Source organism: Bufo gargarizans, chromosome 4, assembly GCF_014858855.1.
Source record: "Bufo gargarizans isolate SCDJY-AF-19 chromosome 4, ASM1485885v1, whole genome shotgun sequence".
Taxonomy (NCBI): domain Eukaryota; kingdom Metazoa; phylum Chordata; class Amphibia; order Anura; family Bufonidae; genus Bufo; species Bufo gargarizans.
In genome coordinates, this window is record NC_058083.1 from 697,609 (window position 1) to 841,787 (window position 144,179).

At 46.7% G+C, this 144,179-nt stretch overlaps 2 protein-coding genes across 6 annotated transcripts; both read left to right on the forward strand.

Annotated features, from left to right (window-relative positions):
* Window positions 1–1,623: 1,623 nt before the first annotated feature.
* LOC122936169 (perlwapin-like) lies at window positions 1,624–74,304 on the forward strand. 4 transcript variants are annotated; one of them, XM_044292237.1, is made up of 8 exons: window positions 1,624–1,704; window positions 5,433–5,533; window positions 23,318–23,464; window positions 30,240–30,386; window positions 49,214–49,360; window positions 62,669–62,815; window positions 68,165–68,311; window positions 73,898–74,304. In XM_044292237.1, exons 2-8 carry the CDS (start codon window positions 5,443–5,445, stop codon window positions 74,035–74,037), a joined length of 966 nt encoding a protein of 321 aa, XP_044148172.1. In that variant the 5' UTR covers window positions 1,624–1,704; window positions 5,433–5,442; the 3' UTR covers window positions 74,038–74,304. The 4 variants fall into 4 exon arrangements, with proteins under 4 accessions (XP_044148172.1, XP_044148175.1, XP_044148173.1 ...); XM_044292240.1 differs by lacking the exon at window positions 68,165–68,311 and having other exon boundaries at window positions 1,625–1,704; XM_044292238.1 differs by lacking the exon at window positions 62,669–62,815 and having other exon boundaries at window positions 1,625–1,704.
* A 15,988-nt stretch (window positions 74,305–90,292) lies between these two features.
* Window positions 90,293–120,743, forward strand: LOC122935564 (omwaprin-c-like). Of its 2 annotated transcripts, none has more exons than XR_006388797.1 (3): window positions 90,293–90,515; window positions 113,664–113,962; window positions 120,337–120,743. XR_006388797.1 is itself a non-coding variant. In XM_044291331.1 (3 exons), the coding sequence occupies exons 1-3, from the start codon at window positions 90,422–90,424 to the stop codon at window positions 120,477–120,479; spliced, it is 384 nt and encodes a 127-aa protein (XP_044147266.1). In that variant the 5' UTR covers window positions 90,296–90,421; the 3' UTR covers window positions 120,480–120,743. The 2 variants fall into 2 exon arrangements, 1 of the variants encoding a protein (XP_044147266.1); XM_044291331.1 differs by having other exon boundaries at window positions 90,296–90,515; window positions 113,664–113,810.
* Window positions 120,744–144,179: the final 23,436 nt, after the last annotated feature.

Here is a 144,179-nt window from a genome sequence, read left to right on the forward strand (position 1 = left end):
CTTGGACATTGTGAAAAAAAAAAACTTTTGAAAAAAAAAAACTTTTTTTTGCCATAAAGTACCTTTGCGGCCTGTGCTGTATTTGAGTTGGTGAAAGAAAATTAGTTAAAAATGTTTTATTTGGCCAGAAAATACCTTTGCAGCCTGTGCTGCATATGTGACAGACAGGCCAATAAATACAGTAAATCCATCAGTCTGGCCAGCATGTGCATGGTGGAGTTCCACCTTGTGGGCACGTCGCATATATAAGGTTCCATCTTAGGTGAACTAGCTCTGCCATATTTGCTGCCATCTGCTGGTGAACCAGGCACATTACATTAACATAACAGTTGCATTGGAATTCATACACATATTGCAGGAATAAATACACAGGATGACATTAGATTAACCAAGAGACAGTGATGGGGCAAAAAGAGTGGTAATGCCTACTTGCGTGGTGTCTCCATGTATGCTGGTTGCCAAGTGCAACGTCCTGTACTGCTGCCTGTGTGGTTCTGGTCTCCTGCTCTGATGGGGTTAACCTCCCCTGATCTGTGACTGGGTGCGGCTTCTCCGGTGCCTCGTTAAGCAGCTATGTCTACCTGTGAGCTGTGGGGCTTGAGGTCAGTGTTTCTAGTTCCGTGTTTGGTGTAGACCCTTGCTGCTGACCCAGGGGGTCTTACCGTCTGCCGTTTGTATGGTTTTGCCTGGTTTTTCATTGTTGTATTATGTATTCTGTTTTTGTCGCGTCTGTTCGCAGGCAGCTGTTCTGTGATGTTGTGCTGTCAGGTTCTTGCCTGTTCTGATCTGTACCTGTCCTGTATCATGTTATGTCCTGGTCTGTTCTGTGCCTGTCCTGTATAATCTGTATCCCTGCCTGTTCTTTGTATAGCCTAGCAGTGCTTAAAGGGGTTGTCCTGTCTCAGGCAATGGGGGCATATCACTAGGATATGCCCCCATTGTCTGATAGGTGCAAGTCCCACCGCTGGGACACGCACCTACAATGAGAACAAAGCGGGGAAATGAACGCAAGGTGCACTGCGCATGCGCAGCCGCCCTCCATTCATTTCTATGGGGCCGCCAAAATGGGAACTCGGTTATTTCTGTCTGCCATATAGGAATGAATGGGAGCAGGGGCCGTGCGTGCGCGGTGCGCTCCTATTCACTTTTATGGGAGCAGCGCTTGGTGGTGGATGGACCCCAGGAAATCCGGGGTCCTCCAGCCACAGCTTTTCCAGCTCCGTTCTCATTGTAGGTGCAGATCCTAGCGGTGGGACCCGCACCTATCAGACAATGGGTGCATATCCTAGTGATATTCCCCCGATGTGTTTTGTCTAATGCCCTGTTTGGCAGTGCCTCACTGCTTCTGTTCTGCCTTTGTGAGAGGGTCCCTGGCTTCCCCAGAGGGGGAATCGCTATCTTAATCTGTATCTGAATCGCTGCCTGACTCTAGTGGCACCATCGCTGGTATCTTCCCTTCTGCCGGACCAGCTGCCACTGACTTGGTGTCACTCTAGAAGTCGCTCCTGGCAAATACAATTGGCTTAAGTCTATCCTCACTACCAGAGGCTCTAGTGAATACTAGGTGTTGCTTAGTCACACCCCTCCAGAGAGTAGCCAGTCAGTGGCAAAAGTGGGTTCACACCTTCTGGTTCGTTACACTCCCTACTTCTACATCTCTATAAAAGAGTGAGTCCTTCACCTGGATGGCTCATACTTCCAGTGCTCAGCAGTAGGGATGAGCGAACTCGAACTGTATAGTTCGGGTTCGTACCGAATTTTGGGGTGTCCGTGACACGGAGCCGAACCCGGACATTTTCGTAAAAGTCCGGGTTCGGGTTCGGTGTTCGTCGCTTTCTTCGCGCTTTTGTGACGCTTTCTTGGCGCTTTTTGAAAGGCTGCAAAGCAGCCAATCAACAAGCGTCATACTACTTGCCCCAAGAGGCCATCACAGCCATGCCTACATTGGCATGGCTGTGATTGGCCAGAGCACCATGTGACCCAGCCTCTATTTAAGCTGGAGTCACATAGCGCCGCCCGTCACTCTGCTCTGATTAGCGTAGGGAGAGGTTGCGGCTGCGACAGTAGGGCGAGATTAGGCAGATTAACTCCTCCAAAGGACTTGATTAACTGATCGATCTGCAGCTGTGGATCATTGAGCTGCTGATCCTCAATTGCTCACTGTTTTTAGGCTGCCCAGACCGTTTGTCAGTCACATTTTTCTGGGGTGATCGGCGGCCATTTTGTGTCTTGTGGTGCGCCAGCACAAGCTGCGACCAAGTGCATTTAACCCTCAATGGTGTGGTTGTTTTTTGGCTAAAGCCTACATCAGGGTGAAGCTGTCACACCAAGTGCATTTAACCAGCAATAGTCTGTTCATTTTTTGGCCATATACAAAATCAGGGGCAAGCTGCGCCTGTCACCAAGTGCATTTAACCCTCAATGGTGTGGTTGTTTTTTGGCTAAAGCCTACATCAGGGTGAAGCTGTCACACCAAGTGCATTTAACCAGCAATAGTCTGTTCATTTTTTTGGCCATATACTAAATCAGGGGCAAGCTGCGCCTGTCACCAAGTGCATTTAACCCTCAATGGTGTGGTTGTTTTTTGGCTAAAGCCTACATCAGGGTGAAGCTGTCACACCAAGTGCATTTAACCAGCAATAGTCTGTTTATTTTTTGGCCATATCCCAGTCTAATTCTGTCACTAAATCCATACCGGTCACCCAGCGCCTAAATACTAGGCCTCAAATTTATATCCCGCTAAATCTGTCCTTAGTGCTGTAGCTGGGCGAGTTATTTAGTGTCCGTTCAAGCACATTTCTTGTTCTGGGTTGAAATACAATTCCCAATTTAGCAATTTCATAATTTAGTGGTTTCTGCTATATCAGAGCTATTTGAAATCTATCCCTAAAAGGGTATATAATATTCAAGGTGCACATTGGGTCATTCAGAATAACTTCACACACACCCGCTACTGTGTATTTCCAAGTCTAATTCTGTCACTAAATCCATACCGGTCACCCAGCGCCTAAATACTAGGCCTCAAACGCAGCCGCCTGTCTACAGCCAATGTGGACAAGCTGACGTTCATAAAAATGAACCAGGCATGGATCCCACAGGATCTGTCCGTCCCTTGTCCAGATTAGACATTAACTACCTCCCCTTAACCATATATTATTGGACTCCAGGGCACTTCCTCATTCAATCCTATTTTTATTTTCATTTTACCATTATATTGCGAGGCTACCCAAAGTTGAATGAACCTCTCCTCTGTCTGGGTGCCGGGGCCTAAATATATGCCAATGGACTGTTCCAGTGTTGGGTGACGTGAAGCCTGATTCTCTGCTGACATGAAGCCAGATCCTCTGTTACGGGACCTCTCTCCTCTGCCTGTGTGCTGGGCCTAAATTTATGAAAATGGACTCTTACAGTGGTGGGTGACGTGAAGCCTGATTCTCTGCTATGATATGAAGACTGATTCTCTGCTGACATGAAGCCAGATTGTCTGTTACGGGACCTCTCTCCTCTGCCTGGGTGCTGGGCCTAAATATATGCCAATGGACTGTTGCAGTGGTGGGTGACGTGAAGCCTCATTCTCTGCTATGACATGCAGACTGATTCTCTGCTGACATGAAGCCAGATTGTCTGTTACGGGACCTCTCTCCTCTGCCTGGGTGCTGGGTAGTGTTGAGCGCGAATATTCGAAAAGCAAATTTTTTTCGCGAATATCGCAACTTCGCGATTTCGCGAATATTTCGAATATAGTGCTATATATTCGTAAAAACGAATATTCGTTTTTTGTTTTTTTCCCCCCCCCACAAAATTACAGTACACATATAATTGATTGTTTCCCAAAGGTCCAACAGCTCAGATCTTACTCACATTGCCTAGAAAGTGATTGAGGCGCGAATCTTCGTAAGGCGATGTTATTAGCGCACATGCGAATATCGGCACGTCCCAGAACAGAGGCAAAGGGCTTTGCATTCATACATTAGTGAATTGAGTTGCGAATCTTCGTAAGGCGATTTTATTAGCGCACATGCGAATATCGGCTCGTCCCAGAACAGAGGCAAAGGGCTTTGCATTCATACATTAGTGAATTGAGTTGCGAATCTTCGTAAGGCGATTTTATTAGCGCACATGCGAATATCTACACTTGTCCCAGAACAGAGGCAAAGGGCTTTGCATTCATACATTAGTGATTGAATTGAGCTGCGAATCTTCGTAAGGCGATTTTATTAACGCAAATGCAAATATCTACACTTGTCCCCAGAACAGAGAGGCAAAGGCCTGTGCATTCATATAGTATAGCACCATATTCGCGAATACGTAGAACTTCGTAAAATTCGATTTACGAATATTCGTATTTTTTATTTTACTTTCCACCTTACAGATTACATTGATCTGTACTCTGTCAACTACTGTCATCACCCCCCACTGTATCTCGATTGATTCCCAAAAGTCTCACATTCCCTAGAAAGTGATTGAGGTGCGAATCTTCGTAAGGCGATTTTATTAGCGCACATGCGAATATCTACACTTGTCCCAGAACAGAGGCAAAGGGCATTGCATTCATACATTAGTGATTGAATTGAGTTGCGAATCTTCGTAAGGCGATTTCATTAGCGCACATGTGAATTTTGCATAGCATATGTATTATGCGATGCGAAAATTCGAATTATCGCATATGCGAAATAATAACGAATTTGAATAATCGCGAATATTTTACGAATATTCTTTCGAATATTCACAAAATTTCGCGAATTCGAATATGGGACATGCCGCTCAACACTAGTGCTGGGCCTAAATTTATGACAATGGACTGTTGCAGTGGTGGCTGACGTGAAGCCTCATTCTCTGCTATGACATGCAGACTGATTCTCTGCTGACATGAAGCCAGATTCTCTGTTACGGGACCTCTCTCCTCTGCCTGTGTGTGTGCTGGGCCTAAATATATGCCAATGGACTGTTGCAGTGGTGGCTGACGTGAAGCCTCATTCTCTGCTATGACATGCAGACTAATTCTCTGCTGACATGAAGCCAGATTCTCTGTTACGGGACCTCTCTCCTCTGCCTGGGTTCCGGGGCCTAAATATCTGAGAATGGACTGTTCCAGTGGTGGGTGACGGGAAGCCAGATTCTCTGCTATGGAACCTCTCTCCAATTGATTTTGGTTAATTTTTATTTATTTAATTTTTATTTTAATTCATTTCCCTATCCACATTTGTTTGCAGGGGATTTACCTACATGTTGCTGCCTTTTGCAGCCCTCTAGCTCTTTCCTGGGCTGTTTTACAGCCTTTTTAGTGCCGAAAAGTTCGGGTCCCCATTGACTTCAATGGGGTTCGGGTTCGGGACGAAGTTCGGATCGGGTTTGGATCCCGAACCCGAACATTTCCGGGATGTTCGGCCGAACTTCTCGAACCCGAACATCCAGGTGTTCGCTCAACTCTACTCAGCAGATATGGCACCGGTGACCGGCTCTCTCATTCTTCTAATTTTGTGCTGTGCAGGGGCCTTAGCAGACAACCATGGCAAACCACCACGACTACCAGGTAATCCTAATTAGAATGTTAATGAGTCACAGGGATGAATAGAGAACCCTCTAAGATGTATCTATGGGTTGGTTTAAATATTTAAGCTGTGTCTGGCTAGTTCTCCTGTGCTGGAACTGATGGCCAAGCTGGGCTCTTGTCTAATGTTCATAGTTGGATTGAGTAACATTGCATATAAAGAAAGAGGTCCATGGTAAAGCTGATGCCACCAGAGACAAAAATACCCCATAGGAAAGTATAGAATCAGTTGTTTCATTCCTTTTTGAATAAGGGCTTGTTTTTTCTCTGAGAAGGGGGAACTGGGGTGCATATGTGAATGAGCCTTAAAGAGGTTTTCAAAGATTTTTCAAAATTTGGTCCAATGCAGGGGTCTGTAAATGAAAGGAAAAACCCTTTACCTTTTATATAACCTGCCACTCATCTGGTCCTGCAGCAATGACATCACATCCATCGTTCACATGATTTCTGCTTCCAATCACTGACCTCATTCACACATGACCCCCGAAGTCACGATGGATGTGACACCATCTATGTGGGAAGGTGTGGGATCAGAGCAACTCTGAAGCTGCAGGACATGTATAAGGTAAGCCTGTTTTTACACAACCCCCTGCTCTGAGTCAAACTTTTAACATCTCATAATATCTTCATCATGATTCCTCTCATGTCATTGTCTCCATCTCTTCAAGGCTCATCCTCTTCCTCTATTTCCTTTATGTCTATTGTACATTACAGTAAAGTATAGGATGAAAGCTTTTTCTTGATTTGGTCAAGATTCCATTGGGTTTCTCTAACGTCTCACTCAACAAACTTAAATTAATGGAAATCCCCTTTGACAGATGTCCACCAGGAAGGATAGGGGGGTCTATAGACATTTACATATATCCTCACTCTGATGTGTCTACACATGTCCATTCCAGCATTTAACCTCTAATAGGCCATCATGCTGATCTCCTGGAGTTACATTTACCAGAGACATTTACCATGAGTGTCTGACCAGTAAAGCATACAGTATTTTCACCATAGACATGATGATCATTGTTATTAGAGATGAGTGAAGTTGTAAGAAATTTGATTCGGCTGCTTCGCTGAATTTTACAAAAAAATCTGCTTTGTGGCGAATTACATCACAAAGCGCATTTCTTTGTAAGTAGCGGGTGCAATAACAGGGATCAGCGATTGCGCCGCTCCCCGTCATTGTAACCCTCAGATGCCACGTTCATAAATGATCATGGCATCTGATAGTAAAAGTACAGTGTAAAAAAAACATAAAAAATAATACTTACCTATCCATTTGCTCAGGACTAGAGTTGAGCGGACACCTGGATGTTCGGGTTTGAGAAGTTCGGCCGAACTTCCCGAAAATGTTCGGGTTCGGGATCCGAACCCGATCCGAACTTCGTCCTGAAACCGAACCCCATTGAAGTCAATGGGGACCCGAACTTTTTGGCACTAAAAAGGCTGTAAAACAGCCCAGGAAAGGGCTAGAGGGCTGAAATAGGCAGCAACATGTAGGTAAATCCCCTGCAAACAAATGTGGATAGGGAAATGAATTAAAATAAAAATTTAATAAATAAAAATTAACCAAAATCAATTGGAGAGAGATCCCATAGCAGAGAATCTGGCTTCACGTCACCCACCACTGGAACAGTCCATTCTCAGATATTTAGGCCCCGGCACCCAGGCAGAGGAGAGAGGTCCCGTAACAGAGGATCTGGCTTCATGTCAGCAGAGAATCAGTCTTCATGTCATAGCAGAGAATCAGGCTTCACGTCAGCCACCAATGCAACAGTCCATTGTCAGATTTTTAGGCCCAGCACCCAGGCAGAGGAGAGAGGTCCCGTAACAGACAATCTGGCTTCATGTCAGCAGAGAATTAGTCTGCATGTCATAGCAGAGAATCAGGCTTCACGTCACCCACCACTGCAACAGTCCATTGGCATATATTTAGGCCCAGCACACAGGCAGAGGAGAGAGGTCCCGTAACAGAGGATCTGGCTTCATGTCAGCAGAGAATCAGTCTGCATGTCATAGCAGAGAATCAGGCTTCACGTCAGCCACCAGTGCAACAGTCCATTGGCATATATTTAGGCCCAGCACCCAGGCAGAGGAGAGAGGCCCCGTAACAGAGAATCTGTCTTCATGTCAGCAGAGAATGAGTCTGCATGTCATAGCAGAGAATCAGGCTTCACGTCAGCCACCACTGCAATAGTCCATTGTCAGATATTTAGGCCCAGCACACAGGCAGAGGAGAGAGGTCCCGTAACAGAGAATCTGGCTTCATGTCAGCAGAGAATCAGTCTGCATGTCATAGCAGAGAATCAGGCTTCACGACACCCACCACTGTAAGAGTCCATTGGCATAAATTTAGGCCCAGCACCCAGGCAGAGGAGAGAGGTCCCGTAACAGAGAATCTGGCTTCATGTCAGCAGAGAATCAGTCTGCATATCATAGCAGAGAATCAGGCTTCACGTCACCCAACATTGGAACAGTCCATTGGCATATATTTAGGCCCCGGCACCCAGACAGAGGAGAGGTTCATTCAACTTTGGGTTGCCCCGCAATATAATGGTAAAATGAAAATAAAAATAGGATTGAATGAGGAAGTGCCCTGGAGTACAATAATATATGTTTAAGGGGAGGTAGTTAATGTCTAATCTGGACAAGGGACGGACAGGTCCTGTGGGATCCATGCCTGGTTCATTTTTATGAACGTCAGCTTGTCCACATTGGCTGTAGACAGGCAGCTGCGTTTGTCTGTAATGACGCCCCCTGCCGTGCTGAATACCACGTGGACAATTTAGAGACCCAGAAGTTGAATGGGGCCGAACCATCAGTCAGTACGTGGAGGGGTGTGCACAAGTACTGTTCCACCATGTTAGTGAAATGTTGCCTCCTGCTAACACGTTGCGTATCAGGTGGTGGTGCAGTTAGCTGTGGCGTGTTGACAAAAGTTTTCCACATCTCTGCCATGCTAACCCTGCCCTCAGAGGAGCTGGCCGTGACACAGCTGCCTTGGCGACCTCTTGCTCCTCCTCTGCCTTGGCCTTGGGCTTCCACTTGTTCCCCTGTGACATTTGGGAATGCTCTCAGTAGCGCATCTACCAACGTGCGCTTGTACTCGCGCATCTTCCTATCACGCTCCAGTGCAGGAAGTAAGGTGGGCACATTGTCTTTGTAGCGTGGATCCAGCAGGGTGGCAACCCAGTAGTCCGCACACGTTAAAATGTGGGCAACTCTGCTGTCGTTGCGCAGGCACTGCAGCATGTAGTCGCTCATGTGTGCCAGGCTGCCCAGGGGTAAGGACAAGCTGTCCTCTGTGGGAGGCATATCGTCATCGTCCTGCCTTTCCCCCCAGCCACGCACCAGTGATGGACCCGAGCTGCGTTGGGTGCCACCCCGCTGTGACCATGCTTCATCCTCATCCTCCTCCACCTCCTCGTCCTCCTCGTCCTCCAGTAGTGGGTCCTGGCTGGCCACATTTGTACCTGGCCTCTGCTGTTGCAAAAAACCTCCCTCTGAGTCACTTCGAAGAGACTGGCCTGAAAGTGCTAAAAAATGACCCCTCTTCCTCCTCCTCCTCCTCCTCCTCCTCCTAAGCCACCTCCTCTTCCATCATCACCCTAAGTGTTTTCTCAAGGAGACATAGAAGTGGTATTGTAACGCTGATAACGGCGTCATCGCCACTGGCCATGTTGGTGGAGTACTCGAAACAGCGCAACAGGGCACACAGGTCTCGCATGGAGGCCCAGTCATTGGTGGTGAAGTGGTGCTGTTCCGCAGTGCGACTGACCCGTGCGTGCTGCAGCTGAAACGACACTATGGCCTGCTGCTGCTCGCACAGTCTGTCCAGCATGTGCAAGGTGGAGTTCCACCTGGTGGGCACGTCGCATATGAGGCGGTGAGCGGGAAGGCCGAAGTTACGCTGTAGCGCAGACAGGCGAGCAGCGGCAGGATGTGAACGCCGGAAGCGCGAACAGACGGCCCGCACTTTATGCAGCAGCTCTGACATGTCGGGGTAGTTGTGAATGAACTTCTGCACCACCAAATTCAGCACATGCGCCAGGCAAGGGATGTGCGTCAAACTGGCTAGTCCCAGAGCTGCAACGAGATTTCGCCCATTATCGCACACCACCAGGCCGGGCTTGAGGCTCACCGGCAGCAACCACTCATCGGTCTGTTGTTCTATACCCCGCCACAACTCCTGTGCGGTGTGGGGCCTGTCCCCCAAACATATGAGTTTCAGAATGGCCTGCTGACGTTTACCCCGGGCTGTGCTGAAGTTGGTGGTGAAGGTGTGTGGCTGACTGGATGAGCAGGTGGAAGAAGAGGAGGAGGAAGCCGAGAAGGACGAGGTGGCAACAGGAGGCAAAGAATGTTGCCCTGCGATCCTTGGCGGCGGAAGGACGTGCGCCAAACAGCTCTCCGCCTGGGGCCCAGCTGCCACTACATTTACCCAGTGTGCAGTTAGGGAGATATAGCGTCCCTGGCCGTGCTTACTGGTCCACGTATCTGTGGTTAGGTGGACCTTGCTACAGATGGCGTTGCGCAGTGCACACTTGATTTTATCGGATACTTGGTTGTGCAGGGAAGGCACGGCTCTCTTGGAGAAGTAGTGGCGGCTGGGAACAACATACTGTGGGACAGCAAGCGACATGAGCTGTTTGAAGCTGTCTGTGTCCACCAGCCTAAATGACAGCATTTCATAGGCCAGTAGTTTAGAAATGCTGGCATTCAGGGCCAGGGATCGAGGGTGGCTAGGTGGGAATTTACGCTTTCTCTCAAATGTTTGTGAGATGGAGAGCTGAACGCTGCCGTGTGACATGGTTGAGACGCTTGGTGACGGAGGTGGTGGTGGTGTTGGTGGTACATCCCCTGTTTGCTGGGCGGCAGGTCCCAACGTTCCTCCAGAGGCGGAGGAAGAGGCCGAGGCGGCAGCAGCAGAAGAGGCCGAGGCGGCAGCAGCAGAAGAGGCCGAGGCGGCAGCAGCAGAAGAGGTAGCAGGGGGAGCCTGAGTGACTTCCTTGGTTTTAAGGTGTTTACTCCACTGCAGTTCATGCTTTGCATGCAGGTGCCTGGTCATGCAGGTTGTGCTCAGGTTCAAAACGTTAATGCCTAGCTTCAGGCTCTGATGGCACAGCGTGCAAACCACTCGGGTCTTGTCGTCAGCACATTGTTTGAAGAAGTGCCATGCCAGGGAACTCCTTGAAGCTGCCTTTGGGGTGCTCGGTCCCAGATGGCGGCGGGCAGTAGCAGGCGGAGTCTCTTGGCGGCGGGTGTTCTGCTTTTGCCCACTGCTCCCTCTTTTGCTACGCTGTTGGCTCGGTCTCACCACTGCCTCTTCCTCCGAACTGTGAAAGTCAGTGGCACGACCTTCATTCCATGTGGGGTCTAGGACCTCATCGTCCCCTGCATCGTCTTCCACCCAGTCTTGATCCCTGACCTCTGGTTCAGTCTGCACACTGCAGAAAGACGCAGCAGTTGGCACCTGTGTTTCGTCATCATCAGAGAGACTGATGGGCTTGGTTTTCAGGCGCCATCTGTGCGCTTTCTGCAGAAGACTGGGTGGGAGATAATGTGAACGTGCTGGATCCACTGTCGGCCACCCAATTGACTAATGCCTGTACCTGCTCAGGCCTTACCATCCTTAGAACGGCATTGGGCCCCACCATATATCGCTGTAAATTCTGGCGGCTACTGGGACCTGAGGTAGTTGGTACACTAGGACGTGTGGATGTGGCAGAACGGCCACGTCCTCTCCCAGCACCAGAGGGTCCACTAACACCACCACGACCATGTCCACGTCCGCGTCCCTTAATAGATGTTTTCCTCATTGTTATCGTTCACCACAACAACAAAAATATTATTTGGCCCAATGTATTGAATTCAAATTCAGCTGAATATAAATTTGAGGCCTAGTATTTAGGCGCTAGGTGACCGGTATGGATTTACTGACAGAATTAGACTTGGAAATGCACAGTAGCGGGTGTGTGAAGTTATTCTCTATGTGCACCTTGAATATTATATACCCTTTTAGGGATATATTTCAAATAGCTCTGATATAGCAGATACCACTAAATTAGGAAATTGCTAAATTGGGAATTGTATTTCAACCCAGAACAAAAAATGTGCTTTGACAGACACTAAATAACTTGCCCAGCCACAACAGTACAGCAGTAACGACAGATTTAGCGGGATATAAATTTGAGGCCTAGTATTTAGGCGCTGGGTGACCGGTATGGATTTACTGACAGAATTAGACTGGGATATGGCCAAAAAATAACCACACTACTGAGGGTTAAATGCACTTGGTGTGACAGCTTGACCAACCACACTACTGAGGGTTAAATGCACTTGGTGACAGGCGCAGCTTGCCCCTGATGTAGTATATGGCCAAAAAATGAACAGACTATTGCTGGTTAAATGCACTTGGTGTGACAGCTTGACCAACCACACTACTGAGGGTTAAATGCACTTGGTGACGGGCGCAGCTTGCCCCTGATGTAGTATATGGCCAAAAAATGAACAGACTATTGCTGGTTAAATGCACTTGGTGTGACAGCTTGACCAACCACACTACTGAGGGTTAAATGCACTTGGTGACGGGCGCAGCTTGCCCCTGATGTAGTTTATGGCCAAAAAATGAACAGACTATTGCTGGTTAAATGCACTTGGTGTGACAGCTTCACCCTGATGTAGGCTTTAGCCAAAAAACAACCACACCATTGAGGGTTAAATGCACTTGGTGACGGGCGCAGCTTGCCCCTGATGTAGTATATGGCCAAAAAATAAACAGACTATTGCTGGTTAAATGCACTTGGTGTCACAGCTTCACCCTGATGTAGGCTTTAGCCAAAAAACAAGCACACCATTGAGGGTTAAATGCACTTGGTCGCAGCTTGTGCTGGCGCACCACAAGACACAAAATGGCCGCCGATCACCCCAGAAAAAAGTGACTGACAAACGGTCTGGGCAGCCTAAAAACAGTGAGCAATTGAATTTCAGCAGCTCAATGATGCACAGCTGCAGATCGATCGATTAATCAAGTCCTTTGGAGGAGTTAATCTGCCTAATCTCGCCCTACTGTCGCAGCCGCAACCTCTCCCTACGCTAATCAGAGCAGAGTGACGGGCGGCGCTATGTGACTCCAGCTTAAATAGAGGCTGGGTCACATGGTGCTCTGGCCAATCACAGCCAAGCCAATAGTAGGCATGGCTGTGACGGCCTCTTGGGGCAAGTAGTATGACGTTTGTTGATTGGCTGCTTTGCAGCCTTTCAAAAAGCGCCAAGAAAGCGTCACAAAAGCGCAAAGAAAGCGACGAACCCGGAACCGGAACTTTTACGAAAATGTCCGGGTTCGGGTCCGTGTCACGGACACCCCAAAATTCGGTACGAACCCGAACTATACAGTTCGAGTTCGCTCATCCCTAGACATAAGGTTTTAATAGGGACCTGTGAAAAACATTATGGATCTTCCAAGTCTGAGGAAGATCAAGACGGAAGGCAACAGGATTGATGACGGACAAGATCTTGTAAGGCCCAATAAACTTAGGACCCAACTTCCAGGACGGAACCTTCAGTTTGATATTCTTTGTAGACAACCACACCAGATTACCCACATTCAGGTCCGGACCAGGCACACATCTCTTATCAGCCACACGCTTATATCTCTCACTCATCCTCTTCAGATTACCCTGAATCTTTTGCCAAATAAATGACAAAGACGAGGAAAATCTCTCCTCATCAGGTAAACCAGAAGACCCCTCTCCAGAGAATGTCCCAAACTGCGGATGAAACCCATATGCACCAAAAAATGGTGACTTATCAGAGGACTCCTGACGACGGTTATTTTAAGCAAACTCAGCAAGGGACAAAAAAGAACACCAATCCTCCTGATTCTCCGCCACAAAACAGCACAGATATGTCTCCAGATTCTGATTGACGCGTTCGGTCTGACCATTCGACTGCGGGTGAAAAGCAGAATAGAATGACAACTGAACCCCCAAGCGAGAACAGAAGGCCTTCCAGAATCTGGAAACAAATTGCGTGCCCCTATCTGAAACGATGTCTGAAGGAATGCCATGCAATTTAACAATGTGATCAGCAAACGCTTGCGCCAGTGTCTTAGCATTGGGTAACCCAGGAAAGGGAATGAAATGCACCATTTTGCTAAAATGGTCCACTACCACCAGAATCACAGTCTTCCCCGAGGAACGAGGCAGGTCCATAATGAAGTCCATGGACAGATGCGTCCAAGACGGGAAGGAATGGGTAACGGGAGGAGAGAAGCCGATGGCCGTGAATGAGGGACCTTGGCACGAGCGCAGGTCTCGCAGGCTGCCACAAAACCCTCAACCGTCTTACGAAGAGCTGGCCAACGTCTTAGCATTGGGTAACCCAGGAAAGGGAATGAAATGCGCCATTTTTCTAAAACGGTCCACTTCCACAGAATCACAGTCTTCCTCGAGGAACAAAGCAGGTCCGTAATGAAGTCCATGGACAGATGCGTCCAAGAACGTGAAGGAATGGGTAACGGGAGGAGAGGACCTGATGGCCGTGAATGAGGGACCTTGGCATGAGCCACAAAACCCTCAACCATCTTACGAAGAGCCGGCCACCAGAATCTCTGAGCAATGAGATCTACAGTGGCTCTAATCCCCGAGTGCCCAGCAAGGACAGTATCGTGGTGCTCCTTAAAAACCTTGTGTCGCAAAGCAAGAGGCACAAAATACCTCCCAGGAGGACAAAGATCAGGAGCCTCTGCCTGGGCTGCCTGAACCTCTGCCTCTGAATCAGGATAAAGAGCAGAGACGACCACCCCTTCAGCCAAAATGGGACCCGGGTCTTCAAAGTTCCCCCCTCCCGGAAAACAACGTGACAGGGCATCCACCTTCATATTTTTAACCCCAGGGCGGAACGCAACAACAAAATTAAACCTAGAAAAGTATAAAGACCATCTGGCCTGTCTCGGATTCAGACGCTTGGCCGATTCCAAGTAGGCCAGATTCTTATGGTCGGTAAACACGGTAATAGGGTGTCTGGCTCCCTCTAACCAATGGCGCCATTCCTCAAAAGCTAATTTGATGGTTAACAACTCCCTATCTCACACATGGTAATTTCTCTCTGCAGAGGAGAGTTTCCCTGAGAAAAAGGCACACGGTCTCCATTTGGCAGGAGAGGGACCCTGAGATAAGACCGCACCCACACCCACCTCAGAAACATCCACCTCAACAATAAAAAGGTAGAGAGACATCAGGTTGTACCAAAATGGAAGCAGAAGCAAAACTCTCTTTAATACTAGAAAAGGCTTTAAGCGCATCTACCGACCACGAGGAAAAATCCACCGCCTTTTTAGTCATATCAGTGAGTGGCTTAACAACAGAAGAATAAATTAAAATGAACTTTCTGTAATAATTGGTAAAACCCAAAAACCGCATCAGCGCCTTCTGATTCTCAGGAAGCTCCCAATCAAGCATAGCACGGACCTTCTCAGGACCAAACCAGAAGCGAAGAGATTGAATCTCCGGAACCACAAACACACATTTTTCCAGTTTAGCGCACAATTTATTCTCCCGAAGAATCAGCGAGACCTCACATACGTGGTCCCGATGAGTCTTGAAATCAGGAGAAAAAATCAAAATGTCATCTAGATATACCAGTAGAAATGTCCCCATAAAATTATAAAAAATGCTGTTCACAAAATGTTGGAAGACGGCCGGAGCATTCATCAAACCAAAGGGAATAGCCAAATTCTCGAAATGACCCTCAGGGGTATTGAAGGCCGTCTTCCATTCGTCCCCTTTCCTGGTTAAACAGGTCCGTGATCAGAGGAAGCGGATATGGGTCACGAATCATGATACTGTTCAGCTCCCTGAAATCCAGACAAGGTCTTAAAGAAGCATCTTTTTTCTTAACAAAAACAAAAACTGCGGCAAAAGGTGACTAAGAGGGTAGGATATGTTCCTTTCTCAGGCTCTCAGAGATATAAGTACGCATAACGACGCTTTCAGGTTGGGAGAGATTGTATAATCGTGATTTTGGCATTCTGGGATGGGATTAATAGGGCAGTCGTACTCCTGGTGAGGGGGAGGGGGGCGGTTTATAATGTCACGGATGAAGTTGCAGATAGCTGCAACTTATAAATAAACGACTGACTGGCTTGATCCCAAACTAAGGAGCATATAGGTGAGCCCTTTGAAACCCTAAGAGCTCTCTCTAAATGCTATGCACATGCAAGGGTCTCAATGGTAGACGATTGCATGCCCACGTACCTAAGACTGTGTGACACCTGAAAACCCTATAATAGTGAGGGGACACGACCACCGGCTCCCTGCACTTAATACAGACGGAATCAGGGTCACCTAGAATCAAGCCAGCAAGGAAACACAATAAAGGAAAAGACTTATCTGAGCAAACAGCAGCAGCAGCCTCCAGCAGTGAACACTTCATCCAGGAAGTAGTATAAACCGCAAAATGAGGCAGTATGGGAGGGAATATAAAGGAAGACAATTAGTCTAAATAAGTGACACCTGGAAAAAGGAAAGATGACAAAGTGAAACCAAAACAAAGAACGTCATACAAGAGGTAGAGAAGAACCTCTGCCAGACCTTCTCGCAGAACTGGCGGTGACAGTTGAACTTTGCGTGTTCGCGATTCTCCGAACATGCAAACATATGGAGAAATTCGCGCCCGCCATATTCTTTTACATTGTGAAGAACTTTGACCCATGACACATCCATCAGGTGGTACAGGACAGCCAAATTGAGACGTTTCAGCACATGGACGTACGCCCTACCTTTTAAATAAACCTGATCCGGCCACCATTTTACATTCAGTGTTTTGCCAGTGTAGGAAGATGTTGCTGTGTGGAGCAGGGACAGACTGTTAGGGACACCAAACGCTAGCTAATAGTGCCACAAAAGTCATTTTAAGCACTAGTATAGGTGTGCTATCGATAGGCGTGATACACAGAGGGGTGCAATATACTTATAATATACTTTTATGAGTCAAAAACACATAGATCTATATAGTGATCACCTGGAAGTCAGGGGCCTAGGGGCTAGGGGCTTACTAAGGGCATTTTTATATAGGGTAAGGTTCCAGACGAGGTCTTATCAGGGCAGGTGGTCTGTGGTTAGGCTATCAGGGCCAGAATAGCACCCCCTGTAGGGCAATATCAGTGACAGTTCTTTGCCCAACCTGTCCTTCAATACCACATCATCATCTAGTTCAGGGATAGAGTTTTTTTTGCTTTTCCTCCTGGATTCATTGATGTGCACTTGAACCCCCGGATTGTGGTAGAACATATGGTTTCTTATTTGGTGCCGCCGAGCACTTGTTATTGACTACCACATCTATGCTTTTTGGTTAACTTTATTAATTTAATATATTTTCATTTTGAGGGATATCTTTTCCATTCACACGTACGCAAAATGGGTCCGCATCTGGTCCGCAATTTTGCGGAACGGGTGCAGATCCATTCATTTTCAATGGGGCCGGAATATGCTGTCTGCATTTGCGGATCCACATCTGCATTTGCGGATCCACATCCGCATTTGCGGCTCCGCACTTCCGCATCTGTGCTTCCGTTTCCGCAAAAAAATAAAACAAGTCCTATTCTTGTCTGCAATTGCAGACAAGATTAGGCATTTTCCATTATAGTGCCGGCGTTGTGCGGTCCACAAATTGAGGAATGCACATTGCCGAAGTCCGTGTTTTGCGGATCCGCAAAACACTTACGGACGTGTGAATGGACCCTCATAGTAAAATTATTAAAGGTTACGTTTTATCTTTATGTATATTCTAATGGATTGCCTTCCGTGTACAATGTTATAATATACTTTCTATGTTAGACAGTATATTATAGTGCATTTGTATTGTGCGGCAGTTGTGTGTGGTTGTATTGGGCATCGTCGCGTGCGTAAAAGTCGTCGCCTAAAAAAATAACATTTGACCAAACCCCTCGGATGAACAGCGTTAAAAATATAAAATAAAAACGGTGCCAAAACACCAATTTTTGGGCAAAATTTCCATTTGAATCCTTTTTTCACTGTAATATAATTGCAGTTGCATGCAAGCGTGTGTCTCAGGCCTACAGCGTGTACTGGGCCCACTACTGCCCGTGCCCAGTTGCACCACACATATCTGGTGTCACAGAAGCTTGCACGCATAGTACAACTAATCGGAAAAAAATGACAGGTAGAGGCAGGCCACCCCGCAGGGGCCGTCGTGGTTCTGTGATTTCCTTTGGCCCTAGAATAATGCCCAGTGTTCAGAGGCCACGTACCCTGAACTCGAAAAGTTCTGAGGACATAGTTGACTGGCTAACACAGGACACCCAATCTTCTACAGCTTCCGCTCTGAACCTTGGCGCACCATCCTCCTCCAGCTTAGCTTCGGGCACCTCTCAAGTTACCACTCGCCCGCCTGCCGCCACCACCACCACTACCACCACAGCTGCTTCACTTGATCTGTCAGGAGTTATTTACACAATAGTTGGAAGAAATGAGTGATGCGCAACCATTATTGCCAGAGGATGTAGATAACAGGGATATGTCTCAATCAGGCAGCATTACACACATGGATGTACGGTGTGAAGATGATGATGTTGTACCCGCTGCTGCTTCCTTTGCTGAGTTGTCAGATACAAGTGAAGCGGTTGTTGATGATGATGATGTGTCCGTGGATGTCACGTGGGTGCCCGCTCGAAGAGAAGTAGAACAGGGGGAAAGTTCAGATGGGGAGACAGAGAGGAGGGGGAGACGAGTTGGAAGCTGCCACCATCAGAATGCCGTCCTTGCAAAGCTCAACAGTGTGGCATTTCTTTTGTGTGTCTGCCTCTGATAACAGTGATGCCATTTGCAACCTGTGCCAAAAGAAACTGAGTCGTGGGAAGTCCAACACCCACCTAGGTACAACTGCTTTGCGAAGGCACATGATCTCACATCACAAACGCTTATGGGATCAACACATGATGACGAGTACAAGCAGCACACAAACTCAAAGCCACCGTCCTCCTCCTGGTCCAGCATCTTCAGCCACGTCAACCACTGCTGTCCTCCTTGCCCCCTCTCAACCATCCGCCACTCTGCCTCTCGCTTTGAGCAGTTCCTGCTTATCTGCCCACAGTCAGGTGTCTTTCGGCAGATGATGTTTGAGCGTAAGTAGCCAATGTCACAGAGTCACCCAATTGCCCGGCGTCTGACAGCTGGCTTGTCAAAACTCTTAGCCCGCCAGCTTTTACCATACAAGCTGGTGGAGTCTGAGGCCTTAAAAAATTTTTTTAGCTATAGGGACACCGCAGTGGAAGGTACCCGGCCGAAATTTCTTTTCACAAAAGGCAATCCCCAACCTGTACTCTATTGTGGAAAAGGAAGTCATGGCATGTCTGGCACAGTGTTGGGGCAAGGGTCCATCTGACCACTGATACCTGGTCTGCAAAGCACAGTCAAGGCAGGTATATCACCTACACTGCGCATTGGGTAAACCTGCTGACGGCTGCCAAGCATGGAATGCATGGCTCTGCAGAGGAGTTGGTGACACCGCCACAACTTGCAGACGGGCCTGCTGCCACCTCCTCTACTCCTCTTACTCCATCCTCTTCGCTAACCTCCTCGGCTGAGTCCTCTTCTGCTGCTGCGTCTTGCTCCACATCAACTGCACCCCCCAGCTCCCCAGGGGCTATTCCACATCCCGTATACGACAGTGGGGTTGACTTGCCTGAAAGCATGGAGTCACACCGGTCCAGCACCCCTGTCCGCCCTGAACACACAGGTGGATCAGTGCCTGACTCCGCACCAACTGGAGATCGGCAAAGTGGTGTGTGACAACGGAAGCAATTTGTTGGCGGCATTACATTTGGGCAAGTTGACACATGTGCCGTGCATGGCACATGTGTTGAATTTGATTGTACAACACTTTGTGCTTACTTACAGGACATCCTCAAGCAGGCCAGGAAGGTGTGTGGCCATTTCATGCGTTCCTACACGGCCATGGCGCACTTTTCCGATATTCAGTGGCGAAACAAAATGCCAGTGAGGCGTTTGATTTGCGACAGCCCGACACATTGGAATTCAACACTCCTAATGTTCGACCGCCTGCTCCAACAAGAAAAAGCCGTCAACGAGTATTTGTATGACTGGGGTGCTAGGACAGCCTCTGCGGAGCTGGGTATTTTTTTGCCACATTACTGGACGCTCATGCGTAATGCCTGTAGGCTCATGCGTCCTTTTCAGGAGGTGACAAACCTAGTCAGTCGCACCGCAGGCACCATCAGCGACATCATCCCATTTGTTTTCTTCCTGGAGCGTGCCCTGCGAAGAGTGCTGGATCAGGCCGTAGATGAGCGTGAAGAGGAAGAGTTGTGGTCACCATCACCACTAGAAACAGCCTTATCAGCATCGCTTGCTGGACCTGCGGCAACGCTGGAAGAGGAGTGTGAGGAAGAGGAGTCAGAGGAGGAATGTGGCTTTGAGGAGGAGGAAGACCAACCACAGCAGGCATCCCAGGGTGCTCGTTGTCACCTATCTGGTACCCATGGTGTTGTGTGTGGCTGGGGAAAGAACAGACCTTCAGTGAGATCAGTGAGGACAAGGAACTGGACATGAGTAGCTCGGCATCCAACGTTGTGCAAATGGGGTCTTTCATGCTGTCGTGCCGGTTGAGGGACCCTCGTATAAAAAGGCTGAAGGAGAACGACATGTACTGGGTGGCCACGCTACTAGACCCCCGGTATAAGCAGAAAGTGCCTGAAATGTTACTTAATTGTTGGCTGAATTACTGGAAGTCGAAAAGGATGCAGCAGTTCCAAAACAAGTTAAAAAGTATGCTTTACACAGCGTATAGGGGTGATGTCACAGCACAACGGGAATCTAACAGGGGAAGAGGTGAAAGTAATCCTCCTCCTACCACGACCACGGCGGCAAGGACAGGACGCTTTACAGATGTGTTGTTGATGGAGGACATGCAGAGCTTTTTAAGTCCTACGCATTGCCACAGCCCTTCTGGATCCACCCTCAGAGAACGATTGGACCGACAGGTGGCAGACTACCTCGCCTTAACTGCAGATATCGACACTCTGAGGAACGATGAACCCCTTGACTACTGGGTGTGCAGGCTTGACCTGTGACCTGAGATATCCCAATTTGCAATACAACTTCTGGCCTGCGCCGCTTCAAGTGTCCTGTCAGAAAGGACCTTCAGTGCAGCAGGAGGTATTGTCACTGAGAAGAGAAGTCGCCTCGGTCAGAAAAGTCTAGATTACCTCATCTTTTTTAAGATGAATGAGGGATGGATCCCGAAGCGACTGACAGTGGGCGATACATTTGACTAAAAAAGGACTGATGAGATGAACTGCCTTGGGCTAAAAATGGTCCACACGCTGCTGTATTTTATCTCTGCATGCCGGATGACTTGCGTGACTTCTCCGCCACCAACTAGGATTCAAGCCGCAATGTTTTAGTCACCTTTCTGCCTGGAAAACATCAATTTTTCCGTCCGCTGCTACAGCAGCGGCTGCAACAATACCTAATTTTTCTGGCCTCTGGTGCTGCACTGTGGCTGCAAAAACAAAACAAAAAAAGGCACATACATGTGTCAATTCCCCTTCGTGATCGTTACCTTGTTGTGGTGAAGGGGCTTGCGTATCACAATGAAGTGACCACCTCTATGAGTGTGTTGGCAATGGCAATGTTGGCACACCCCAGATGATAAGGTCGTTGCTTCATTGTGAACAGACCAAAAGTGATCGGCTGGATAATTTTGCATAGAAAAAACATTAATTTTCTTTGTGATCATCTAAGGTGATCATTAAAGCCTACTAGGCCAACAATGGGCCCACACTGCAGAATACTTGTTTTCTGGGTCACTTAACTGTCACTGAACTACCTCAGCACGACCATAGGCTTTGAAAAACCGCCATCGCCTGCAATCTCCCAAACGTGCCCACGAGCACAGTCATCACTACACCAAGATTGACGCATAGAGGTATAAAATTTATGTCAGGAGTGTCTTAACTATTGACAACTCTTTGCAGTTGTCTAAAATCTATTCCATACACGTCCCCTGATAGGGGACATAACAGGGATTAAACTGATAGGAATAGTACTACTTAACACACCACTCCTATCTGGTGGCACAGTACATTGCACGGGGCACGCACAACTTTTCCATCACTATTGTGGCCAGAAAGATTCCCTGTGGGTTTTAAAATTCGCCTGCCTATTGAAGTCTATGGCGGTTCGCCCGTTGAGGAACACTTGCGTAAATTTGCGTTCGCCTTTCGCGAACGGAAACATTTATGTTCGCAACATCTCTACTGATCAGGCGCACTAGAGACAACAAACGCACGGTCCTTTTATATATTGTTCTCTTAACAAATGCATCAACGCCAAGCCAATAAATCTGCGTCTTGCGCGGGGGCCCTAGCCGGCGTCCATACATCAGCCAACAAAACCCTGCTCTGCTGAACACATCAGTCTCCCCCGGCCCACAGCCCAGCGCTTAGCACATGGACCATTCGCCGACGGAGACCTCTGCGCCCAGCAGCTGTGACAGGACATACACGGGAAGATGTCCACTCCAATGGTTTACCCTGACACCGAGAGACATGGTGACAATACACAATATATTAGAAACACATACTAATAAAATTTTCACAACACACCGCAGGACTGGATTTCGCACCGAAGTGACTGAACTCATTCCCGCGCAGCCCGCAAGTAGCAGAACAAGTACAAGGTGTGCACACATCTTCCATGACACCAGCCTGTAAGTGTAAATGTATGAGAAATAGCGTTCTGTAGCGATGTGCTGATGTCAGCGGTACATAACAGTGCGCTTTATAACTCCCTGCCCGCCGCCGCTCTCTTCAAATAAACACTTTCAAAATATGGTAATGAGCCTGTAGGTGCTATGAGGGCGTTGCTTCAGCACCTAGAGGCTCGGTCTACTCACCCTTTGGCACGCCCAGGTCCAGTTGATTGACTGGCAAGTTCTCCTCTTTGTCCAGTAAATCCCGTTCCTGCGCCGTCCCGTTTAGTATTCGGCGCAGAGAGTGAAGGATGTGCTCCTGCTGCCGGCCTAACTCACTGCGCCGGCTACACTCACTGCGCAGGCGCCATCCCATTTAGTATTCGGCACAGTGAGTGACGGACGCGCTCCTACTGCCGGCTTCACTTACTGCGCCTGCGTCGGCTTCACTCACTTTGCAGGCGCTATCCCGTTTAGTATTCGGGATGGCGTAGGCGTGGAATTTACTGGACGAAGAGGAGAACTTGCCAGTCAATTAACTGGACCTGGGCGTGCAATGGGTGAGTAGACCGAACATCTAGGTGCTGAAGCAACGCCCTCATAGCACCTACAGGCTCATTAGCATATTTTGAAAGTGTTTATTTGAAGAGAGCGGCGGCGGGCAGGGAGTTATAAAGCGCGCTGTTATGTACCGCTGACATCAGCCCATCGCTACAGAACGCTATTTCTCATGACAGAAACCCTTTAAGTGCGTTGGCTTGTATGTTAATTCTTATTATGCAAATTTCCACTCAGTGGCTTGAGCCCCGGATGTTCTCAGACCCCAGCAACGCCCCTGGTTATGCCTCTGATCCTTCTGAATGAGACAGTTCTGTCAACACAAGGACAATCTTTCCACCAAGAACAAAGCCGGTCACAGACGGGATCATTCGACCAAAGTGTCTATTACTGATATTTGTCACTTTCTGAATCTGGTTTATAAGAGGCCACATGTAACTTCCTGATACGTTTGTGACACATCAACTTCTTTACTTACAGAGAAACCTGGAAAATGTCCCCTAGATCCATTAGCAAAGTGTCCTCCTAAAATTTCTCCTGATCGGTGCAAATTGGACGATGGCTGTTATGGAAAACTAAAGTGCTGCAGGGTTCGGTGCGCCAGACGATGCATAAAACCCATGGAGGGTAAGTTCATTAGAAACCAAACCCAACAAGTAGATGGAGCTCATTATTAGACAGGATTTGGCACCTGGTGAAGGAATCTGACAGCTGTATGGTTACATGACCAGCTCCACCTGATCTGCCAAAATCTGCTTTACCACAAACACATCTCAGAGGTAAATTCAGCTTCACTGGTGGCAGGCAGCCCGGCAATTATCAGGACTGTATCTGCATCACATGACTGTGAGGACTAACGCAAGGAGCACATTAATGTTCCAAAGTGTGGACCTGTGAGCACTTCATGTGTCATCATATGAGAGCTCCACAAGGTTCTGTGTGCTCCTCTAGAAGGAATGTTTCTACTGCCATTACATACATTTCCATTAGGTACATAGATATTATACAGTACCTGTACTGATCCTGAGTTACATCCTGTATTATACTCCAGAGCTGCACTCACTATTCTGCTGGTGCAGTCCCTGTGTACATACATTACTTATCCTGTACTGATCCTGAGTTACATCCTGTATTATACTCCAGAGCTGCACTCACTATTCTGCTGGTGCAGTCACTGTGTACATACATTACTTATCCTGTACTGATCCTGAGTTACATCCTGTATCATACTCCAGAGCTGCACTCACTATTCTGCTGGTGCAGTCACTGTGTACATACATTACATTACTTATCCTGTACTGATCCTGAGTTACATCCTGTATTATACTCCAGAGCTGCACTCACTATTCTGCTGGTGCAGTCACTGTGTACATACATTACTTATCCTGTACTGATACTGAGTTACATCCTGTAATATACTCCAGAGCTGCACTTACTATTCTGCTGGTGCAGTCACTGTGTACATACATTACTTATCCTGTACTGATCCTGAGTTACATCCTGTATTATACTCCAGAGCTGCACTCACTATTCTGCTGGTGCAGTCCCTGTGTACATACATTACATTACTTATCCTGTACTAATCCTGAGTTATATCCTGTATTATACTCCAGAGCTGCACTCACTATTCTGCTGGTGGAGTCACTGTGTACATACATTACTTATCCTGTACTGATCCTGAGTTACATCCTGTATTATACTCCAGAGCTGCACTCACTATTCTGCTGGTGCAGTCACTGTGTACATACATTACTTATCCTGTACTGATACTGAGTTACATCCTGTATTATACTCCAGAGCTGCACTCACTATTCTGCTGGTGGAGTCACTGTGTACATACATTACATTACTTATCCTGTACTGATACTGAGTTACATCCTGTAATATACTCCAGAGCTGCACTCACTATTCTGCCATTTACTGGATATCTCTCTCATTGATGCCGCTCTTCCAGTCTCTCAGGATTAGAGTTGAGCAAACCCGAACTGTAAAGTTCAGGTTCGCACCGAACTTTAGGGTTTTCGGCACCCGGACCCAAACATTTACGTAAAAGTCTGGGTTCGGGTTCGGTGTTCGGCTATTTTTATGGCGCTTTTTGAAAGGCTGAAAATCAGCCAATCAACAAGCATCATACTACTTGACCCAAGAGGCCGTCACAGCCATGTCTACTATTGGCATGGCTGTGATTGGCCAGAGCACCATGTGACCCAGCCTCTATTTAAGCTGGAGTCACGTAGCGCTGCCCGTCACTCTGCTCGGATTAGTGTAGGGAGAGGCTGCAGCTGCTGTGAGGAGAGATCAGGGAGAAATCTTATCAAGAACTGCTTCTTTATTCAGCGATCTACAGCATATGTGTTTTGTGGGTGCAGTGCACAATTTTTTTAAGCCTGCCCTGAGCCAACTACTACTGAAAACAATCTTTTATTTCTTTAGTTTGTCAATATCAATACATAATCGGCAGCCATTTTATGCAACGATAGTGCTCCAGCACAGGCTATCTGCAAGTCCAGAAATACAGCTTTGGCATACTGGGGTGAAAAACCCCTCTAATATACTGCACATCTGGGATTACACGTCCATAAGTGACTGTCACATTTAGGCCATAAATACGGCTTTTTGGTTACTCTCTAATGATTGTTTCACTGCCTCTGGCTGCACTAAGCACTGAGAATGTTCATCTCCTGTCCTCCTGCAGAGAGCAGACAATTCCCTTACAGCACCCTGTGCATGCGCCAGGCTTTCAGACAACCATTCATTCTCCTTGCACAGCTCAGTATTACACCTCACAGCACATTCATACTCAGGGCTAGCTTCAGCTGCCTGCTGGACAATGGTTCTCAATTTAATAATTTCCACTTTTAAATCTTCCACTTCTCCTTCCAAACTCAGCTTCAGCCGACAGGACTCCTGATATTTATCCGCTATCCACCCAGCAGCAAAAATCAGAGCATACTTGCCTTTCCTTTTGCACCATTTTCTGGTACCGATCAGGTTTGCTACACAATTCTGAGCCTGCACCATGGATCAGTAGATCCCTGCATAGCCTGAAGAATGGCCGCCGTGTCCTTCAACTTTGCAACTTCTTTAAAAATACTTTCCATTGCATAGCTATACAAACACTACAATGGTTGCTACAAAAAATACTCAGCTATCGATCTCTAGGAGTTGTCCCAATACTTTTGGCACAGAACTACAAGCACCTCCTTTCTACACTGTAGTACCCGTATTAATTATGCCAAACAAGTCTACAATTCAGTAACAGCCACAGATATACAAACATAAAGCAGAATCATCAACTGTAGGACGATTTAACCACTTAACTGCCACTAATGCTCACACAATGATCCCTGTATCAGACTGGTCACTGAGCTATAACATAACCGAACACTCCACCGATATCCAGCACAAAACTTATCAAAACAGAATCAAACTGTACATAGAACAAAAATACAAGATAATTATTCTGGACAAAAACAACCAAATCGCTTTCCATAGCAAACTAACCAAGATGGCCGACAAAACCTCATGTCCTCACACACCACACAAAGGAAATTAAAGATGGCCGACAAACCACATGGCTTGACACAAAGGAAATCAAGATAGTGTCTACAAAATCCAGCAATAGAAAATCCAAATTAAACAAAGCAGTTTCTATATTCCCTGTTCCCCACCCCCGAAACCAGAGCAAAATCTCCACTCTGCGGGTGATTTACAGGCTAACAATATAAAAAATACTCTCTAAATGCTGTCTCTGATGTATAAACACTAAAACCAATTGCTGCCTCTATAAACCTCTATAAAATCGCCTCTTACAAAATCACAGTAACATAAAAGTTAAGAAGTTACAACAAAAAAACCCAATACTCTGTGCTGCTCAGCACACACATCACAATCTCTGTACAATCTCTGTACAATCTCTGTACAATCTCTGTACAATCTCTGTACAATCCACACAACAGAAAACACTTACCTTATCCTTACACAAATAGAGCGAAAAATGTTCTTTTAACAAGCAGATATTTTCTCTGACGCAGCAGACAAAACTACAGTTTACATTCCTCTTCCATTTTACCTGCTGTGCCGAGAAAAAACCTGTTGAATCCTTCCAAGCTCGCCATCTGAGGTAGAAATATTTATATTTGAAATCCGCTCTCATCAAACTTTGTGTAAGGAAAGGTAAAAATCCCTCAACCGCAGTCAGAGTCAGGCACGGGTGTTACCATCTTGAATTCTGCTGAGCTCCTCTTCCCCCTGCCCAGTCTGTTTCTTTTAACTACTCACAAAAGGTTTAAAAGGGGCTGGGCCATAACAAGGATGCAGGAAGTGATGACATACAGGAAGTGATGACATACAGGAAGTGATGACATACAGGAAGTGATCACATAGGAAGACAAGACACCATCACATAGAATAACCTAGAGAACCAACACATGTATACAATAATCTACCATTACCACTGGAGATATTTTTATCCATCCTCGCTCAGTGATCAATGCCAGATAAAGTTACTATGATCCTCCTGCAGGTTTATTTACAGGACAGCGTCATTATCTCCAGCGGCTGATCAGGCGCACTAGAGACAACAAACGCACGTTCCTTTCATATATTGTTCTCTAAACAAATGCATCCACGCCAAGCCAATAAATCTGCGTCTTGCGTGGGGGCCCTAGCCGGCGTCCATACATCAGCCAACAAAACACTGCTCTGCTGAACACATCAGTCTCCCCCGGCCCACAGCCCAGTGCTTAGCACATGGACCATTCGCCGACGGAGACCTCTGCGCCCAGCAGCTGTGACAGGACATACACGGGAAGATGTCCACTCCAATGGTTTACCCTGACACTGAGAGACATGGTGACAATACACAATTCATTAGAAACACATACTAATAAAATTTCCACAACACGCCACAGGACAGGATTGTGCACCGAAGTGACTGAACTCATGACCGCGTAGCCCGCAAGTAGCGGATCAGCGGAACAAGTACAAGGTGTGCACACATCTTCCATGACACCAGCCTGTAAGTGTAAATGTAGTTCTTCCCCTCCACTAACAAGCAGCAGACAGTTATCAGGACGGAACTGTTCCTTCCCGATAATTGTACGCAGAGTTGGCGAGGGACATGCAACACGCCAGACCTGCAGGGGATGACGAAATGAGGTCACAGTTATGGGCAATCGAGGGTACTCACTATATTTGCGGAACCCTGGGCAGGCGCGTGGCAGTGAAGGAGAGGTAGACACAGTTCCTCTGGGGCACGCTCTGTAGATAGGGACCAGGCCTGATGGTAGTTGAGGTGCCCTGGATGTTACAGGTATTTTGTGTGCCTGGGGCAAGGTCCCTGGGGTATTCGTGACGCCAGTGCCTTTGGACGGTGGCACGCCGGTTGGTGGTTGGAAAGATGAAGGTACACAAGTATGCAGTGAACCAAACGTAAACTTTACTGGACAATCCAACTTTGTACAGCAGGGAGTAGTACAGTCTTTAGATTATTACAGTTCCACAAAAAGGGGCTTATTCACAATACGGCAGGCAATAGTCATGCAAGTTACACTGAGGGTAAATTCCACAAGCACTCAGCAGCAGGTTGTACTTTTACACTGTCCTTTCTAGAACTCCTACTCTGGCTTGATAACTCCCAAGGCCCGGATGCCTAAAAGGGTGGCTTATATCCTTGGTTACCTCCTTCCTCAGGTATTATACTGCTTGCAATGGTTCCTAAGTTCCTCTGCCTATCAGGGGCACTTGGCTTACCCTGGGACGCCTCCTCCCATCAGGTGGATACTGTCGGTTTCTCCCAGGAGGTTGAATCCTGCAACTGGGGTATCTCTTCAGAGCTAACTTAGGCTCTCTTGTTCTTCAGGCAAGCAGGAGATTCTCAACAGCCTCCTGGACATCACTAGCAGCCTGGGCTATCCAGCTGCATGTCAGGAGCAGGCTTCTTAACCTGTGTCTTCTCAGACTCCTGACTCTGCACACCCTCTCCCTGTCTGGGCCTGGACATTTATACTAGGGGCTCCCTATCTCCCTCTAGTGTCTGGGATGTCTAACTACACCCAACTAGGCCTGCTGCTGCATTAGACAGGGGTACATTGCATATAACAACACATTAAAACATACATTAAATGCAGAATTAAATATGACATTTCTGTTCCTTGTGAGTAGGAGTAACGCGCACACCAATTGACCCTTGTGTAGTGCCCACCCATACCTAGTGGGACACTACAGACACAAAATGCACCTTTACATTTTTATTTTTACAAATTTTATTTCAGCATTAAAGGATTGTTCCAATTTCCAGTTAAAGAAAGTAGTTCCCTATCCACTATTGGATTGGTGAGGGTCCTATGGGTTCTCTAACCCCCCCTCCTCAGAGCACGATAATGGAGGCTCTGTATCCTGTGAAGCCCACCTGAAATGGACAGAGGGGCTGGTCAGAAATGTGCACAATTCCTCTATTCTTTTCTATCGGAGTGCCAGAGGCAGCCGGTTACTGTACACAGCCATCTCCGGAACCTCCATAGAGATAAAACCTGTTATTAAAGGGTTTCTGTCATGAGAAATAACGTTATGTAGCGATGGCTGATGTCAGCGGTACATAACAGTGCGCTTAACAACTCCCTTTATAAAGACTTTTAAAATAAATATGCTAATGAGCCTGTAGGTGCTATGAGGGCGTTGCTTCAGCACCTAGAGGCTCGGTCTACTCACCCTTTGGCACGCCCAGGTCCAGTTGAATGACTGGCGAGTTCTCCTCTTTGTCCAGTAAATCCCACACCTGCGCCGTCCCGTTTAGTATTTGGCGCAGAGAGTGACGGACGCACTCCTACTGCCGTTTAGTGTTCGGGACGGCGTAGGTGCGGAATTTACTGGACGAAGAGGAGAACTTACCAGTCAATTAACTGGACCTGGGCGTGCCAAAGGGTGAGTAGACCGAGCCTCTAGGTGCTGAAGCAACGCCCCCATAGCACCTACAGGCTCATTAGCAGATTTTGAAGGTGTTTATTTGAAGAGAGCGGCGGCGGGCAGGGAGTTATAAAGCGCGCTGTTATGTACCGCTGACATCAGCACATCGCTACAGAACGCTATTTCTCATGACAGAAACCCTTTCAGTGCGTTGGCTTGTATGTTAATTCTTATTATGCAAATTTCCACTCAGTGGGCTTGAGCCCCGGATGTTCTCAGACCCCAGCAACGCCCCTGGTTATGCCTCTGATCCTTCTGAATGGACAGTTCTGTCAACACAAGGACAATCTTTCCACCAAGAACAAAGCCGGTCACAGACGGGATCATTCGACCAAAGTGTTTATTACTGATATTTGTCACTTTTTGAATCTGGTTTATAAGAGGCGACATGTAACTACCTGATACGTTTGTGACACATCAACTTCTTTATTTACAGAGAAACCTGGAAAATGTCCCCTAGATCCATTAGCAAAGTGTCCTCCTAAAATCTCTCCTGATCGGTGCAAATTGGACGATGACTGTTATGGAAAACAAAAGTGCTGCAGGATTCAGTGCACCAGACGATGCATAAAACCCATGGAGGGTAAGTTCATTAGAAACCAAACCCAACAAGTAGATGGAGCTCATTATTAGACAGGATTTGGCCCCTGGTGAAGGAATCTGACAGCTGTATGGTTACATGACCAGCTCCACCTGATCTGCCAAAATCTGCTTTACCACAAACACATCTCAGAGGTAAATTCAGCTTCACTGGTGGCAGGCAGCCCGGCAATTATCAGGACTGTAACTGCATCACATGACTGCGAGGACTAACGCAAGGAGCACATTAATGTTCCAAAGTGTGGACCTGCGAGCACTTCATGTGTCATCATATGAGAGCTCCACAAGGTTCTGTGTGCTCCTCTAGAAGGAATGTTTCTACTGCCATTACATACATTTCTATTAGGTACATAGATATTATACAGTACCTGTACTGATCCTGAGTTACATCCTGTATTATACTCCAGAGCTGCACTCACTATTCTGCTGGTGCAGTCACTGTGTACATACATTACATTACTTATCCTGTACTGATCCTGAGTTACATCCTGTATTATACTCCAGAGCTGCACTCACTATTCTGCTGGTGCAGTCACTGTGTACATACATTACATTACTTATCCTGTACTGATCCTGAGTTACATCCTGTATTATACTCCAGAGCTGCACTTACTATTCTGCTGGTGGAGTCACTGTGTACATACATTACATTACTTATCCTGTACTGATACTGAGTTACATCCTGTATTATACTCCAGAGCTGTACTCACTGTTCTGCTGGTGCAGTCACTGTGTACATACATTACTTATCCTGTACTGATACTGAGTTACATCCTGTAATATACTCCAGAGCTGCACTCACTATTCTGACATTTACTGGATATCTTTCTCATTGATGCCGCTCTTCCAGTCTGTCAGGATTAGAGTTGAGCAAACCCGAACTGTAAAGTTCAGGTTCGCACCGAACTTTAGGGTTTTCGGCACCCGGACCCAAACATTTACGTAAAAGTCTGGGTTCGGGTTCGTGTTCGGCTATTTTTATGGCGCTTTTTGAAAGGCTTAAAATCAGCCAATCAACAAGCGTCATACTACTTGACCCAAGAGGCCGTCACAGCCAGGCCCACTATTGGCATGGCTGTGATTGGCCAGAGCACCATGTGACCCAGCCTCTATTTAAGCTGGAGTCACGTAGCGCTGCCCGTCACTCTGCTCTGATTAGTGTAGGGAGAGGCTGCAGCTGCTGTGGGGGAGAGATCAGGGAGAGATCTTATCAAGAACTGCTTCTTTACTCAGCGAACTACAGCAAATGTGTTTTGTGGGTGCAGTGCACAATTTTTTTAAGCCTGCCCTGAGCCAACTACTACTGAAAACAATCTTTTATTTCTTTAGTTTGTCAATATCAATACATAATCGGCAGCCATTTTATGCAACGATAGTGCTCCAGCACAGGCTATCTGCAAGTCCAGAAATACAGCTTTGGCATACTGGGGTGAAAAACCCCTCTCATATACTGCACATCTGGGATTACACGTCCATAAGTGACTGTCACATTTAGGCCATAAATACGGCTTTTTGGTTACTCTCTAATGATTGTTTCACTGCCTCTGGCTGCACTCAGCACTGAGAATGTTCATCTCCTGTCCTCCTGCAGAGAGCAGACAATTCCCTTACAGCACCCTGTGCATGCGCCAGGCTTTCAGACAACCATTCATTCTCCTTGCACAGCTCAGTATTACACCTCACAGTACATTCATACTCAGGGCTAGCTTCAGCTGCCTGCTGGACAATGGTTCTCAATTTAATAATTTCCACTTTTAAATCTTCCACTTCTCCTTCCAAACTCAGCTTCAGCCGACAGGACTCCTGATATTTATCCGCTATCCACCCAGCAGCAAAAATCAGAGCATACTTGCCTTTCCTTTTGCACCATTTTCTGGTACCGATCAGGTTTGCTACACAATCCTGAGCCTGCAGCCATGGATCAGTAGATCCCTGCATAGCCTGAAGAATGGCCGCCGTGTCCTTCAACTTTGCAACTTCTTTAAAAATACTTTCCATTGCACAGCTATACAAACACTACAATGGCTGCTACAAAAAATACTCTGCTATCGATCTCTAGGAGTTGTCCCAATACTTTTGGCACAGAACTACAAGCACCTCCTTTCTACACTGTAGTACCCGTATTAATTATGCCAAACAAGTCTACAATTCAGTAACAGCCACAGATATACAAACATTAAGCGGAATCATCAACTATAGGACGATTTCACCGCTAAACTGCCACTAATGCTCACACAATGATTCCTGTATCGGACTGGTCACTGCGCTTTACCATAACCGAACACTCCACCGATATCCAGCACAAAACTTATCAAAACAGAATCAAACTGTACATAGAAAGGTACAAAAATACAAGATAATTATTCTGGACAAAAACAACCTAATCGCTTTCCATAGCTAACTAACCAAGATGGCCGACAAAACCTCATGTCCTCACACATCACACAAAGGAAATTAAAGATGGCCGACAAACCACATGGCTTGACACAAAGGAAATCAAGATAGTGTCTACAAAATCCAGCAATAGAAAATCCAAATTAAACAAAGCAGTTTCTATATTCCCTGTTCCCCACCCCCGAAACCAGAGCAAACCTCCACTCTGCGGGTGATTTACAGGCTAACAATATAAAAATACTCTCTAAATGCTGTCTCTGATGTATAAACACAAAAACCAATTGCTGCCTCTATAAACCTCTATAAAATCGCCTCTTACAAAATCACAGTAACATAAAAGTTAAGAAGTTACAACAAAAAAACACAATACTCTGTGCTGCTCAGCAAGCACATCACAATCTCTGTACAATCTCTGTACAATCTCTGTACAATCTCTGTACAATCTCTGTACAATCAACACAACGGAAAACACTTACCTTATCCTTACACAAATAGAGTGAAAAATGTTCTTTTCACAAGCAGATATTTTCTCTGACGCAGCAGACAAAACTACAGTTTACATTCCTCTCCCATTTTACCTGCTGTGCCGAGAAAAAACCTGTTGAATCCTTCCAAGCTCGCCATCTGAGGTAGAAATATTTATATTTGAAATCCGCTCTCATCAAACTTTGTGTAAGGAAAGGTAAAAATCCCTCAACCGCAGTCAGAGTCAGACACAGGTGTTACCATATTGAATTCTTCTGAGCAACAACTCCCTTCCCCCTGCCCAGTCTGTTTCTTTTAACTACTCACAAAAGGTGTAAAAGGGGCTGGGCCATAACAAGGATGCAGGAAGTGATGACACAGGAAGTGATGACATACAGGAAGTGATGACATACAGGAAGTGATGACATACAGGAAGTGATCACATAGGAAGACAAGACAACATAATTTAGAATAACTTAGCCAACAAACACATGTATACAATAATCTACCATTACCACTGGAGATATTTTTATCCATCCTCGCTCAGTGATCAATGCCAGATAAAATTACTATGATCCTCCTGCAGGTTTATTTACAGGACAGCGTCATTATCTCCAGCGGCTGATCAGGCGCACTAGAGACAACAAACGCACGTTCCTTTCATTATATTGTTCTCTTAACAAATGCATCAACGCCAAGCCAATAAATCCGCGTCTTGCGCGGGGGCCCTAGCCGGCGTCCATACATCAGCCAACAAAACCCTGCTCTGCTGAACACATCAGTCTCCCCCGGCCCACAGCCCAGTGCTTAGCACATGGACCATTCGCCGACGGAGACCTCTGCGCCCAGCAGCTGTGACAGGACATACACAGGAAGATGTCCACTCCAATGGTTTACCCTGACACCGAGAGACATGATGACAATACACAATATATTAGAAACACATCCTAATAAAATCTCATCAACACGCCGCAGGACAGGATTGCGCACCGAAGTGACTGAACTCATGACCGCGCAGCCCGCAAGTAGCGGAACAAGTACAAGGTGTGCACACATCTTCCATGACACCAGCCTGTAAGTGCAAATGTAGTTCTTCCCCTCCACTAACAAGCAGCAGACAGTTATCAGGACGGAACTGTTCCTTCCCGATAATTGTACGCAGAGTTGGCGAGGGAAACAAAATGCACCTTTACATTATTATTATTTTTTTACAAATTTTATTTCAGCATTAAAAGATTATTCAAATTTCCAGTTAAAGAAAGTAGTCCCCTATCCACTATTGGATCGGTGAGGGTCCTATGGGTTCTCTAACCCCCCCTCCTCAGATCACGATAATGGAGGCTCTGTATCCTGTGAAGCCCACCTGAAATGGACGGAGTGGCTGGTCAGAAATGTGCACAATTCCTCTATTCTTTTCTATCGGAGTGCCAGAGACAGCCGGTTGCTGTACACAGCCATCTCCGGAACCTCCATAGAAATAAAACCTGTAATTAAAGGGCTTCTGTCATGAGAAATATCGTTCTGTAGCGATGTGCTGATGTCAGCGGTACATAACAGCGCGCTTTATAACTCCCTGCCCGCCGCCGCTCTCTTCAAATAAACACTTTCAAAATCTGCTAATGAGCCTGTAGGTGCTATGAGGGCGTTTCTTCAGCACCTAGAGGCTCGGTCTACTCACCCTTTGGCACGCCCAGGTCCAGTTGATTGACTGGCGAGTTCTCCTCTTCGTCCATTAAATCCCGTTCCTGCGCCGTCCCATTTAGTATTCGGTGCAGTGAGTGAAGGATGCGCTTCTGCTGCCGACCTCTCTCACTGCGCCGGCTTCACTCACTGCGCAGGCGCCGTCCCGTTTAGTATTCGGCACAGGCACAGTGAGTGACGGACGCACTCCTACTGCCGGCCTCACTCACTGCACCTGCGTAGGCTTCACTGATTTTGCAGGTGCCATCCCGTTTAGTATTCGGCATGGTGTAGGCACGGGATTTACTGGACGAAGAGAACTCGCCAGTCAATCAACTGGACCTGGGCGTGCCAAAGGGTGAGTAGACCGAGCCTCTAGGTGCTGAAGCAACGCCCTCATAGCACCTACAGGTTCATTAGCATATTTTGAAAGTGTTTATTTGAAGAGAGCGGCGGCGGGCAGGGAGTTATAAAGCGCACTGTTATGTACCGCTGACATCAGCACATCGCTACAGAACGCTATTTCTCATGACAGAAACCCTTTCAGTGCGTTGGCTTGTATGTTAATTCTTATTATGCAAATTTCCACTCAGTGGGCTTGAGCCCCGGATGTTCTCAGACCCCAGCAACGCCCCTGGTTATGTCTCTGATCCTTCTGAATGAGACAGTTCTGTCAACACAAGGACAATCTTTCCACCAAGAACAAAGCCGGTCACAGACGGGATCATTCGACCAAAGTGTTTATTACTGATATTTGTCACTTTTTGAATCTGGTTTATAAGAGGCGACATGTAACTACCTGATACGTTTGTGACACATCAACTTCTTTATTTACAGAGAAACCTGGAAAATGTCCCCCAGATCCATTAGCAAAGTGTCCTCCTTGCTGATAAGTGCAACTTGGACGATGACTGTCCTGGAAAAGAAAAGTGCTGCAGGACTCAGTGCACCTACTGTATGTTCCAAAGTGTGGACCTGTGAGCACTTCATGTGTCATCATATGAGAGCTCCACAAGGTTCTGTGTGCTCCTCTAGAAGTAATATTTCTACTGCCATTACATACATTTCCATTAAGTACATAGATAATATACAGAACCTGTACTGATCCTGAGTTATATCCTGCATTATACTCCAGAGCTGCACTCACTATTCTACTGGTGGAGTCACTGTGTACATACATTACATTACTTATCCTGTACTGATCCTGAGTTACATCCTGTATTATACTCCAGAGCTGCACTCACTATTCTGCTGGTGCAGTCACTGTGTACATACATTACATTACTTATCCTGTACTGATCCTGAGTTATATCCTGTATTATACTGCAGAGCTGCACTCACTATTCTGCTGGTGCAGTCACTGTGTACATACATTACTTATCCTGTACTGATCCTGAGTTACATCCTGTATTATACTCCAGAGCTGCACTCACTATTCTGCTGGTGCAGTCACTGTGCACAAACAGTACTTACTCTGTACTGATCCTCAGTTTCATCCTGTATTATCCTCCAGAGCTGCACTCACTATTCTGCTGGTGCAGTTACTGTGTACATACTTTACTTATCCTGTACTGATCCTGAGTTACATCCTGTATTATACTCCAGAGCTGCACTCACTATTCTGCTGGTGCAGTCACTGTGTACATACATTACATTACTTGTGGCCGCGGCCACGGTCAGTAAGGTGACGGGAGGGGGCTAGACAGTGGCTGGTGTGTGCCTGGAGCCACGGGACGTGGGCCTGCCTAAAAGAGGGCCAACCCTAGGGAGAGTGGAAGAAAAGGGGGGGAAAGGGTGGGTGAAGTGCTGGTCGGCGGACGCGGTGAAGGTGAGCTGTACGGGGGGGTTTAAGTAAGGGGACCTGGCCCCTCCCACAATAACAGGCTGCATGCAGCCTTAACTATTTGTGGCCGCGGCCACGGTCAGTAAGGTGACGGGAGGGGGCTAGACAGTGGCTGGTGTGTGCCTGGAGCCACGGGACGTGGGCCTGCCTAAAAGAGGGCCAAAAAGACACCAGGTAGGAGAAGTGCTGCTGTTTAATGCGTGTGGAACAGGGTTACAAAGCCAAGGAACGGAATACCTGTCGGGTTTCAGTCAGCGGATCCGGGATGTACCGAGAAAAACAGGCAGATCTCCACCTACCCATGTGACGGATGACGTGCGGAGGCGTCCCGTGCTTGGAAGCCGCTGAAGCCGCTCCGATGCGGAACGAATGTCCTGATATGGTTTTGGGGTCCACCCCCAACCCTGCGACCAGGGATCTGATGTGGGAGACAAACTGTGGCGTGGATAGGGGTTTCCCTTGGAATGGCAGCAACGGAGACTCTGGATCTGGAGATGGTGTGGAACCCAGGAGATGTTGGAGTACCACCACCGGACACCAGGCGTTCCCGGACTTGAAGAAACGGATCAGTACGGGAGTACCGGTTTGGGACGTCTTGGTGGAAGGCAGGCTTAATACCAGATGATCCTGGCTCCAGGATAGCTGCTTCTTTTTCAGGAAGACCGTCTTCAGGGAAGAAACTGAAAATTCTCCTGGACGAAGGAAGCCGTAGAAGCTTAGGTACATCGCGGCTTTGATGACCAGACTAGTGAAATGGCCAAAAGGATTGCCATCTAGGGATGCAGACAGCTGCCTAAACAGCTCACCGGAGACCGGCCGACGGGACGGGTTGGAGTCTTTACTGTTTTTCTCAATGCCTCTGAGCGTGGCCTTGACGGCTTGGGATGTGAACGCTGCGCGTACCTCTGGGTTCTGAAGGGCTAAGAAATGCTGCGCCCCGGCCAGGTACAAACGGATGGTGCTGGGTGCCAGCTTGAGGTTGACATGGCAATGGGCCATGAAAGCCATGATGTACGCAATGAAGGACATCTTCTGTTGGGGATGGTCCCTGGAAAACGCCTGGAAGTGGGTCCAACCTGTGCCGTAGTTGCGAGCCGTGTTGACCGAAAGGGATCGGTGCCTGAGGTCCTCGGCGGTTGCCAGCAGAGACCTCAGTCCAACATCAGGTCGCTGAAACCGGGAATCCGGGCCCCGGTCCGGTCTGCTTCTGGACATACCTGAAAGAAGGTGTGAAAATTGAACCTCGATAAGGCATCGGCCGCCGTGTTGCTGGCACCTGGGATATGGGAACATGAAAAATGAAAGTTATGGGTCATGGCCAGCCAGACCAGCTTGCGCAACAGGGACATGACCCTGGCCGACTTAGCTCGGCCTTTGGAGATGATGTCCACAAGGTCCTGACTGTCAGATATAAACATGACGCTGGAATTCGCCCAGAGGTGACCCCAGACAGAAGCGGCCGCCACGATGGGGTAACATTCCAGGAACGGTGATGAGCTGAGGGACTGAGGGTTGGAACTGACCTGAGGAGGCCAAGGGCCAGCCAGCCACTGGGACCCGAAGATGGCCGCGAAACCCCGGGATGCTGCGGCATCGGCAAACACCCTGGTAGATGACTGGGACCATGGGGGGACAAACAGGCTGACCCCGTTCCAAGATAACAGAAAGCTGTCCCACATGCGTAAGTCTGCCATGGCAGCCCTGTCCAAGTGGACAATGCTGCTGGGTTCGGAGGCTGAGGGAAGGAGCGAGAGCAGCCGGGAAATGAACGCCCTGCCCTGGGGCATGACCCTTAAGGCAAAGTTCAGCCGACCCAGGATGGACTGTAGCTCGACCTTGGTCACCTGGGAAGAGGTGATGGCCCTGGCCACGACTTCCCGTATCTGGGACAGCTTTGCCTCTGGAAGCCTGGCTTCCATTCTGTCTGAGTCCAGGACAATACCCAGGAAGGTGATGGAAGTGACCGGCCCCGCGGTCTTCCCCTGCGAAATTGGGATGGAAAGGGCGGCAAAGATCTCCAGGAGGGAGAGCAGCCCTGATGGCCGACATAGCGGAGGTTCTATGAGGAGGAAGTCGTCCAGGTAATGGATGACCGCTGGGGCGCTGCCGTGGTGGATCAGGATCCAGTGCAGGGCCTGCGCCAATTGGTCGAATAACCACGGGCTGCTTTTTGAGCCGAAGGTCAACCTGTTGGCAAAATAGAACCTGCCCTCCCACCTGATGCCATAGAACTGCCAAAGGTGAGGGGCAATGGGCAGCAGTTTGAAGGCGTCCGCTATGTAAGTTTTAGACAACCAGGCGCCTTTCCCGGCGCTAAGGATGAGGGCAATGGCTTCGTCTATGGACGCATAGGTCATGGAAAATTCTTCAGAAGGGATGAGCGAATTGATGCTGGGGATGACGGAATCATGGGGGGCGGAGAGATCGTAAATCAAATGTTTTTTATTCGAATCTTTTTTGGCTACGATGCCTATGGGACTGATCCGCCAGCGAGAGAAAGGAACCTGGTTGAAGGGGCCCAGGAGGAACCCTTTCTTCACCTCAGAATTCAGGAGTTCCTGTACAGCGGTGGGGTCTGACCTGGCTGACTGCAGATTGCCGCACTCCCAGTTGGAATGGGGTAGTGCCACCAACCCTGTGTCAAACCCGGAGCAGAGGCCAGTGATCAGGAAGTCCACGAACCCTGGCACCGGATGGTCCCGTAACAGGAGAGCCAGGAGGTCGATGTCGCAGTCGGCTAGTCATAGGCGCTTGTAAGCCTTCTTGGGACATGTGGACCTGGGGTGAGCCCTGAAGCAGATGGAGCAGATGTGCAGGGCCCTGCAACCGCTAAATAGACAGGCACCAAAGTTGAAGTTGTTGCAAACTTGGCTGTTGCCAAGGTAGATAATGGGTCTACCCAACTTATCGGTGGTGGAGGGACTGCGGGGGACCCCGGAGGGGCCTGGAATAGCCTTGTCTGGTTGGGCCGTGGCCGTTTGAGGACACCACTCAGTAGAGTGGAAAATCGACTGGCAGGTCGAACAAGCGGGGGCCCGGAGGCCGGCGAAATGCTGGCAGAACAACTCCATGTCCAGCATGGCCCAGTTGACGGAGAACTGGAACTGGGCAAGCGCGGCGGCGGCCTTGGCTGAGAAGGAGCGGTGGTAGTCATAAAAAGCCGTGCCGCCGTACTTGTGCCCAAGTCCAGTGACCCTGTGTAGATACGTGTCCAGCTCCTCCCGGCGGGCCGGGAAAGCGGAGCAGAGCACGTCTCTAAACAGGCCGAAGGCCAAAACAAACTCGACGACAGAGAGCTTGCGGTTGAGACGTCCATCCTTGGCCCGAAGGACCACCGAGACCTCCCCGCAGTCAAAAGTCTTGTTGTCTGCGGCATCGTGGGACGCAATCAGGATGGAAGCGAGATTCACGTCCTTGCCCGCCAAGATGTCCCTCCTGATGTGGTCCGGTACCAAGTGCGCCGGAGCCACTACCGGAGCAGCCGGGGACGTACCTGGAGCCGGAAGCTGCAACAGAGGGGAATCGGAGACGGGGACCACCGCCTGGGAAGACGCCGGTGTTCTGGACTCCAAGTCCACCACCCTGGTCCTGATGTCGGCAACAGACGAGATGAGCGAATCCAAGGAGGCCTGCAACAGCACCAGGGACTGCTGGATGGCTGGAGGTGGATCTTCCCTTTCAGGAGCGCTGGGCTCGGTCATCAATAGGCGGTATAACTCGGCCTTCCTGGCTGACGCTGGGTGTCTGATGCCTCTCTTGGTCAATTCCGCAACGAGCCTCGGCACAGTCCATCTTCGGAGGGCAACTGGGCCGCCTTGGCTGGAGACTGACGTACCCGGGAGGGACAACGTGTCGTCGACGTCAGAGACCTGTGACATGGCTTCAACAATAGCAGAGACCTTGCAACACCTGGAATTAGAGACAACAAAAACGGCCGCTGGAGAGGTCATGGGGACGTGCACCCCGACTAAAAAGGGTCGTGGATGAACGTAAAAGATGACGTACCTGGGAGCGTTGGGTCAACACCCTTGTCTTACCGTCAGAGGATGGACGGGAACGAACCGGCTGGACCTGAGGACTGGAAAGTTGGGAGTGACATGAGAAAAAAAGCCGCGCGAGACTGGAACCATCGTGGGTGCGCGTGGTCACCGTGACAGAGAAGACACCTGAGCCTCAGGGTGTCTGGACAGAGAAGACACCTGAACGCCTCAGGCAAGGATGGACAGAGAAGATACCAGAACGCTTGAGGGTACCTGGACGGAGAAGACACCTGAACGCTTCAGGGTACCTGGACGGAGAAGACACCTGAACGCTTCAGGGTACCTGGACAGAGAAGACACCTGAACGCCTCAGGCAAGGGAGGACAGAGAAGATACCAGAACGCTTGAGGGTACCTGGACGGAGAAGACACCTGAACGCTTCAGGGTGCCTGGACAGAGAAGACACCTGAACGCCTCAGGCAAGGATGGACAGAGAAGACACCTGAACGCCTCAGGAAAGGATGGACAGAGAAGACACCTGAACGCTTCAGGGTACCTGGACAGAGAAGACACCTGAACGCCTCAGGCAAGGAAGGACAGAGAAGATACCAGAACGCTACAGGGTACCTGGACGGAGAAGACGCCTGGACACCTTGGGGAAAGATGGACAGAGAAGACCCATGAACGCTTCAGGGAACCTGGAGAGAGAAGACATCTGAACGCCTCAGGCCAAGATGGACAGAAAGAACACCTGAACGCTTCAGGGTACCTGGGAAGAGAAGACACCTGAACGCCTCAGGCTAAGCAGGACAGAGGAGACACCTGAACGTCTCGGGTTGAGAGCGAGAACACATCCCCGTGTGCCTCCTGGGAGGCAACCTGGGATGTCGGGAGGAGGAACTGCCAGAAGCAGCCCCCGATTACCTACCTGAACCCTCAAGTATGAGTTTTCCCGCGAGCGGCCGACAGCGATTTCCTGCAGGACCTAACCTGACGTCGGGAAAGTCGGAATAAGGTACGACGGGAACCACGAACGCTACTGGCACCTGGGAAAGGAACACACATGTGAACATAGAGAGCAACAAGGCCGGAGCCCCCGGGGGCCCCGCTGGGAGGCCGTGGGTAGGCCGGGGCGTGAAACGACCTGGAGCGCCACTGATCTGACCTGAATGTGTGTGACGGAAACCGTGGCGTGAGCCGGCCTGGCAGGAGCGGGCCTGGGGGTGGACATGCCGGGCCCGGCACGGCGACCTGAATGGGGCAATGTGGGACGTGGAGGGGGTGTGGCCCGTGAATTGCCCATCCGGCCACCTGTGATGGGCAATTTACCGCGTGCCAGGGCTCAGACCACCCAGATGTTGGTCATGACCAGAGAGCCGTCCCAGGCTGGGCCTGGAGCGGGACGTGGCCTGCCTGCGACTGCAGGCTGGCCAGCATGGATCCATGGCTGCCAGAGCCACGGCCTGGGAGGAAGCTACCCGGCTAACCAGTGGGGGGGTAAAGCGCCTGGCCCAGGCAACATGAGTGACAGAAATGTGGCCGCGGGACAGCGCGGGTGGCGGCTGCCTGAGCACCCCGGCTGAGCAGACAGCAGCGGCAGCCCCACCGGGGCGGGAGGACAGGGTGCCCGCATGTCTCAGCCCCCACCGGGGGCATGGCGGCCGCCAGCCGAGGCAGCCCCGGCCGGAGTGTGGGAGGCAGGCAGCGGGTGGGAAGCCCGGGCGTGGCGTGGGATTGGGCTCCCCTCTGTGCGGGCCCCCCCCCAGGCGGCCAGCGTGCGGCCGTGAGCAAGTTCCGAGGCGCCGTGCATGCGTCCTGCCTCTCGCGAGAGGACGGGCGCCCCCGGACGGCAGAGAGGGGAGCCTGCGGCGGCCGAAGGCGAATGGAGGAGTGAGCCAGCGGTCGGTCACGGCCCAGCAGGCGGGAGACCGGAGCCCACCACGGGAGCGCGTGGTGATACTTACCTGGGGCGCGTGCTTGCCGGAAGTGGCGTGCTTACCGGAAGTGACGTTCACATGAAGTGCTGGTCGGCGGACGCGGTGAAGGTGAGCTGTACGGGGGGGTTTAAGTAAGGGGACCTGGCCCCTCCCACAATAACAGGCTGCATGCAGCCTTAACTATTTATCCTGTACTGATCCTGAGTTACATCCTGTATTATACTCCAGAGCTGCTTTCACTATTCTGCTGGTGCAGTCACTGTGTACATACATTACATTACTTATCCTGTACTGATCCTGAGTAACATCCTGTATTATACTCCAGAGCTGCACTCACTATTCTGCTGGTGCAGTCACTGTGTACATACAGTACATTACTTATCCTGTACTGATCCTGAGTTTTACAGCCAGACACGGAGGCTCATATTGCTTTCTCCTTCTTTACTTTCCACCAATAGCAGCAACAAAGAAATTTACATAATCATAACAATAAAGGACCCTCCCCTGACAGATCCTATAATAAGCAGTGTCCTCTTCAGTAACTTCCTCTTCCTTTGCTGCTTCCACCAAGATAAGTAACAGCTATTTCAGTATATTTTTGTGGCATGATTGCTGTGATTTAAGGGTTAAGCTCGGAGCTTCTGCTGGCTCAGACTACTGGATGTCAGACTGTGTCTCCTAATGGAGTTTATTCCCCTTATATATATTTGTATATTGTTCTAGGCCTTCATATCTTATGGATTCATTCTAGGGCCCTTTCTCTCGCTTGGGGGTTCTCCCCCCACTTTTTTCTTATTGTTACCCGTTTTGTTTTTCCCTGTATTATTTTCCGTTTGCGATTATGGGCTTCCGGTTTCCCACCCTTATTCTGTCCGTTACCTGCGGCCTGCTCCGGCGTCCGGAGGTGTTCCTCCACTCTTTGCTCTCCTCTACTTGGTGCTCCGTTCACCATCTCTCTCCGGCGCCGGCTCTGCTTATTTCCCGCTGGTCGCGAGATCTCGGCGGCCATTTTGGGAGCTCCCGCGCGTGTTCTCACGGGATTTCGGCACTGCATCTACACCGGACGGTCTCGGCTCCTCTCTGCGGCTCCTGGGGTGATTAACCCCTCGTTTTGGTTAGTTGGAGGGTTGTTAGGCTAGCACTTGCCATTTTAGCTTCCCCTTAGGTTACCTGCAGCTGTAGACCTGATTTATTATTTATCATTATTATTTATCATTATTATCTGCATAGACCAAGCATGTCATCCGACCGATCCCCATCTGGGCCTACCCCCCCCCTCCATCTGGGGAGCCCAGAAGGTCTGAGATGAATGCACAGGCCTTGGAGTTGCAGCTCTCAGTATCTAGCGCAATAATTTAAGCCATGGGATCCATGTCATCCATGTTATCCCAGACCATCTCCCAGGCTTTGTCTGCCCATGCCCCTGGCCCCTCTAGTCAGACGCCTGCTATACCTCATCCGCAGCCTGCCGTTTATGATACTCCTAATATACAGGAGAACCTGACTGGTGTGAATTCAGCCACCCTTGATAGCGTGCATAGATCACGCAAAAGAGCCTTGCCGCGCCAGGCAGAAAGGGCGCACACGTGGAAATGTGCTAGAGCACAAAATAGCGATGTCGAATCAAAAATGGATTCTGATACGGAGGCTAATGCGGAGGCGAACTGCCATTCCGAGGAGGAGATGGAATATGATATTCCAGGCACTACTGGCCCTAGGCCTTCCACCTCTGGGTCTATGGGTCCTGCCTCCACCGCCCCTAATGCGGCATCTACCCTGGTGGATCCCTCTGGCACCCCCTTATTTGACCCTGATGCCCTCCACCACCCTAGGTCAGCGGAGTGGCTGCCGATAGCTCATGTGAGCGATTATTTAGAGCATTGGGTGCGCCGTCCTCTGAGCAAAGAGGCGCGCAGCAAGCTCAGATCTGAGTGCCCCAGACCACTGATCCCCAACAAGGTCTGTGAAACGCCGGCAGTGGATCCCAAGATGACACAGTTCTTGGTGAAATCTGGCTGTAACCCCCGTAAGGGATTGGATTCGGCAATTAAGAGCTACCAGGACAAGCTCCTTGACATTTTTGGCCCCCTTGCCAACATTTTTGAAATGGCCGAATCGGCCAGAGTGGACGGCTCTCCGATAGATCCGGAGGAGCTTACTGGCTGGATACAGAGAGCCATTTGTATTGCGGGCAGCACCAACTCCTCCCTGGCCATTAAACGGCGTAAAGCCATACTATTCAAAATAGATCCTAAACTGGCCAACCTGGCACTTACTGAGGCAGGTAAGGATGCACAGGGTCTGCTTTTCGGGCATTCCTTTATCAAGGACCTCAGCAGATATGTGGGAGCATTTGCTGCCCTGGACAAGGCCCAGTCCTCCATGCGTAGGGTTTTTCAGGGACGGGTCTCCACTAGGGCCGGCAGTGGTAGGGGTCGTCTGTCCGGCCGTTCAAGTTTCCAGGCCCGCAGCTCGGGCAGAGGCTCCTTCACCCAAAGACCACCCTTCCAGGACCAAAGGAATCCTCCTCCATTCTTCCCGGCCAGAGGCGGCCAATGGCGTTCAAAATCCGTTAGAGGGAATCCGAATTTCCGAAAATCCTTCGGTAAGTCTTTCCCCAGTGGGGACTTCTTTGGTTCCTTGTGTCGGGGGCAGACTCCGTCTTTGTTCCCACGTTTGGTCCAGCATTACATCAGACCCATGGGTGCTGACCACTGTGCAGGGGTTCCACATAGAACTTACGGAATCGCCAGATCTTACCCCTTCTACCCCACCACTTCCTCTGGCATTACCAGACAGGGTGCTCGTGGATTTAGAACTGTATTCCCTTTTTCAAAAAAGGGCGATAGAAAGGGCCCCTCCTACTCCGGAGGGTGTACGCAGCAACATTTTTCTAGTGCAGAAAAAGGGTGGACAAATGCGTCCGGTGATAAATCTCCGTGCCCTGAACTCTGTGGTGCGCTATCGCCACTTCAAGATGGAGGGAATTCACCTCCTTCGGGACTTGTTGATTTCGGGGGACTGGATGGTGAAGCTGGACCTCAAGGATGCCTATCTGACGGTCCCAATTGCCTCTTCGTCCAGGGATCTTCTGTGCTTCCTGTGGAGGGGCAAAGTGTGGCGCTTCACTTGTCTGCAGTTCGGCCTTTCTTCGGCGCCTTGGTGCTTTACCAAGCTTCTGCGCCCGGTCATGGCCTGATTACGGAGTCGGGGTGTGTGTCTAGTCATCTATCTAGACGACATCCTCATTATGCATCAATGTCAGTCAACGCTGCTACAATACCTTCTGTGGACCTCAAACCTACTTACGGCTCTTGGATTTCTGCTCAACCCCGAGAAACCGTGCCTCACGCCGTCTCGACGGATGGAGTTCCTGGGCTTCACGGTGGACTCTGTTGCGGAGTCTCTCAGTCTTCCGTCAGAGTAGTTGCGGACAATACGCAAGAAGTTGAGACATGCCCTCTCAGCTACCTCCCTATCCCTACGCCACCTGGCTTGCATCATTGGCCTGCTGGCCTCCTCTAGCGCCTGAAGTTTGCCCACCTTCGTGCCGGGGCCTCGTTCGCGGACGTGGTGGTTCTGGACCAGGAAGCACGGGAGGAACTTTGTTGGTGGATATGCAACTTGGAAGCCTGGAACGGCAGAGCAATCTTCGGATTTCAACCAGAATTTACGGTTGAGTCGGACGCGAGTCTCCAAGGCTGGGGGGCCCACTGCGAGGGTATTTCCACAGGGGGTCGATGGTCGAAGGCCGAGACCCAACTTCACATCAACGCTCTGGAACTCCTGGCGGGCTCGTTTGCCATCCGGAATTTTACCAATGGCATCGCACATGCATGCATCCGATTACGCATGGACAATGTGTCGGCGGTCCGCTATGTCAATCACCTGGGCGGCACCCAATTGGCTACCTTGGCCCGACTGGTGAAAGAGTTCTGGTCCTACTGTTTTTCCAGGGACATCATGATACAAGCGGAGTACCTTCCGGGTCTACACAACTACCGAGCGGATCGGAGTTCCAGATGCTTCACGGACGGCAGTGACTGGAGGCTTGCACCGGAGATGTTCTCCACGATCTCGGACACCTGGGGTCCTTGCGCCATAGACCTCTTTGCGTCACGGCTCAATACTCACCTTCCCAGGATCTTCAGCTAGCGCCCGGATCCGGAGGCGGTGGACGCGTTTCTCCAGGACTGGTCGTCAGCTCTACATTACGCGTTTCCATCTTTTGCCATGATACCGAGGATGCTGCTACAGACTCGTCGTCAGATTGCGGAATTGTTGGTGGTGATCCCCTTCTGGGGGACTCAAGCCTGGTATCCGATCCTCCTGGTGGATGTAACTCTCCTTCTTCCGGATCGGACGGATCTCCTCCAGGACCCTCTGGGTGCTCCACATCCCCTGCTGGTCGACGGATCCCTTCAACTTCTGGCGTGCCGACTCTCAAAACTCCCGGAGAGGTCGAGGGAATTTCGGAGGCAACTAGACGCCTCCTGGACAACACTTGGGCTCCCGGCACCAGAAAGTCTTACCGGGCAGCTTGGGGATCTTGGGTTAGCTGGTGCCTGGAACGGGACCTGGATCCCATTTCGGCGCCTGTGACCCATTTATTACAATTCCTTTGTCTCTTTTTGAGGCAGGAAAAGCTTATAGGACCATTAATTTGTTCCGTTCAGCGATCTCTTCTACTCATCAGGGTTTTGATGGTGTTCCGGCGGGTCAACACCCTTTGGTGTCACGCCTTCTGCGTGGCTCACGCTTGGCTCGGCCTCCTCGGCCATGCTTCACCACTACGTGGGACGTTTCCCTGGTCCTTTCTTTCTTCTCTGCGTGGCCTGAAAACGCGGCTCTTTCCCTCCGTCAGCTGTCAGCCAAGTTGCTGACCCTCTTTTGCCTCATTTCCTGTAAGAGGGTTTCCGATGTCAGGGCTTTGGATCATGATGCGAGATCCTTTACTCCCGAGGGCGTCACATTTCACATTACGCGGCGCACCAAGACCAATATTCGGTCTGTGTCTTATCCCCGTTTCCCGTCTTCCCCGGCACTTTGTCCTGTGGCCTGCTTGCGGGAATATGAGTTGCGCACTCAGACTCACCGCTCTGCGGACATCCCACAACTATTCCTCTCTATTCGCTATCCTTTTAACCCGGTGACTAGTCCCACTTTGGCGCGTTGGATGAAGTGGGTCATGTCCCTTTCGGGGATTGATACGGCGGTCTTTACCACTCATTTGGCCAGGGGCGCGGCTGCCACTGCCCTGGCTGTTTCGGGGGCTCGTTTGGAGGACATTTGGCGTTTGGCTGACTGGTCTAGGGCCACGACGTTTAGAGAATTTTATTTTCGACCGCCCCTCATGTGTTTTCTTCTATTATTGATCAGCTTTGAACTTGCATCCGTATCTTGCTGTAAAACTAAATGACTGTTTATGGTTCTGTTTTCAGCGACCTTATAATGTACGACCGTTTCCAGGGTCAATCTTGTTCAGTTTCTGCCTGACTCTTACACTGGCTATATTATTTGCTCTGTTTCAGGTTGAAGGTTCCACGGCGTATGGACTTCTACGTTGTCCACGGTTTCCTGAGGTGTTAGCCATGTTGGCTTGAATTCTACAGTGTGATGGACCAGATTGTTTGTCGTTCTCGGGTCCAGTTCCAGTTTCCAGTTCCAGTTACGGTTATGCAGTTGGTGTCGCGGTTACAAAGAAAGAGGAAGAAACTGAAGAGGACACTGCTTATTATAGGATCTGTCAGGGGAGGGTCCCTTATTGTTATGATTATGTAAATTTCTTCTTTGCTGCTATTGGTGGAAAAGTAAAGAAGGAGATAGCAATACTCGCCTCCGTGTCTTTAATAAAACTATGACTTTACGTCATGGAATAGGAAAATCATTTAGTTACATCCTGTATTATACTCCAGAGCTGCACTCATTATTCTGCTGGTGCAGTCACTGTGTACATACATTACATTACTTATCCTGTACTGATCCTGAGTTATATTCTGTATTATACTCCAGAGCTGCACTCACTATTCTGCCATTTACTGGATATCTCTCTCACTGATGCCGCTCTTCCAGTCTCTCAGGATTAGAGTTGAGCGAACCCGAACTGTAAAGTTTGGGTTCGTACCGAACTTTAGGGTTTTCGGCGGTGTTCGGCGATTTTTATGGCGCTTTTTGAAAGGCTGTAAAGCAGCCAATCAACAAGCGTCATACAACTTGCCCCAAAAGGCCATCACAACCATGCCTACTATTATGCAAATTTCCACTCAGTGGGCTTGAGCCCCGGATGTTCTCAGACCCCAGCAACGCCCCTGGTTATGCCTCTGATCCTTCTGAATGAGACAGTTCTGTCAACACAAGGACAATCTTTCCACCAAGAACAAAGCCGGTCACAGACGGGATCATTCGACCAAAGTGTTTATTACTGATATTTGTCACTTTTTGAATCTGGTTTATAAGAGGCCACATGTAACTACCTGATACGTTTGTGACACATCAACTTCTTTATTTACAGAGAAACCTGGAAAATGTCCCCTAGATCTATTAGCAAAGTGTCCTCCTACAATTACTACTGATGAGTGCAACTTGGACGATGACTGTCCTCGAAAACAAAAGTGCTGCAGGGTTCGGGGCGCCAGAGAATGCATAAAACCCATGGAGGGTAAGTTCATTAGAAACCAAACCCAACAAGTAGATGGAGCTCATTATTAGACAAGATTTGGCACCTGGTGAAGGAATCTGACAGCTGTATGGTTACATGACCAGCTCCACCTGATCTGCCAAAATCTGCTTTACCACAAACACATCTCAGAGGTAAATTCAGCTTCACTGGTGGCAGGCAGCCCGGCAATTATCAGGACTGTAACTGCATCACATGACTGTGAGGACTAACGCAAGGAGCACATTAATGTTCCAAAGTGTGGACCTGTGAGCACTTCATGTGTCATCATATGAGAGCTCCACAAGGTTCTGTGTGTTCTCTAGAAGTAATGTTTCTACTGCCATTACATACATTTCCATTAGATACATAGATATTATACAGTACCTGTACTGATCCTGAGTTACATCCTGTATTATACCCCAGAGCTGCACTCACTATTCTGCTGGTGCAGTCACTGTGTACATACATTACTTATCCTGTACTGATCCTGAGTTACATCCTGTATTATACTCCAGAGCTGCACTCACTATTCTGCTGGTGCAGTCACTGTGTACATACATTACTTATCCTGTACTGATCCTGAGTTACATCCTGTATTATACTCCAGAGCTGCACTCACTATTCTGCTGGTGCAGTCACTGTGTACATACATTACATTACTTATCCTGTACTGATGCTGAGTTACATCCTGTATTATACTCCAGAGCTGCACTCACTATTCTGCTGGTACAGTCACTGTGTACATACATTACATATCCTGTACTGATCCTCAGTTACATCCTGTATTATACTCCAGAGCTGCACTCACTATTCTGCTGGTGCAGTCACTGTGTACATACATTACATTACTTATCCTGTACTGATCCTGAGTTACATCCTGTATTATACTCCAGAGCTGCACTCACTATTCTGCTGGTACAGTCACTATATACATACATTACATTACTTATCCTGTACTGATCCTGAGTTACATCCTGTATTATACTCCAGAGCTGCACTCACTATTCTGCTGGTGCAGTCATTGTGTCAATACATTACTTATCCTGTACTGATCCTGAGTTAGATCCTGTATTATACTCCAGAGCTGCACTCACTAATCTGCTGGTGGAGTCACTGTGCACAAACAGTTCTTATTCTGTACTGATCCTCAGTTTCATCCTGTATTATACTCCAGAGCTGCACTCACTATTCTGCTGGTGCAGTCACTGTGTACATACATTACATTACTTATCCTGTACTGATCCTGAGTTACATCCTGTATTATACTCCAGAGCTGCGCTCACTCTTCTGCTGGTGCAGTCACTGTGTACATACATTACTTATCCTGTACTGATCCTGAGTTATATCCTGTATTATACTCCAGAGCTGCACTCATTATTCTGCTGGTGCAGTCACTATGTACATACATTACATTACTTATCCTGTACTGTTCCTGAGTTACATACTGTATTATACTCCAGAGCTGTACTCACTATTCTGCTGGTTCAGTCACTGGGTACATACATTACATTACTTATTCTGTACTGATCCTGAGTTACATCCTGTATTATCCTCCAGAGCTGCGCTCACTCTTCTGCTGGTGCAGTCACTGTGTACATATATTACTTATCCTGTACTGATCTTGAGTTATATTCTGTATTATACTCCAGAGCTGCACTCACTATTCTGCCATTTACTGGATATCTCTCCAATTGATGCCGCTCTTCCAGTCTCTCAGGATTAGAGTTGAGCGAACCCGAACTGTAAAGTTTGGGTTCGTACCGAACTTTAGGGTTTTCGGCACCCGGGTTCGGTGTTCGGCAAATTTTATGGCGCTTTTTGAAAGGCTGAAAAGCAGCCAATCAACAAGCGTCATACAACTTGCCCCAAAAGGCCATCACAGCCATGCCTACTATTGGCATGGCTGTGATTGGCCAACTGCAGCATGTGACCCAGCCTCTATTTAAGCTGGAGTCACCTAGCGCCGCCCATCACTCTGCTCGGATTAGTGTAAGGAGAGGCTGCAGCTGCTGTGGGGGAGAGATCTTATCAAAAACTGGTTTATGTACTCAGCGATCTACAGCAAATGTGTTTTGTGGGTGCAGTGCACAATATTTTTAAGCCTGCCCTGAGCCAACTACTACTGAAAACAAACTTTTTTTTCTTCAGTTAGTCAATATCAATACATAATCGGCAGCCATTTTATGCAACGATAGAGCACCAGCACAGGCTATCTGCAGGTCTGCAAGTCCAGAAATACAGCTTTGGCATACTGGGGTGAAAAAACCCTCTAATATACTGCACATCTGGGATTACACGTCCATAAGTGACTGTCACATTTAGGCCATAAATACGGCTTTTTGGTTACTCTCTAATGATTGTTTCACTGCCTCTGGCTGCACTGAGAATGCTCATCTCCTGTCCTCCTGCAGAGAGCAGACAATTCCCTTACAGCACCCTGTGCATGCGTCAGGCTTTCAGATTACCATTCATTCTCCTTGCGCAGCTCAGTATTACACCGCACAGCACATTCATACTCAGTGCTAGCTTCAGCTGCCTGCTGGACAAGAGATCTCAATTTAACAATTTCCACTTTTAAATTTTCACTTCTCCTTCCAAACTCAGCTTCAGCCTACAGGACTCCTGATATTTATCCGCTATCCACCCAGCAGCAAAAATCCGAGCATACTTGCCTTTCCTTTTGCACCATTTTCTGGTACCGATCAGGTTTGCTACACAATTCTGAGCCTGCAGCCATGGATCAGTAGATCCCTGCATAGCCTGAAGAATGGCCGCCGTGTCCTTCAACTTTGCAACTTCTTTAAAAATACTTTCCATTGCACAAGAAACAAACACCACAATGGTTGCTACAAAAAATACACTGGTACCGATCTCTAGGAGTTGTCCCAATACTTTTGGCACAGAACTACAAGCACCTCCTTTCTACACTGTAGTACCCGTATTAATTATGCCAAACAAGTCTACAATACAGTGTAACAGCCACAGATATACAAACATTAAGCAGAATCATCAACTATAGGACGATTTAACCACTTAACTGCCACTAATGCTCACACAATGATCCCTGTATCAGACTGGTCACTGAGCTATAACATAACCGAACACTCCACCGATATCCAGCACAAAACTTATCAAAACAGAATCAAACTGTACATAGAACAAAATACAAGATAATTATTCTGGACAAAAACAACAAATCGCTTTCCATAGCAAACTAACCAAGATGGCCGACAAAGCCTCATGTCCTCACACACCACACAAAGGAAATTAAAGATGGCCGACAAACCACATGGCTTGACACAAAGGAAATCAAGATAGTGTCTACAAAATCCAGCAATAGAAAATCCAAATTAAACAAAGCAGTTTCTATATTCCCTGTTCCCCACCCCCGAAACCAGAGCAAAATCTCCACTCTGCGGGTGATTTACAGGCTAACAATATAAAAATACTCTCTAAATGCTGTCCCTGATGTATAAACACTAAAACCAATTGCTGCCTCTATAAACCTCTATAAAATCGCCTCTTACAAAATCACAGTAACATAAAAGTTAAGAAGTTACAACAAAAAACACAATACTCTGTGCTGCTCAGCAAGCACATCACAATCTCTGTACAATCTCTGTACAATCTCTGTACAATCTCTGTACAATCCACACAACGGAAAACACTTACCTTATCCTTACACAAATAGAGCGTAAAATGTTCTTTTAACAAGCAGATATTTTCTCTGACGCAGCAGACAAAACTACAGTTTACATTCCTCTTCCATTTTACCTGCTGTGCCGAGAAAAAACCTGTTGAATCCTTCCAAGCTCGCCATCTGAGGTAGAAATATTAATAATTGAAATCCGCTCTCATCAAACTTTGTGTAAGGAAAGGTAAAAATCCCTCAACCGCAGTCAGAGTCAGGCACGGGTGTTACCATCTTGAATTCTGCTGAGCTCCTCTTCCCCCTGCCCAGTCTGTTTCTTTTAACTACTAACAAAAGGTGTAAAACGGGCTGGCCCATAACAAGGATGCAGGAAGTGATGACACAGGAAGTGATGACATACAGGAAGTGATGACATACAGGAAGTGATGACATAGGAAGACAAGACACCATCACTTAGAATAACCTAGAGAACAAACACATGTATACAATAATCTACCATTACCACTGGAGATATTTTTATCCATCCTCGCTCAGTGATCAATACCAGATAAAATTACTATGATCCTCCTGCAGGTTTATTTACAGGACAGCGTCATTATCTCCAGCGGCTGATCAGGCGCACTAAAGACAACAAACGCACGTTCCTTTTATATATTGTTCTCTTAACAAATGCATCAACGCCAAGCCAATAAATCTGCGTCTTGCACGGGGGCCCTAGCCGGCGTCCATACATCAGCCAACAAAACCCTGCTCTGCTGAACACATCAGTCTCCCCCGGCCCACAGCCCAGTGCTTAGCACATGGACCATTCGCCGACGGAGACCTCTGCGCCCAGCAGCTGTGACAGGACATACACGGGAAGATGTCCACTCCAATGGTTTACACTGACACTGAGAGACATGATGACAATACACAATATATTAGAAACACATCCTAATAAAATTTCCACAACGCGCCGCAGGACAGGATTGCGCACCGAAGTGACTGAACTCATGACCGCGCAGCCCGCAAGTAGCGGAACAAGTACAAGGTGTGCACACATCTTCCATGACACCAGCCTGTAAGTGTAAATGTAGTTCTTCCCCTCCACTAACAAGCAGCAGACAGTTATCAGGACGGAACTGTTCCTTCCCGATAATTGTACGCAGAGTTGGCGAGGGACACAAAATGCACCTTTACATTATTATTTTTACAAATTTTATTTCAGCATCAAAGGATTATTCCAATTTCCAGTTAAAGAAAGTAGTCCCCTATCCACTATTGGATTGGTGAGGGTCCTATGGGTTCTCTAACCCCCCTCCTCAGAGCACGATAATGGAGGCTCTGTATCCTGTGAAGCCCACCTGAAATGGACGGAGTGGCTGGTCAGAAATGTGCACAATTCCTCTATTCTTTTCTATCGGAGTGCCAGAGACAGCCGGTTGCTGTACACAGCCATCTCCGGAACCTCCATAGAGATAAAACCTGTAATTAAAGGGTTTCTGTCATGAGAAATAGCGTTCTGTAGCGATGGCTGATGTCAGCGGTACATAACAGTGCGCTTAATAACTCCCTTTATAAAGACTTTTAAAATAAATATGCTAATGAGCCTCTAGGTGCTATGAGGGGGTTGCTTCAGCACCTAGAGGCTCGGTCTACTCACCCTTTGGCACGCCCAGGTCCAGTTGAATGACTGGCGAGTTCTCCTCTTTGTCCAGTAAATCCCACACCTGCGCCGTCCCGTTTAGTATTTGGCGCAGAGAGTGACGGACGCACTCCTACTGCCGTTTAGTGTTCGGGATGGCGTAGGTGCGGAATTTACTGGACGAAGAGGAGAACTTGCCAGTCAATTAACTGGACCTGGGCGTGCCAAAGGGTGAGTAGACCGAGCCTCTAGGTGCTGAAGCAACGCCCCCATAGCACCTACAGGCTCATTAGCATATTTTGAAAGTGTTTATTTGAAGAGAGCGGCGGCGGGCAGGGAGTTATAAAGCGCACTGTTATGTACCGCTGACATCAGCCCATCGCTACAGAACGCTATTTCTCATGACAGAAACCCTTTAAGTGCGTTGGCTTGTATGTTAATTCTTATTATGCAAATTTCCACTCAGTGGGCTTGAGCCCCGGATGTTCTCAGACCCCAGCAACGCCCCAGGTTATGCCTCTGATCCTTCTGAATGGACAGTTCTGTCAACACAAGGACAATCTTTCCACCAAGAACAAAGCCGGTCACAGACGGGATCATTCGACCAAAGTGTTTATTACTGATATTTGTCACTTTTTGAATCTGGTTTATAAGAGGCGACATGTAACTACCTGATACGTGTGTGACACATCAACTTCTTTATTTACAGAGAAACCTGGAAAATGTCCCCTAGATCCATTAGCAAAGTGTCCTCCTTGCTGATAAGTGCAACTTGGACGATGACTGTCCTGGAAAAGAAAAGTGCTGCAGGACTCAGTGCACCTATGTTCCAAAGTGTGGACCTGTGAGCACTTCATGTGTCATCATATGAGAGCTCCACAAGGTTCTGTGTGCTCCTCTAGAAGGAATGTTTCTACTGCCATTACATACATTTCCATTAAGTACATAGATAATATACAGAACCTGTACTGATCCTGAGTTATATCCTGCATTATACTCCAGAGCTGCACTCACTATTCTACTGGTGGAGTCACTGTGCACAAACAGTACTTACTCTGTACTGATCCTCAGTTTCATCCTGTATTATCCTCCAGAGCTGCACTCACTATTCTGCTGGTGCAGTCACTGTTTACATACTTTACTTATCCTGTACTGATCCTGAGTTACATCCTGTATTATACTCCAGAGCTGCACTCACTATTCTGCTGGTGCAGTCACTGTGTACATACATTACTTATCCTGTACTGATCCTGAGTTACATCCTGTATTATACCCCAGAGCTGCACTCACTATTCTGCTGGTGCAGTCACTGTGTACATACATTACATTACTTATCCTGTACTGATCCTGAGTTACATCCTGTATTATACTCCAGAGCTGCACTCACTATTCTGCTGGTGCAGTCACTGTGTACATACATTACATTACTTATCCTGTACTGATCCTGAGTTACATCCTGTATTATACTCCAGAGCTGCACTCACTATTCTGCTGGTGCAGTCACTGTGTACATATATTACATTACTTATCCTGTACTGATCCTGAGTTACATCCTGTATTATACTCCAGAGCTGCACTCACTATTCTGCTGGTGGAGTCACTGTGTACATACATTACATTACTTATCCTGTACTGATCCTGAGTTACATCCTGTATTATACTCCAGAGCTGCACTCACTATTCTGCTGGTGCAGTCACTGTGTACATACATTACATTACTTATCCTGTACTGATCCTGAGTTACATCCTGTATTATACTCCAGAGCTGCACTCACTATTCTGCTGGTGCAGTCACTGTGTACATACATTACATTACTTATCCTGTACTGATCCTGAGTTACATCCTGTATTATACTCCAGAGCTGCACTCACTATTCTGCTGGTGCAGTCACTGTGTACATACATTACATTACTTATCCTGTACTGATCCTGAGTTACATCCTGTATTATACTCCAGAGCTGCACTCACTATTCTGCTGGTGGAGTCACTGTGTACATACATTACTTATCCTGTACTGATCCTGAGTTTTACAGCCAGACACGGAGGCTCATATTGCTTTCTCCTACTTTACTTTCCACCAATAGCAGCAACAAAGAAATTTACATAATCATAACAATAAAGGCCCCTCCCCTGACAGATCCTATAATAAGCAGTGTCCTCTTCAGTAACTTCCTTTTTCTTTGCTGCTTCCACCAAGATAAGTAACAGCTATTTCAGTATATTCTTGTGGCCTGATTGCTGTGATTTAAGGGTTAAGCTCGGAGCTTCTGCTTGCTCAGACTACTGGATGTCAGACTGTGTCTCCTAATGGAGTTTATTCCCCTTATATATATTTGTATATTGTTCTAGGCCTTCATATCTTATGGATTCATTCTAGGGCCCTTTCTCTCGCTTGGGGGTTCTCCCCCCACTTTTTTCTTATTGTTACCCATTTTGTTTTTCCCTGTATTATTTTCCGTTTGCGATTATGGGCTTCCGGTTTCCCACACTTATTCTGTCCGTTACCTGCGGCCTGCTCCGGCGTCCGGAGGTGTTCCTCCACTCTTTGCTCTCCTCTACTTGGTGCTCCGTTCACCATCTCTCTCCGGCGCCGGCTCTGCTTATTTCCCGCTGGTCGCGAGATCTCGGCGGCCATTTTGGGAGCTCCCGCGCATGTTCTCACGGGATTTCGGCTCCTCTCTGCGGCTCCTGGGGTGATTAACCCCTCGTTTTGGTTAGTTGGAGGGTTGTTAGGCTAGCACTTGCCATTTTAGCTTCCCCTTAGGTTACCTGCAGCTGTAGACCTGATTTATTATTTATCATTATTATTTATCATTATTATCTGCATAGACCAAGCATGTCATCCGACCGATCCCCATCTGGGCCTACCCCCCCTCCATCTGGGGAGCCCAGAAGGTCTGAGATGAATGCACAGGCCTTGGAGTTGCAGCTCTCAGTATCTAGCGCAATAATTTAAGCCATGGGATCCATGTCATCCATGTTATCCCAGACCATCTCCCAGGCTTTGTCTGCCCATGCCTCTGGCCCCTCTAGTCAGACGCCTGCTATACCTCATCCGCAGCCTGCCGTTTATGATACTCCTAATATACAGGAGAACCTGACTGGTGTGAATTCAGCCACCCTTGATAGCGTGCATAGATCACGCAAAAGAGCCTTGCCGCGCCAGGCAGAAAGGGCGCGCACGTGGAAATGTGCTAGAGCACAAAATAGCGATGTCGAATCAAAAATGGATTCTGATACGGAGGCTAATGCGGAGGCGAACTGCCATTCCGAGGAGGAGATGGAATATGATATTCCAGGCACTACTGGCCCTAGGCCTTCCACCTCTGGGTCTATGGGTCCTGCCTCCACCGCCCCTAATGCGGCATCTACCCTGGTGGATCCCTCTGGCACCCCCTTATTCGACCCTGATGCCCTCCACCACCCTAGGTCAGCGGAGTGGCTGCCGATAGCTCATGTGAGCGATTATTTAGAGCATTGGGTGCGCCGTCCTCTGAGCAAAGAGGCGCGCAGCAAGCTCAGATCTGAGTGCCCCAGACCACTGATCCCCAACAAGGTCTGTGAAACGCCGGCAGTGGATCCCAAGATGACACAGTTCTGGCTGGAACCCCCGTAAGGGATTGGATTCGGCAATTAAGAGCTGCCAGGACAAGCTCCTTGACATTTTTGGCCCCCTTGCCAACATTTTTGAAATGGCCGAATCGGCCAGAGTGGACGGCCCTCCGATAGATCCGGAGGAGCTTACTGGCTGGATACAGAGAGCCATTTGTATTGCGGGCAGCACCAACTCCTCCCTGGCCATTGAACGGCGTAAAGCCATACTATTCAAAATAGATCCTAAACTGGCCAACCTGGCACTTACTGAGGCAGGTAAGGATGCACAGGGTCTGCTTTTTGGGCATTCCTTTATCAAGGACCTCAGCAGATATGTGGGAGCATTTGCTGCCCTGGACAAGGCCCAGTCCTCCATGCGTAGGGTTTTTCAGGGACGGGTCTCCACTAGGGCCGGCAGTGGTAGGGGTCGTCTGTCCGGCCGTTCAAGTTTCCAGGCCCGCAGCTCGGGCAGAGGCTCCTTCACCCAAAGACCACCCTTCCAGGACCAAAGGAATCCTCCTCCATTCTTCCCGGCCAGAGGCGGCCAATGGCGTTCAAAATCCGTTAGAGGGAATCTGAATTTCCGAAAATCCTTCGGTAAGTCTTTCCCCAGTGGGGACTTCTTTGGTTCCTTGTGTCGGGGGCAGACTCCGTCTTTGTTCCCACGTTTGGTCCAGCATTACATCAGACCCATGGGTGCTGACCACTGTGCAGGGGTTCCACATAGAACTTACGGAATCGCCAGATCTTACCCCTTCTACCCCACCACTTCCTCTGGCATTACCAGACAGGGTGCTCGTGGATTTAGAACTGTATTCCCTTTTTCAAAAAATGGCGATAGAAAGGGCCCCTCCTACTCCGGAGGGTGTACGCAGCAACATTTTTCTAGTGCAGAAAAAGGGTGGACAAATGCGTCCGGTGATAAATCTCCGTGCCCTGAACTCTGTGGTGCGCTATCGCCACTTCAAGATGGAGGGAATTCACCTCCTTCGGGACTTGCTGATTTCGGGGGACTGGATGGTGAAGCTGGACCTCAAGGATGCCTATCTGACGGTCCCAATTGCCTCTTCGTCCAGGGATCTTCTGTGCTTCCTGTGGAGGGGCAAAGTGTGGCGCTTCACTTGTCTGCAGTTCAGCCTTTCTTCGGCGCCTTGGTGCTTTACCAAGCTTCTGCGCCCGGTCATGGCCTGATTACGGAGTCGGGGTGTGTGTCTAGTCATCTATCTAGACGACATCCTCATTATGCATCAATGTCAGTCGACGCTGCTACAACACCTTCTGTGGACCTCAAACCTACTTACGGCTCTTGGATTTCTGCTCAACCCCGAGAAACCGTGCCTCACGCCGTCTCGATGGATGGAGTTCCTGGGCTTCACGGTGGACTCTGTTGCGGAGTCTCTCAGTCTTCCGTCAGAGTAGTTGCGGACAATACGCAAGGAGTTGAGACATGCCCTCTCAGCTACCTCCCTATCCCTACGCCACCTGGCTTGCATCATTGGCCTGCTGGCCTCCTCTATCCAGGCGGTGTTCCCCGCTCCTCTCCATTATCGGGCCCTACAGCGCCTGAAGTTTGCCCACCTTCGTGCCGGGGCCTCGTTCGCGGACGTGGTGGTTCTGGACCAGGAAGCACGGGAGGAACTTTGTTGGTGGATATGCAACTTGGAAGCCTGGAACGGCAGAGCAATCTTCGGATTTCAACCAGAATTTACGGTTGAGTCGGACGCGAGTCTCCAAGGCTGGGGGGCCCACTGCGAGGGTATTTCCACAGGGGGTCGATGGTCGAAGGCCGAGACCCAACTTCACATCAACGCTCTGGAACTCCTGGCGGGCTCGTTTGCCATCCGGAATTTTACCAATGGCATCGCACATGCATGCATCCGATTACGCATGGACAATGTGTCGGCAGTCCGCTATGTCAATCACCTGGGCGGCACCCAATTGGCTACCTTGGCCCGACTGGTGAAAGAGTTCTGGTCCTACTGTTTTTCCAGGGACATCATGATACAAGCGGAGTACCTTCCGGGTCTACACAACTACCGAGCGGATCGGAGTTCCAGATGCTTCACGGACGGCAGCGACTGGAGGCTTGCATCGGAGATGTTCTCCACGATCTCGGACACCTGGGGTCCTTGCGCCATAGACCTCTTTGCGTCACGGCTCAATACTCACCTTCCCAGGATCTTCAGCTGGCGCCCGGATCCGGAGGCGGTGGACGCGTTTCTCCAGGACTGGTCGTCAGCTCTACATTACGCGTTTCCATCTTTTGCCATGATACCGAGGATGCTGCTACAGACTCGTCGTCAGATTGCGGAATTGGTGGTGGTGATCCCCTTCTGGGGGACTCAAGCCTGGTATCCGATCCTCCTGGTGGATGTAACTCTCCTTCTTCCGGATCGGACGGATCTCCTCCAGGACCCTCTGGGTGCTCCACATCCCCTGCTGGTCGACGGATCCCTTCAACTTCTGGCGTGCCGACTCTCAAAACTCCCGGAGAGGTTGAGGGAATTTCGGAGGCAACTAGACGCCTCCTGGACAACACTTGGGCTCCCGGCACCAGAAAGTCTTACCGGGCAGCTTGGGGATCTTGGGTTAGCTGGTGCCTGGAACGGGACCTGGATCCCATTTCGGCGCCTGTGACCCATTTATTACAATTCCTTTGTCTCTTTTTGAGGCAGGAAAAGCTTATAGGACCATTAATTTGTTCCGTTCAGCGATCTCTTCTACTCATCAGGGTTTTGATGGTGTTCCGGCGGGTCAACACCCTTTGGTGTCACGCCTTCTGCGTGCCTCACGCTTGGCTCGGCCTCCTCGGCCATGCTTCACCACTACGTGGGACGTTTCCCTGGTCCTTTCTTTCTTCTCTGCGTGGCCTGAAAACGCGGCTCTTTCCCTCCGTCAGCTGTCAGCCAAGTTGCTGACCCTCTTTTGCCTCATTTCCTGTAAGAGGGTTTCCGATGTCAGGGCTTTGGATCATGATGCGAGATCCTTTACTCCCGAGGGCGTCACATTTCACATTACGCGGCGCACCAAGACCAATATTCGGTCTGTGTCTTATCCCCGTTTCCCGTCTTCCCCGGCACTTTGTCCTGTGGCCTGCTTGCGGGAATATGAGTTGCGCACTCAGACTCACCGCTCTGCGGACATCCCACAACTATTCCTCTCTATTCGCTATCCTTTTGGCCCGGTGACTAGTCCCACTTTGGCGCGTTGGATGAAGTGGGTCATGTCCCTTTTGGGGATTGATACGGCGGTCTTTACCACTCATTTGGCCAGGGGCGCGGCTGCCACTGCCCTGGCTGTTTCGGGGGCTCGTTTGGAGGACATTTGGCGTTTGGCTGACTGGTCTAGGGCCACAACGTTTAGAGAATTTTATTTTCGACCGCCCCCTCATGTGTTTTCTTCTATTATTGATCAGCTTTGAACTTGCATCCGTGTCTTGCTGTAAAACTAAATGACTGTTTATGGTTCTGTTTTCAGCGACCTTATAATGTACGACCGTTTCCAGGGTCAATCTTGTTCAGTTTCTGCCTGACTCTTACACTGGCTATATTATTTGCTCTGCTTCAGGTTGAAGGTTCCACGGCGTATGGACTTCTACGTTGTCCACGGTTTCCTGAGGTGTTAGCCATGTTGGCTTGAATTCTACAGTGTGATGGACCAGATTGTTTGTCGTTCTCGGGTCCAGTTCCAGTTACGGTTATGCAGTTGGTGTCGCGGTTACAAAGAAAGAGGAAGAAACTGAAGAGGACACTGCTTATTATAGGATCTGTCAGGGGAGGGTCCCTTATTGTTATGATTATGTAAATTTCTTCTTTGCTGCTATTGGTGGAAAAGTAAAGAAGGAGATAGCAATACTCGCCTCCGTGTCTTTAATAAAACTATGACTTTACGTCATGGAATAGGAAAATCATTTAGTTACATCCTGTATTATACTCCAGAGCTGCACTCACTATTCTGCCATTTACTGGATATCTCTCTCACTGATGCCGCTCTTCCAGTCTCTCAGGATTAGAGTTGAGCGAACCCGAACTGTAAAGTTTGGGTTCGTACCGAACTTTTGGGTTTTCGGCGGTGTTCGGCGATTTTTATGGCGCTTTTTGAAAGGCTGTAAAGCAGCCAATCAACAAGCGTCATACAACTTGCCCCAAAAAGCCATCACAACCATGCCTACTATTATGCAAATTTCCACTCAGTGGGCTTGAGCCCCGGATGTTCTCAGACCCCAGCAACGCCCCTGGTTATGCCTCTGATCCTTCTGAATTAGACAGTTCTGTCAACACAAGGACAATCTTTCCACCAAGAACAAAGCCGGTCACAGACGGGATCATTCGACCAAAGTGTTTATTACTGATATTTGTCACTTTTTGAATCTGGTTTATAAGAGGCTATATGTAACTACCTGATACGTTTGTGACACATCAACTTCTTTATTTACAGAGAAACCTGGAAAATGTCCCCTAGATCTATTAGCAAAGTGTCCTCCTACAATTACTACTGATCGGTGCAACTTGGACGATGACTGTCCTCGAAAACAAAAGTGCTGCAGGATTCAGTGCGCCAGAGAATGCATAAAACCCATGGAGGGTAAGTTCATTAGAAACCAAACCCAACAAGTAGATGGAGCTCATTATTAGACAGGATTTGGCACCTGGTGAAGGAATCTGACAGCTGTATGGTTACATGACCAGCTTCACCTTATCTGCCAGAACCTGCTTTACCACAAACACATCTCAGAGGTAAATTCAGCTTCACTGGTGGCAGGCAGCCCGGCAATTATCGGGACTGTAACTGCATCACATGACTGCGAGGACTAACGCAAGGAGCACATTAATGTTCCAAAGTGTGGACCTGCGAGCACTTCATGTGTCATCATATGAGAGCTCCACAAGGTTCTGTGTGCTCCTATAGAAGTTATGTTTCTACTGCCATTACTAACATTTCCATTAAGTGCATAGATAATATACAGAACCTGTACTGATCCTGAGTTACATCCTGTATTATACTCCTGAGCTGCACTCACTATTCTGCTGGTGCAGTCACTGTGTACATACATTACTTATCCTGTACTGATCCTGAGTTACATCCTGTATTATACTCCAGAGCTGCACTCACTATTCTGCTGGTACAGTCACTGTGTACATACATTACATATCCTGTACTGATCCTCAGTTACATCCTGTATTATACTCCAGAGCTGCACTCACTATTCTGCTGGTGCAGTCACTGTGTACATATATTACTTATCCTGTACTGATCCTGAGTTACATCCTGTATTATACTCCAGAGCTGCACTCACTATTCTGCTGGTACAGTCACTATATACATACATTACATTACTTATCCTGTACTGATCCTGAGTTAGATCCTGTATTATACTCCAGAGCTGCACTCACTAATCTGCTGGTGGAGTCACTGTGCACAAACAGTTCTTATTCTGTACTGATCCTCAGTTTCATCCTGTATTATACTCCAGAGCTGCACTCACTATTCTGCTGGTGCAGTCACTGTGTACATACATTACATTACTTATCCTGTACTGATCCTGAGTTACATCCTGTATTTTGCTCCAGAGCTGCACTCACTATTCTGCTGGTGCAGTCACTGTGTACATACATTACTTATCCTGTACTGATCCTGAGTTATATCCTGTATTATCCTCCAGAGCTGCACTCATTATTCTGCTGGTGCAGTCACTATGTACATACATTACTTATTCTGTACTGATCCTGAGTTACATCCTGTATTATCCTCCAGAGCTGCGCTCACTCTTCTGCTGGTGCAGTCACTGTGTACATATATTACTTATCCTGTACTGATCTTGAGTTATATTCTGTATTATACTCCAGAGCTGCACTCACTATTCTGCCATTTACTGGATATCTCTCCAATTGATGCCGCTCTTCCAGTCTCTCAGGATTAGAGTTGAGCGAACCCAAACTGTAAAGTTTGGGTTCGTACCGAACTTTAGGGTTTTCGGCACCCGGGTTCGGTGTTCGGCAAATTTTATGGCGCTTTTTGAAAGGCTGAAAAGCAGCCAATCAACAAGCGTCATACAACTTGCCCCAAAAGGCCATCACAGCCATGCCTACTATTGGCATGGCTGTGATTGGCCAACTGCAGCATGTGACCCAGCCTCTATTTAAGCTGGAGTCACCTAGCGCCTCCTGTCACTCTGCTCGGATTAGTGTAGGGAGAGGCTGCAGCTGCTGTGGGGGAGAGATCAGGGAGAAATCTTATCACAAACTGGTTTATGTACTCAGCGATCTACAGCAAATGTGTTTTGTGAGTGCACAATATTTTTAAGCCTGCCCTGAGCCAACTACTGCTGAAAACAAACTTTTTTTTCTTCAGTTAGTCAATATCAATACATAATCGGCAGCCATTTTATGAAACGATAGTGCTCCAGCATAGGCTATCTGCAAGTCCAGAAATACAGCTTTGGCATACTGGGGTGAAAAAACCCTCTCATATACTGCACATCTGGAATTAGACAAGAATAAGTGACTGTCACATTTAGGCCATAAATACGGCTTTTTGGTTACTCTCTAATGATTGTTTCACTGCCTCTGGCTGCACTCAGCACTGAGAATGTTCATCTCCTGTCCTCCTGCAGAGAGCAGACAATTCCCTTACAGCACCCTGTGCATGCGTCAGGCTTTCAGATTACCATTCATTCTCCTTGCACAGCTCAGTATTACACCTCACAGCACATTCATACTCAGCGCTAGCTTCAGCTGCCTGCTGGACAATGGTTCTCAATTTAACAATTTCCACTTTTAAATCTTCCACTTCTCCTTCCAAACTCAGCTTCAGCCTACAAGACTCCTGATATTTATCCGCTATCCACCCAGCAGCAAAAATCCGAGCATACTTGCCTTTCCTTTTGCACAATTTTCTGGTACCGATCAGGTTTGCTACACAATTCTGAGCCTGCAGCCATGGATCAGTAGATCCCTGCATAGCTTGAAGAATGGCCGCCGTGTCCTTCAACTTTGCAACTTCTTTAAAAATACTTTCCATTGCACAGCTATACAAACACTACAATGGTTGCTACAAAAAATACACTGGTACCGATCTCTAGGAGTTGTCCCAATACTTTTGGCACATAACTACAAGCACCTCCTTTCTACACTGTAGTACCCATATTAATTATGCCAAACAATTCTACAATTCAGTGTAACAGCCACAGATATACAAACATAAAGCAGAATCATCAACTATAGGACGATTTCACCGCTAAACTGCCACTAATGTTCACACAATGATTCCTGTATCGGACTGGTCACTGAGCTTTACCATAACCGAACACTCCACCGATATCCAGCACAAAACTTATCAAAACAAAATCAAACTGTACATAGAAAGGTACAAAAATACAAGATAATTATTCTGGACAAAAACAACCTAATCGCTTTCCATAGCAAACTAACCAAGATGGCCGACAAAACCTCATGTCCTCACACACCACACAAAGGAAATTAAAGATGGCCGACAAACCACATGGCTTGACACAAAGGAAATCAAGATAGTGTCTACAAAATCCAGCAATAGAAAATCCAAATTAAACAAAGCAGTTTCTATATTCCCTGTTCCCCACCCCCGAAACCAGAGCAAAATCTCCACTCTGCGGGTGATTTACAGGCTAACAATATAAAAATACTCTCTAAATGCTGTCTCTGATGTATAAACACAAAAACCAATTGCTGCCTCTATAAACCTCTATAAAATCGCCTCTTACAAAAGCACAGTAACATAAAAGTTAAGAAGTTACAACAAAAAATCACAATACTCTGTGCTGCTCAGCACACACATCACAATCTCTGTACAATCTCTGTGCAATCTCTGTACAATCCACACAACGGAAAACACTTACCTTATCCTTACACAAATAGAGCGAAAAATGTTCTTTTACCAAACAGAAATTTTCTCTGACGCAGCAGACAAAACTACAGTTTACATTCCTCTCCCATTTTACCTGCTGTGCCGAGAAAAAACCTGTTGAATCCTTCCAAGCTCGCCATCTGAGGTAGAAATATTTATATTTGAAATCCGCTCTCATCAAACTTTGTGTAAGGAAAGGTAAAAATCCCTCAACCGCAGTCAGAGTCAGGCACGGGTGTTACCATCTTGAATTCTGCTGAGCTCCTCTTCCCCCTGCCCAGTCTGTTTCTTTTAACTACTCACAAAAGGTTTAAAAGGGGCTGGGCCATAACAAGGATGCAGGAAGTGATGACATACAGGAAGTGATGACATACAGGAAGTGATGATATACAGGAAGTGATGACATAGGAAGACAAGACACCATCACTTAGAATAACCTAGCCAACAAACACATGTATACAATAATCTACCATTACCACTGGAGATATTTTTATCCATCCTCGCTCAGTGATCAATACCAGATAAAGTTACTATGATCCACATGCATGTTCATGTACAGGACAACGTCATTATCTCCAGCGGCTGATCAGGCGCACTAGAGACAACAAACGCACGGTCCATTCATTAAATTGTTCTCTTAACAAATGTATCCACGCCAAGCCAATAAATCTGCGTCTTGCGCGGGGGCCCTAGCCGGCGTCCATACATCAGCCAACAAAACACTGCTCTGCTGAACACATCAGTCTCCTTCGGCCCACAGCCGAGTGCTTAGCACATGGACCATTCACCGATGGAGACCTCTGCGCCCAGCAGCTGTGACAGGACATACACAGGAAGATATCCACTCCAATGGTTTACCCTGACACCGAGAGACATGGTGACAATACACAATATATTAGAAACACATCCTAATAAAATCTCATCAACACGCCGCAGGACTGGATTTCGCACCGAAGTGACTGAACTCATGCCCGCGCAGCCCGCAAGTAGCGGAACAAGTACAAGGTGTGCACACATCTTCCATGACACCAGCCTGTAAGTGTAAATGTATGAGAAATAGCATTCTGTAGCGATGTGCTGATGTCAGCGGTACATAACAGCGCGCTTTATAACTCCGTGCCCGCCGCCGCTCTCTTCAAATAAACACTTTCAAAATATGCTAATGAGCCTGTAGGTGCTATGAGGGCGTTGCTTCAGCACCTAGAGGCTCGGTCTACTCACCCTTTGGCACGCCCAGGTCCAGTTGATTGACTGGCAAGTTCTCCTCTTTGTCCAGTAAATCCCGTTCCTGCGCCGTCCCGTTTAGTATTCGGCGCAGAGAGTGAAGGATGTGCTCCTGCTGCGGACCTCACTCACTGCGCCGGCTTCACTCCCGTTCCTGCGCCGTCCCATTTAGTATTCGGCACAGTGAGTGACGGACGCGCTCCTACTGCCGGCTTCACTTACTGCGCCTGCGTCGGCTTCACTCACTTTGCAGGCGCTATCCTGTTTAGTGTTCGGGATGGCATAGGCGCGGAATTTACTGGACGAAGAGGAGAACTCGCCAGTCAATCAACTGGACCTGGGCGTGCCAAAGGGTGAGTAGACCGAGCCTCTAGGTGCTGAAGCAACGCCCTCGTAGCACCTACAGGCTCATTGGCATATTTTGAAGGTGTTTATTTGAAGAGAGCGGCGGCGGGCAGGGAGTTATAAAGCGCGCTGTTATGTAACGCTGACATCAGCACATCGCTACAGAACGCTATTTCTCATGACAGAAACCCTTTCAGTGCGTTGGCTTGTATGTTAATTCTTATTATGAAAATTTCCACTCAGTGGGCTTGAGCCCCGGATGTTCTCAGACCCCAGCAACGCCCTTATGCCTCTGATCCTTCTGAATGAGACAGTTCTGTCAACACAAGGACAATCTTTCCACCAAGAACAAAGCCGGTCACAGACGGGATCATTCGACCAAAGGGTTTATTACTGATATTTGTCACTTTTTGAATCTGGTTTATAAGAGGCCACATGTAACTACCTGATACGTTTGTGACACATCAACTTCTTTATTTACAGAGAAACCTGGAAAATGTCCCCTAGATCCATTAGCAAAGTGTCCTCCTAACATTTCTCCTGATAAGTGCAAATCGGACGATGACTGTCCTGGAAAACTAAAGTGCTGCAGGACTCCGTGCGCCAGACGATGCATAAAACCCATCAAGGGTAAGTTCATTAGAAACCAAACCCAACAAGTAGATGGAGCTCATTATTAGACAGGATTTGGCCCCTGGTGAAGGAATCTGACAGCTGTATGGTTACATGACCAGCTCCACCTGATCTGCCAAAATCTGCTTTACCACAAACACATCTCAGAGGTAAATCCAGCTTCACTGGTGGCCGGCAGCCCGGCAATTATCAGGACTGTAACTGCATCACATGACTGTGAGGACTAACGCAAGGAGCGCATTAATGTTCCAAAGTGTGGACCTGTGAGCACTTCATGTGTCATCATATGAGAGCTCCACAAGGTTCTGTGTGCTCCTCTAGAAGGAATGTTTCTACTGCCATTACATACATTTCCATTAGGTACATAGATATTATACAGCACCTGTACTGATCCTGAGTTACATCCTGTATTATACTCCAGAGCTGCACTCACTATTCTGCTGGTGCAGTCACTGAGTACATTACATTACTTATCCTGTACTGATCCTGAGTTACATCCTGTATTATACTCCAGAGCTGCACTCACTATTCTGCTGGTGCAGTCACTGTGTACATACATTACTTATGCTTTACTAATCCTGAGTTATATCCTATATTATACTCCAGAGCTGCTCTATTCTGCCATTTACTAGATATCTCTCTCATTGATGCCGCTCTTCCAGGCTCTCAGGATTAGAGTTGAGCGAACCCGAACTATAAAGTTCGGGTTTGTACCAAACTTTAGGGTTTTCAGCACCTGGACCTGAACCCGAACATTTGCATAAAAGTTCAGGTTAGGGTTCGGTGTTCGGCGATTTTTATGGAACTTTTTGAAAGGCTGAAAAGCAGCCAATCAACAAGCGTCATACTGCTTGCCCCAAGAGGCCATCACAGCATGTGACCCAGCCTGTATATAAGCTGGAGTCACGTAGCGCCACCCGTCACTCTGCTCGGATTAGTGTAAGGAGAGCTGCTGTGGGGGAGAGATCAGGGAGAAATCTTATCAAGAACTGGTTTATGTACTCAGCGATCTACAGCAAATGTGTTTTGTGGGTGCAGTGCACTATTTTTTTAAGCCTGCCCTGAGCCAACTACTGCTGAAAACAAACCCTCTCATATACTGCACATCTGGAATTAGACAAGAATAAGTGACTGTCACATTTAGGCCATAAATACGGCTTTTTGGTTACTCTCTAACGGTTGCTTCAATGCCTCTGGCTGCACTCAGCACTGAGATGTCTTTCAGACAACCATTCATTCTCCTTGCGCAGCTCAGTACAGGTCCTTCTAAAAAAAATTAGCATATTGTGATAAAGTTTATTATTTTCTGTAATGTGCTGATAAACATTAGACTTTCATATATTTTAGATTCATTACACACAACTGAAGTAGTTCAAGCCTTTTATTGTTTTAATATTGATGATTTTGGCCACAGCTCATGAAAACCCAAATTTCCTATCTCAAAAAATTAGCATATCATGAAAAGGTTCTCTAAACGAGCTATTAACCAAATCATCTGAATCAACTAATTAACTCTAAACACCTGCAAAAGATTCCTGAGGCTTTTAAAAACTCCCAGCCTGGTTCATTACTCAAAACCGCAATCATGGGTAAGACTGCCGACCTGACTGCTGTCCAGAAAGCCATCATTGACTCCCTCAAGCAAGAGGGTAAGACACAGAAAGACATGTCTGAAGGAATAGGCTGTTCCCAGAGCGCTGTATCAAGGCACCTCAGTGGGGAGTCTGTGGGAAGGAAAAAGTGTGGCAGAAAACGCTGCACAACGAGAAGAGGTGACCGGACCCTGAGGAAGATTGTGGAGAAGGACCGATTCCAGACCTTGGGGGACCTGCGGAAGCAGTGGACTGAGTCTGGAGTAGAAACCTCCAGAGCCACCGTGTACAGGCGTGTGCAGGAAATGGGCTACAGGGGCCGCATTCCCCAGAAACAGCGGCAGAAGCGCCTGACCTGGGCTACAGAGAAGCAGCACTGGACTGTTGCTCAGTGGTCCAAAGTACTTTTTTCGGATGGAAGCAAATTTTGCATGTCATTCGGAAATCAAGATGCCAGAGTCTGGAGGAAAACTGGGGAGAGGGAAATGCCAAAATGCCTGAAGTCCAGTGTCCAGTCCCCACAGTCAGTGATGGTCTGGGGTGCCATGTCAGCTGCTGGTGTTGGTCCACTGTGTTTTATCAAGGGCAGGGTCAATGCAGCCGCTATCAGGAGGTTTTGGAGCACTTCATGCTTCCATCTGCTGAAAAGCTTTATGGAGATGAAGATTTCATTTTTCAGCACGACCTGGCACCTGCTCACAGCGCCAAAACCACTGGTAACTGGTTTACTGACCATGGTATTACTGGGCTCAATTGGCCTGCCAACTCTCCTGACCTGAACCCCGTAGAGAATCTGTGGGATATTGGGAAGAGAAAGTTGAGAGACGCAAGACCCAACACTCTGGATGAGCTTAAGGCTGCTATCGAAGCATCCTGGGCCTCCATAACACCTCAGCAGTGCCACAGGCTGATTGCCTCCATGCCACGCCGCATTGAAGCCTCCTGGGCCTCCATAACACCTCAGCAGTGCCACAGGCTGATTGCCTCCATGCCATGCCGCATTGAAGCCTCCTGGGCCTCCATAACACCTCAGCAGTGCCACAGGCTGATTGCCTCCATGCCACGCCGCATTGAAGCAGTCATTTCTGTAAAAGGATTCCCGACTAAGTATTGAGTGCAGAACTGAACATAATTATTTGAAGGTTGACTTTTTTTGTATTAAAAACACTTTTCTTTTATTGGTCGGATGAAATATGCTAATTTTTTTAGATAGGAAATTTGGGGTTTCTTGAGCTGTGGCCAAAATCATCAATATTAAAACAATAAAAGGCTTGAACTACTTCAGTTGTGTGTAATGAATCTAAAATATATGAAAGTCTAAAGTTTATCAGCACATTACAGAAAATAATGAACTTTATCACAATATGCTAATTTTTTTAGAAGGACCTGTATTACACCTCACAGCACATTCATACTCAGCGCTAGCTTCAGCTGCCTGCTGGACAAGAGATCTCAATTTAACAATTTCCACTTTTAAATCCTCCACTTCTCCTTCCAAACTCAGCTTCATCCTACAAGACTCCTGATATTTATCCGCTATCCACCCAGCAGCAAAAATCAGAGCATGCTTGCCTTTCCTTTTGCACCATTTTCTGGTACCGATCAGGTTTGCTACACAATTCTGAGCCTGCAGCCATGGATCAGTAGATCCCTGCATAGCCTGAAGAATGGCCGCCGTGTCCTTCAACTTTGCAACTTCTTTAAAAATACTTTCCATTGCATAGCTATACAAACACTACAATGGTTGCTACAAAAAATACTCAGCTATCGATCTCTAGGAGTTGTCCCAATACTTTTGGCACAGAACTACAAGCACCTCCTTTCTACACTGTAATACCCGTATTAATTATGCCAAACAAGTCTACAATTCAGTAACAGCCACAGATATACAAACATTAAGCAGAATCATCAACTATAGGACGATTTCACCGCTAAACTGCCACTAATGTTCACACAATGATTCCTGTATCAGACTGGTCACTGAGCTTTACCATAACCGAACACTCCACCGATATCCAGCACAAAACTTATCAAAACAGAATCAAACTGTACATAGAACAAAAATACAAGATAATTATTCTGGACAAAACTAACATTTCAGGCAAAAACAACCTAATCGCTTTCCATAGCAAACTAACCAAGATGGCCGACAAAACCTCATGTCCTCACACACCACACAAAGGAAATTAAAGATGGCCGACAAACCACATGGCTTGACACAAAGGAAATCAAGATAGTGTCTACAAAATCCAGCAATAGAAAATCCAAATTAAACAAAACAGTTTCTATATTCCCTGTTCCCCACCCCCGAAACCAGAGCAAAATCTCCACTCTGCGGGTGATTTACAGGCTAACAATATAAAAATACTCTCTAAATGCTGTCTCTGATTAGAATACAGACTGGCCAAAAACTGCCTTAATCGGGAACTGCGTGCGGCGAAACGGGCATACGCGGAACGCATCCACCATTCCTTGCGCTCAAACGACCGGAGGGCGGTCTGGAAGGGCCTTAGGTCCGCGACCAACTACAAACCCCCCCCGGTGCTCACCACCCCTCATCAGGCGCTGGCAGAGGAGCTGGGCAGGTTCTACTGCAGATTTGAGACCTCGACCGAGGGTGATGTAACTCGTACAATGCCCCCCAGAGTGGGCACCCCAGTCCCGGCTACCACATTATCTGGCCCGCTCGCTAACTTCGCTGACTTCGCTGATCCACCTACAGTGAATGTGACTTCGGTTCGCACCCTGCTATCCAAGCTAAATGCGAGTAAAGCCCCTGGTCCCGATGGTGTCACTCCTGCATGCCTGAAATATTGCTCAGTCCAACTGGCCCCGGCCCTCACCCAAATCTTTGACAGATCCCTTAAGGAGGGACATGTCCCCGCCTGCTTTAAGATCTCAACTATCATCCCTGTGCCGAAGAAACAGGGTGTTTCTGATCTAAACAACTTCCGGCCCGTGGCTCTGACTTCGGTGGTCATGAAGACCCTAGAGAAGGTGGTGCTCTCCATCCTGAAGACCGCCACTCTGGACCGGCTGGACCCTCTGCAATTCGCCTACAGGGCAAACAGATCCACTGACGATGCGATTAACATGTGCCTAGAATACGTCACTGAACACCTCGACAAACCCAACACATACGCGAGAATCCTCCTTCATGAGAAATAGCATTCTGTAGCGATGTGCTGATGTCAGCGGTACTTAACAGTGCGCTTAATAACTCCCTGCCCGCCGCCGCTCTCTTCAAATAAACACTTTTCAACTATGCTAATGAGCCTGTAGGTGCTATGAGGGTGTTTCGTCAGCACCTAGAGGCTTTGTCTATGCACCCTTTGGCATTCCCAGGTCCAGTTGATTAACTGGTGAGTTCTCCTCTTCGTCCAGTAAATCCCGTTCCTGCGCGCGTCCCGTTTAGTATTCGGCGCAGTGAGTGAAGGATGCGCTCCTGCTGCCGACCTCACTCACTGCGCCGGCTTCACTCACTGCGCAGGCGCCATCCCATTTAGTATTCGTCACAGGCACAGTGAGTGAAGGATGCACTCCAACTGCCGGCCTCACTTACTGCGCCTGCTTCACTCACTTTGCAGGCGCCATCCCGTTTAGTGTTCGGCCAGAGAGTGATGGACGCGCTCCTACTGCATACTATTATACTCCAGAGCTGCACTCACTATTCTGCTGGTGCAGTCACTGTGTACATACATTACTTATCCTGTACTGATCCTGAGTTTTACATCCTGTATTATACTCCAGAGCTGCACTCACTATTCTGCTGGTGCAGTCACTATGTACATACATTACTTATCCTGTACTGATCCTGAGTTACATCCTGTATTATACTCCAGAGCTGCACTCACTATTCTGCCATTATCTGGATATCTCTGTCATTGATGCCGCTCTTCCAGTCTCTCAGGATATGTAGTGTCGATACTTTGTGTCTTATGTTTCTATAGTTACATCTGGAAAACTAACTCAATGACCATTTCTTCTCCAGAGAAGCCCGGGACATGCCCACCACCACCACTGACCGTGTGCTCAGCCGATCTGCCACCTGGAAAATGTGAAGTGGACAGTGATTGTCCAGGAAAACAGAAATGCTATGTCATGTATAGGCCAGAGTGCAATCATGTGTAATAAGTGATGTGAGGCGGCCGGATGCATCTCCGTCCCTCACAGTGGAGGACACATCGCCGATCAGCCTCAGTAATTCTCTCTTCTCGCGGCTTTTCCTTCTCTAGTTGCAGATAACCCTGGGAGGTGACAGCGGTGAAGACACTCAGGGCCGGATCCGCTGCCCCAGGTGCCCAGTCTGAATACACCCCCATTATAGCCAGATTCCTCCTCCTTCTCAGCGATCATAGTGACATTTATCAATGTAATAAAGCAGAAGATGAAAAATGAGACTGAGATGTATCATTGACCGTCCATTGTGAGGCATCAAATTATTACTGGTGGCCGAGAAATGTAATTCCTGCTCATTGACGCTGACATTAGACACTGCAGTCTAGAGCGGGCGAGGTCCTGGTGGTCAGAGGTGAGGACTGCGCTCAACCAGACTCCGAGTTATGAACCTTTTCAGGTCTGTTTCGGATGAGTCCACTATAACGGCACGTAACATAGTATTAGTGCACGTGTCAGCGGGAAAAAGAGGAAGAAGAAGGGTTCTCACATGACCCTGACAGGAAGTGGGGGGCCTTGCCCTGATTGGACCCCGGGCTGACAGACAGCATGGATGAGCCAATCAGTGCTGCCGCAGACAGGGAGGTGCCCGAGCAGAGCGAGCAGAACGTCATTCTGGGCTGGGCTGTGGATGAGGGGGTTGGGACTTGCAGGGTCTGCCAGGAAAACTATTTTAGGGACAGTAAAAGACACAATCAGGATTGTATTCTAGTGTCAGGGACAGAGAAGGGGAATGCCGGAATCAGACAGAGGAAGGATTGTGTAGACTATGAGCAGACAGGGAGAACTGTCAGCCCAGGAGTGAGAAGAGGTCGCTGGCTGTGCCTGGCAGTGCCTTCTAGCTGCAATTACTGCCCTATAACACAGCCGCAGCTGCTGCAGAACATCAAAACCTGATACCTGTGGGGACATTCCTTAGTTATTTTTTTTTTTGCCATTTTACAGAAAAATATATATATACAGTGGATATAAATAGTCTGCACACCCCTGTTAAAATGTCAGGTTTCTGTGCTGTAAAAAAATGAGACAAAGATTAATCATTTGACCTATAAACTGTACCACTCAAGGGAAAAACAAACTGAAATATTTTAGGTGGAGGATAGAAAAAATATAAAAATAAAATAATATGGTTGCAGAAGTGTGCAGACCCTTAAACTAATACTTAGTTGAAGCACCTTTTGATTTGATTACAGCACTCAGTCTTTTTGGGTATGAGTCTATCAGCATGGCACATTTTGACTTGCCAAGATTTTGCCGCTCTTCTTGACAAAAACACTCCAGATCTGTCAGATTGCGGGGGCATCTCCTGGGCACTGCCCTCTTCAGATCACCCCACAGATTGTCAATCGGATTCAGGTCTGGGCTCTGTCTGGGCCATTCCAAAACTTTAATTTACTTCTGGTGAAGCCATTCCTTTGTTGATTTGGATGTATGCTTTGGGTCGTTGTCATGCTGAAAAACAGCCCCAAAGCACAATGCTGCCACCACCATGCTTCATTGTGGGTATGGTGTTCTTTTGGTGATGTGCAGTGTTGTTTTTGGGCCAAACATATCTTTTAGAATTATGGCCAAAAAGTTCATACTTGTTTTCATCAGACCATAACACATTTTCCCACATGCTTTTGGGAGACTTCAGATGTGTTTTTGCAAAATGTAGCCTGGCTTGGATGTTTTTCTTCGTAAGAAAAGGCTTTCGTCTTGCCACTCTACCCCATAGCCCAGACATATGAAGAATACGGGAGATTGTGTATCAAACAGCCAGTACATGCCAGATATTCCTGCAGCTCCTTTAATGTTGCTGTAGGTCTCTTGTTAGACTCCCAGACCAGTTTTGTTCTCGTCTTTTCATCAATTTTGGAGGGACGTCCAGTTCTTGGTAATGTCACTGTTGTGCCATAATTTCTCCACTTGATGATGACGGTCTCCACTGTGTTCCATGGTATATCTAACGCCTTGGAAATTCTTTTGTCCCCTTCTCCTGACTGATACCTTCTAACAATGAGATCCCTCTGATGCTTTGGAAGCTCTCTGTGGACCATGGCTTTTGCTGTGGGATGCGACTAAGAAAATTTCAGGAAAGACCAATTAGAGCAGCTGAACTTTATTTGCGGTTAATCAGAGGCAAACTACCAATTGGCGTGGTGTTAAAAAGCAGGAAGTAAACATCCCCATATGCAGTGCTGCATCTATACAGGGGGGGGGCAGATCCTGCACTTGTGGTCCTCTGCTAATGGCAATCCCCAGCAAAAATGCATACAATGGAGGATGCCTGCAGCGGAACACAAGTGCAACAATGGACTTCCTACACAAGATAACAAATGTGCGGATGTGATAAACAGTAAAAATAATAACAAAACAAAGACAGGTGCACTCTGTGGTCTTACTAACCCTCATACTGGTACTCAGTTACCATCACTGGAGGACATCTTCACTGCTCGCTGCAGCAACAGGGCAAAAATTATCTGCGGGAATCCAACTCACCCCGGCCACAGCCTTTTCATTCCCCTACCCTCTGGTAGGCGTCTTAGAGCCCTACACACCCGCACCACTAGGCTGAAGAACAGCTTTTACCCCAAAGCAATCAGTCTCCTAAATGCTCAGAGACTATTACCCCTTCCTAGGATAGAAACTACCACAGACTGAAAGTGACTGCTGCATTCATGACCCCATGGTGACCTCTTGTCTGCAGTGGTGTCTGAATCAGTGTGTATATACTCACAAGCACTTACTATATATATGCTGTGAACTGTGAATAGTAATGCCTTCTAGTGCAATGTTTAGTTTTTTCTAGTGTAATGCTGTAGTTTAAATGTCAGTTCTTGTTCCTCTGTCCATGGCATCTAGGATTGCTCCAAACAACATTTCATTGTATTGTACATTGTATTACATTGTATTGTACAGTGACAATAAAGGCATCTTATCTCTTATCTTATCTTACTGGTGTAAAATTGAGAGATTAGCCAACATATCCTACTTGGAGGACATGTCTGAGCCCGAGCACCGCGCCAAGGTTTCTCAAGTAGCTCGGGACCTAGTGGGCGAATTACAGGAGCGCAAGGTCCGACTCACAGCAATCTCCCAGTAACCTCCAGCATGTGACCATGCATACAATGGGAGGAGGAAGAGAGCTCTGAGCCCCACCCAAGACTGGCTGATATAGCCCGGGCCTCACATGTCCACCAGAATGATGTCTGTGGATGAGATAAAGGCACATTCAAACTAGGAGTTTCTACACCTCTAAAAAATTCGATAAACAAACTACAGATTGGCGTGGTGTTAAAAATCAGGAAGTGCTCAACCCCATATGCAGTGGTGCATCTATACAGGGGGGGCAGATCCTGCACTTGTGGTCTGCTGCTCCTGGTATTGCCCATACGGCCCAGGTAGGTTTAGCGTTAAGTCCCAAACTACTTGAGAAACCTTGGCGCGGTGCTCGGGCTCAGACATGGTCCTCCAAGTAGGATATGTTGGCTGATCTCTCAATTTTACACCAGTATGAGGGTTAGTAAGATCATAGAGTGCACCTGTCTTTGTTTTTGTTATTATTGTTAATCAGCACTTTAAATTATGGCAGGTGTATGGTGACTCCTATTTAACATGATTTTGAATGTGATTGCTTAAATCTGAACACAGCTACATCCCCAGTTATAATGCAACCACATTATTTTATTGTTTTCTTCCCTCCACCTAAAAGATTTCAGTTTGTTTTTCAATTGAGTTGTACAGTTTATAGGTCACATTAAAGATGGAAAAAGTTCTGAAATGATTTATCTTTCTAATTTTTTTACAGCACAGAAACCTGCCATTTTAACAGGGGTGTGTAGACTTTTTATAGCCACTGTATATATCTATCTACCCCATCTCTCCTGGGAAGCGCTGCATTATTCTCCCCCTCCAGACATCAGCAGCATTGTAGAGGGCAGGATTACAGTATGTTTTGCTGGAGCTTAAAGGAATAAGAATTTCTAGTTCTAGTCAACCAAAATGAAGCACAGCTGCATTCGCTATGCGGGGAAAGTTTAGCGGCAGTTCTATGTAACTTCTGAACACGTGGTGCCTTCAGAACAGACTACAAACTCCGCTCTGATGAATGACAGTGCTCCACTGTGCCTGTCAGCCCCTTCCTGGTGAAAACTGCTATAGGCTGTGTGACACTACCCCCCGTGTGTAGCCCAGCCTCACATCTAAAGGCTTATTCAGCACCATGACCTGTGATCTATGATCGTCCAAGAAGCAGTGATGGACGAACATAGGCCGGGACGATTCGCAAAGGCGATCTAGCGAACGCCATCAAATGCTCGCAAACCGCAAGTTTGAGGCGGGCCCAATTCACTTTAATAAACCTTCATCTCATATTTGCAGCAACCAAATACTTTGTAAAGTGCACAAGAAGTCCCAAAACATGGGCAGTGACATACCAGAAGGGGATCAATGGCAAAAATTCCAACAAACAATATGTATCTTAATCAGGGGACATTTTTATGTATCTTAAAGGGAAATTCTCTGAAATGTGCCCTGTTGGAGCCTAGAATTTTTTTTATTTTAGTCCATGGGAGTACGGGCCTTAAAAATGAGGCATTCAACTGACATAAAAGAAATTCTGATTATGTGGCTCGAGGTACATTTTGCTGTCAATGAATAAAATGTTTACTGTAGGCCACTGGACTACAGGCCCCAAACATTAGGCATTCATCGGACAGAAAAGATCAAGTGAATATGTGGCCGGAGGTCAAATACATATGTTTAAAAGAAATAAAAAATATAAAATGTAATTAAAAACATGGCTAACAAAATCACCCCTCTTGAAAAAGACCCTAATGATAATAGCTGAAATTCGATTTTACGTGGTCATCACTGGTGTTGAATTCCTCCGAGGCCCCGTACAGAAAAGAACAAGTAAGTATGTGGCTGGAGGTAAATTACACGTTCATTGGATATTAATTTTACAGCAGGCCAGTGGACTACAGGCCCTAAAAATTATGCATTTAGCGTACAGAATAGAACAAGTAAGTATGTGGTTGGAGGTAGATTACACAGTCATCGCATATCAATTAAACAGCAGGCCAGTATACTACAGGCCCCAAAAATTATGCATTCACCGTACAGCAAAGAACAAGTAAGTATGTGGCTGGAGGTAGATTACACGGTCATTGGATATCAATTTTACAGCAGGCCAGTGGACTACAGGACCTAAAAATTAGGCATTCAGCAGATAGAAAATAACAAGTAAGTATGTGGCTGGAGGTAAATTACATGGTCATTGGATATCAATTTTACAGCAGGCCAGTGGACTACAGGCCCCAAAAATGATGCATTCAGCAGACATAAAACAACAAGTAAGTATGTGGCTGGAGGTATATTAGACGGTCAATGGATATCAATTTTTCTGAAGGCCAGTACAAATACAGGTCAAATACATATGTTTAAAAGAACTAAAAATATAAAATTGGATTAAAAACATAGCTAACGAAATCACCCCTGTTGAAAAAAAAACTAATGATAATAGTTGAAACATGTGGTCGTTACAGGTAATGAATTCCTCTGAGGCCCAAAACATTAGGCATTCAACGGACAGAAAAGGCCTTTTATGCCACTGTATTTAACTAAGACAGGGACCAATATTTGTTCTGGTGGTGGCGGATATTTGTGGGCTGTCATGAGGAAATTCAATTAAACGCGTTCGACTCGTCACATTCCTTAGAGATCCATGCCTCATTTATTTTTAGAAATGTGAGGTAGTCAACACTGTCGTGAGCAAGGAGAGTGCGCTTATCGGGCACGATCCCCCATGCTGCGCTGAATGTCCTTTTGGACAGGGCACTTGACGAGGGGTAAGCCAAGAGTTCCATGCCAAATTGTGCCAGCTCTGGCCACAGGTCAAGCCTGCACGCTCAGTAGTCAAGGGGTTCCTGTCTTCTCAGAGCGTCCACATCGGCCGTTAGCCCAATGTAGTCGGACACCTGTCGGTCTAGGTGTAACTACCGGGAAAGCAGGGGAAGCAGCTGCTTCGGGGCCTGGGCTGACAGAGAGCTCCGGTGACACTGGGGGCCCGGCCTGTCCATCATCACCGCCTCCCCACCCCGTGTGTGGCCGAATCTGAGCAACGCAGCGATTTCCACACAATCTCCAGCACAGCCTGTAGCCTTACTCCGCTCACTCATGTGACTGATCACATGCTCGTGACATCATTAAAGTTCCTTTCGCACACTAGGAACTAGCATCTCCTGAGGTAGGACATGTGAATGGAGCAGTTCCAGCACTGATGTAGATACGGGGGTCGCAGAAAACCAGAACCCCCCGCCTGTCCTGTACTGCTTCTGTGAAATTACAAGTCCCAGAATACTAGTTCTCTTTATAGGTGTAAATCCATTAAAACCTGGCTACTTGTAAGCTTCCCTTATGTATGGAGACAGTGAGCTGTGGTTATCAGGGGCTCAGACCATGGGGACAGTCGGTGTCAGCCCTGCAGCAATACATAGAATGGGCTCCTATCCTATAGCAGGGGTCATACTGTGCTGTACATACAGTGTAGTGTGACGTCATGTTCACCTCTCCGGTTATATTACACAATTCTGCAGCCCTCCCACCCCCCCACGGCCCTTGTCTGAGCCCCTCGACCCTTGTCTGTGCCACCCTGGCCTGTGCTCCCCTGGACCCTGTCTGTGCCCCTCTGCTTGCTGTTCTGCCGTCTACTACTGCTTATTTTGTTACTCTTATATATGCAGAGGATGTGCTCTTATATGTGCCATAATAAGTACCAGTACATGGCGGAACAGCGGGCAGAAAGGGGAGGCTGCCATGTACTGCAAGCTATAGACAGTATCACCCCCCTTCCCAATGTTTTATATAAAGATAAATATACAAAAAAAAAAAGTCTTTACTATTAAAATATAAAAATACTAAAAATACAGTTTTGGTGACCAACTCCCCCCCCCCCCCCCACACACACACACGCACCCACCAAACAAAACATTTTTTGAATAAGAGCCCATGCACACGACTATATGCCCTCTGATACATTCGGTCCTTGAGCGGGCCATATGTCCCGGAGCGGCACTGATCGTGTGCACGGGAGCGCACAGCTTCATAGATAACTAAAACGTATGATTATGGGACAGTAGTCTCACGCGCAGCCCATCTGTCATGGACGGTGTACAGGAAATAAGGCAAAGCAACATGTATAAACGACTCGCTGGATCCAAAAACTAAGGAACCAAGGGAGACCCCTGCAGAAGACCTGGCACTTTCCCTGGCTGCTCAGCCTATGCAAAGATCCGAATGGTGGAGGTTTGCATATCCACGAACCTTGACTATAAAGCCCTGAGCACCCTACAATAGTGAGGGGACACGACCACCGGCTCCCTACACAAGATACGGAGGGGGTCAGGGTCACCTGGGATCCAGCAAACAGATATTAACAGATAAAGGTACACTTAGCTTTGAAGCAAACAGGAGGACAGATCAGCGTGCACACACACTCCAGGAAGTAATATAAGCCGCTCAGAAAAGCCTTCTGGGGAAGAATTTAAAGGGAAGCAATTAACACATGACAGCTGAGAGAGGCTGACGAGAGGAGGAGCTGAATACCACAACACAGAAATTCAAGGAGGAGGTTCTGAAAGGCCTCTGTCAGAGCTTCTCAGCTGTCTGGTTGTGACAGTACCCCTCCCTGTACGAGTGGACTCCGGACACTCAGAACCCACCTTCTCAGGATGGGACCTATGGAAAGCCCTGATGAGACGAGAGGCCTTAATGTCCGTCACTGGGACCCACATCCTCTCCTCAGGACCATACCCCTCCCACTGAACAAGGTACTGAAGAGAACCGCGGACAAGACGAGAATCCACAATCCTAGATACCTGAAATTCAAGATTCCCATCAACCATAATCGGAGGAGGAGGCAAAGGCGAGGGTACAATGGGTTGAACATAAGGTTTCAATAAGGACTTATGAAAAACATTATGGATCTTCCAAGTCTGAGGAAGATCAAGACGGTATGCAACAGGATTGATGACAGACAGGATTTTGTAAGGCCCAATAAACCTAGGACCCAACTTCCAGGAGGGAACCTTCAATTTGATATTCTTGGTAGACAACCACACCAGATCACCAACATTCAGGTCCGGACCAAGCACACGTCTCTTATCAGCCACACGCTTATATCTCTCACTCATGCTCTTTAGATTATCTTGAATCTTTTGCCAAATAGATGACAAAGACGAGGAGAATCTGTCCTCATCAGGTAAACCAGAAGACCCCTCTCCCGAGAAAGTCCCAAACTGTGGATGAAACCCATATGCACCAAAAAATGGTGACTTATCAGAGGACTCCTGACGACGGTTATCTAAAGCAAACTCAGCAAGGGACAAAAAAGAACACCAATCCTCTTGATTCTCCGCCACAAAACAACGCAGATATGTCTCCAGATTCTGATTGACGCGCTCTGTCTGGCCATTCGACTGCGGGTGGAAAGCAGAACAGAATGACAACCGAACCCCCAAGCGAGAACAGAAAGCCTTCCAGAATCTGGAAACAAACTGTGTGCCCCTATCAGAGACTATGTCTGAAGGAATACCGTGCAATTTGACAATGTGATCAACAAATGCCTGCGCCAGCGTCTTAGCATTGGGCAAACCAGGAAAAGGGATGAAATGCACCATTTTGCTAAAACGGTCCACCATCACCAGAATCACAGTCTTCCCCGAGGAACGAGGCAGGTCCGTGATAAAGTCCATGGACAGATGTGTCCAAGGACGGGAAGGAATGGGTAAGGGAAGGAGAGGATCTGATGGCCGTGAATGAGGGACTTTGGCACGAGCGCAAGTCTCGCAGGCTGCCACAAAACCCTCAACCGACTTACGAAGCGCAGGCCACCAGAATCTCCGAGCGATGAGATCCAGTGTGGCTCTTACCCCCGGGTGCCCAGCAAGGACCGTATCGTGGTGTTCTTTAAAAATCTTGTGTCTTAAAGCGAGAGGCACAAACAACCTCCCAGGAGGACAAAGATCAGGAGCCTCTGACTGGGCTGCCTGCACCTCTGCCTCCAATTCAGGAAAAAGAGCAGAGACCACCACACCTTCAGCCAAAATGGGACCCGGGTCTTCAAAATTCCCGCCTCCCGGAAAACAACGTGACAGGGCATCTGCCTTCACATTCTTAACTCCAGGGCGGAACGTGACAACAAAATTAAACCTAGAAAAGAACAACGACCATCTGGCCTGTCTCGGGTTCAGACGCTTGGCTGACTCCAAGTAGGCCAGATTTTTATGGTCAGTAAATACGGTAATAGGGTGTCTGGCTCCCTCTAGCCAATGGCGCCATTCCTCAAAAGCCAACTTGATGGCCAACAATTCCCTATCTCCCACATCGTAATTTCTCTCTGCGGAGGAGAGTTTTCTTGAGAAAAAGGCACACGGTCGCCAATTGGCAGGAGAGGAACCCTGAGACAAGACCGCCCCCACACCCACCTCAGAAGCATCAACCTCAACTATGAAGGGTAACGAAACATCGGGTTGCACCAAGATGGGAGCGGAAGCAAAACTCTCCTTGATATCAGAAAAAGCCTTACGCACCTCTACTGACTAAGAAGAAAAATCTACCCCCTTTCTGGTCATATCAGTGAGTGGTTTAACAATAGAAGAATAATTCAAAATGAACTTCCTGTAATAATTGGCAAAGCCCAAAAAACGCATCAGCGCCTTTTGATTCTCAGGAAGCTCCCACTCAAGCACAGCGCGGACCTTCTCGGGGTCCATGCGAAAACCAGAAGCGGAGAGAAGAAACCCCAGAAATTGAATTTCTGGAACCGCAAACACACATTTTTCCAGTTTCGCATATAATTTATTCTCCCGCAGGATGAGCAAGACCTGACGTAAATGTTCCTTATGAGTTTTGAAATCGGGAGAAAAAATCAAAATGTCATCCAAATACACCAATACAAATTTTCCCATCAAATGATAAAAAATGCTGTTCACGAAATGCTGAAAAACGGCTGGGGCATTCATCAAACCAAAAGGCATAACCAAATTCTCAAAATGGCCCTCAGGGGTATTGAAGGCCGTCTTCCATTCGTCCCCTTCTCTGACCCTGACCAGGTTGTATGCCCCTCTTAAATCTAATTTGGAAAAGACTTTAGCCCCAACAACCTGGTTAAATAGGTCCGGGATCAGAGGAAGCGGATAAGGGTCACGAATTGTGATATTGTTCAGCTCCCTGAAATCCAGACAAGGTCTTAAAGAACCATCTTTTTTCTTAACAAAGAAAAAACCAGCGGCAACAGGTGACTTTGAGGGTCGTATGTCTCCCTTTCTCAGACTCTCAGAGATATAAGCACGCATAGCGATCCTCTCAGGTTGGGAAAGATTGTATAAACGAGATTTAGGCAGCTTGGCATCTGGGATGAGATTAATAGGGCAATCGTACTCCCTGTGCGGGGGCAAATCCTGAACTCCACTCTCACCCTGGGTTCACACCTGAGCGTTTTACAGCGCGTTCAAACGCGCTGTAAAACGCTTAAGACATGAAAACCAATGCTTCCCTATGGGAAGGGTTCACACCTGGGCGTTTTACAGCGCGTACGAACGCGCTGTAAAACGCCCGACGCTCAAACAAGTACTTGAGCTTCTTTGGGGCGTTTTGACGCGCGTTTGTGGCCATAGGACACTGCAGTCAATGACACAAACGCGCGTCAAACGCGCGTTTACTATTACAAAAAACGCGCATAAAAATGCGCGACAAAAACGCGCGTAAAACGCGCGTTTGCGCAACGCTCAGGTGTGAACCCAGGGTCAGAGAAGACATCCGAAAATTCAGAGAGAAAAGATGGTACAGTCTTAGTAGCAACCTCAGAAACAGATGTCATGAGGCAATTCTCTCTGCAAAAGTCACTCCAATCATTTATTTGCCTCGCTTGCCAATCAATGGTGGGGTTATGTTTAGTGAGCCAGGGTAGCCCCAACACTAGAGGAGTCGGCAAACCGCTAAGGACGAAACATGACACATCCTCAACATGAGCATCACTCACAATTAAACGGATATTGTGAACTATGCCCTTTAATGACTTCTGAGAAAGTGGAGCGGAATCGATAGCAAACACAGGAATATCCTTTCCCAAAGTGCGCACCTGGAAACCATGAGTTATCGCAAAGTGATTATCAATGAGATTGACCGCTGCTCCACTATCCACAAAAATCTCACAAAAAATGTTCTTGCTCTCTAGCGCCACCAGGACAAAACGGGAACTACAAGCAAACGGAAAACCTTCAATCTCCGCCTCAACCCTGCCAATAGTAACAGACGGAACATTTTTCAAAGATTTTTTCCTCTTTGTTTCTTTATTATACCCAGAGAACTGCCTGAATCTCCTAGAGGGACAAATATTTGCCAAATGATTAATACCTCCACAACAAAAACAAACCCTCCCATGCGGGCTGAATCTTCTATTGTCAGAAGCAATCAACCCCAGCTGCATGGGCTCCTGCTCAGAAGGGGCTGACAGCAACTGAGACCCCTGCGCAGAGAATGGGACCGCTGCACAGTCCTGGGACCGAGTATGACAGGAAGGAGAGATCTCTCCTCTCTCTCTAAGACGCCTGTCAATACGAACGGCCTGAGACATAGCAGAGTCCAAAGAAATAGGCCTTTCATGAAAGGCGAATGCATCTTTCAATCCCTCTGAAAGACCATGGCAAAATTGACTTCGGAGTGCAGCATCATTCCAACCAGTATCAGCTGCCCATCTCCGAAATTCTGAGCAGTATATTTCTGCGGATTGTTTACCCTGGCATAGGAGACGTAATCTAGACTCCGCCAGAGCAATACGATCCGGATCATCATATATCTGACCCAGGGCTAAAAAGAATTCATCCACTGAACGGAGGGGCCGTGCCCCTTCCGGCAGCGAAAAGGCCCAGGACTGAGCGTTACCTCTGAGCAGCGATATAATGATCCCACCCTCCGTTCCTCATCACCAGAGGAGTGGGGAAGAAGGCGAAAATGGAGTTTGCAAGCCTCTCTAAAACGCACAAAATTCTCACTACCCCCGGAGAACGTATCCGGGAGCGAGATCTTAGGCTCAGAGCAAACTCCATGAACGCCAGCTGAACCGGTCACTTGAAGCTGAGAAAAAGTCCTGCGGAGATCAGCTACCTCCAATGAAAGACCCTGAAGGCGTTCAGCCAAAAGTGAAACCGGATCCATGCTTGAGACGGTTATGGCGGCTTATAATGTCATGGACGGTGTACAGTAAATAAGGCAAAGCAACATGTATAAACGACTCGCTGGATCCAAAAACTAAGGAACCAAGGGAGACCCCTGCAGAAGACCTGGCACTTTCCCTGGCTGCTCAGCCTATGCAAAGATCCGAATGGTGGAGGTTTGCATATCCACGAACCTTGACTATAAAGCCCTGAGCACCCTGCAATAGTGAGGGGACACGACCACCGGCTCCCTACACAAGATACGGAGGGGGTCAGGGTCACCTGGGATCCAGCAAACAGATATTAACAGATAAAGGTACACTTAGCTTTGAAGCAAACAGGAGGACAGATCAGCGTGCACACACACTCCAGGAAGTAATATAAGCCGCTCAGAAAAGCCTTCTGGGGAAGAATTTAAAAGGAAGCAATTAACACATGACAGCTGAGAGAGGCTGACGAGAGGAGGAGCTGAATACCACAACACAGAAATTCAAGGAGGAGGTTCTGAAAGGCCTCTGTCAGAGCTTCTCAGCTGTCTGGTTGTGACACCATCGCGCACATAACCTATGATGCTGTGCGATCAATGCCGCTCCGGGACATATGGCTCACTCACGGACTGTATGTCTCGGAGGGCATACAGTTGTGTGCATGGGCCCTAACAATGAGCAAAAAAATGCACGCACCCCAAAAATAGTACCAATAAAAACTACAGTTCACCCACAAAAAAGCCCTCATAAAGCTCTGTAGACAGAAATAGGAAAAATTTAGGGCTGTCAGAAAATGGTGAGGCAAAGAAAAAACTTTTTTTCTCAAAGGTTTTATTTAACCCCCTTCTACCCCAGATACTTTATTTCCTTTTTGCATTTTCGTTTTGTGCTCTCCGCCTTAACTTTTTTTTATTTTTCTGTTCACATAGCTTTATGAGGGCTTGTTTTTAGCAGGACAAGTGGTACTTTCCAACACAACCATTTAATATTGCATAAAATGTAGTGGAAAGTGGAAAAAAATTCCAAAGGTCGTTGAATTGGAAAAAAAAACTACTTTGTCACAGTTTTAGTTTTTTTTTTCACGTGTGATCTTGATTCTCCAGGTCAGTATAAATCTGACGGATACCACATATGTATAGTTTTTCTTGCGTTTTGATACTGGAAAAAAATAAATAAAATTGAAACTTTTTTATTTTTTGCCATTGTCGGACCCCTATAAGCTTTTGGTAGTTAACTAGCATTGAAGTGTATAATGATTTTACTAGTTTCCTATCGAGCCCGGCTACAGACAGGGGCTCCGTAGGAAACTCTATGACAGGGGCTACTGTACACAAGCTCCGGCTCCTCTGATCGCCACACTGGGGATACGGAGCATTATCAGAAGCGCGTATTGAAAAAAATAAAAAGTATTAAAGGGGTTGTGTAATCTTAGACATTGGTGGCATGTTAGGTGCGGGTCCCACCGGTGGGGCCAACACTTATCTCTATAATGAAACACCAAAACAGAAAATAGCCAAGCGCACTGCTCAGGTCATGTGTGGGATTCGATGACTTTCTTACCCTCATCTTACATTTTCTACCTCTTGGGCTAATAGTATATTGCAAATTTATTTTTTCTACGTTCTAGATTTCATTGCTTGGAGCAGTCGGCAGAACTTGAAGAGGAGAAGAGCACGTCAGTGAAGACTGCAGTCCAGGGAGGAAGATCCCAACAGGGGTGAGTACGGCTGGCTTCGGTGCTGTGGACCCGAGTGTCTCCTTCTCAGCCTAAAATTAGGAGGAGGAGAAGGATGGACTTCCGTGGCATCCGGCACTGGCCGCCAAGCTACACCAAGTTGGACTTGGAATGTGCAGGGTGTTGGAGGAGGGCAGCAGCAGACTGCTAAGAGAATCAACTTAAAGGCTTTGTCTGTTTTTTTCTATTCATGACCTATCCAGATCGATGGGGGGAGGGGCCGACTCCTGACACCCCCACGATCAGCTGTTTGAAGAGAAGGCAGCACTCATACAAGCGCTGCCTTCTCCTCATTGTTAACCTGCTTACCGACTGCAGTGAAGAGCAGTGTAATTGCAACTATGGCATCCCCATTCACCTCTATGGGACATCACCCTACTACTCACTTGGACAGCAAGGAGCTGTCCCATTGAAGTGAATTCAGTTGCGAGGGCAAGCAGGAGAACAACGAGGAGAAGGCAGTGCTTGTATGAGCAATGCTTTCTCTTCAAACAGCTGATCGGCGGGGGGGCTGGTGTCGGACCCAGGCTGATCTAATATTGATGACCTACTGTATCTTGAGAGTCATCAATAGAAAAAAAGCTGAAAACCCCTTTAAGGAAATGATCTGCTTTTGTAAATCTGATAACCAATCCGGATAGGACATCAGCATTAGAGCTCATGCACACAATAGAATTCCCCCCCCCCCATGTCCATTCGTTTTTTTTAGGCCTGTATGTATAACCATTCACTGCAATGGGCCTGGCAAAAAATGGAAATGTCGCAAAGTGCATTACATGCCTGTAGGTCTTTCACACTGCGGATTCCACACACAGGATCCACTCGCGTAAAAAAGCCCTAAAGGTGCTGCAGATCACCCTGTCATCCAGCAAAGAAACGTGTACATGTGGACACCAGAATCCTCCTTCCTTGTCAGCTGATGGTGCTGTGTTATCCGCACCCTGCTCCCCAGAAATAATGCTTCTGTATGAGGATGAGCAATAGCAATGGCGATCGCTCCTTCCCATACCATGTAAGGGGGCTGAAAGGGATGTGCGGGGGGGGGGGATGGCGGTTATCTTGACTAGTCACAGGAGTGTGGGGGTTGCATGGGAGGAGGGTTAAAACTTTAACAGGGCCCCCACAACAGTATTATACAATGACACTACATGACTGATAGTGTGTATATATATATATAGGAAAAGGATGGGGTGGCAGCCTGGTCTGGTCTAGCCAAAGCAGTGGGGTTTACACAGGAGGAGGGAGTTGGGAAGTGCGGGGGGTGCGACCCATAAAAAATTTGCTGTGGGGCCCAGTCACTTCTAGCTAAGCGCCTGGTCACACGGGTTGGCTGTGCCCTGGCGTACTGGCTGCAGTGTCTCCGTATATGTTGGTTGCCAGGGGCAACGTCCTGCACTGCGGCCTGTGTGGTTCTGTTCTCCTGCTCTGATGGGGTTAACTTCCCCTGATCTGTGCCTGGGTGCGGCTTCTCCGGTGCCTCGTTAAGCAGCTATGTCTGCCTGTGAGCTGTGGGGCTTGAGGTCAGTGTTTCTAGTTCCGTGTTTGGTGTAGCCCCTTGCTGCTGACCCAGGGGGTCTTACCGTCTGCCCGTTTGTATGGTTTTGCCTGGTTTTTCATTGTTGTATTATGTATTCTGTTTTTGCCTCGTCTGTTCGCAGGCAGCTGTTCTGTGATGTTGTGCTGTCAGGTTCTTGCGTGTTCTGATCTGTACCTGTCCTGTATAATGGGATGCCCTGGTCTGTTCTGTGCCTGTATAATCTGTATCCCTGCCTGTTCTTTGTATCGCCTAGCGGTGCGTAAGTGCATATGGCAGCCTAGCAGTGCTTAAAGGGGCTCTCCCATCTCAGACTATAAGAGCATGTCACTAGGATATGCCCCCATTGTCTGATAGGTGCAGGTCCCACCACTGGGAGGTGGTGCGGGTCCTAGTGGTGGGACCTGCAGCTATCAGATATCCTAGCCATATGCCCCCATTGTCTGAGATGGGAATACCCCTTTAACTGCTACTGTTGTGTTTTGTCTAATGCCCTGTTTGGCAGTGCCTCACTGCTTCCGTTCTGCCTTTGTGAGAGGGTCCCTGGCTTCCCCAGAGGGGAATCACTATCTGAATCTGTATCTGAATCGCTGTCTGACTCTGCTGGTACCATCACTGGTATCTTCTGGTCCGCCGGACCAGCTGTCACTGACTTGGTGTCACTCTAGGAGTCGCTTCTGGCAAATACAATTGGCTCAAGTCTATCCTCACCACCAGAGGCTCTAGTGAATACTAGATGTTGCTTAGTCACACCCCTCCAGAGAGTAGCGAGTCAGTGGCAAAAGTGGGTTTACACCCTCTGGTTCGTTACACTCCCTACTTCTACATCTCTATAAAAGAGTGAGTCCTTCACCTGGATGGCTCATACTTCCAGTGCTCAGCAGATATGGCACCGGTGACCGGCTCTCTCATTCTTCTAATGTTGTGCTGTGCAGGAGCCTTAGAAGACTACTATGACGAACCAACACCATCACCACCAGGTAATCCTAATAAGCATGCTAATGAGTCACAGGGATGAATAGAGAACCTTCTAAGGTGAATCTATGGGTTGGTTTAAATATTTCAGCTGTGTCTGGCTAGTTCTCCTGTGCTGGATACAACTGATGGCCAAGCTGGGCTCTTGTCTAATGTTCATAGCTGGATTGAGTAACATTGCATATAAAGAAAGAGGTCCGTGGCAAAGCTGATGCCACCAGAGACAATAATACCCCATAGGAAAGTATAGAATCAGTTGTTTCATCACTTTTTGAATAAGGGCTTGTTTTTTCTCTGGGAAAGGGCAACTGGGGTGCATATGTGAATGAGCCTTAAAGAGGTTTTCAAAGATTTTTCCAAATTTGGTCAAATGCAGGGGGCTGTAAATGAAAGGAAAAACACTTTACCTTTTATATATCCTGCCACTCATCTGGTCCTGCAGCAATGACATCACATCCATCGTTCACATGATTTCTGCTTCCAATCACTGACCTCAGTGGTCATGTGTCATTCATTCACACATGACCACCGAAGTCATTGATTGGCAGTAGTGGTCAGTCATGAGAACGATGGATGTGACACCATCTATGTGGGAAGGTGTGGGTTCAGAGCAACTCTGAAGCTGCAGGACATGTATAAGGTAAGCCTGGTTTTACACAACCCCCAGCTCTGAGTCAAACTTTTAAAATCTCATAATATCTTCATCATGATTCCTCTCATGTCATTGTCTCCATCTCTTTAAGGCTCATCCTCTGCCTCTATTTCCTTCATGTCTATTGTACATTACAGTAAAGTATAGGATAAAAGCTTTTTCTTGATTTGGTCAAGATTCCATTGGTTTCCTCCAACGTCTCACTCAACAAACTTAAATTAATGGAAATCCACTTTGACAGATGTCCACCAGGAAGGATAGGGGGGGTCTATAGACATTTACATATATCCTCACTCTGATGTGTCTACACATGTCTATTCCACCATTTAACCATTAATAGGCCATCATGCTGATCTCCTGGAGTTACATTTACCAGAGACATTTACCATGAGTGTCTGACCAGTAAAGCATATTTTCACCATAGACATGATGATCATTGTTATCAGAGATGAGTGAAGTTGTAAGAAATTTGATTTGGCTGCTTCGCTGAATTTTACAAAAAAATCTGCTTTGTGGTGAATTAAAATTAAAAAACGTATTTCTTTGTAAGTAGCGGGTGGACTAACAGGGATCAGCGATTGCGCCACTCCCCGTCATTGTAACCCTCAGATGCCGTGTTCCTACATGATTGCGGCATCTGATAGTAAAAGTACAGTGTAAAACAACTAAAAAAAACAATACTTACCTGATCCATTTGCTTGGGACGGGCACTGCCATCTTGATTGAAGGTCTGGCGCAAAATCTCGCTCGGGACGCGATGACATGCACGGGATTTCGGCTGAGATCTTCAATCAAGATGACGGTGCCCGGCCCATAGCGAGCAAGTGGATCAGGTGAGTATTATTTTATTTTTGTATTTTTGCACTTTTTTCAGTTTAAATCGATTCACTACTACGAAGCGCGAGGAAATTTAGGTTTTGCAGCGAATCTAATTTATCCTGAAATTCGCTCGTCACTAATTGTTATCATTAAAGTAGTTTCTGGGATCCCAGCAACAGTTAATTTTATGTGACCTTATCAACAAAAAAAGTATTGTCCAAGGCATACAACCCCTTTAATGGATGGTAGACATACAGCAGATTGAGAAGGTTGTATGTGGGAAGAGGGTCATTCTTATTGATCCCCTGCTGCCTCTCTTTTGACTTTTACTGAGTCCCCACTGGTTTCTGCTTCCTACTCTCCTGTCAACACGCATGGAAATGCCTAGAGATGCCTGTCAGCCAGTTATTGGCCACAGTGGTGTTCAGCCGCAGTCAGTGGTTTGTTAAGCAGGCATCACCAGGCATTTCACGGGTATTGAGATTGGACCAGGATGACAAGACGAGACGGTTTAAGTAACTGTCAGGTTGGGAGGGTATGACTTCTTTTTTTTTTTTAACCCACTCTGTGCCCTTTCCAAGTAATGTTTCCACCCAGACTACAAACCATAAGGCCTCTTTCACACAGGCGTTGCGGAAAAAGGTGCGGTTGCGTTGCGGGAACATGCGCTATTTTTCAGCGCAAGTGCAAAACATTGTAATGCGTTTTGCACGCGCGTGTGAAAAATCGGCATGTTTGGTACCCAAACCCGAACTTCACAGAAGTTCAGGCTTGGGATCGGTGTTCTGTAGATTGTATTATTTTCTCTTATAACATGGTTATAAGGGAAAATAATAGCATTCTGAATACAGAATGCATAGTACAATAGCGCTGGAGGGGTTAAAAAAAATAATAATTTTTAACTCCCCTTAATCCACTTGCTCGCGCAGCCGGCCTTCTCTTCTTTGCTGTGTACAGGAAAAGGACCTGTGGTGACGTCACTCCGGTCATCACATGGTCCATCACATGATGTTTTACCATGGTGATGGATCATGTGATGACAGAAGAGAAGCCGGGTTGCGCGAGAAAGTGGATTAAGGTGAGTTAAAATATTTATTGATTTTTTTTTTTAACCCCTCCAGCGCTATTGTACTATGCATTCTGTAGTCAGAATGCTATTATTTTCCCTTATAACCATGTTATAAGGGAAAATAATAAAGGTCGGGTCACCATCCCGATCGTCACCTAGCAACCATGCGTGGAAATCGCACCGCATCCGCACTTGCTTGCGAATGTTTGCGATTTTCACGCAGCCCCATTCACTTCTATGGGGCCTGTGTTGCTTGAAAAATGCACAATATAGAGCTTGCTGAGATTTTCACGCAACGCACAAGTGATGCGTGAAAATCACCGCTCATGTGAACAGCCCCATAGAAATGAATGGGTCCGGATTCAGTGCGGGTGCAATGCGTTCAACTCACGCATTGCACCCGCGTGGAAAAGGGGCCTAAAAGGGGTTGTATGCTTTAACAATATTTTTTTGGTAGAAGGATCTCAAATAGCCTAGACCCTCAGCCATCAGCTTTCTTTTACAAGAGAAACTCACAGCAAGTGTTCAGATCTATTACACCAGTGCCACAGAGAAACTAAACCATCCACCTGACCATTGAAGTCAATACTCAATCCTTGTAAAGCACTGGCATGTTGAGTCCTCCACTAATAGATATCTAATTCTACTGCATGGTAAATATTTTTCAGTATATCCTCTCACATGTTGGTTCCCACATGCCTTATCTACCAAAAGGAGAGTGAGATGACATACTAAAGGTTAGTTGGAGAAGGTAGATGTGTGGAGACATAACAGAGGATAATACATGTAAATGTGTAGATGTCACTTTTCTGGTGGTGGACACCTGCCAATATGTCAAAGACCTTTAAGTGCAGGTAGAAAGACCTCAGAGAGGCAGGAGAGATTAACACTAGGGTTGAGCAAACCCGAACTGTAAAGTTCGGGCTCGTACTGAACTTTATGATTTTTGGACCCCGGACCCGAACCCTAACATTTCCGTAAAACTTCGGTTTCGGGTTTGGCGCTTTCTTGGCGCTTTTTAAATGGCTGCTCAATACACAATATGGTGGAATTGCAAACGGATCCGTCCCCCATTGACTTTCAATGTAAAGTCAGGAGTCCCTATTATACCATCGGATCGGAGTTTTCTCCAATCCGATGGTATATTTTAACTTGAAGCGTCCCCATCACCCCCAAACTCAGCTCTGAAAAAGCTTTTATGCAGACGGATCTTCGGATCTGTCTGTATGAAAGTAACCTACGGCCAAGGATCACGGATGCCAATCTTGTGTGCATCCGTATTCTTTCACGGACATATTGACTTGAATGGGTCCGTGAACCGTTGTCCGTCAAAAAAATAGGACAGGTCTTATTTTTTTGACGGACAGGAAACACGGATCACGGATCACGGATCCGAGTTTTCAAAGGACCCATTGAAAGTCAATGGGTCCGCAGAAAATCACAGAAAACGGAACAACAGCCACGGATGCACACAACGGTCGTGTGCATGAGGCCTAACTGTCTGACCTTAGAAGCCATCACAGCCATGACTACTAATGGCATGGCTGTGATTGGCCAGTGTAGCATGTGACCCAGCCTCTATATAAGCTGTAGTCACGTAGCGCCGCACGTCACTCTGCTGTTACTAGTGTAGGGAGAGGATGCTGCTGGTGATTTCAGGGAGAGAATCTAACTCAGCGATCTACAGAGAAATAGTTGTGTGGGTGCAGGGCACAATCGTTTTACCCTGCCCTGAGCCCATTGACCAAAAAAAAACATCTTTTATAATTCTGTTAGTTAGGTGGGTGGTGGCGGCGGCGGCCATTTTATGCAAGCTCAGTGCACCAGCTCTGCATCTGAGGTTTTGGGACATTGCAAACTACAACATCTGGATTAGTCAGTGTGCAATTTAAGGTAGAAATACACCCATCATTTTCTGAGGTTTTAAAAACACACTTTGTTTTCCAAAAAACAGGATTTTCCTGATCTGCAAGTGTTAAATTCAAGTTTAATATATACAGCTTTCATATTCTGTTACCAAAAAAGCACTTTTTGCAATCTACAACATCTGGATTAGTCAGTGTGCAATTTAAGGTAGAAATACACCCATCATTTTCTGGGGTTTTAAAAACACACTTTTTTGACAAAAACACTATTTTCAGGACTTGCAGCATCAGCACGTGTGGAATTACAGGCTTATATACTGCTGTCAAATTCAGTTATTAAACAAACCCTCGTTTGGGCACAAAAAATTTAGTTGGCAGCCTTTGGTGCAGATGTCATTGTAAGATACATCCTCTACATACAGGGGTTTGATTCAGGCATTTGAAATACCGCCATTTGGTGCACAAATATTGAATTCAGGCCGACACTGGTTCAGGCCGTGTGAGATACTCCCTCTACATACAGGGGTTTGATGCAGGCATTTGTCTCTTATCCAGTGGTCCCCATCTTCCATTCCCTCCCCAAGATACATAAAGAGGGATTCCCTCCCCCCATGAGCCCTATAGTTTCGGGTATTGGGTCTTTTTCGGAAAATTTGTCATCCTGGGTGGACAGCATGTTGCAACCACTAGTGCAATGTATTCCTGGTTTTTTGCGGGATACTGCCTCAGTCTTGCAGGCATTTCATTCCTTCCAGTGGTCCTCTGATTTTTCTTGGATTGCGGCTGATGTTGCTTCCCTGTACACGGCCATCCCCCAGGATCTCGCCATTATCTCTTTGGGTTGGTTTTTGAGTTTTTATTCTAATTTCTCATTACCCTTTAGAGATTTCCTCTGCAAAGTTGTATTATTTCTTATGCAACACAATTATTTTATGTTCAATGGGAGATTTTATTCTCCAATGCAGAGGAGTCTCTATGGGGGCCCGTTTCTCACCATCGCTTGCAAACATTTATATGGCATGGTGGGAACATCATTTTCTTTTCTCTGATTCCAACCCATGGAGTGGATCCGTCCGGTGGTACGGTCGCTACATCGATGACCTGCTCCTTGTTTGGTCGGGCGATGTGGCGGCCGTACCATAATTCGGATCCTTCCTCAATGCTAACAATTGTAATTTACGTTTTTCTTTAAACTCCCATAAGACCCTAATATCCTTTTTGGATTTGTGTTTAGTGGGGGATGGCCGTGTACACAGTCGTACGCACAGAAAGCAATCCGCAGGAAATACCATCCTACATGCGGGATCCTGTCATCCTGCACACACTGCCCATAATATCCCTAGGGGCGAGTACATTCGCGCTTTGCGCAATTCTTCCTCTAGTGAAACTTGCATTGAAGAAATGAATACTGTCACCACTCGTCTCCTAGCCAGGAATTATCCCAGCAGACTTTTAAACCGATCAAAGAATATGGTTTCTACCATGTCTCGGGATAATTTAATTTTTCCCAACAAAACGCCCAGGCTTGGTCATAAAGAGAAGCAAGTTACTTTTTCCACGAGTTATAGCTGTGAATATTCACAAATATGTAATATTGTCAAAAGACATCTTCAACTTCTCAAATATGACCAAGCGTGGGGTGACGTTGTGAAAAGCGGTGTTGCCCGACGTGCTGTAACTATGGTGAGCCCCTCTCTACCAGGATAAACCTGGCTCCCAGCCCACTTGGCTGAGAAACATAGGTCATTTTAAATGTGGGCATAAAAGATGCACATGTTGCTCACATATGAGGATGGGCTCGCACATTGTGTCTACAAGTAACCGCACCACTCATACTATTCAGCAGAACATCAATTGCAACACCACATATGTGGTATATTGCATAACATGCTCTCTGTGTAATTTACAGGACGTCGGGTGCACATCCAACTGTTTGAAAATTCGAATTTGCCGTCACATCTCTGATGTACCTCATGCTAAAATAAAAAATGTTTCTGCCGCTAGTCTGCATTTTGCTGCGGTCCACGATGGTAATACAGATAGCATGTCAGTACAAGGAGTGGAAAGGGTTAACAGACCAAGCAGAGGCGGTGATCACAAGAAAAAGTTGCTCAATCGTGAGTGCTTCTGGATCTTCAAATTAGACTCACGGATCCCATCAGGACTGAACCGGCGTCATGATACTATTCTACATTACTAATATGTTTACTCTTCTTCTTTTTTTATCATTGCAATTTGTAAATTTTATCTTATTTTTCTATGTCTTTTGGCACGTTGTAATTACTATGCATTTTATCTGTGAAGGATGTCATCAGGAGGTGAGTCCTGTACCCGATTGTGATCACCTGTGTTTGGTGGTTCACTATTTAGTCTCGACCTCACTTCCCACTGATGCACATCATGACTAAGGATCCGCATCTACAGTGATCCGAAACCGGTCGATTTTCTGCATTGCTGTATGTTGGTTTTTATCTGCACGGGATTGAATAAAGCCTCAAGTATTTTTCAGTGAAACTGGACCATCTTTCTTTCTTTTGGGATCCGTTGTGCGCCCAAGGTTCAGGGCGAGGTCCGGGCTCCTGGCTTCCTGTGGAAGAGCGCGGCATTTTCCAGTGTTGCTCTACAGGCATTTGAAATACTGCCATTTTGGGCAAAGAAATATTTAATTTAGGCCTACAGTGGTTCAGGCCCTGTGAGATACTCCCTCTACATATAGCGGTTGGATTCAGGTATTTAAAATACATCCATTTTGTGCAAAGAAATAATAAATTTAGGCCTACACTGGTTCATGCCCTGTAAGATACTCTCTCTACATAGAGGTGTTTGATGCAGGCATTTGAAATACATGCATTTTGTGAAAATAAATATTGAATTCAGGCCTACACTGGTTCATGCCCTGTGAGATTCCCTCTACATACAGGGGTTTGATTCAGGCATTTGCAATACAGCCTTTTGAAATACAACTATTTTGGGCAAATAAATATTTAATTTAGGCCTACACTGGTTCAGGCCCTGTGATATACCCCCTGATTCAGGCATTTGAAATACAGCCATTTTGGGCAAAGAAATATTGAATTGAGGCCTAGTCTGGTTCAGGCCGTGTGAGATACACCCTTTACATACTGTCGTTCTATTCTACTATTTACTATTAAACACCCATTTAGGGCAAGATCCTAAATTCAAAAAATATAAGGAGATCATCAAATAAGGGACGTGGCCCCGGTCGTGGTGCTGCTGGTGGAGCTCCTGTTGCAGGGAGAGGACGTGGTCGATATGTTCCAGCTACACGCACAAGTGAAACCTCTTCCTCAGGTGCGAGTAGGCGACAGAACCTGCAGCGGTATTTGTTCGGGCCTAATGCGGCTCTACGAATGGTGAGGCCTGAAAAAGTACAGGCGATAGTAGATTGTGTTGCCGACAGTGCCTCCAGTTGCTTTACATTGTCTCCCACCCAGTCTCCTGCTGAAAGACCACAGTTGGCACCTGCAGCCGATGTCCATCAGTCTTTCACCTCACCCACTTGCAAATCAGCCAAGCAGTCTGAGCCCCAACTCATGCAGCAGTCTCTTCTGATTTTTGATGAATCTGTTAGCAGGGTTTCCCAGGGCCATCCACCTCGCCCTGCCCCAGAAGTGGAAGAGATTGAGTGCATCGATGCCCAACCACTTATTTTTCAAGATGAGTACATGGGAGGACCGTCACAGCACGTCTCGGATGATGACACACCGCAGGTACCAACTGCTGTGGCTTTCGAAAGTGTGCAGACCAACAAGGAAGGCAGGGGTGAAGACTGGGTGGAAGATGATGTGGAGGACGATGAGGTCCGCTACCCCACATGGAATCAAGGTCATGCGAGTAACCTATGTAGTTCGGAGGAAGAGGCAGTGGTCGCACAGAGCCACCAGCACCGCAGAAGAGGGAGCAGGGTGCAAAAGCGGAGCGGCTGTCCTCTAGACAGTACGCCTCCTACTGCCCACCGCACCAAGGGACCGGGCACACCAAAACCAGCTCCAAGGAGTTCCCTGGCGTGGCAGTTCTTCAGACGATGTGCTGAAGACAAGACACGAGTGGTTTGCACGCTGTGCAATCAGAGCCTGAAGCGAGGCATAAACGTTCTCAACCTGAGCACAACCTGCATGACCAGGCATTTAAGTGCAAAGCACGAGCTGCAGTGGAGTAGACACCTCAAAAACCAAGAAAGGTCTCTGGCTCCTCTTGCTTCCTCCTCTCCTGCAGTCTCGGCCTCTTCATCCACCTCTGGAGGGACAGTGCCACCTGCCACCCCGCAAACATAGGATCTGCCAGAAACACCAACACCTGGGTCACCAAGCATCTCCACAATGTCCCACGGAAGCGTTCAGCTCTCCATCTCCCAAATGCTGGAGAGGAAGAGGAAGTACCCCCCTACCCACGCACAATCCTTAGCCCTGAATGCCAGCATTTCTAAATTACTGGCCTTTAAAATGCTGTCATTCCATCTGGTGGAGACGGAGAGTTTTAAAAAGCCTTATGGTGGTGGCTGTCCCACAGTATGTCGTGCCCAGCCGCCACTACTTTTCAAGGCGAGCCATCCCTTTCCTGCACAACCAAGTAGGGAACAAAATCAGGTGTGCACTGCCCAACGCCATCTGTGGCAAGGTGCACCTGACTACAGATATGTGGACCAGTAAGCACGCTCAGGGCCGTTATATCTCCCTAACAGCACACTGGGTAAGTGCAGTGGCGGCTGGGCCTGAGACGGATAGCAGTTTGGCGCATGTCCTTCCAACACTGAGGATTGCAGGGCGCTTCAGTTTGCCTCCTGTTGCTTCCTCCTCCTACTCTGCTTCCTCATCCTCTACCAGCTCCTCATCCGGTCAGCGTAACACCTTCACCACCAACTTCAGCACAGCCAGGGGTAAACGACAGCAGGCAGTTTTAAAACTTATCTGTTTGGGGGACAAACCCCACACCGCGCAGGAGCTGTGGACGGGCCTTGAACAACAGACCGATGACTGGTTTGTGCCAGTGAGCCTCAAGCGCGGCCTAGTGGTGTGCGATAATGGGCGAAATCTCGTAGCAGCTCTGGGACTAGCTGGTTTGACTCTCATCCCTTGCTTGGCGCATGTGCGGATTTTGGTGCTGCAGAGATTCCTTAAAAATTACCCCGATATGTCAGAGCTGCTGCATAAAGTGCGGGCCGTCTGTGCGCGCTTTTGGCGTTCTCACCCTGCTGCTGCTCGCCTGTCAGCGCTGCAGCGTAACTTCGGCCTTCCCGCTCACCGCCTCATATGTGACGTGCCCACAAGGTGGAACTCCACCTTGCACATGCTGGACAGACTGTGCGAGCAGCAGCCGGCGATAGTGGAGTTTCAGCTGCAGCACGCACGGGTGAGTCGCTCGGCGGAACAGCACCAGGGCTGGACTGGGACAAAAAATAGGCCTGGGCATTTTTGACTGAGCAGCCCAAATACATGACCCCCAACAGGCCCCACCCCCTTTCAGTCTAGGCGTGGAGCCAAAACCGGAAGCACAATTGAGAGGCAGGGCCAGCCACCAGTAAGATAGGAAGGCTTCAGCCAACACACAAGCTTCTTTGGGGGTCCCCAGGTGACAATAGGGGTCTTAGTACGATCCGGCCACCTAATCCGGCAGAAAATGCAAGGAATCGACTGGACACAAAGCACAGCATGCAGCGGTTTATGTCCCGCTGATTCTCTGCTTTTTTTCCCAGATTGTGGCCGGATCTCTGACGTACCCCATTATAGTTAATGGGGCTGGTGGGCATTCCGTCTGCATCCAGCAGTGCCGGATCCAGTGAATTCTCAGCTGGAACAGCCGCCAGGATCACTAACGCAGATGTGAAAGTAGCCTCATACAGCGCCCCATGCCTCTTATATCCAGTGACGTCTCCTCTGATGTAGATGTTCTCTTTCTTCATCTTCACCATTCAGACCAGACCACCGTGATAATTAGTGATGAGCGGCAGGTGCCATATTCGATTTAGACTAAATTCGTGAATATTCGATAGAATATTTGTTTTATATTTGTCGAAATGGAATATTCGTCATTATTCTAGTTATCGCGATTAATATGCGATTTTAATAATCGTGTATTGAAATAGCAATGCGATTAATTCAAGTTATAATAATCGAATTTCGATTTCAACTTATCACTGCTATATTCCATATTCGTTAATTCTAGCCTAATATGGAATATAGCAGTGCTAAGCTGAAATTGAAATTCGATCAATTCAAGTTATAATAATCGAATTGCGATTTCAACTTGGACCTGGTTACTATGGTTGGCTTGGTAGAATTAGCGAATATGACGAATGTATTCTTTATATTCCACAAAACGAAGGTAACGAAGTATTCTGCATCTTCGTTTTAGCTCCCTATTCGTCAACTTCGCGAATTCTAGCAATGATATAGGAAAGTTTACTACAGAGACAGATAAGTTTAATTCGCTATGCGATTATATGACTGCTTTTTTTTTTATAAATAGTATAATTATAATAATTATCAGGTATTATAATTATTCTATTTATTTAAAAAAAAGCAAAGTAATATAATCGCATATCGAATTACACTTAGCTGTCTCTATAGTAAACTTTCCTATATGATTGCTAGAATTCGCGAAGTTGACGAATAGGGAGCTAAAACGAAGATGCAGAATACTTCGTTATCTTCGTTTTGTGGAATATGACAAATACATTCGTCATATTCGCTAATTCTACCAAGCCAACCATAGTAAACCAGGTCCAAGTTGAAATCGCAATTCGATTATTATAACTTGAAATAATCGAATTGCAATTTCAACGTAATTCTCAAATCTGACAGTACATTCTAGTATATGGAGACGTTCCCATGGTGATGGGGACGCTCCATGAGCACGGAAGTCGGCAGAAGCGGCAACGGGCACTGACTGGAGCAGCCAGGAATCCAAAGGACAGGTAAGAACAGCTTTAGGGAAGTGGGAAAAAAAAAATATAAAAAAAAATAAATAAAATATTCGAAATATCGAATTTATAGCACTATATTAGAAATATTAGCGAAGTGCCGATATTCGCAAAAAAAAATGTGATATTCGAATATTCGCGCTCAACACTAGTGATAATTTCTTTCAGCCATCTCACGTCTCTGCATAGTTTGACAGACATCTTAGTTTCTTACTTTTCCATCATCCTCCAATTAACATCCCATCATGCACCCCCAATACTGAGAAGCTGTGCTCCCCAAAACTATACTGCAAAAAGAACTGTGCTAAGCTGATGCTCTGCCAGGGTGCCCCCAAAGTAATGGTGCTCTCAAAGTCCCAACAATAGTAATTATTTCTTTGCCAGAGTGCATTTTGTAGTAATAGTGCTCCTACAGTACCCCCCAACAGTAATTGTGCCCCACAAGTAATAATGCTCCCATAGTCCCTGAGTTGTAATAAAGCCCACCAAAATGCCCCGATAGTAATAATTCTCTTTATAATGTGTGACAGTAGAACCCCCCCCCCCCTTATAATGTGCACCAGTACAAAAAATGCCCCGTCGTGTGGCAGCAAAAAAAGAAATACCTCCTCTTAGTGCCCCCAGTAGAGCCAATGTCCCCAGAGTGCCCTCATGTGTTCCAATGACCCGTACTGTGCCACTACAAAAAACACTTAGTGCCACCAGTTGAGCTTAGGTGCCCATAGTGACATTATAATTTGTGCCAGTATAAAATACTCCTATATAGTCCACCCAGAAGATGCCCCCATGGTGCTCCTTCTGCATCTCCATAGTTCCCTCCATAATGTGGCACTATAAAATGCCCCTATAGAGTGCCCCACATAGATACCCCCATAATGCTCCTTTCCTCCCTTCCCCATAGTGGCATCAAAATGGGTGCCAGTATTAAATGCCCCTATATAATGCCCTCATAGTTCTCTTGTCCCCCACTTCTCCATAGTGCCCACCTATAATGTGTGCCAGTATATAGGGCCCCCAGTAGATGCCACCATAGTGCTCCTTCCCCTCTTCTCCATAGTGCCCCTGTATTGTGCCAGTATATAGAGCCCCATAGTGCTTCCCCTCTTCTCCATAGTGCCCCTGTATTATGCCAATATATAGGGCCCCATAATGCTTCCCCTCTTCTCCATAGTGCCCCCCCATGTTGTGCCAGTATATAGGGCCCCATAGTGCTTCCCCTTTTCTCCATAGTGCCCCCCCATATTGTGCCAGTATATAGGCCCCCCATATTGTGCCAGTATATATGGCCCCATAGTGCTTCCCCTCTTCTCCATAGTGCCGACCCCCCCTATATTGTGCCAGTATACAGGGCCCCATAGTGCTTCCCCTCTTCTGCATAGTGTCCCCCCCATATTGTGCCAGTATATAGGGCCCCATAGTGCCCCTGCCCCCATATTGTGTCAGTTTATATGGTTCCATAGTGCTTCCCCTCTTCTCCATAGTGCCGACCCCCCCCTCCTATATTGTGCCAGTATATAGGGCCACAACCTCACTTCTTGCCACAGTATAGTATAGAATTAAATAATAAAAACAATAAACTCATATACTTACCTCCATGCTGCTGTTAGCGATGCAATGCAGGTCTCTTCCGACCTGTGTCCCGCGCTGTACGGCTCGGGCGGCGCGCGCAATGATTTCATCGCTCCGCCTGCACCGGCCTCTGATAGGCTACAGTACAGGCCTAGTGCCTGTAGCCTATCAGAGAAATGGGCAAGGGAGACGCCTCTCCCCTGCTCCATTCATCTACCGAGGACAGCGATACAGATGAATATGGAGATGAGCGCTTCCACAATGGAAGCGCTCATCTCCACGCCTGCCCGGCTGCTGCCACATTAATAATTTTTTTTTTTTAATTTAGCCGGCGGCCCGGGCCCCCAGTGGCGTAGGGCCCCATAGCTATTGTCCACCCGAACACAATCAGGCTAATGCTAAGCTGATTGTGTTCGGCCCGGCCTGCCCTATGGCCAGTCCGGCCCTGAACAGCACCACTTCACCACCAATGACTGGGCCTCCATGCGAGACCTGTGTTCCTTGTTGCACTGTTTCGAGTACTCCACCAACATGGCCAGTGCCGATAACGCCGTGCTCAGCGTTACTATCCCACTTCTATGCCTCCTTGAAAAAAGCTCCTTGCGATGATGGAAGAGGATGTGGCACAGGAGGAGGAGGAGGAGGAGGAGGAAGAGGAAGAGGAAGAGGGATCATTTCATAGGGTTTCCGGCCAGTCATTCCCAAGTCGCTTCTAGGGTGGGTTCCTGCACCCACAAAGCCAAGGTACACAATTGTCCAGCCAGGGCACAGTTCTGGAGGATGACAAGGTGGAGGATGAGGAGGAGGAGATGGAGGAGGAGGAACCATGTTAACAGCAGGGTTGCACCCAGACCAGCTGATGGCCATCACTGGTGCGTGGATGGGGGGGATACAGAGGAGACAGCCAGTACACCTCCCACAGAGGAAAGCTTTTCGTTGCCTCTGGGCAGCCTGGCACACAGCGATTACATGCTGCAGTGTCTCCGCAACGACTGCTGAGTTGCCCACATTCTAACTTGTGCTGATTACTGGGTGTCCACGCTGCTGGATCCCCGTTACAAGGACAGTGTACCATCCTTAATTCCGTCACTGGAGCGTGATCATAAGATGCGCGAGTACAAGCGCACGCTGGTAGATGCGCTGCTGGTGGCATTTCCACCTGACAGCGGGGGTACAGTGGAAGCACAAGATGAAGGCAGAGGACGAGGAAGAGGTCACCAACGCAACTGGTGCACCGCCAGCATCTCAGAAGGCAGAAGGGTTAGCATGGCTGAAATGTGGAAAAGCTTTGTCAGCATGCCACAACAACCAGCACCACCAGCTGATATGGAACGTCTTAGCAGAAGGCAGCATTTCACAACATGGTGGAGCAGTATGTGTGCACACGCCTACACGTACTGAATGACGGGGGTGCCCCCTTCAACTTCTGTGTCTCCAAATTGGGTACATGGCCTGATCTTGCCCTGCAGGCAGTGTATTGTCTGAATGTGTGTTTAGCACGGCAGGGGGCGTCATCACAGACAAGCGGAGCCGCCTGTCCACAGCCAATGTGGACAAGCTCACGTTCATAAAAATGAACCAGGCATGGATCCCTCAGGACTTGTCCGTACCTTGTGCAGAATATACATGTATACCGGCTCTAACCAGCCATTGTTATACTGCAGCGCAATTGCTCATTCTTGTATTTTGGCTATTTCACACTCTTTTTGAGTGTACCTTAATTTTACAAAATTAAATTAAAACCAAAAGCCTGTGTTGGCTATATCGTCCTCCTCCACCGCTGCTTCCACCTACACCGCTACATCCACCGCCTCCTCAAACTCCTACTCCATATGGACCTCCACCTCATAAATCAATTATTATTTTTTGTACGTGTTTTATTTGATATCATTTCACTACTTCGTCATTTTAAATTTTCTGGTCAAATTCACCAATTTTTGGATGTATAGTACCACTGTTATACCTAGTAGGCCGATTAAAAAAACTAATAAAAAATTGTCATTAACATTTTTGGGTGAAATTCACCAATGTTTGGGTGTATAGTACCACTGCTATACTTAGTATGCCAGTAAAAAAAAAAAAAAAAATGTCATTAACATTTTCTGGAGAAATTAACCAATTTTTGGGTGTATAGTACCACTGCTATACCTACCATGGTAGGCGCATAAAAGAACATCGAAAGTTGATAGAGCAGATATCAAATTGGATCATGAACATCACGGGGACGTGCGACATGGTGGGGCAGTAAGTATGCACACGCCTACACGAACTGACTGACAGGGGTCTGCCCCTGCAACTTCTGGGTCTCCAAATTGGGCACATGGCCTGAGCTTGCCCTTTACGCCTTGGAGGTGCTGGCCTGCCCTGCAGCCGGTGTATTGTCTAAACGTTTGTTTAGCACGACTGGAGGGTTATATTTCCCAATGTTTTGGGGTGTACCCTAATTAAAAAAAATAATAATAATTTAAAACAAAAAGCAGTGTAGGCTACCTCCTCCTCCTCCACCGCCACTTCTACCTACATTGCCACATCCATCGCCTCCTCAACCTCCTACTCCATATGGACCTGGTCCTCCTAGATCAAGATTATTATTTATTAATTTTTCATATTTTATGTTATTTAAAGTCATTTCCCTATCCACATTTGTTTGCTGAGCACTTGCCATGCTTCAATGGGGTTCAGGGGTAAGTTCGGGTCCCGAACTCGAACTTTTTTCCGAAGTTCGGCTGAACCCGTCGAACCTGAACATCCAGGTGTCCTCTCAACTTAAATTAACATCAACCTTCAGAAGATCGTATTATTCACCTATAGTTACAGAATTAGTCATTGCTCAGTCAGAACTGGTTCACCAATGGTTTAACCGCCTCAGGACCGCCTAACGCAGATCCGCGGTCCGGAGGCGGAAGCTGTGCACTCAACGACACATATATACGCGTCATCTCGCGATAGCCGAGATTTCCTGTGAACGCGCGCACACAGGCGCGCGCGTTCACAGGATCGGAAGGTAAGCGAGTGGATCTCCAGCCTGCCAGCAGCGATTTTTTTTTTTTTAACCCCTAACAGGTATATTAGACGCTGTTTTGATAACAGCGTCTAATATACCTGCTACCTGGTCCTCTGGTGGTCCCTTTTGTTTGGATCGACCACCAGAGGACACAGGTAGCTGTGTAAAGTAGCACCAAACACCACTACACTACACTACACCCCCTGTCACTTATTAACCCTTATGAACCCCTGATCACTTCATATAGACTCCCTGATCACCCCGCCCCGTCATTGATCATCCCCCTGTCATTGATCACCCTCCTGTAAGGTTCCATTCAGATGTCCGTATGATTTTTACAGATCCACAGATACATGGATCGGATCCGCAAAACACATACGGACGTCTGAATGGAGCCTTACAGGGGGGTGATCAATGACAAGGGGGTGATCACCCCATATAGACTCCCTGATCACCCCCCCTGTCATTGATCACCCCGTGTAAGGCTCCATTCAGAAATTTTTTTGGCCCAAGTTAGCGGAAATTGTTTTTTGTTTTTTTTTGTTTTTTCTTACTAAGTCTCATATTCCACTAACTTGTGTCAAAAAATAAAATCTCACATAAACTCACCATACCCCTCACGGAATCCAAATGCGTAAAATTTTTTAGACATTTATATTCCAGACTTCTTCTCACGCTTTAGGGCCCCTAAAATGCCAGGGCAGTATAAATACCCCACATGTGACCCCATTTCGGAAAGAAGACACCCCAAGGTATTCCGTGAGGGGCATATTGAGTCCATGAAAGATTTAAATTTTTGTCCCAAGTTAGCGGAAAGGAAGACTTTGTGAGAAAAAAAAAATCAATTTCCACTAACTTGTGCCAAAAAAAAAAAAATTCTATGAACTCGCCATGCCCCTCATTAAATACCTTGGGGTGTCTTCTTTCCAAAATGGGGTCACATGTGGGGTATTTATACTGCCCTGGCATTTTAGGGGCCCGAAAGCGTGAGAAGAAGTCTGGGATCCAAATGTCTAAAAATGCCCTCCTAAAAGGAATTTGGGCCGCTTTGCGCATCTAGGCTGCAAAAAAGTGTCCCACATGTGGTATCGCCTTACTCAGGAGAAGTTGGTTATTAGCATTGTTATTGCCAAAAAAAAGTAAATCCAAAACAGAGATGACACGTGAAAGGAATATTTGCATGTCTTCTGTGTTTTGTAGCCACTCCTGCTTTTGGCTACCAAATCATAAGCCAATTCTAATGGCACCATACAGGCCTTAAAGCTGCTACACAGACAAGATCCATTGTGCGTCTCATTTTTACTTCCTTCTGACCGATCAGAAGAAAGGTTAAATAAATCATATAAATGATGATGCCAGCCAGGCCAAAAGGCAAAATAGTGGCCCAGTCTTGAAGAGGGGGGAACAGCAAGAGAAGTCCACAGAGTGGACCTATGACATAGTGGTGAGGTAGAAGCAGCATGAAGAGACCACAGAGTGGCCCAATGACAGGGTTTGGAGTTGGCGGCAGAATGAGGAGGCCACCGAGTGGCACAATAACTGGGTCTGGATGTGGTGGCATCAGAAAAAAGCCACCGAGTGGCACAACGACAGAGTCTGGAGTTGACAGCAGTATGAGGAGGCCACCGAGTGGCACAATTCTCAACAATAAGATGAGGAGCGGCACTCAGAGTCCACCGCAAGTCAAGGCACATGGGAATCAATCACCGTTCAGTCTCTTGCAAACACTGTCAAATCAAATCAAATGGCAAATCAAACCATGTGAAGAAATGAAATAAGGCGGTACTCACCAGCGTAATTGAATAGTGACTTTATTCCACAATCGCGGAGGACAGCATCAGGCAGGACGCCAAGAGCTTCACACAGGTGAAACAAGCAACGGCCGTTTTGCGCTGGACGCGCTTCGTCAGGCTGTTACGTCAGGACGCAAATGCTCTCCACCTTTAAACTCAGAGTCGATGCATCACCTGGATGACCAATGACGCTGCCCTGATGCTTTTCAAAATAGTACATACAGACAAGGAAAGTGAACATACAGACAATTAATACATAATACATAGTAACCAGGTAGGTTAAGGAGGTGCTTACAAAAACATGCTGAGGTCGATTCTGTCGTTAAGGCCCAATTCTTCCGCCGCTTGGGTGCGGAGAATCTATCTGGCCTCCCGTTGTAACAGGAGCCGGTGTCTATCGTCCCCATGCGGCGGAGCCTGTACCACCTCTAGCCCTGAAAAAGACAGATAACTAGTGTCACCTCCATGCACCTTTCTGAAATGCTCTACCACTCTGGGGCACCCTTTACCAGAGGTTATGGAGTTTAGGTGTTCTCTTACACGCTCATTTAAACATCTAATAGTTTTGCCGATATAGAATCGGCCACATTTACAACTTAAAAGAGAGACCACGAACATGCTTCTGCAATTAATGAAACTCCGTACCCTGTGGTGCACCCCTGCAACATCAATTAATTTTATTTGCACGCATTGTACTTACATTGGGAGCAATTCCCGCATCTAAAGTTACCATCCGGTCTGTTGATTGTTAACCATTGACTAGAGAGATTTGTTACAAAAGAGTAATAAAATAAGGAGAAAATTAACAAAAGCGCCTGGGTCAGACCAAGATGGGTCAAATATGGGTAGATTTGCCTTTTCCTTCAAGTTCAGCCCAATGGCGGATCAGATTCGCTCCGCCATTTTCAGGAATTGGGATTTACTAAAAAGGGACTGTACCCTTAATAAAATAACTGAGCAGAAACCATTAGTTTCCTTTAGAAGGAGTCACACACTAAGGCCCCTTTTACACGGGCGAGTTTTCCGCGCGGGTGCGATGCGTGAGTTGAACGCATTGCACCCGCACTGAATCTGGACCCATTCATTTCTATGGGGCTGTTCACATGAGCAGTGATTTTCACGCAACACTTATGCGTAGCATGAAAATCGCAGCATGTTCTATATTCAGCGTTTTTCACGTAACGCAGGCCCCATAGAAATGAATGGGGTTGCGTGAAAATCGCAAGCATCCGCAAGCAAGTGCGGATGTGGTGCGATTTTCACGCATGGGTTCTATGTGACAGTCTATTAACTGTATTATTTTCCCTTATAACATGGTTATAAGGGAAAATAACAGCATTCTGAATACAGAATGCATAGTATAATAGTGCTGGATGGGTTAAAAAAATAATAAAAAGTTAACTCACCTTCTCCTCTTGATCGCGTAGTTCCCGGTCTCTTTACTTCTTGAAAGATGAGCTGTGGGCTAAAGGACCTGTGGCGACGTCAGATCACATGCTCCATCACCACGGTGATGAACCATGTGATTGGAGCATGTGATCTGACATCACCACAGGTCATTTAGCCCACAGCTCATCATTAAAGAAGTAAAGAGACCGGGAACTACGCGATCGAGAGGAGAAGGTGAGTTAACTTTTTATTATTTTTTTAACCCCTCCAGCGCTATTATACTATGCATTCTGTATTCAGAATGCTGTTATTTTCCCTTATAACCATGTTATAAGGGAAAATAACAGCAATCTTCAGAACATCAATCCCAAGCCCGAACTTCTGCGAAGAAGTTTGGGTTTAGGTACCAAACATGCACGATTTTTCTCACGCGAGTGCAAAACGCATTACAATGTTTTGCACTTGCGCGGAAAAATCGTGCGTGTTCCCTCAACGCACCAGCCTCTTATCCGGGCCAAAAATAAGACACCCGTGTGAAAGAGGCCTAAGGGATAAGCTTGTTAGGAGTAGATTGGGTCAATTGCGTTCTAGTCAATGGTTAACAATCAACAGACCGGATGGTAACTTTAGATGCGGGAATTGCTCCCAATGTAAGTACAATGCGTGCAAAAAATTCATTGATGTTGCAGGGGTGCACCACAGGGTACGGGTTTAATTGCAGAAGCATGTTCGTGGTCTATCTTTTAAGTTGTAAATGTGGCCGATTCGATATCAGCAAAACAATTAGATGTTTAAATGATCGTGTAAGAGAACACCTAAACTCCATAACCTTTGGTAAAGGGTGCCCCAGAGTGGTAGAGCATTTCAGAAAGGTGCATGGAGGTGACACTAGTTATCTGTCTTTTTCAGGGCTAGAGGTGGTACAGGCTCCGCCGCATGGGGACGATAGACACCGGCTCCTGTTACAACGGAAGGCCAGATAGATTCTCCGCACCCAAGCGGCGGAAGAATTGGGCCTTAACGACAGAATTGACCTCAGCATGTTTTTGTAAGCACCTCCTTAACCTACCTGGTGACTATGTATTATGTAATAATGGTCTGTATGTTCACTTTCCTTGTCTGTATGTACCATTTTGAAAAGCATCAGGGCAGCGTCAATGGTCATCCAGGTGATGCATCGACTCTGAGTTTAAAGGTGGAGAGCATTTGCACCCTGACATAACAGCCTGACGAAGCGCGTCCAGCGCAAAACGGCCGTCGCTTGTTTCACCTGTGTGAAGCTCTTGGAGTCCTGCCCGATAACGTCCTCCGCGATTGTGGAATAAAGTCACTATTCAATTATGCTGGTGATATTTTTATTTTTATTTTCACCCGTCTCCCAAGTGCGATCGGCTTCATCATCGACTAGTGTCTGCACATCCCTGATGTCTTAGTTAATGGTCTTTGAGTCAGGAGCCTGACCACTCGCAACACATGCTCTCCTCATCACTACTTGCCCGCGTAGTGGAGGAAGTGGTGGATGTCTCCCACAGATCTTGGCTGGGCAGTAGCTGCTGACTGTCCTCTAGTAGCTCTTCTTCACTGAAAAGTGCAGTCAAGTCTTCAGCATATAATACTTGCTGTGAGGGAACATAAAAGGACATAGGCAAGTTGAGGACAGGTGAGGGCACAGGGCCTGTTCCCGGGCCATGCCAACTAAGTGTTGTGTCTGACGAACCCACCGACTGTTGGCTGGAGGTGTCTGATGTCACTTGGGATGACGTTGATGACCGAGTTAACCAATCAAGAACCGCTGGGTTGCTGGTCAAGACACGACCACTAGATGACACCAGGAGCTCAGGCCTTTTGCTGCAACTCCTGCTGCCGTGCCCCCTTACTCTGCTGCGACCTGTGCCTGGGCCAGAAACATTCAGGCCTCTGCCACTCCTCTGTGCATGGCCTGGCACTTCTCTGTCTGACATACTTGTAGCTGAACTAAACAAATTAAAACATCCCTAAAAGTGACAAATTATATTTTTTTCTTTTTGTACTGAAATAGGCCACTAAATTATTTCTGCGCAAATAACAGCAAATGTGAACTGCGTGTATTTTTCTCGTATTGTACTATAATAGGGCACTAAACGCTTTCACCATATATAGCTGCAGAAGTGAACAGAGTATGTATTTCTCTTTTTCCACAGATATAAGCCACTAAAGGCTTTTCAACATAACACTTGAACCCCTACAACAAATTGCTGGAATGACAAAGCTGTATAATGGCTATTTGGATCCCCAAATAATCTTTCCCTGCACTTGCAAGGCCTCATGCACACGACCATGGTTTTGGTCCACATCCGAGCCACAGTTTTTGCGGCTTGAATGCGGACCCATTCAGTTCAATGGGGCCGCAAAAGATGTGGACAGAACTCCTTGTGCTGTCCCCATCCGTTGCTCCGTTCTGTGGTCCGCCCCAAAAATATATAACCTGTCCTATTCTTGTCCGTTTTGCGGACAAGAATAGGCAGTTATATCTATGGCTGTCTGTAGAACGGACACGGACGCCATCCGTGTTTTGCGGATCCACAATTTGCTGACCGCAAAACACACAACGATCGTGTGGATGAGGTCAAAATCGTATTTTTTTCCCAATGATGTTTTCTGTATGACTCTCCCTAGCCCCTGCAACGTCTGTCCCTGCACTAAGATGCTGTGACATGATTCCTCCCTATCCTTATCGTGCACTTATAAAATGCTTTCTTTTCCACATTGAGGTTTTCTTTCACTCTCCCTAGCGCCTAAAACGTCTGTCCCTGAACAAAGTACGATGGTGAATGGCAGAATCTAAGATGGCCGCCGTATTTATAGGGCTGTGACATCACCAGGCTGTCTGGCTGGCTGCTGATTGGCTGCATTCATGGCATTATAGGTCATCCCGCCTTCCCAGAGTTCCTTGCCCCATGTCCTCACACGTGTAGCCACCATTTTAGCTGCCATTGTTAGGAAAAATTGCAATTCGTTACCATGAAGCGAGAGGAAATTCACAATCGTTCAGAATCAAATTTTTCCTGAAATTCGGAACGAATTTGACTTCCTCAGCTTCGATTCGCTCATCACTAAGTTCAACCTATAGTATATACAATCCAAGCAAAGAGGAAGTCAGAAGAATTATATTTGACCAACACCATCATTGTAGGTTAGGGTTCAATGATTGTCAAGAGTCCACACGGACAAAGCTCTGGAACATCTACTGGTTTTACTGTTATGCCCAGGGGCGTCGTTAGGTCAAAATATTCGGGGCTTAAGCTCCGGATGTTTTGTTATGTTATGCTGGTAGCATTTTTGGCTATTCCAGGGCCCTTTAATATTGATTGGACCTGGGCAACCCCACAGATCATCCAGTTCAGTCACTTTGGTGCGCAATCCCGTCCTGTGGAGCTTGATCCCGCAAGACCCACCGCGGGAGGTCACAGTCTCTCGGGATCACGCGCCGCAGGACAGGATTGCGCACCGAAGTGACTGAACTCATGCCCGCGCAGCCCGCAAGTAGCGGAACAAGTACAAGGTGTGCACACATCTTCCATGACACCAGCCTGTAAGTGTAAATGTAGTTCTTCCCCTCCACTAACAAGCAGCAGACAGTTATCAGGACGGAACTGTTCCTTCCCGATAATTGTACGCAGAGTTGGCGAGGGACACAAAATGCACCTTTACATTATTATTTTATTTTTACAAATTTTATTTCAACATTAAAGGATTATTCCAACTTCCTTTTAAAGAAAGTAGTCCCCTATCCACTATTGGATTGGTGAGGGTCCTATGGGTTCTCTAACCCCCCCTCCTCAGAGCACGATAATGGAGGCTCTGTATCCTGTGAAGCCCACCTGAAATGGACGGAGTGGCTGGTCAGAAATGTCCACAATTACTCTATTCTTTTCTATAGGAGTGCCAGAGACAGACGGGATCATTCGACCAAAGTGTTTATTACTGATATTTGTCACTTTTTGAATCTGGTTTATAAGAGGCGACATGTAACTACCTGATACGTTTGTGACACATCAACTTCTTTATTTACAGAGAAACCTGGAAAATGTTCCCTAGATCCATTAATAAACTGTGCTCTTACAATTATTGCTGAGAAGTGCAAATCGGACTATGACTGTTATGGAAAACAAAAGTGTTGCAGGACTCTGTGCACCAGACTATGCATACATCCCATCAAGGGTAAGTTCATTAGAAAGCAAACCCAACAAGTAGATGGAGCTCATTATTAGACAGGATTTGGCCCCTGGTGAAGGAATCTGACAGCTGTATGGTTACATGACCAGCTCCACCTGATCTGCCAAAATCTGCTTTACCACAAACACATCTCAGAGGTAAATTCAGCTTCAATGGTGGCAGGCAGCCCGGCAATTATCAGGACTGTAACTGCATCACATGACTGTGAGGACTAACGCAAGGAGCAGAGCTGGAGAGGGTCCAGAGGAGGGCAACTAAAGTAATAACTGGAATGGGGCAACTACAGTACCCTGAAAGATTATCAAAATTAGGGCTATTCACTTTAGAAAAAAGACGACTGAGGGGAGATCTAATTACTATGTATAAATATATCAGGGGTCAGTATAGAGATCACTCCCATCATCTACTTATCCCCAGGACTGTGACTGTGACGAGGGGACATCCTCTGCGTTTGGAGGAAAGAAGGTTTGTACACAAACATAGAAGAGGATTCTTTATGGTAAGAGCAGTGAGACTATGGAGCTCTCTGCCTGAGGAGGTGGTGATGGTGAGTACAATAAAGGAATTCAGGAGGGGCCTGGATGTATTTCTGGAGCGCAATAATATTACAGGATATAGCTACTAGAGAGGGGTCGCTGATCCAGGGAGTTATTCTGATGCCTGATTGGAGTCGGGAAGGAATTTTTTCCTTCTTAATTGGGGAAAATTGGCTTCTACCTCACAGTTTTTTTTTTTTGCCTTCCTCTGGATCAACTTGCAGGATGACAGGCCGAACTGGATGGACAAATGTCTTTTTTTGGCCTTATGTACTATGTTACTCTGTTACTATGAGCACATTAATGTTCCAAAGTGTGGACCTGTGAGCACTTCATGTGTCATCATATGATAGCTCCACAAGGTTCTGTGTGCTCCTCTAGAAGGAATGTTTCTACTGCCATTACATACATTTCCATTAGGTACATAAATAATATACAGCACCTGTACTGATCCTGAGTTTCATCCTGTATTATACTCCGGAGCTGCACTCACTATTCTGCTGGTGCAGTCACTGTGTACATACATTACTTATCCTGTACTGATCCTGAGTTTCATCCTGTATTATACCCCGGAGCTGCACTCACTATTCTGCTGGTGCAGTCACTGTGTACATACATTACATTACTTATCCTGTACTGATCCTGAGTTTTATCCTGTATTATACTCCAGAGCTGCACTCACTATTCTGCTGGTGCAGTCACTGTGTACATACATTACTTATCCTGTACTGATCCTGAGTTACATCCTGTATTATAGCCCAGAGCTGCACTCACTATTTTGCTCGTGCAGTCACTGTGTACATACATTACAGACCAAAAGTTTGGACACACCTTCTCATTCAAAGAGTTTTCTTTATTTTCATGACTATGACAATTGTAGATTCACACTGAAGGCATCAAAACTATGAATTAACACATGTGCAATTATATACATAATAAAAAGTGTGAAACAACTGAAAATATGTCATATTCTAGATTCTTCAAAGTAGCCACCTTTTGCTTTGATTACTGCTTTGCACACTCTTGGCATTCTCTTGATGAGCTTCAAGAGGTAGTCACCTGAAATGGTTTTCACTTCACAGGTGTGCCCTGTCAGGTTTAATAAGCGGGATTTCTTGCCTTATAAATGGGGTTGGGACCATCAGTTGCGTTGTGGAGAAGTCAGGTGGATACACAGCTGATAGTCCTACTGAATAGACAGTTAGAATTTGTACTATGGCAAGGAAAAAGCAGCTGAGTTTAGAAAAACGAGTGGCCATCATTGTGGCGAAACCAACCTCGCCACAGTGTTTTGGAGGGGGCTGTTTGCCAGCCTCCTGCCCTGGAATTATGGTCCCTTAAGTTATTGGGTCTTAAGGCACTTGGGACGGAGTCCTCTGTCCCTGGATTGCATCATTTGCCTTACTTGCTTGGATGAAGCACATGGTGAGAACAATAGATAGCGGCCATTTTAACTCACAGACACTGTTCTGACTTTTCAACACGGTGCTATCTTGCCTGTATTTGGTGCACAGAGACATCATTCAGTAGTTTGAAACTACCAAACAGGGGACACATTTATTAGTGACTATTTTCTGTATAACTTGTATATTTTCAGTGTAACTGGCATAAAACTGTATCTTCCAAACTACTGAACGGATGTGGGTGAATTTTGGATATGTGGTTCACCCAGGATATATTAGTTATGAAGTTATTGCATGTTTTGGGGTTCCTGTGATATGTTTTATAAAACTGTATTTCTCTGCCTTTGATAATTATATTCGCCAGTGTGTTCAATAATCATCACCGGCAGAGGGGAGGATTTTGTGTGGGTGTTTTTCCTTTGCCCCATTGTGTGTTTAAATGGTGATGTCTGTCCTGTTGTCTTCACATGTGTATTGGCGACTTCCCTTTGTCCTGAGAGATAATTGGATTGGCCTCGGTTGTCTCCGGGACAGAGAGGAGGAAACCATGATGCATTGTGGGGATGTGTTGTATCTGTCCTGTATTTGCAAGAACTGTAATAAAAACCAGGCTGGGTGTGCCAGCACGTCAGACCACTGCTTGACCCTGAACACGGAGCCTTGATTCGTCATTGGGGGGATTCCCTGTATGTTGTTGGAGATGATTGCCAGGAGTGTAAGCTGACTGTATGCTTTTCCTGTTCGTCTGCTAGCAGCTATTCGCGAGGTTCCAGTTTGGAGTGCTATTTTGTATCCAGTTCGGGAGTTTGGTGTTCTGCAGTAGCTGTGCCTGTCTCTCAGAAAGGGGCATATCGCCTAAACGGATTTTAACCCCTTATCTGCTGAAACGGTCCGTTACAATTGGTGGCAGCAGCGGGATCGTTCCTACAGCCAGAAGGACAGCTACAGGAGACACCATTTCTTTGGATTTTACAACTTAAGGGCAACGCATGTCTCAGTACAGCGACCCTAAAAGCACCAGGATGGAACCAGCAGAGGAGTACAGATACTCTGTTGAGGAATTTGACCGTATGATGTGGTTGCGGCTGAACTTCTTCAGACCCAATCCAGCTGAGAAATACGTGAAGTTCGTGAGGAGTCTAGTGTTCAAGACCCTACTATACCAGGCAGAAGGTGACGGTCAGCTGCCACGTTGGGTGGACCTCCATCGGAAGTTACAGTTGCGGGACAGAGGGAGCCCAGTCTCCATTCCCCAGCGGCAGTGTGAAGTGCAGGGCGAGGAGAGCAGCGTTCTCTCTGCCCAGCGGCAGGCTGAGTTACAGGGGGCAGAGGTAGTTGTTCCTGCCCCCCAGCAGCAGAGTGATATGCCGGGAAGGCAGTGTGAAATGCAGGGAGAGGAGAGCAACGTCCTCCCTCCCCAGCGGCAGGCTGAGTTACAGAGGGTAGAGGTAGTTGTTCCTGCCCCCCAGCAGCAGCATGATTTTTGGGGAATTGGGAGCCCAGTCTCCATTCCCCAGCGGCAGGCGGAGTTACAGGGGACAGAGACAGTCGGTCCTGTCCCCCAGCGGCAGAGTGTCCTACGGGGAATAGAGAGCCCAGTCTCCTTTCCCCAGCAGCAGGACACTGTATTGGGAGCGGAGGCGGTCGGTCGCCCTCCCCAGCGGCTGGAAGTATGTATGGGAGAGGAGCTCGTTACCCCCTCTCCCCAGCAGCAGCTTAACGCACCAGGGGGAGACAGTAAGCCCACAACTGTGCAGATGGGACCATGGTCTCTGCACTTACAGCACAGGGGGCAGGGACAGTCGGTCCTGTCCCCCAGCAACAGGGCTGTTTAGCCAAATGGGGGACACTCGGTTTCCCCCTCCAACAACCAGACTCCAACCAGGCTTCTTCCATGGTAACGCTGGCACCAGGGCAGAGTACCGCTGATACCTGCCCACAAAGCAACCTCCACTCCAAGCCAGGGAGCAACACAGAGACCGGGAGTACCAGCTACCAATATAACCTTGGTGGATTCACTGGACAGAGACAGGCTACTAAATTCAGCAGGTCCAGTATTGGGTTGTGGGTGGGCTGCCAGACTAACTCAGGTACCGACCGGCGTGAGGTCAGGTATCTGGTTAGTCTTCCCTGGGAAGGGGGGATGTGTGGCGAAACCAACCTCGCCACGGTGTTTTGGAGGGGGCTGTTTGCCAGCCTCCTGCCCTGGGATTATGGTCCCTTAAGTTATTGGGTCTTAAGGCACTTGGGACGGAGCCCTCTGTCCCTGGATTGCATCATTTGCCTTACTTGCTTGGATGAAGCACATGGTGAGAACAATAGATAGCGGCCATTTTAACTCACAGACACTGTTCTGACTCTTCAACACGCTGCTATCTTGCCTGTATTTGGTACACAGAGACATCATTCAGTAGTTTGAAACTACCAAACAGGGGACACATTTATTAGTGACTATTTTCTGTATAACTTGTATATTTTCAGTGTAACTGTATCTTCCAAACTACTGAACGGATGTGGGTGAATTTTGGATATGTGGTTCACCCAGACAGATCCCCCGGTTCCGAGGATATATTGGTTATGGGGTTATTGCATGTTTTGGGGTTCCTGTGATATGTTTTATAAAACTGTATTTCTCTGCCTTTGATAATTATATTCGCCAGTGTGTTCAATAATCATCACCGGCAGAGGGGAGGATTTTGTGTGGGTGTGTTTCTATTGTCCCATTGTGTGTTTAAATGGTGATGTCTGTCCTGTTGTCTCCACATGTGTATTGGCGACTTCCCTTTGTCCTGAGAGATAATTGGATTGGCCTCGGTTGTCTCCAGGACAGAGAGGAGGAAACCATGATGCATTGTGGGGATGTGTTGTATCTGTCCTGTATTTGCAAGAACTGTAATAAAAACCAGGCTGGGTGTGCCAGCACGTCAGACCACTGCTTGACCCTGAACACGGAGCCTTGTCTCATCATTGGGGGGATTCCCTGTATTCTGTTGGAAATTGATTGCCAGGAGTGTAAGCTGACTGTATGCTTTTCCTGTTCGTCTGCTAGCAGCTATTCGCGAGGTTCCAGTTTGGAGTGCTATTTTGTATCCAGTTCGGGAGTTTGGTGTTCTGCAGTAGCTGTGCCTGTCTCTCAGAAAGGGGCATATCGCCTAAACGGATTTTAACACCTTGTCTGCTGAAACGGTCCGTTACAATCATTACTTTAAGAAATGAAGGTCGGTCAGTCCGAAAAATTGGGAAAACTTTGAAAGTGTCCCCAAGTGCAGTCACAAAAACCATCAAGCGCTACAAAGAAACTGGCTCACATGCGGACCGCCCCAGGAAAGGAAGACTAAGAGTCTCCTCTGTTGAGGAGGATAAGTTCATCCGAGTCACCAGCCTCAGAAATCGCAGGTTAACAGCAGCTCAGATTAGAGACCAGGTCAATGCCACACAGAGTTCTAGCAGCAGACACATCTCTAGAACAACTGTTAAGAGGAGACTGTGTGAATCAGGCCTTCATGGTAGAATATCTGCTAGGAAACCACTGCTAAGGACAGGCAACAAGCAGAAGAGACTGGTTTGGGCTAATGAACACAAGGAATGGATATTAGACCAGTGGAAATCTGTGCTTTGGTCTGATGAGTCCAAACTTGAGATCTTTGGTTCCAACCCCCGTGTCTTTATGCGACGCAGAAAAGGTGAACGGATGGACTCTACATGCCTGGTTCCCACCGTGAAGCATGAAGGAGGAGGTGTGATGGTGTGGGGGTGCTTTGCTGGTGACACTGTTGGGGATTTATTCAAAATTGAAGGCATACTGAACCAGCATGGCTACCACAGCATCTTGCAGCAGCATGCTATTCCATCCGGTTTGCGTTTTAGTTGGACCATCATTTATTTTTCAACAGGACAATGACCCCAAACACACTTCCAGGCTGTGTAAGGGCTATTTGACCATGAAGGAGAGTGATGGGGTGCTGCGCCAGATGACCTGGCCTCCACAGTCACCGGACCTGAACCCAATCGAGCTGGTTTGGGGTGAGTTGAACCGCAGAGTGAAGGCAAAAGGGCCAACAAGTGCTAAGCATCTCTGGGAACGCCTTCAAGACTGTTGGAAGACCATTTCAGGTGACTACCTCTTGAAGCTCATCAAGAGAATGCCAAGAGTGTGCAAAGCAGTAGTCAAAGCAAAAGGTGGCTACTTTGAATAACCTAGAATATGACATTTTCAGTTGTTTCACATTTTTTGTTTTGTATATAATTCCACATGTGATAATTTATAGTTTTGATGCCTTCAGTGTGAATCTACAATTTTCATAGTCCTGAAAATAAAGAAAACTCTTTGAATGAGAAGGTGTGTCCAAACTTTTGGTCTGTACTGTACATTACATTACTTATCCTGTACTGATCCTGAGTTACATCCTGTATTATACTCCAGAGCTGCACTCACTATTCTGCCATTATCTGGATATCTCTCTCATTGATGCCGCTCTTCCAGTCACTCAGGATATGTAGTGTCGATACTTTGTGTCTTATGTTTCTATAGTTACATCTGGAAATCTAACTCAATGACCATTTCTTCTCCAGAGACGCCCGGAACATGCCCACCAGTACCTCTAACCGTGTGCTCATCCGAGATGCCACCTGGAATATGTGAAGTGGACAGTGATTGTCCAGGAAAACAGAAATGCTGCGTCATTTGTAGCTCACAGTGCATGGATGTGGAATAAGTGATGTGAGGCGGCCGGATGCATCTCCGTCCCTCACAGCGGAGGACACATCGCCGATCAGCCTCAGTAATTCTCTCTTCTCGCGGCTTTTCCTTCTCTAGTTGCAGATAAACCTGGGAGGTGACAGCGGTGAAGACACTCAGGGCCGGATCCGCTGCCCCAGGTGCTCAGTCTGAATACACCCCCATTATAGCCAGATTCCTCCTCCTTCTCAGCGATCATAGTGACATTTATCAATGTAATAAAGCAGAAGATGAAAAATGAGACTGAGATGTATCATTGACCGTCCATTGTGAGGCATCAAATTATTACTGGTGGCCGAGAAATGTAATTCCTGCTCATTGACGCTGACATTAGACATTGCAGTCTAGAGCAGGGCGAGATCCTGGTGGTCAGAGGTGAGGACTGCGCTCAACCAGACTCCGAGTTATGAACCTTTTCAGGTCTGTTTCGGATGAGTCCACTATAACTACACGTAACATAGTTTTAGTGCACGTGTTAGCGGGAAAAAGAGGAAGAAGAAGGGTTCTCACATGACCCTGACAGGAAGTGGGGGGTGGCCTTGCCCTGATTGGACCCCGGGCTGACAGACAGCATGGATGAGCCAATCAGTGCTGCCGCAGACAGGGAGGTGCCCGAACAGAACGAGCAGAAAGTCATTCTGTACTGGGCTGTGAATGAGGGGGTTGGGACTTGCAGTGTCTGCAAGGAAAATTTATTTTGGGGACAGTCAAAAGACACAATCAGGATTGTATTCTAGTGTCAGGGACAGAGAAGGGGAATGCCGGAATCAGACAGAGGAAGGATTGTGTAGACTATGAGCAGACAGAAAACTGTCAGCCAAAGAGTGAGAAGAGGTCGCTGGCTGTGCCTGGCAGTGCCTTCTAGCTGCAATTACTGCCTTATAACACAGCCGCAGCTGCTGCAGAACATCAAAACCGGAGACCTGTGAGGACATTTCTCCTTTTTTTTATTTTGCCATTTTGACATAAATATATATATATATACAGTGGATATAAAAAGTCTACACACCCCTGTTAAAATGTCAGGTTTCTGTGCTGTAAAAAAATGAGACAAAGATAAATCATTTCAGAACTTTTTCCACCTTTAATGTGACCTATAAACTGTACAACTCAAGGGAAAAACAAACTGAAAAATTTTTGGTGGAGGGAAGAAAAAATATAAAAATAAAATAATATGGTTGCAGAAGTGTGCAGACCCTTAAAGGGAGTCTGTCACCTCCATATGGCCATATACAGTGCTTACATGGCTCTGTAGCACACCTATACAGGATTGTAATGGTACCTTTGTCTTTGTCTTTAGACTTGCACCAGCAGGAAAAACGGAGTTTAATTCATATGCAAATGAGCACTCGCAAGTGCCCAGGGAGGAGTTCAGTGTGTAGGAGCCCAGGCTGCTCTGCCTTCTTTTCACTTTACTCCTCTCCAGCCTCTGCCTTTGCCCGCCCTCAAGTCCGGACCTATCGATGAGGCAAGAGACTTGGAGGGCGGGCAAAGGCAGAGGCTGGAGAGGAGTAAAGTGAAAAGAAGGCAGAGCAGCCTGGGCTCCTACACACTGAACTCCTCCCTGGGCACTTGCGAGTGCTCATTTGCATATGAATTAAACTCAGTTTTTCCTGCTGGTGCAAGTCTAAAGACAAAGACAAAGGTACCGTTACAATCCTGTATAGGTGTGCTACAGAGCCATGTAAGCACTGTATATGGCCATATGGAGGTGACAGACTCCCTTTAAACTAATACTTTGTTGAAGCACCTTTTGATTTGATTACAGCACTCAGTCTTTTTGGGTATGAGTCTATCAGCATGGCACACTTTGACTTGGCAAGATTTGCCCACTCTTCTTGGCAAAAACACTCCAAATCTGTCAGATTGCGAGGGCATCTCCGGTGCACAGCCCTCTTCAGATCACCCCACAGATTTTCAATTGGATTCAGGTCTGGGCTCTGGCTGGGCCATTCCAAAACTTTAATCTTCTTCTGGTGAGGCCATTCCTTTGTTGATTTGGATGTATGCTTTGGGTCGTTGTCATGCTGAAAGATAAAGTTCCTCTTCATGTTCAGCTTTCTAGTAGAAGCCTGAAGGTTTTGTGCCAATATTGACTGGTATTTGGAACTGTTCAGAATTCCCTCTAGCTTAACTAAGGACCCAGTTCCAGCTGAAGAAGAACAGCCCCTTGGCATGATGCTGCCACCACCATGCTTCACTGTGGGTTTGGTGTTCTTTTGTTGATGTGCAGTGTTGTTTTGGCGCCAAACATATCTTTTGGAATTATGGCCAAAAAGTTCAACCTTGGTTTCATCAGACCATAGCACCTTTTCCCACATGCTTTTGGGAGACTTCAGATGTGTTTTTGCAAAATGTAACCTGGCTTGGATGTTTTTCTTCATAAGAAAAGGCTTTCATCTTGCCCCTCTACCCCATAGCCCAGACATATGAAGAATACGGGAGATTGTTGTCACATGTACCACACAGCCAGTATTTGCCAGATATTCCTGCAGCTCCTTTATTGTTGCTGTAGGCCTCTTGGTTGCCTCCCAGACCAGTTTTTCTTTTTTTTTTTTTTTCCAGTTCTTGGTAATGTCACTGTTGTGCCATATTTTCTCCATTTGATGATGACTGTCTTCACTGTGTTCCATGGTATAGCTAATGCCTTGGAAATTATTTTGTCCCCTTCTCCTGACTGATACCTTCTAACAATGAGATCCCTCTGCTGCTTTGGAAGCTCTCTGTGGACAATGGCTTTTGCTGTGGGATGCGACTAAGAAAATTTCAGGAAAGACCAACTAGAGCAGCTGAACTTTATTTGCGGTTAATCAGAGGCACTTTACATGATGGCCGGTGTATGCTGACTCCTATTTATCAGGATTGTGAATGTGATATTTCGAAACACAGTTACATCCCAAGTTATAAGAGCGTGTGCAAACTTTTGCCATATTATTTTTATTTATTTTTTTGTTTTCTTCCCTCCACCTAAAAGATTTCAGTTTGTTTTTCAATTGAGTTGTACAGTTTATAGGTCCCATTAAAGGTGGAGAAAATTCTGAAATGATTTATCTTTGTCTCATTTTTTTACAGCACAGAAACCTGACATTTTAACAGGGGTGTGTAGACTTTTTATATTCACTGTATATAGATATATTAACAGAAAGACCCAACTTGCAAAGGTATATTTCATCTATTTCATTTAATGTTTCCGTGTGTCGTAAAAATATATCAACAGTTTCCCCCATAACAGTGACCTCTACGATGCCCGCCCCTTTAACAGTGATCTCCACAGTGCCCACCTCTTTAACAGTGACCCCCCACAGTGGCTGCCCCTTTAACATTGACCTTCACAGTGGCTGCCCCTTTAACATTGACCTTCACAGTGCCTGCCCCTTTAACAGTGACCTCCACAGTGCTCGACTCTTTAACAGTGAATTCCACAGTGCCTGCCCCTTAACAGTGACCACCCCTTTAACAGTGACCTCCACAGTGCCCACCCCTTTAACATTGACCTTCCCTTTAATAGTGACCACCCCTTTAACAGTGACCTCCACAGCGCCCGCCCTTTAACATTAACCTCCACAGTGCCCGCCTCTTTAACAATTTCCTCAACAATGTCCGCCTCTTTAACATTGACCATCCATTTAACAGTGACCTTCATAGTGGCAGCCCTTTTAACATTGACCTTCACAGTGCCCATCCCTTTAACAGAGATCTCCTCAGTGCCTGCCCCTTTAACAGTGACTGCCCCTTTAACAGTGACTGCCCCTTTAGCAGTGACCTCCACAGTACCTGTCCCTTTAACATTGACCACCCCTTTAACAATGACCTCCACAGTGCACGCCCATTTATCATTGACCACCCCTTTAACATTGACCTTCATAGTGGATGCCCCTTTAACAGTGACCTTCACAGTGCCCGCCCTTTAACATTGACTTACACAGTGCCTGCCCCTTTATCAGTGACCTTCACAGTGCCCGTTTCATTAACATTGACCACCCCTTTAACAGTGACCTCCACAGTGCCCACCTCTTTACCAGTGACCTCCACAGTGCCCGCCTCTTTAACAGTGACCTCCACAGTGCCCGCCTCTTTAACAGTCAACTCCACAGCACACGTCCGTTTAATTGTGGCCCCTGCCCCCATTCATGCAGCCGTTGTGCCGTTATACGTCATATGACTGAATATTTAAGGACCTACAAACTGCTTAAACCTGTGATCATTTGCTATGGAAACCTGGAGTAGGACCTGTGAGCTTCTATTGGCTGATAAGGGACATGTGACCATGTAAATGGCAGTTCAGATTTAAGTGAAAGACTTGTTGGCTTCTATTGGCTAATGCAGGTCCTTTTTTGGGAATATCTCAAGAACGGTAAGTCCTAGAGAGCTGAGACCTGGTATAAAACATTCCCGGACACCTGAAGTACCTGTGTGCCAAACAATAGACAATCACAGTCTGCTTTAACTAATAACACACAGAGAATTAAATGTTACCATGTTTTTATTGAACACACCATATAAACATTCACAGTGCGGGTGGAAAAAGTATGTGAACCCTTGGATTTAATAACTGGTTGAACAAACTTACTATCAGAATTAGAGATTTTGTAATAAGATATATTGTCACAATAGTTTTTAACGTAAAGAGTATTTATGAAAAAGGAAAGTGACTTTTAAAAATACCTTTAATAAATATTAAAGTGGGTATAGGTATGAATATACCAACAGTGAAAAGACTACGATAACTGAGATTACTCAATAGGGGAGTAATAACCCCTTTGACGAAAAACACACATAATGACACGGTAATACACTTAATTAGATGGGTACGGGAAAAATAATTCTATCCCGATGTATGCAGGGTCAGAAAAGAAAAACCAGCTACCCCTAGAATCCCTAGAGGTCTGCTGTGCCCAGGACGGCCCCCTGATGGTGGAGGTTCCCTGTCCCCGAACCTAGTGCTAACCGGTCCCTAGAAATCCCTGCATAAGAAATATGCTCCAGGATAAAAGAAAATAAAGAGTAAATGGTGCTCTATATAGATAAATGTCACCGTTATTCTCTAAACATCAAAATCAAATAATCACTATTAGTTCCCAGAATTAAACGGTCACTAATAATCCCCGACGCGTTTCGCCTAATACATATTAGGTTCATCAGGGGGTAACATAATTTATAGGTACTTAGCTTTGCGACCAGATATTAAGACCACGATACTTTTATTGCTTCCGGTCCCCAAGAGGAAGAAAAAGACCTCTATTGTCCCACTCAATGGTGCAGGCGGGAGAGATGGGGGTTTATCCAGGAAGAAAATCGGGCACAAAAAGGTTCGAGTTCGGGACCCGAACTTGACCCGAACTTAACCACAAACCCAAACCCCAGTGAAGTTAATGAGGACCCGAACTTTTGAGCACTAAAATGGCTCTAAAAAAGTCATAGAAAGGGCTAGAGGGCTGTAAATGGCAGCAAAATGTGGTTAAGAGCATGGCAAGTGCTCTGCAAACAAATGTAAATAGGGAAATTACATAAAATAAAATACGTAAAAATGTAATAATAATCTTGATCTAGGAGGAGGAGGTCCATATGGAGTAGCAGGTTGAGGAGGCGGTGGATGTGGCTGTGTAGGTGGAAGCGGCAGTGGAGGAGGAGGAGGTAGCCAACACTGGTTTTTATTTTAGTTTTTTATTTTATTGTATTTTTTTATTTTTTATTTGGTTACACCCCAAAACATTGGGAAATATAACCTGTGATAACCCCCTCCTGCCATGCTAAACAAACGTTCAGACAACACACTGGCTGCAAGGCAGGCCAGCACCTCCAAGGCGTAAAGGGCAAGCTCAGGACATGTGCCCAATTTGGAGACCCAGAAATTGAAGGGGGCAGACCCATTAGTCAATAGGTTTAGGAGTGTGCACACATACTGCTCAACCATGTTGCACGTCCCCGTGACGTCCATGATCCAATTGGATATCTTCTCTATCAACTTTCAAAGTTCTTTTCTGCGCCTACCATGGTGATCACTGGTAGCGGGGAGTCAGGCTTCCAGGCTGGAGAGGTAGCATGAGAAAGAGATACCACATCCAAAGGAAGTCAATGGCTGAAATGTGATCGAGCTGAAATGTAGGAGAAGTTATTTAAGTGGAAGGATCGAATGAAAGGAGGGGACGCGCATCAATTAAAGATGAATTTTAGACATTTAAGTCCCTGTCACCTATGCAGAGCAGGGGTTATTCATCGGCACATCCTCTCCCTGCAACAGGAGCTCCACCAGCAGCACCACGACCTGGGCCACGTCCCTTTTTTGACGCTCTCCTCATTCTTTGTGTTCACCAAACAAACTAAAAGATGGTTTATGTCAGGCGACAATGTAACCACCAATAGTCAACAATTAAGTTCACTGAGAGTAAGGCAGTGCCGGTGTCATAAAGAGGAAAAATTTCTTGAGGTCACACAACAGTGTGACAGGCAAATTTTATACGGTCAGAATTTTTTTTTTTATTTGTCAACTAACAATGTAACTGCAGTATTGACTGGTTGTATTTGACTGTGACAAATGCAGCAAAGGCCACAGATGTGGGGTCTTGCCCAAAATGGGTGTTCTTTTAATACCAGAATATAACAGCAGTATCTAACGCTTGTATTTGACTGTCAGAAATACAGCAAAGGCCGAAAATGCATTATCTTGCCCAAAATGGGTGTTTTTAAATACCAGAATATAACGGCAGTATCTATCTCTTGTATTGGAATGTCAGAAATGCAGCAAAGGCAGCAAATGTATTATCTTTCCCAAAATAGGTGTTTTTTAAAGCCAGAATATAACAGCAGAATCTAACGCTTGTATTTGAATGTCACAAATGTAACAAAGGCCGCAAATGTATTATCTTGCTCAAAATGGGTGTTTTTTTTTAAAACCCAGAATATAACTGCAGTATTTAAAGCTTGTATTTCACTGTGACAAATGCAGCAAAGGCCCCAGATGTAGGATCTTGCCAAAAATCAGTGTTTTTTTTTAAACCCAGAATATAAAAGCAGTATCTAACGCTTGTGTTTGACTGTCACAAATGCAAAAAAGGCCGCAAATGTATTATTTTGTCCAAAATGGGTATTTTTTTAAAATACCAAAGTATAACAGCAGTATCTAACGCTTGTATTGGACTGTCATAAATGAAGCAAAGGCCGCATATGTATTATTTTGGCCAAAATGGGTGTTTTTTTAATACCAGAATATAACAGCAGTATTTAAAGTTTGTATTTGACTGTCACAAATGCAAAAAAGGCCGAAAATGTATTATCTTGCCCAAAAAGGGTGTTTTTTTAAAATACTAGAACAGCAGTATCTATCGCTTGTATTGGACTGTCAGAAATGCAACAAAGGCCACAAATGTATTATCTTGCCCAAAATTGGTGTTTTTTTTTAAAACCAGAATATAACAGCAGTATCTAACGCTTGTATTGGACTGTCAAAAATAAAGCAAAGTCAGCAAAAGTATTATTTTGAAAAAATTGGTGTTTTCTTAAAACCAGAATATAACAGCAGTATCTATCTCTTGTATTGGACTGTCAGAAATGCAGCAAACACAGCAAATGTATTATCTTGCCCAAAATGGGTGTTTTTTTAATACCAGAATATAACAGCAGTATCTAACGCTTGTATTGGACTGTCAGAAATAAAGCAAAGTCAGCAAAAGTATTATTTTGAAAAAATTGGTGTTTTCTTAAAACCAGAATATAACAGCAGTATCTAACGCTTGTATTGGACTGTCAGAAATGCAGCAAACACAGCAAATGTATTATCTTGCCCTAAATGGGTGTTTTTTTTAAACCCAGAATATAACTGCAGTATTTAAAGTTTGTATTTGACTGTGACAAATGCAACAAAGGTCACAAATGTATTATCTTGCCCAAAATGGGTGTTTTTTTAAAACCAGAATATAAAAGCAGTATCTATCTCTTGTATTTGAGTGTCACAAATGCAACAAAGGCCGCAAATGTATTATCTTGCCCAAAATGGGTATTTTTTTAATACCAGAATATAACAGCAGTATCTAACGCTTGTATTGGACTGTCAGAAATGCAGCAAAGGCCGCAAATGTATTATCTTGCCAAAAATGCGTGTTTAAAAAAAAAAAAAATGAATATAACAGCATGATCTAACACTTGTATTAGACTGTCATAAATGCAAAAAAGGCCGCAAATGTATTTTCTTGCTAAAAATTGGTGTTTTTTTTAAAACCAGAATATAACAGCAGTATCTAACACTTGTATTGGACTGTCAGAAATGCAGCAAATGCCGCAAATTTATTATCTTGCCCAAAATGGGTGTTTTTTTAAACCCAGAATATAACAGCAGCATTTTAAGTTAGTATTTGACAGTCACAAATGCAACAAAGGCCGCAAATGTATTATCTTGTTCAAAATGTGTGTTTTTTTAATACCAGAATATAACAGCAGTATCTAACGTTTGTATTGGACTGTCAAACGATGCAGTAAAGGCCGTAAATGTATTATCTTGCCCAAAATGGGTGTTTTTTTAATACCAGAATATAACAGCAGTATCTAACGCTTGTATTGGACTGTCAGAAATGCAGCAAAGGACCCAAAATGCCTTATCTTGCAAACAATTGGTGTTTTTTTCAAATCCAGAATATAATTGCAGTATTTAAAGCTTGTATTTCACTGTGACAAATGCAGTAAAGGCCCCAGATGTAGGATCTTGCAAAAAATGGGTGATTTTTTAAACCCTGAATATAACTGCAGTATTTAAAGCTTGTATTTGACTGTCACAAATGCACATATGCTGTGCTGGTGCACTGAAAATGCACAAAATGGCCGCCGACGCCCACCTATCTAACAAATGGATAAAAGTTATTTTTCTGTGTCAGTGGGCTCAGGGCAGAGTAAAACAATTGTGCTCTGCACCCATAAAACAAAATCGCTGTAGATCGCAGAGATTATTTCCTATTCTCTCCCTCACAGCAGCAACATCCTATCCCTACACTAGTAAGAGCAGATTGATGTCCAATCACAGCCATTCCATTAGTAGGCATGGCTGTGATGGCTACTGAAGGCACACAAGTTAAATGCTTGTGATTGGCTGCTCTGCAAATAGACGAACCCCGAACCCAAACTTTTACTGAAAAGTTCGGGTTCGGGCCCAGGGTTCAAAAATCGTTCGAGTTTGGTCAACCCTGTTCATAACTGAACTGGTCCTGAAAAATGTGGGTTTTGGAAATATTGTTAAAAATTTTAAATAAAAAATTTTGCTTCTAAACTTCTAAGCTTTCTAACGTACCAAAAAAATTAAATGTAATATTCAAAATGATCCAAACATGAGGTAGACATTTGGGGAATGTAAAGTAATTACTATTTTTGGAGGTATTACTATTATAAAAGTTTAGAAATAGAAATTTGCTAATTTGAAGTATGATATGTGACGAGAAAACAATCTCAGAATGGCCTGTATAAGTAAAAGCGTTAAAGTTATTACCACATAAAGTGACATATGTCAGATTTGCAAAAAATGGCCTGGGCAGGAAAGTGAAAACTGGCCCTGGGTAGAAGGGGTTAAGACCTTCCTACCTACACAAAGTAGGAAAATACTAATTCTCACAAATTGTGGGATGTCAAGCATCCACCCAGAGGGTCTTTTACATGAGTCATCTTTTCTATCTAACCCTGAACCTACACAACCGGTGGAATCAACACCTTGAAAGGTGCACTATGAGAGTGAGCCCAATTTGTCAGTCATTGAGTCCTTTAATTATTGTTTTTTCATAACTCAGTCCCACAATATATGCAATCAGTTAGGTTTTCCTCAGCCTTCCTTCCACAGTATGTGCAACTGCAGTTCAAGGTAGATGTGAGTAGAGTAGGTGGTACAATTGTTTTTCTGTTCAGCAGCGGAAGGTTCTGGGAAAATCTGAGCCATAGTGACCATCACTTGTGTGGGAGGAGTTTGGTTGTTTATCAATGTAATTTATTTTTATTTTCCCAGACTCATGATTTGATCAGCTTCTTGCAGTGCCAGGCATGGATCCATGTTGGTCTTCCCTCCAATCTCACAGAGGTTGGTGTAGTTAGCTGGACTTGGATTGGCCCATCAAACCGAGGATCCAAAGTCTTTCTCACATGCCTTTTGACCGTAACCCAATCTCCAGGTTTTAACGCATGAGTCCCTTCCAGTGAAGAAGGATCTGAAATGGAACTGAAAACACGATTGTGAGTCTGCTGCAATCTCCTGTACAATGCTCCCACATACTGTGTCATGCTAGAATGAATAGCCTGAAGCTGTTGGCGAAAATAACAGCCTGTCCTTGGAGCAGTGCCAAACAATACCTCATATGGACGTAGTGTAACAGAATTTTCCTGTGGGGGGCCTCTCTGACTGAGCACAATGCTTTAGGCAAACATTCAGTCCATGGCTCTCCTGTCTCTACCATGGCCTTCTGGATCTTTAACTTTAAAGTTCAGTTCAGGCGTTCTACCTTGCCTCTACTTTGCGGTCTGTGAGGCGTGTGAAACACTTGCTTAAACTTAGAGCATGAAGTATCTCTTGTAATACTTCTGAAGTGAAATGAGTTCCTCTATCACTTTGATTACTTCTGTAACCCCTAATCTACTCAATACCTCAGATAAGAGCTTTTTGGCTACAGTCTTTGCATTAGCATTAGCTGTTGGCCAGAGAAGAGGTCCATACATACCAGAACATACTCATATGTGCCTACCTTTGGAAGTTGAATGAAGTCAATCTGCAGTCTCTGGAACGGGTATAAGGGCTTTGGAGTGCACCTTGGGGCACCTTAACTGTCCTCCCTATGTTATGGCAAGTACAGACCATGCACCCTTAAACAAACTTTGCATTATTGAACCCTGGGGCCACCCATCCTTGATTTACCAGACTCACCATTGCTTCTTTGGACTGGTGGGTGAGGCCATGGGACAAGGCACACATCATTGGGTATAGTGCCCTAGGAAGGCAATGTTTATCATTTACAGCATACAAACCCTTGTGATTCTCAGCCTCTCTTCTTTCCCACTTTTCTTTTTCCTACTTCAGAGTTTGCTCTTGGAATTTCTGGAGCACTTCCAGATCCACCTCCCCCACAAGTGGTACTATGTCCACTACATATCCTGTTATAGGGAGGGGTAGCGGAGAAGCTTGTTTTGTAGCTGCATCTGCTCAATGGTTTCCTTCTGCCTCTTTAGTCTGTTCTTTTGTATAGGCCTGTCCCTCAACAATGACCACCATCTTAGGCAGCACTAAAGCTCTAAACAACTGAGCTACAGATTCAGTCAATGTAAATGTTAACAGTGTGACCTTCAGCCATTATACATTCCTCAGTGAGTGCTTTCAGCTCTGCCTCTTGTGCAGAACATCCAGGTGGGAGTGATCCCTGTCTCACAACTTCCTCCAAGGTAGTCACAGCATATCCCGTGTATGGCTTTCCATCGAGGTAATATCTGGATCCATCGACAAAAACTCAAAATCAGCATTAGGTATCGGTGTCTCAGTTACATTGTCAAGTTCTTTTGTTTCAGTTTTCATTAGTTCAAAACAATCATGGTCATCATTTGAAGATACGTCCTGTTCTACCTGACTAGACTCTGAGAGTAGGGTAGCAGGGTTAAGGATTGTACACCTCTTGATTGTTATGTTCGGGGGTGTAAGAAGGGCTACCTCATACTTTGTCAGCCTAGCCATTGACAAATGACAAATTCTTGTTTGTTACAATAGTTCTTGAACAGCATGAGGCACATAAATGATCAAAGCATGGTCAAGGACTATGTCAGCAACCTTTACAGTCAGTAATGCATGGGCAGCAATTGCCTGTACACAAGAGGGGGCAACCCTAGCTACCACATCCAACTGTACCGAGTAGTAGCCTAGTGGGTGATGTTTACCCTCATGCAATTGAGTCAACACACCTTTCGCATGTCCTATAGTTTCATGGCAAAACAGATTAAAACCAAGATCATAGTTTGGTAATCCCAGGCACGGTGCTGATACAACGGCAAGTTTTAATCCCTTAAATCCATTGATAAAACAGGTTCTGAGTATGCGCCCGTCTCTACTGTCAGGGTCACTATTTACAAATGCATATATACTGATCACTCGGGCATGATATTTATCCACTATTTCGTCAGGGCCCTGAAAGGCTTCTGGCAGTCCTGCTCCCAACTGATTGCTCAATTCTTTTGCAACCTTCTTTAGTCTCTTTAAAAACATCTCATCTGATTTTGCTAACCTCTTATTTGCTCCCTGCGGTACAGCTTCTATTTCTCCATTAACTTCAGCTACTTTAGTTACCCTATCCACAAACGGAGCCCCTGCTGCTGCACTACATAGGGCATATAAATCATCCTACATGGCATCATAGTTATGCTGTATCTTCTCCAAACCCTTATAGAATCCATTTGGATCCTTATATGGGTCCGGTAGCTTATCTATCATCATAAGCTGTTCACCCTGACTCCATGGCTTATACTATTGAACATGCTGGGTTTCCCTCTCAGCAACACCAGCTACATTACACTCCCTCGTGACTTGAGTCAACAATGCTTCTATCATGGGTGCGGCATTAGGACTATAGTTGAAGGGACACCTGGATGTCCGGGTTCGAAAGGGTTCGGCTGAACTTCACAAAAAAGTTTGACCCGAACTTGACCCCGAACCCGAACCCCAGTGAAGTAAATGGGGACCCAAACTTTTGAGCACTAAAATGGCTCTAAAAAAGTCATGGAAAGGGCTAGAGGGCTGCAAAAGGCAGCAAAATGTGGTTAAGAGCATGGCAAGTGCTCTGCAAACAAATGTAGATAGGGAAATTACTTCAAATAACATAAAATACGTAACAATAAAAATTTATTATCTTGATCTAGGAAGATGAGGTCCATATTGAGTAGGAGGTTGAGGAGGCAGTGAATGTGGCAGTGTTGGTGGAAGCGGCGGTGGAGGAGAAGGAGGTAGCCAACACTGGTTTTTGGTATTGTTTTTTATTTTATTTTATTTTTTTTGTTCAAATTTGGGTAGACCCCAAAACATTGGGAAATATAAAAAATAAAACAAAGAGAAAGTGCGCTGGAGTACAACAATGGCTGGGTGAGGCCGGTATACATGTCTATTCTGCACAAGGTACGGACAAGTCCTGTGGGATCCCTGTCTGGTTCATTTTAATGAACGTGAGCTTGTCCACGTTGGCTGTGGACAGGCGGCTGCACTTGTCTGTGATAACCCCCTCCTGCCGTGCTAAACAAACGTCCAGACAATACACTGGCTGCAGGGCAGGCCAGCACCTCCAAGGTGTAAAGGGCAAGCTCAGGCCATGTGCCCAATTGGGAGACCCAGAAGTTGAAGGGGCAGACCTATCAGTCAGTACGTTTAGGCGTGTGCACACATACTGCAAAACTATGTCGCACGTCCGCGTGACTTCTACGATCCAATTGGATATCTTCTCTATCAATTTTCGATGTTCTTTTCTGCGCTTACCATGGTGATCACGGGTAACGGGGAATCAGGGTTCCATGCCGGAGTAGAAGCGTGAGAAAGGGATACCATATCCAAGGGAGGTCAATGGCTGAATTGTGATCGAGCGGAAATGTGGGACAACTAAAGGAAAGGGCACGCGGCAATTACCCACTCCCGACTCGGGAAGGTAGTGACGATAAAAAACAATACAGGACCCTTAAGATGCCCTGTTATTGGAATGATTAATTAAAAGTTCCAGGGAATGTCACTGCTGTATTTTGGATTAGGAAACGTTAGACACGAGAGGCCCTGCTGCTGCTTTGTTGACTCTAGATAACTTCTGCCTGTTCGCACGTCCCCGTGACATCCACGATCCAATTGGATATCATCTCTATCAACTTTCGATGTTCTTTTCTGCGCCTACCATGGTGATCACGGGTAACGGGGAATCAGGTTTCCAGGACGGAGGGAATTTTTTCTGTTTAAATTAGGGTACACCTCTTAAACATTGGAAAATATAAAAAATAAAACAATGAAAAAGTGCGCTTGAGTATAACAATGGCTGGGTAAGGCCGGTCTACATGTCTATTCTGCACAAGGTATTGACAAGTCCTGTGGGATCCATGCGTGGTTCATTTTAATAAACGTGAGCTTATCCACATTGGCTGTGCACAGGCGGCTGTGTTTTTCTGCGATAGCGCCCCCTGACGTGCTAAACACACGTTCAGACAATACACTGGCTGCAGGGCAGGCCAGCACCTTCAAGGCGTAAAGGGCAAGCTCAGGCCATGTGCCCAATTTGGAGATCCAAAAGTTGAAGGGGCAGACCCATCAAGTCAGTACGTGTAGGCGTTATTTGTTGAAATTCTGCCTCCTGCTAAGACGTTTCATATCAGCTGGTGGTGCTGGTTGTTGTGGCGTGCTGACAAAGCTTTTCCACATGTCCATCCTGGCTTCTGAGGTGCTGACGGTGCCCCAGCTGCATTGGCGACCTCTTCCTCTTCCTTCGCCTTGTGCTTCCACTGGGAATGCCACCAGCAGCGCATCTACCAGCGTGCGCTTGTTCTTGCGCATCTTATGATCACGCTCCAGTGATGGAAGTAAGGACAGTACGGTTTCCTTGAAATTGGGATCCAGCAGCGTGGCCACCCAGTAATCAGCACAAGTTAGAATGTGGCCAACTCGGCGGTCATTGCGGAAATACTGCAATATGTAATCGTTCATGTGTACCAGGCTGCCCAGAGGCAACGACAAGCTGTCCTCTGTGGAAGGTGTATGATCTGTGTAATCTGCCTCCCCCAGCCATGCACCAGTGATGGAAATGAGCTGGTTTGGGTGCCACCCTGCTGTGAACACGGTTCCTCCTCCTGCATCTCCTTATCCTCCGCCTCGTCATCCTCCAGAACTGTGCCCTGGCTGTACAATTGTATACCTGGCGTATGTGGGTGCAGGAACCCACCCTCTGAGCCACTTGTGAATGACCTGCCTAAAACCCTTGGAAATGATCCCACTTCCTTCTCCTCCTGTGCCACATCCTCTTCTATCATCACCCGAACCGTTTTTTCAAGGAGGCATAGATGCTGACGGCGTCATCAGCACTGGCCATATTGGTGTAGTACTCGAAACAGAGAAACAAGGCACACAGGTCTCGCATGGAGGCCCACTCATTATTGGTGAAGTGGTGCTGTTCGCAGAGCGACTTACCCGTGCGTGCTTCAGTTGAAACTCCACTATGGCCTGCTGCTGCTCGCACAGTCTGTCCAGCATGTGCAAGGTGGAGTTCCACCTTGTGTGCATGTCGCATATGAGGCGGTGAGCGGGAAGGCCGAAGTTACACTGTAGCGCTGACAGGAAAACAGCAACATGGTGAGAACCCCGAAAGCGCCCACAGACAGCCCGCACTTTCTGCACATTAGCTCTGACATATCAGGGTAATTTTTAAGGAGTCTCTGCACCACCAAATTCAGCACAAGTGCCAGGCAAGGGAAGTGTGTCAAACCGGCTAGTCCCAGAGCTGCTACGAGATTTCGCCCATTATCGCACACCACCAGGCCGGGCTTGAGACTCACTGGCACCAACCACTTATCGGTCTGTTGTTCCATGCCCGTCCATAGCTCCTGTGCGGTGTGGGGTTTTTCCCCCAAACAGATAAGTTTTAAAACTGCCTGCTGTCGTTTACCCCTGGCTGTGCTGAAGTTGGTGGTGAAGATGTTACGCTGACCGGATGAGGAGCCGGTAGAGGATGAGGAATCTGAGTAGGAGGAGGAAGCAACAGGAGGCAAACTAAAGTGCCCTGCAATCCTCATGGTGGAAGGACATGCGCCAAACTGCTATCCGCCTCAGGCCCAGCCGCCACTGCATTTACCCAGTGTGCTGTTAGGGAGATATAACGTCACTGACCGTGCTTACTGGTCCGCATATCTGTAGTTAGATGGACCTTGCCACAGATGGCATTGCGCATTGCACACCTGATTTTGCTGTTGTATGACTTGGGGCTCAGACTGCTTGGCTGATTTGAAAGGGGGTGAGGTGAAAGACTGATGGCCATGGGCTGCAGGTGCCAACTCTGATCTTTCAGCAGGAGACTGGTTGGAAGACAATGTGAAGAAAGGCACTGTCAGCAACCCAATCTACTATCGCCTGTACTTGTTCTGGCCTCACCATTCGTAGAGCCACATTAGGCCATACCAAATAACGCTGAAGGTTCTGTCGCCTAATCGCACCTGAGGAAGGTGTTTCACTTGTGCTTGTAGCTGGCACAGATCAACCATGTCCTCTCCCTGCAACAGGAGCTCCACCAGCAGCACCACGACTGGGGCCACATACCTTATTTGACGCTCTCCTTATTATCTGCAAATTTAGGATCTTGCCCAAAATGGGTGTTTTTTTTAAATAACAGAATATAACAGCAGTATCTAATGCTTGTATTTCACTGTGACAAATGTAGCAAAGGCCACAAATTTAGTATTTTGCGCAAATTGGGTGGTTTATTATTATTATCAGAATATAACAGCAGTATCTAATGCTTGTATTTCACACTGACAGATGCAGCAAAGGCCGCAAATATAGTATTTTGCCCAAAATGGGTGGTTTTTTAATAACAGAATATAACAGCAGTATCTAACGCTTGTATTTCACACTCGCAAATGCAAAAAATGCAGCAAATTTAGTATTTTGCCCAAAATGGGTGGTTTTTTAATAACAGAATATAACAGAAGTATCTAACGCTTGTATTTCACACTGACAAATGCTGCAAATGCCTCAGATGTTGGGTATTGCCAAAAATGTATTTTTTTAAACCCAATTATTGCAGTATTTCAAGGTTGTATTTCACACTGACAGATGCAGCCAAGGCCGCAAATTTAGTATTTTGCCCAAAATGGGTGTTTTTTTTAATACCAGAATATTATTGCAGTATTTCAAGCTTGTATTTCACACTGACAGATGCAGCAAATGCCCTAAATTTAGTATTTTGCCCAAAATGGGTGTTTTTTTTAATAACAGAATATTATTGCAGTATTTCAAGCTTGTATTTCACACTGACAGATGCAGAAAAGGCCACAAATTTAGTATTTTGCCAAAAATTTGTGTTTTTTTAAGAACAGAATATAACAGCAGTATCTAACGCTTGTATTTCACACTGACAGATGCAACAAAGGCCGCAAATGTAGTATTTTGCCTAAAATGGGTGTTTATTTAATAACAGAATATAACAGCAGTATCTAACGCTTGTATTTCACAATGACAGATCCAGCAAAGGCCGCAAATGTAGTATTTTACCTAAAATGGGTGTTTTTTTAAACCCAGAATATTATTGCAGTATTTCAAGCTTGTAAACCACTCGTGTCTTGTCGTCAGCACATTGTCTGAAGAACTTCAATGCTAGAGAACTCCTTGGAGCTGGCTTTGGTGTGCTCGGTCCCTTGGTGCGTTGTGCAGTAGCAGGTGTACTGTCACACTTAAAAATGCAGCAAAGGCCCCAGATGTAGGGTATTGCCAAAAATGGGTGTTTTTTTTAAACTCAGAATATTATGGCAGTATTTCAAGCTTGTATTTCACACTGAAAAATGCAGCAAAGGCCCCAGATGTAGGGTATTGCCAAAAATGGGTGTTTTTTTCAACCCAGAATATTATGGCAGTATTTCAAGCTTGTATTTCACACTGAAAAATGCAGCAAAGGCCCCAGATATAGGGTATTTCCAAAAATTGGTGATTTTTTTTAAACCCAGAATATAATTGCAGTATTTTAAGCTTGTATTTGACTGTCACAAACTCACATATGCTGTGCTAGTGCACTGAACTTGCATAAAATGCCCACCGACGCCCACCTAACTAACAGACAGATAAAAGTTATTTTTCAGTGTCACTGGGCTTAGGGCAGGGTAAAAATATTGTGCACTGCACCCACAAAAAAAATCACTGTAGATCATTGAGTTTACAAGCACTTCTGATAAAAGATTCTTTCCTATTCTCTCCCTCACAGCAGCAGCATACTATCCCTACGCTAATCAGAACAGAGTGACGTGCGGCACTACGTGACTACAGCTTATATAGAGGCTGGGTCACATGCTGCACTGGCCAATCACAGCCATGCCAATAGTAGGCATGGCTATAATGGCTTCTAAGGGCACAAGAGTTAAACGCTTATTTATTGGCTGCTCTGCAGCCTTTCAAAAAGCGCCATTAACTCGCCGAACACCGAACCCCAATCCAAACTTTTACTGAAAAGTTTGGGTTCGGGTCCGGGGTCAAAAAATCCTAAAGTTCGGGTTCGCTCAACCCTAATGCAAAGACTATATACAGTTGCAAGAAAAAGTATGTGAACCCTTTGGAATGATATGGATTTCTGCACAAATTGGCCATAAAATATGATCTGATCTTCATCTAAGTCACAACAATAGACAATCACAGTCTGCTTAAACTAATAACACACAATAAATTAAATGTTACCATGTTTTTATTGAACACACCATGTAAAAATTCACAGTGCAAGTGGAAAAAGTATGTGAACCCTTGGATTTAATAACTGGTTGAACCTCCTTTGGCAGCAGTAACTTCAACCAAACTTTTCCTGTAGTTGCAGATCAGACGTGCCCAATGGTCAGGAGTAATTCTTGACCATTCCTCTTTACAGTACTGTTTCAGTTCAGCAATATTCTTGGGATGTCTGGTGTGAATCACTTTCTTGAGGTCATGCCACAGCATCTCAATTGGACTGAGCTTAGAACTCTGACTGGGCCACTTCAAAAGGCATATTTTCTTCAGTTTAAGCCATTCTATTGTTGATTTACTTCTATGCTTTGGGTTGTTTTCCTGTTGCAACACCCATCTTCTGTTGAGCTTCAGCTGGTGGACAGATGGCCTTAAGTTCTCTTGCAAAATGTCTTAATAAACTTGGGAATTCATTTTTCCTTCGATGATAGCAATCCGTCCAGGCCCTGACGCAGCAAAGCATCCCCACACCATGATTGTCACTACCAGAGCTTTGAGACGTTCTCACAGCTCTGTGTCTCCACCCCTGTGATGATGTCACTTAGAGTTTGGAGGTGTTCTCACTGTTCTGTTTCTCCGCCCCTGTGATGAGGTCTTTACTCCCAGCTGTTCCTCCTGTGTTTGATTTCCCTGCCTTTAAATCACCCCTCCTCCTATTGCAGGGCGTGGATTATATTTCTCTTTTCAGTTGTAGCTCTGCCTTGAGTATCTTCACTTGTTAAGCTACTAGTTCTCTGGACCTGTGTTCTGCTGCTGCAAGCACTCCGGATATTGCCAGCGGCCCTTGGATCCGTCTTCTCTGCGGCTGCAGCTCCATTAGCTAAGTGTGCAGACTTTGTTGTGTACCTGGTGATTTTCTGACTGGATCTGAGGTGGCCACGGTTCCCTCCATATTCTGAGCAGGGCATCGGTGGCCGTGCCCCTTCCACTATTGTAGGGGTTACAGGGCTCATCAGTCTTAGGTACGCGGGCATGCCTCGTTCCACCACTTGGATACGGGCATGTGCTTTAGCAGCATAGGGAGAGTGTTGAGGGTCTGACAGGGGTCACCATTTCTCCTCCCTAGTTTGGGTCCGGTCAGTAGCTCTTTTTACTGTGTATGCTCTTGTTACCCTTAAACAGCCTTGACATTATAATCCACCAAAACCGTCCTTGTTGACATGGATCCGCTTTCTGGCTTGGTTGACCGCATGCAGGGTCTTTCTTTGGAAGTAGCGGATCTCCGTCAATCTGTGACTCAGCTACAAGCATTGGGCTCTGCTCCGGCTCATGGAGTCTGTTGCGAGCCAAAGGTCTCACTTCCGGAAATGTTCTCCGGGGGCAGTGAGAATTTTGTTCGCTTCAGAGAGGCATGTAAACTTGTTTGTGTCCCCACTCCTCTGGTAATGAGGAACAGAGGGTGAGGATTGTCATCTCCCTGCTCAGGGGTAATGTTCAGACTTGGGCTTTTTCGCTGACATCAGGGGATCCCTCCCTTCGATCCGTGGAAAGATTTTTTGTGGCCCTGGGGCAGATATATGATGACCCGGATCGTGTTGCTCTGGCAGAATCGAACTTACGTGTTTTATGCCAGAACAAACTGTCTGCGGAGCTTTATTGTTCTGAATTTCGGAGATGGGCAGCTGATTCAGGCTGGAATGACGCTGCACTCCGAAGTCAGTTCTGTCATGGTCTCTCAGAGGGTTTGAAAGATGCCTTTGCTTTCCATGAGAGACCAACGTCCTTAGAGTCTGCCATGTCATTGGCGGTACGCCTTGACAGGCGTCTAAGGGAAAGAAACAAGACCTCTCCGTCCAGCCATTGTCAGTCTAGGGGCAATGGTGCGGACTCATTCAGTATGCAGGGGTCTCATCCTGTCTCGCTCCCCTCTGAGGAGGAGCCCATGCAGCTAGGCCGACTTGCCCTGATAAAAGAGGATTTAGTCCTCAGAATATGGTGTGTTTTTGTTGTGGGGGCATAGGTCATTTGGCAAATGTTTGTCCGTCTTGGAGATTCCTGAACTGTACTAAGAGCGATAATAAGAGAAAAACCTCAAGAGGTAGATCATCAAGTTCTGCTTCATCTGCTACTTTGGGCAAAGTTGATGTGGGAATTGATGCTATTCCTCTGACCTGCAGTTCCCGTTTTCTCCTGTCTGCCAGGGTGGCGCTAGAGAGCAAGGTCATTCCTTGTGAGATTTTTGTCGATAGTGGAGCGGCCGTCAATCTTATTGACACTCAATTTGTAGCCTTGCATGGTTTTCAGGTTTGTACATTAGAAAAGGATATACCTGTTTTTGCTATTGGCTCCACTCTCGCAGAGATCTCTGAAAGGCATTGTTCACAATATCCGGCTAGCTGTAGGTGACACTCATGTGGAGGAGATATCTTGTTTTGTCCTTAACGGATTGCCTTCTCTTCTAGTTTTGGGGCTACCCTGGCTCACTAGACATAACCCCACTATTGATTGGCAAGGAAGGCAAATAAATGTGTGGAGTGACTTTTGTAGAGAGAATTGTCTCACAGCGACTTTTGCAGAGGTGTCTACTAAAACTGTGCCATCATTTCTCTCTGAGTTCTCGGATGTGTTTTCCGAGAGCGGTGTTCAGGAGCTACCTCCTCACCGGGAGTTTGACTGTCCCATTAACCTCATTCCCGGCGCCAAGCTGCCAAAAGCACGCCTCTACAATCTCTCACAACCGGAAAGACTCGCAATGCGAACCTATATCTCCGAGAGTCTCGAGAAGGGGCATATTCGTCCCTCAAAGTCACCTGTTGCCGCGGGTTTTTTTTTTGTTAAAAAAAAAGATGGCTCTCTGAGACCTTGCTTAGATTTTAGGGAGCTGAACCGTATCACGATTCGCGATCCCTATCCCCTTCCTCTGATCCCGGACCTCTTCAACCAAATTGTTGGGGTCAAGGTGTTTTCCAAATTGGATCTGAGAGGCGCGTACAACCTGGTCAGGGTCAGAGAGGGGGATGAATGGAAAACGGCCTTTAATACCCCTAACGGGCATTTCGAGAATCTCGTTATGCCTTTCGGCCTGATGAATGCTCCGGCCGTCTTTCAGCATTTTGTTAATAGTATTTTCTATCATTTAATGGGGAAATTTGTATTGGTGTATCTTGATGATATTTTGATTTTTTCCCCTGATGTTCAGACCCATCAGGATCATCTTTTTCAGGTCCTGCAGATACTGCCGGAAAATAAACTGTATGCCAAGCTGGAGAAATGTCTTTTTATGGTATCGGAGATTCAATTTCTGGGTTTTCTCCTCTCTGCTTCTGGTTTTCGCATGGATCCGGAGAAGGTCCGTGCTGTGCTGGAGTGGGAGCTTCCTGAAAATCAGAAGGCATTGATGAGCTTTCTGGGTTTTGCTAACTACTACAGAAAGTTCATTTTGAATTATTCCTCTATTGTCAAACCCCTTACTGACATGACAAAAAAGGGGACGGATTTTTCCTCTTGGTCGGAGGAGGCGCTTGCAGCCTTTTCTAAGATTAAAGAGAGTTTTGCGTCTGCTCCCATCTTGGTGCATCCCGATGTTTCCTTACCTTTTATTGTTGAGGTGGATGCTTCCGAGGTGGGTGTGGGTGCAGTTTTGTCCCAGGGCCCCTCTCCTGCCAAATGGCGACCTTGTGCCTTTTTCTGTAGAAAACTCTCCCCGGCAGAGAGAAACTATGATGTGGGAGATAGGGAGTTGTTGGCCATCAAGTTGGCTTTCGAGGAATGGCGCCATTGGTTGGAGGGGGCCAGGCACCCTATCACCGTTTTTACCGACCATAAGAATCTGGCGTACTTGGAGTCGGCCAGGCGTATGAATCCGAGACAGGCCAGATGGTCTCTGTTCTTCTCCAGATTCAATTTTGTTGTTACTTTCCGCCCTGGGATCAAGAATGTGAAGGCTGATGCTCTCTCTCGCTGTTTTCCGGGAGGAGGAAACTCCAAGGACCCGGGTCCCATTTTGGCGGAGGGGGTAGTTGTTTCTGCTCTATATTCCGATTTGGAGGCCGAGGTCCAGGCTGCCCAGACGGAGGCACCTGCCCATTGTCCCTCCTGGAAGTTGTTCGTGCCTCCTGAGCTACGTCACAAACTCTTTAAGGAACATCATGATACGGTTCTTGCTGGTCACCCCGGGAGTAGAGCCACGGTAGATCTCATTGCTCGGAGATTTTGGTGGCCGGCTCTTCGTAAGTCTGTGGAGGGTTTTGTGGCTGCTTGTGAGACGTGCGCTCGCGCTAAGGTCCCTCGTTCACGACCTTCAGGTTCCCTTCTCCCGTTACCCATACCTTCCAGTCCTTGGACACACCTGTCCATGGACTTTATCACGGATCTTCCTCGTTCCTCGGGGAAGTCGGTGATCCTGGTGGTCGTGGACCGTTTTAGCAAGATGGCTCATTTCGTTCCTTTCCCTGGTTTACCCAATGCTAAAACGTTGGTGCAAGCTTTTGTCGACCATATTGTTAAATTGCACGGCATTCCCTCTGATATTGTTTCCGATAGAGGCACGCAGTTTGTGTCCAGGTTCTGGAAGGCTTTCTGTTCTCGCCTGGGGGTTCGGCTGTCCTTCTCTTCTGCTTTTCACCCGCAGTCGAATGGTCAGACTGAGCGCCTCAATCAGAATCTGGAGACATATTTGCGCTGTTTTGTGGCAGAGAACCAGGAGGATTGGTGTTGATTTCTCCCTCTTGCTGAGTTTGCTTTGAACAACCGTCGTCAGGAATCTTCTGATAAGTCACCATTTTTTGGTGCATATGGGTTCCATCCGCAGTTTGGGACATTCTCGGGAGGGGCTCTTTCTGGTTTACCTGAGGAGGAGAGATTTTCCTCGTCTTTATCTACCATTTGGCAAAAGATTCAGAGTAATCTCAGAAAGATGAGTGAGAAGTATAAGCGTGTGGCTGATAAGAGACGTGTGCCTGGTCCGGACCTGAATGTGGGTGATCTGGTGTGGTTGTCTACAAGAAATATTAAACTGAAGGTTCCCTCCTGGAAATTGGGTCCAAAGTTTATTGGGCCCTATAAAATTTTGTCAGTCATCAATCCTGTTGCCTTCCGTCTTGATCTTCCACGGGTTTGGAAGATACATAATGTATTTCACAGATCTCTCTTAAAACCATATGTCCAGCCCACGGTACCCTCCTCTTTGCCTCCTCCTCCGATTTTGGTTGATGGCAATCTGGAGTTTGAGGTTTCCAGAATTGTGGACTCTCGCATTGTCCGCGGTTCTCTTCAGTACCTCGTTCATTGGAAGGGTTATGG

What these genes read in the sequence shown, in the direction of transcription:
- LOC122935564 (XM_044291331.1), top strand. Translation starts at nt 90,422, where the DNA reads ATGGCACCGGTGACCGGCTCTCTCATTCTTCTAATGTTGTGCTGTGCA. An exon ending in ACCAACACCATCACCACCAG is followed by an intron (nt 90,516 to 113,663) that starts GTAATCCTAATA and finishes CTTTATTTACAG; the next exon opens with AGAAACCTGGAAAATGTTCC. An exon ending in ATGCATACATCCCATCAAGG is followed by an intron (nt 113,811 to 120,336) that starts GTAAGTTCATTA and finishes TTTCTTCTCCAG; the next exon opens with AGACGCCCGGAACATGCCCA.
- LOC122936169 (XM_044292237.1), top strand. Translation starts at nt 5,443, where the DNA reads ATGGCACCGGTGACCGGCTCTCTCATTCTTCTAATTTTGTGCTGTGCA. An exon ending in CAAACCACCACGACTACCAG is followed by an intron (nt 5,534 to 23,317) that starts GTAATCCTAATT and finishes CTTTACTTACAG; the next exon opens with AGAAACCTGGAAAATGTCCC. An exon ending in ATGCATAAAACCCATGGAGG is followed by an intron (nt 62,816 to 68,164) that starts GTAAGTTCATTA and finishes CTTTATTTACAG; the next exon opens with AGAAACCTGGAAAATGTCCC.